At 31.3% G+C, this 104,903-nt stretch overlaps 10 protein-coding genes, 1 long non-coding RNA gene and 1 other non-coding gene across 13 annotated transcripts in view; 5 read left to right on the top strand and 7 right to left on the bottom strand.

The window, feature by feature from the left end:
* Positions 1-412, top strand: part of LOC109791236 (non-specific lipid transfer protein GPI-anchored 14) — a 1,278-nt gene extending 866 nt beyond the window's left edge. The window contains exon 3 of the mRNA XM_020350504.3: positions 1-412. This exon is cut by the window's left edge and continues 28 nt beyond it. Within this exon, the coding sequence (XP_020206093.1) occupies positions 1-100 (100 nt within the window). The 3' untranslated portion in view covers positions 101-412.
* A 3,624-nt stretch (positions 413-4,036) lies between these two features.
* LOC109791235 (transmembrane protein, putative (Protein of unknown function, DUF538)) lies at positions 4,037-5,910 on the bottom strand. Its single transcript, XM_020350503.3, has 2 exons — positions 5,362-5,910; positions 4,037-4,352 (listed from the first exon to the last, which is right to left on the bottom strand). Exons 1-2 carry the CDS (start codon positions 5,830-5,832, stop codon positions 4,308-4,310), a joined length of 516 nt encoding a protein of 171 aa, XP_020206092.1. The 5' UTR covers positions 5,833-5,910; the 3' UTR covers positions 4,037-4,307.
* A 4,162-nt stretch (positions 5,911-10,072) lies between these two features.
* On the top strand, positions 10,073-10,778 carry LOC109791237 (DUF538 family protein, putative (Protein of unknown function, DUF538)). Its single transcript, XM_020350505.3, has one exon. It carries the CDS (start codon positions 10,119-10,121, stop codon positions 10,563-10,565), a length of 447 nt encoding a protein of 148 aa, XP_020206094.1. The 5' UTR covers positions 10,073-10,118; the 3' UTR covers positions 10,566-10,778.
* A 6,741-nt stretch (positions 10,779-17,519) lies between these two features.
* On the bottom strand, positions 17,520-23,144 carry LOC109791233 (Galactose oxidase/kelch repeat superfamily protein). The gene is made up of 3 exons (XM_020350502.3): positions 22,847-23,144; positions 22,533-22,747; positions 17,520-19,120 (listed from the first exon to the last, which is right to left on the bottom strand). The coding sequence occupies exons 2-3, from the start codon at positions 22,614-22,616 to the stop codon at positions 17,867-17,869; spliced, it is 1,338 nt and encodes a 445-aa protein (XP_020206091.1). The 5' UTR covers positions 22,617-22,747; positions 22,847-23,144; the 3' UTR covers positions 17,520-17,866.
* Positions 23,145-24,883: 1,739 nt separating this feature from the next.
* Positions 24,884-33,561, bottom strand: LOC109791231 (DEAD-box ATP-dependent RNA helicase 37). The gene is made up of 7 exons (XM_020350500.3): positions 33,401-33,561; positions 32,138-33,077; positions 31,958-32,041; positions 30,459-30,701; positions 29,860-30,027; positions 27,418-27,531; positions 24,884-25,924 (listed from the first exon to the last, which is right to left on the bottom strand). Exons 2-7 carry the CDS (start codon positions 32,891-32,893, stop codon positions 25,436-25,438), a joined length of 1,854 nt encoding a protein of 617 aa, XP_020206089.1. The 5' UTR covers positions 32,894-33,077; positions 33,401-33,561; the 3' UTR covers positions 24,884-25,435.
* Positions 33,562-36,092: 2,531 nt separating this feature from the next.
* LOC109791230 (DEAD-box ATP-dependent RNA helicase 37) lies at positions 36,093-42,645 on the bottom strand. The gene is made up of 7 exons (XM_083068762.1): positions 42,485-42,645; positions 41,303-42,201; positions 41,123-41,206; positions 40,193-40,435; positions 39,551-39,718; positions 38,793-38,906; positions 36,093-37,096 (listed from the first exon to the last, which is right to left on the bottom strand). Exons 2-7 carry the CDS (start codon positions 42,056-42,058, stop codon positions 36,608-36,610), a joined length of 1,854 nt encoding a protein of 617 aa, XP_082924888.1. The 5' UTR covers positions 42,059-42,201; positions 42,485-42,645; the 3' UTR covers positions 36,093-36,607.
* An 11,701-nt stretch (positions 42,646-54,346) lies between these two features.
* On the top strand, positions 54,347-60,601 carry LOC145955147 (protein FAR1-RELATED SEQUENCE 5-like). Its single transcript, XM_083069856.1, has 3 exons — positions 54,347-54,373; positions 54,520-56,973; positions 57,066-60,601. The coding sequence occupies exons 1-3, from the start codon at positions 54,347-54,349 to the stop codon at positions 57,255-57,257; spliced, it is 2,673 nt and encodes an 890-aa protein (XP_082925982.1). The 3' UTR covers positions 57,258-60,601.
* Positions 60,602-63,831: 3,230 nt separating this feature from the next.
* LOC145955146 (F-box/kelch-repeat protein At3g23880-like) lies at positions 63,832-64,914 on the bottom strand. Its single transcript, XM_083069855.1, has one exon. The coding sequence runs from the start codon at positions 64,912-64,914 to the stop codon at positions 63,832-63,834; it is 1,083 nt and encodes a 360-aa protein (XP_082925981.1).
* A 10,932-nt stretch (positions 64,915-75,846) lies between these two features.
* LOC145954479 (uncharacterized) lies at positions 75,847-80,861 on the bottom strand. 2 transcript variants are annotated; one of them, XR_014431676.1, is made up of 3 exons: positions 78,950-80,399; positions 78,391-78,668; positions 75,847-77,979 (listed from the first exon to the last, which is right to left on the bottom strand). It is a non-coding gene; the product is annotated as an uncharacterized LOC145954479 (long non-coding RNA). The 2 variants fall into 2 exon arrangements; XR_014431675.1 differs by having other exon boundaries at positions 75,847-78,668; positions 78,950-80,861.
* An 8,466-nt stretch (positions 80,862-89,327) lies between these two features.
* Positions 89,328-97,514, top strand: LOC109799385 (serine/threonine-protein phosphatase PP2A catalytic subunit). Its single transcript, XM_020359927.3, has 11 exons — positions 89,328-89,625; positions 91,952-92,008; positions 92,295-92,378; positions 93,386-93,457; positions 94,190-94,261; positions 94,649-94,689; positions 95,704-95,770; positions 96,351-96,542; positions 96,634-96,723; positions 96,805-96,912; positions 97,057-97,514. The coding sequence occupies exons 1-11, from the start codon at positions 89,539-89,541 to the stop codon at positions 97,120-97,122; spliced, it is 936 nt and encodes a 311-aa protein (XP_020215516.2). The 5' UTR covers positions 89,328-89,538; the 3' UTR covers positions 97,123-97,514.
* Positions 97,515-99,208: 1,694 nt separating this feature from the next.
* LOC109799569 (Lipase/lipooxygenase, PLAT/LH2 family protein) lies at positions 99,209-102,533 on the bottom strand. The gene is made up of 3 exons (XM_020360151.3): positions 102,315-102,533; positions 100,533-100,916; positions 99,209-100,007 (listed from the first exon to the last, which is right to left on the bottom strand). The coding sequence occupies exons 1-3, from the start codon at positions 102,469-102,471 to the stop codon at positions 99,298-99,300; spliced, it is 1,251 nt and encodes a 416-aa protein (XP_020215740.1). The 5' UTR covers positions 102,472-102,533; the 3' UTR covers positions 99,209-99,297.
* A 96-nt stretch (positions 102,534-102,629) lies between these two features.
* Positions 102,630-102,701, top strand: TRNAG-UCC (transfer RNA glycine (anticodon UCC)). Its single transcript has one exon. It is a non-coding gene; the product is annotated as a tRNA-Gly (tRNA).
* The last annotated feature ends 2,202 nt before the right edge of the window (positions 102,702-104,903 follow it).

Below are 104,903 nucleotides of genomic sequence, written 5' to 3'. Positions count from 1 at the left end.
AAACAACAAGAGTGGTAGCGAGTGGGGGAAGAGGTGGTTGGTGGCAGATGTGGTGTTACCCTTTATTTTGATATCACATTTGTTTTTGTTCGTGGTTTGAAGATTGACTAGTGTTGTGTGTATGTATTTCTGGGGTGCAAGTGTTGTGCATTGTATAATAGGTGATATGTATTGTCTTTTTCCTGAAGTTATTATCCTGAGTATGTAGCCATCCTCTTTTGTCTGAGTGTTTAATTTTCCAACTATGGAACCACGGAATGGGACCCGTTACTTGACCTAGATAATGTGATGCTTTAAATATCTTTGAGTCAATGACTAGGGCCTCCTATTTACACTTGGTATTATGTCATTGGTTGGACGTTTTTGTAAGTGCTCCATTAATACCATCAAATTGCATGTTTATTTTTTTTAAGTGCTCCATTAATACCATCAAATTGTATGTTTTTTTTATTTAACACTGTTACTATTAAGATATATTTATCGATTTGATTAATAGATAATCTCCATTAAAAAATTTGATAGGTTATTTTTATTGGAATTTCTCCTAATAGTTATAATGAGGATAGTTAAGTATATTCACTCACTTCAATTAAATTATTAAATTATTAGTATTTGTTTAAAAATATTATATTTTACATTTTTAATTTTATATATTAAACCTATTTATGATGTTTTTCACATTTATGTTTTGTTAATGATGATAATTATTAGTTTTTGTTTTTCTAAAAAAATTGTCCCCATTAACCTTGGATCTAGGATTTGTTAATGAGGATGCTCATACAATGTGCAGTTATAGGCTTATAGCTAAGAGTTTTTCTTTTCTTTTTCTATTAGAACAATCTAATGTAATAACATGACAATAAATGCTCGCTGACACTTATTTTAACAATTTTTTGCTAATAATTTATTATTATTATTATGAGGGGAAAACTACAAACTTTAGTAAGTGCTGTCATTAAATCAGGAGAGAAAAATTATTAAATGAAATAAAAAATCACAAAATTATTAATTTACAATAAAATAATAAAGATAATGTTAAAGAGAATCACGTTAATTCATTACTTACCAGTTCTTATTACACCAAGTAAACATGATTTTTGTCAACATAGATTAATTTTTTAAATAATTGCAAATAAATAAAATTACATTATTACTGTAATTGTATAATTATATGACATTTTCTTAATAATTAATAAATATATTTTAATTGACCGTGATTCTTCATTTTGAAAAGGTATATGTCATTAAAGTAGACTTTTCCTTCTTTAGTAAAGCATTAAATCATGTTTTTTTATTAGGAGAAATCATGTCAGTATATAATAAACAGACAAATCATAAATAAAAAAAATTAAAAAAAAACGTAATGCCTATTAATTTTTTATTTTTTTTATTAATGACTTCAGCTTATTTAAAAGGATAAAACTTAAATGCAACATTATAATTTATTAACAAGTCTTTAGATAAAGTAAAATTGAGTTCAGATTACAATATATTGTTTTAACATTATAAATTATATATATATATATATATATATATATAATTAGAAAGAAAAATTTATTAAAATGACCAACCAATTTTTTTTTATGAAGATTAGTTAGTTAATCAGGTAAATATTTAGCACCTATAATATAATTATATAAAAAAATACAATATTATCGTTTTTAATAATATTACTTAGGAGTGTTTGTGAAACAAAATACATGTTTCTAAACCTAACTCGATCAATGGCTGAACTCGACTTGGTAGGCATAATACAATAATTTTAACATTCATGAAGTTAAACTGTAAAATTAAAATAATAAAATACAACTATAATTAAAATATATTTACAATATATTACGTCAAGTTAATTTATAACTAGTGGATGGAGCAAATTAGTTAGGAATAATAATATTTTATATTATAATAAAAATTTAAAAAGCAACCTTAGTAGTTGAAAACAAATGAAAATTATTATCATAAGCTTAATCCACAATTGAAATGATAAAGGTATAAATTAATAATTGAGTTATTTTATAGCAGTATAAATGGATACTGCTACAAATAAACATTATGCAGCACAGTTATATCATGAAAGCATCCTTGATACTTGATAGAAAGCATCCAATAAAAAATAATAAATCAGTACCCTATCAAAGTAGAATAATTCTGTAACATCAATATGATTATAATTTTGATAGAAAACATACCATAATCATGTCACCTCAGATTAATCCCATGACTATTAGTTATGGTCAATGGTAACCACTTTAAATCTGTCAGTCGTAATATTGAAAAGTCGGAAACTTTTTTGTTACCATAACTGCCACTTTCAAACAATTGAGTTTGGGCCAGGAATGCCCGAATGAAAAAGAAGCAAGCTTTCTAGGCTGATGATATATACACCTCCATTCTTTTATACATACACCCCTTTTTTTTAAAAAATATATTAAATTCCTAAATTATCTTTAATATTATTTGGAATAAAAAAAAAATTATCCTGGAAAGTTTTTTTTTGAAGGTGTATTTGTACATAATTATGGAAAGTACTTTCCGGAATATTAATATTACTATTCCGAAAAGAACTTTTCGCCGGAATACTAAAATTACTATTCCAGAAATAACTTTCCGTCGGAATAATTCTGGAAAGTACTTTCCGTAATACTAAAATTACTATTGCGGAAAGTTCTTTCCGGAATTATGGTAACAAATACACACACGGTTAATATTCCGGAAAGAATTTTCTACAATAGTAATTCTAGTGTTACAGAAAGTGTTTTCCATAATTATTTCGACGAAAAGTTATTTTCGAAATAGTAATTTTAGTATTCCGGAAAGTAATTTCCGTAATTATTCTGACAGAAAGTTCTTTTCGGAAGGCTCATGATATATACACCTCCTATTTTTTTTATAAGTACACCTTCTTTATTTTTTTAAAAAAATTTATAAAATATTATATATATATTTTTTAATTTTATATCTTTAACTTTCAATTTTCTACTTTTTTCTTTTTTTTTTCACACACTTTTTTTTTCTTTCAATTTTTACATGCTACCAAAATAGGTGGGGTGAAGGAAATATAATGGAGTGCATGTAAAAATTGAAAAAAAAAAGAAGAAAGATCTGTAAAAAAAAAGTACTAAATTAAATGTTGTGAATGTAAAATTAAAAAAAAAAAGCAAAAATTTAAGAATACTTTAAAATTTTAATTTTTTTTTTTGAAAAGGAGGTGTACTTATAGGAAAAATGAGGTGTATATATCATCAACTTTTGAAAAATACTTTCCAGAATAATATTTTTTTATTCCAAATAATATTAAGGATAATTTAGGAATTTAATATATATTTTTTTAAAAAAGGGGTGTATGTATAAAAAAATGGAGGTGTATATATCATCAACCAGCTTTCTAACTTGGTGTACATTAGTTAAGTCCAACATATGGAGAAGAAAGGCCACTTCACAAGATACGAAAAATGCCATATGCCCCAAATCCAAGAACAAGGCTCAGTATAATTCTGTGGCTCAACATTAGAAAAGGGACCAAGTCAGGGAAGTTAGCACCACCTAAACGAGCTTCTAACTTGGGAGGCAAAATGAGTCTAAAAACATGTAATTCTTTTAAATATAAATATAAAAGAAAGACACAATAACACTTCAAGGGAATAAAATAAGAAAAAAATGAAATAAGCTGCTAAAACTAATTTATGCATAAATTAAAAAGAAATTTTTGGAATTCACATGAAAAAAACATCAAATTATCTTGTACATAAAATAATTTTAACTTATAGAAAAAATTGTTCTACTTTTCTTCTTATTTTCTCTTCTCTTAGAAGTATTTATCAAAAGTTTTATCCAAACAAAATCAGTTTCTATTTTCTAACCAAGCTCGTAGTGTCCTGCTTAACATGCAGTCGAAAAAGTCACGCCACAATTAGTCAATTATATTCAATCCCTTGTATCTCAGCAAAGTTATCATCCGAGTACACAGAAAAAAGATCACGTAGAAAACAAAAGAGGGTACTTAGGTGATAAGGTGTGGCAAGGGCAGCATGCAAACTTGTTTTAGTAAGACCCAACTTTGTCATTCATTATTAAGCACGTTTAAATCTTACCAGAAACAGAAAAGTTCTGCAACACACATGAAGTAGATGTCTCAACTTAGATATGTACATAATATGTTGTTCATAAAGATCCCCAGAGGATATAATATGACGCGACCAGACTCAGTTTTTCGAGTCTTGACACTTTGACAGATATAAGCTAGGCAATGGAGAACAGGTTAAAATGTTATTCCATTATGCCATACAACAACTCGTACGAAACGTGTTCTACTCCGTCAAAAGCATGGGAATTTCTTCGACAGGTGCAGGAAGCTGCAAATTGCAAAAGATTTATACAAGTTAGCCTCTGATTGTATTAGAAAAAAATACTAAAATAAAATACTTCTAGGAAAATACAAGTTAGCCTCCCTCATAAGGTTTATTGCAGATAAATTTTTCTATAAACTAAAATTAGTTTATACATGAACAAACTTGTAAAAATTCTATTATTAGCTTTTCTAAATGCTTATTTTTATTAAATTTTCATTGTAATTTTCTTTAGGTAAAAAATGTTGTAGATAATTTTAAGTTATATCACCATACCAACAAGTCCAGTATTCCTGGAAAAAGTTTAGTTTTGAGAAATTGTTTGTCCATTTACAAAGGCAGAAGATTATCGAAAAGTACCAAACATCCTAACCCTCCCATGCTTAGACCACGTTGCATACACAAAAAACTCATTAGGTGATATGATCAAGGGTGTTTATGACCATGCCAAAATCCAAGCTGTTAGTCATTAGCACAGGTGCAATTCCTGGCATGTATTCCAGATAACACCCTGCATCAGACGCAGACCACTACTGATTACAAGACACGAGCCACCAGATTGAACCCCATCTAGGAAATGAATAAAACTTAACATATAGAGTTATAAGTATAGTTGGTACTGTTTTTCAATCATAATTGAAGTTTCATTTCAGTAATACATATAATCTAACTAGTAACTAGAAACTGCTTAAAACCAAGGAAACGGGCAACAAATGGACCATTATTCAATGTCGTATCAATTAAAGGAACTCTTGCGTAAACTATACCCTCGTCGCAAAAACTAGTATAGATAACAAAGCTTTCTCTTTCATTATTTTACACAGCTGCATATTCAAAATTTGAGAGTTCGTAACTTGTTGTGGGAGATTGTATACTCTAAATCACACAAATCACAGCAGAGTAAATAGATGGAATTTGAAGGCTACTCTAATTAAACCTAACCCAGTGTTGAAAGAGGCGAAAGCTGAAATAGAAAAAAAGAAAGCAGAGAAAAAGGAGCGTTTAAAAGGAAAACCTGAATTGAACGAGGAAGGCAAGGGGAAGAGGAGAGCGATTTGCGGCACTGATGAACGGTCTTGAACTGGTCAACGTCGAGTTTCTTGTTGATGATGCCGACCTGGAAGTAGATGCTATCGGAGGGGGGCAAATCGACCCTGATCTGGTCGACGTTGAACCAGATGAAGAGGCGCTGGACCTGAATGCCCTTGAGGTCGGTGATGGAGCCATAGCTGAGCTTGCCGGTGATCTTGCTCTCGTAGTAGACCAAGTAGTCGAACTGCACGTAGCAGGCCTTCTCCAAAACGACGACGAATTGGCCATCGGCGTCCAGCGTGTAGTCGGTGACGGTGTTGGGTAACAGACCACTGGGGAGGCCGTACTTGGGGAGGACCTCGTAGACGCTCTCTTTGGCCGCGCAGAGAGCGGAAAAGAGAGCCAAGATTGCGAGGGAAACGGCGTGTGATCGCTTAGGGGTTGTTGTTGCCATGGATGCAAATGCAACCGCTCTACCGATTCTCTCTCGCTCTTTCTCTGGGTTTTGTCTCCTTCTGGGAAATGACAATGCTTTTTCAACTTTATACACCAACCACCCTATCCATATTTTCAAACTCTTTATTCTTTTTTCAAATTAATTAATTAATTAATTAATTACTCATATAATATTTATTTGCAAACCAACTTTCTTCTTTCGTCTAACTCAAATATAATTGTTTCTAATAGAAAATGTCTCATTAAAATTGCATTTTTAACTTTTTTTTATTTTAAGGAACCAAATATCAAAGACTTGGCATGCTTGATCCATAAATTTTAATGGATTAATTTTAGTATAAAAAAATTCCAAAGTTTAATAAATGAGAGACTAAAATGAAATTATAAAGTTGTTCTAAATATTAACAAGTTTTACATTAATCGCAAATGTTTAGTATTTTCTTTATTTTATTTCTTTAAAATTAATTATTTTTATTTTTATTATTATGTGATACTCATTAACTCTTTGTATAGTGATCAAAAGGTTAAATAATCATTTTAGATAATATTATTGGTGTGTTTTACTATATCAACATATGACACCTTAAACCAAATTTTAAAATATCTAAAATAAGTGTTATTTCTTCATTTTAAAAAGAACATTTTTAAAACATGAAAATAAAAAGTATATATTTTATAAAGAATAAAATTAAAATATACTCATTTTAAAGATACTTAAATTAATTATTTCAAAGTTTAGGGGAAATTAATAATATTTAGCGAAGCAAAATTAAAAATCACTCCTCTTATAAAAACTAAACCATTTTTAAATCCATAATTTTTTATTGTATCCGGACTCGTGGATCGCGAGGAGACAGCAACAATCACATATTCAGCAGCTTTCGAGTTTCAAATGACTTTTCTTTGAGTTTTGATTTTTGAATATAATAATGTTGCATTTATATAACAATTAACAATATGTGATTTGTATATAAGTTATCTTCAGTTCGTGTCTTAATTTATGTAGGAGTAAACTAATTTTTTATATTTATTTTTTTTATTTTTTTAGTCATGTTATAATATTAGATTTTTTTTATTGTAATAACGTTTTTTCAAATAAATAAGGTTTTAAAGATCGTAAATAAACATTTTCTAAAAAACTAAAATACGTTCTTATTAGTCTCTTTAATATAAAATAGTTTTGATTTTGATGTTATAAAAAAATATTCATTTTTCATCTTCTAAAATTTGAAATCTCTATTTTTAGTGCATGTAAAAGGTTCCTATTTTTTCATTTTTAATTCTTTAAAACCTAAATTACTTTTTTATCTTAACTTTTATTTAAGATAAATAAATAACATCAATTTTAAAAATAAAATAAAAATAAAAATATGACATATTAACATAATATTATATATATAATTTTATAACATGTTATAATAGAGACTAAAAACAATAATTTTATATATTTTTTTAAATGAAAACCAAAATAAATTTATAGATAACTAAAATCAAAACAAACTTCATTAATTAGAACACTTTTATTATGAAGAAGTTAACCAAGTGCCTCATAGTTGAGACATCAATTTATTAGCATTTTACAATCCAGATTATTTTATAATAAAATTAAATATAAATTAATATTTTTAAAAAAATTGCTTTATATGAAACATATATAAAAGAATGTAATGATAGAAATAGCCTTTGCCAACAAAATAAGAATATTAAATATTAATTGTTTCATTTCATTGTACCAGGTTTGTCTCCCATGAGAAGGGTCTTCTGTCATAGATGCAACGTGGGTAATTTTTACCATTGAGGCCAATGGGTTCTACTGCAACCTTTTCATGCACTACTGATGTTGTTTGGACAACAACCCACCAATGGGTAATGTTTTCCATTAAGCCACATGGTCTTCGATTTTTGTTGTTAACGCAACAAAACACAATCATAATTCCAACCAAAAACCTTCAACACTTTAGTTTCACATTACATTTTCTATTATCTAAATAAATCCACATTTTTCATGGACATCAAATGAAATTGGTGAAAAAGATTATGCTGGTTGCGTGGAATTCATGTGAGATTGATAGGGAGTACTTGATGGATGAATTTGATGAGAGATTATTTATTTGTGATTCATAGCACTTTTGTTTTATTTTTCATGCAATGGCAATAATGTTAATTTGATCAAAAATTATAAATATAAAGACTATACTATTAAAATATATTTAATGGTAATAAATAATGGTGATATATCATCTAACTGCATACTCTAAATTTATACTTTAACAATATTCCAGCTAACATAGTGTCTCATGTTAGATTTTACGAATTAAATAAATATAAAAAAAAACATAATACCTATATCTTAATAATGAAGAATACAACTAGGCTAAACTGTTATCAAAGAGAGACAAAGTTAACACACGTTATAAGGACTCAAATTGTATAAGATTGTATACAATTTTCATCAATTTCTTCAAGTTTACATGTAATGACCCATCATGACTGTTTTACTTTGTGGAATCCTCAAATAGTAGTAGAAATACTAACGTACTAAAGGTTATATACTTATCTCTAATAGGATAAACAATATACATATATCATGCATATAAACACACACACATATAGTAATCCAAAAGAGCAAATTATATGACATACAGATGTTGATTAAGCACAACTATACAATTTATAGAAGTAGTCATTGATTACATTGTCAGTCAACACATGACCTAACATTAGCTCCACTTGTTCTCTCCAATTAACTTTGTCCTACTCCCATAAAAATCATGATCATTGCAATTCATACTACATAAAAAATATATAAGGGCAAGTTAGATTTTCAAAAACATATTAATATAGGAAAGAACATCTATACTATTATCCTTCATGTAAACCAACCAAAAACACACCTCATGGTTTACAACATTCACCAAACAACACATCATTTAATTATGATATATCACACTTTAATAATTTTAATTTCATCATTTCCTTAATACATTGTTTCTAACTTTGGTTTATGAGAAACTCAAGAACGTTAATTTAAATTTGACTATAATTGTTTGGCTTGTATTTCAATCTTATATCAAGAAGAATAAAAAAAATTATTTATTTGAATTTTAATTATATAAAGATAAATATTTATTATTTGGAATATAATAATTTATTTGGGTGACATTTTTATAAAGCAAGTATACTTTTTTTGTTAAATTGTAAAGATAAAATAGAAGAGTTATTTTGTCATGATTAAGAAAAGTGTAAATCTTTTTTTTTTTTTTTGCTAAATATGAGATACTACATCAAATATATATCTAAAAGAGATAGAAGAATTTTGGTGAACATACCTATTCAAAGAAATCCTTTATTGGTAGATGTGAAATTCGTCTAGCAGACTTTTGTTGACCCTTATTGTGTTTGATGGGGAATTTAAATGAAGTAATTCATTTATTTTAAGAATTTCAAATTCTTTGAGGTGAAATACTTTGTTTGGATAGAGATTTTATAAGGAATTTAAAATTCAAGTATTTGTGAAATTCTTTAAAATAGTAGAATTTCAAATTCTCCCAAAAAAGTAAGAATTTGAAATTCCTCATATTTGTTTTTTTTATTTCACTTATATATTTTATTTTATTTCTTATCTCTTCATTCTTTTAATTATTGAATATTCAAAAATATTTTTAAAATTATTAAATATTATCTAATATTAATTTTTAAAATTATTAAATATTTAAAAATTAGCTATTATTTATTTTTAAAAAATTTAATTTGAAAATGTCAACATAGAAATGTATTTTTAAAATCAATTTTATCGTGGTGGAAGCAAATTACCATATCCAACTTAACAATTTAAAATTTAAGAAATTTGAATTGACTTATCCAAACAAAATATTTTAAGAATGATAGAAGTTGAAATCAAAGTAATGTAAATACCAAGAATTTTAAATTCCTTGAATTTGTAAAATTTCTCATTCAAACACACCATTAATTTTACAAGTAAAGTCATGGTTAAATTGAGACATTATTCGACTAACCACTAAGTAGATAGTGATACTTGATTTGTGAATTTTCAACATATCATTGACTCCTTATTTGATAGTCATGAAATATTATCCCTTATCTACCGTTCTGGACGCGTATCTAATACGACATGAATTTTGAATTAATTTTTAAAATACACGTAGAGTAAAAAATTATTATAAGGGACCAAATTAATGTTTTATCTTAAAAAAAAAAAAAAAGGTGTTAAATAGAGTGGATGAGGAAGAAGTTGTAGAAGAAATCCCAAGAAGTGGAAACGCGATGTCCCCACGCAGCCTAATCTTCTTGAAAAGTCTTGTAATCCTAATCCTTTTCCATGGAGATTGGGTGTCAGGCAGAGACATCCACGACGTTCTTCCTGAGTACGGTTTTCCCAAGGGTCTCCTTCCCAACAACGCCGTCTCCTACACCCTCTCCTCCGATGGCGCCTTCACCGTCCAACTCCAGGACCCTTGCTACGTCTACTGGGAGGACCAATTGGTCTACTACCACACCCTAATCAAGGGCACCCTCACCTACGGCTCCGTCTCACACGTGTCAGGCATACAGGCCCAGAAGCTCTTCCTCTGGCTCCCCGTTACGGGAATTACGCTCCATCAGGATTCCGGCATGCTCCAGTTCTTCGTCGGGGCTCTCTCGCAGACTCTACCTGCCGCCGATTTCCAGGACGTACCTGGATGCTCCCGCACTCCATTGCTTCCTCTCTGATCTCTATATTTCAACTCTCTTCCTTTTCTTTTTTTCTCGCCTGTTTGTTTCTAATACTCATTTCTCATTTCCCAATTAAAATATGTTCTCGCACTTTATTTTTCTTGTATGCTTTTTATCACGTTAATTTATCCCTCAAATTAAGCGAATTAATCCCGTCAATGTTGGTTTCATTTTTTTGGTCTTGAATGAATGAGCTAGTCCTATTTCACACGTCTCCCTCAACTTTGGAAAAAGCTATTTTGGTTGATTTTAAGCATTGTTGCAATGATTGATAAATACATCCACTATCCACTAACTTATGAAGTTCAATAGATTGATTAGAGTTTGACATATTAAATAATATATAAATAAAAAATTATTTATTTCGTATTTTAAAATTTTAGATTATGTTGTAATTCAAAGTCAATGGTTTGACTAAATGATTGGCGACCGACTCAAACGAGTATTAGCTAATAAAATTGGTAGTGAATGGATCTAAGAGTAGAATTTTGAATGGAAATGACATGAAATCAAAAGTGAGATTATTTCTTGTATTAAAAGTCTCTTAGAGATGTGAAGGACGTGTGTCGTCAATGTACAATGATGGTGCAAGTAAGCCACTATTAAATACTTGTTGACAAAAAAAGACTTCCACTTGAGAGAAAACGTAATCATATGAAAGGGATTTACACGTGAAAAAAAGTATTGAAGTTCAACTGTGAAGTGAAGTCTCACATTAGTTAGAATTTAGCATTTTGGATAATATATAAGTGAGAAAGACTCATTTATCTAATGTCTTAAAATTTTAAATTATATTATAGTTTTAAACTCATTTATGTAATTTATTTCCTACATATTGAATTGATGAAGATATGACTACTATTTTGGTGATTTATATAATTTTCGCAGCTCGTTAGGTACTTTCTAGTTTAGGAAGTCATATTTCATTAATGATAAATTTTTTGTATAAATTACTAATTTGGTTCTCAAATTATTCCTTTTTTTAATGGTAATTCCTAAAGCAATAAAATTATGTAAGCAATCTCTCAAATATTGAATACCCATCTGTTTCATTCCTAGATTATATGTTATCAACATTCAGAAAATAATCGGTTTCCCATACTCGAAGGATTTCTTAACAATATTTTTAATATTTAAAAATTATTTAGGTGAGAGAATAATATATTAACAATGAAATTAATAGTTGACTTTAAAGTTTTTTCTTATAGAAATCTTTTATAATATCGGAACTCGTGGGACGCGTGGCTTTAGCAACAACTAGAGAGTCAGCAACTTTCAAAATGACTTTTTCTTGGAGTTTTGAATATAATAAAGTTTCATTTACATAAACAATAAGTGATATTTTTTTAAAAAGCTATGTTTTAATTAATTTACGCAGAGTAAAAATAAAATAAAAATTTATAAATGTTTTTATTAGTTGGGTGCCTCTTATTTATAAAGGGTGAGAAAAATGAAGTAAAAATTTGCAATAACAAATGCAAAAGAAATTTACCACCACTTTTATCTCTAGAGTGTAAGGTGCCTTCAACTTGGTTTGTCAATCAAGTTGATCCCTCCATTACATTCCATTAGTAACACCTTTAGTGAGATGAATAGTGGCACGTTAATATAATGACATGGCTGTGTTAAAAAGAAAATAACATATCTCTCTCAAGTGTAATTATTAAAAATTATGAGTAATTATTAAGAGTAAATTAAAGTTATTTCTTTTATTATTAATATAAATATAGATAAAGACTACAGAAAAAGAGATACTCGATTCTTGTCTCTATTATTTTTTTAAAAATAAAAAAGAGATAATTTAGTGGACGACTATTTAAAAGAATCAAGAAATTAAATTAAGAAAAATGGGATAAATCTTTATGTTAATCTTTATAACTTGATATTTAAGACAATGGATGAAGGAGAAATCTTTATATTAAATTTAAAATTTTTAATGGAGAGAATCTTTAAGTAGTTGTCATACTTTTACACCAGATGGAAATTTAGGTTAATTCAAATTTAATTATTATCATTGTTTATTGATAAAAATAAAGGTACTTATTCATAGTAAATTTAACTTGTATTTTTAATTATATTACTTAACCAATCATTATAATAGTTTTTTTTTAATTATGTTTTTCTATGAAGAATACTCGCATCACAAGAGAGATATTACTGAAGAAGACGAAATCCATCATCACCTTTACTGAATTTAGATAACTGAACAAGTTTTGCAGTTTCATAATCGCAAAAGTAAGTAGTTGAAGTCTCTTTACGCCAATTCCATATGACTACGATTGATGATGAATGACGTTGACGGCCTTTTTTATTTGGTTGGAATGACAATGATGGACAAACTCATACGTAAATGTTCCTAATTCACCTTTTTCTTTTTCTTTTTTCTTCCTTATCAAGGGTGTATAATTTTACAAGTAAAGAATGGATATTTTTTAAAGTATAAAGACAAAAATTATTGATTTTAAATATTTGTTAAAATATAAAATAAAAAAAATTGATTGGTCTGATTTTGAGGGCTCTTTTTTCTTAGGTCACATAAACGAAGGTTATATTATGCATGTGGTGCTTTTTTGCGTAACAAATTCACAATTTATTAAATTAGTTTGTGTGGTGCGCTTGCAAGACAAATTTACATGCACTAAGATTATCATTCAGTGAAAAAATAAAGATTAGTTCCTTTAAAAGGTAGAAATTATGAAAATAGGTTCTCTCTGCTTGTAAAATATTTTACTCATTTAATTTTAATAATGGTAAACTTTCACGTAACACTAAAATCGCCACATGTATTTATCTCTTTTATTTACATGACGAAAAATGTTTACAATAACTTATAAAATATTTTTTTATTCTGTATTACATCATTCGTTAATTTTATTGCACTTCTTTTCCCTCTTTTCTTACTATTATTATTACTATTATTATTATTATTAATTAAATATAACTACATATTTAAAACTCAAATTCAAAATTTCTAGTTAAGTTAGAACAATCACCTATCAATTCATTTATGTATTTGTAGATATTATTTATCTTATTTATACTATCATAAAAGAGACATTACACGTCTTGTATATTTATTTAAAAACAAAAATAAAATAAAGGATAAAAATAGTTGAAGTTGAATATGAATAAACAGTTAATAATTGAATAGTTAAGCAATTTTGGACAATTGTAAAAGTAAAACAGTTATTTATAATAAAAAATTAAAATAAAAAAATTACAAAATGAAAATAAGAGAAAATCTGTTTGCATAAAAGTAAATGCCAAAAGCAATTACTAAAAATAATATTATATTTATTAATAGTATTGATATGTGTTTGTTATATGGAATCGAGCATCCTTTAAGTGACGTCGAGCTTAAGTTGTATGATAAAAAAAAATTAGAATGTTTTATAGTTGAATGGTGAGGATGTAAGTTGCGTGGATGATGATGAATCTATATGTTGTAAGTTTATATGTTGTATGTTGATGATTAGGTTATAAAGTTGCAAGTTGGTAAATGATAAAGTTGTATAAGTTTATGTTGCTAAAGTTGCTTATGTTTTTAAAGTTGTAGGCATGGGTTTCAAATACACGTCTTAGCTATGATACATAAAAATTAGAGGAAAGTAAGGTTGTTTTAGAGTTATAATATCTCATTGTGTGGATATACGTTGCAGTGTTCCAAAAGCCCATTTGAAACTCTTCATTAAGTAAGTTGGCTTCAATGAGTAGTTATTTAATTTTAAGTTTTCTCCTCTAGGTTTTATATAGTATCCATGTGTGAGCAAGGTCTAGACGTACATATATAAAACAACCAATCAAATAAAGTACAAGATCGAGGACTTAGTTCCTAACCAAGTATTGGAGAAACATAGTACTTAGAGAGTAGGCAATAGGTTAATCTCATAGGTGACTTAGTGTTGCAAACTAATATTGTGGTAAACTCATATCCAAATTGTTCTATCCTAATAGTAGTACTAGACCTCCTTGATAAATCAAATTAAGTTGATAAACAGGATCTCTATGAGATTTGAAGTTGTCTATACTTGACCTAATTGCGATAGGTCAAACATTATGATTCAAGTGGGTCTAGTCACTTAAACTGATCACCCCTATTGTAGGAGATCTACTTAGTTGACATGTGTGACAACGCATTAGTTGCATATTGTTGTGTTATGATTATATGGTTGAGATGAAGTTGTTAAGTTATTTTATGTTGTAAGTTGTATGTTGATGTTGATGTTGTTGTTTATGTCATTCATGTTGATGTTGATGTTGTTGTTTATGTCATTCATGTTGATGTTGATGTTGTTGTTTATGTCATTCATGTTGACATTGATGTTGTACTTATATGTTGTTTCTATTTCACAAGTTTACCTTATGTTTTTTTCGTGGTTTGGACTGTGGTAATCATACTTGATATAAAAGTAGGCCAAGATTAGTTGGTGACTTGTATAGCGATGGAGGGTCATGCAGGAGATGATCGACTTTCTTTTGGTAGTTGTTGCTCTAATAGTGTTTTGTGTAGATGCTTGACCAATAGTTAAGGTCTATTTTGTATACAATATTTACTCTTTGATGTGTATAGTTTTATATACAATATTCTAGTACATTTTCCCCCTCTTTACATAATTGTGTGCTTGAAATTATATATTAGTTACATGATAATTGTAGATTAATTGTATATTATTTTATTTTTTCGTTATATAATAAGTGAACCATATAAATGTAGTGAGCTTTCATATAGTTACATCATTTCTTATTATCATCTTATGATGTACCTATACTTTTAGTATGAAAATCAACTTCCATTTTCCAATAGTGTCTTTTAAACATGCAAAATACTTAATATGTTAAGCTTATTATAATTAAAAAGAATGTAAAATTGTTACTAGAAAGATTAAATGGTCAGTCTGGCTATGATAATACTATACGATATAATTTGATAACATACATATAAAGTATAAATAAGAAGGAAATATAGAAAGAATAAAAGGAATCAGAAAAAGGCTTCATTCTATAAATGAACCTCCTTTCTGTGTTGCTTCACCTTTAGAACTTTGAAATTTTTAACTTGAATGGTAATTAAAGGAAGGTTTATTCTTGGTCCGTGACGTGTCATGTAATCCTAGGAAATATTTCTTGAATACCAAATTGGACAACAAAAATTATTTCCTTTTATTTTAAGGTATAATTTTAATAAATAATAAATAAATTTGTGTCTAATATAACATATGGTATTAAAATATTTAGGTTCAACGATATGACTACTTAACTTTAGAAATAACTAACTATATATAATCTATAGTAATTTGTTTTTTTTAACTATGTTATAAATGTGAAATATACATCAATTGATTTTATTAATGATGTTTCTCTCGAAAAATTTAACTACCTATTTTTAATATAATTATTTTATAAATATAAAATTAAAATATTCGAGTTTGATTAACTTGAACCAATAACATATTAATATTTAATAATATTCTTGCTCGTTACATATTGACCAATGGTCAATTCTGGCTACCCATTTAAACACGTCAATAATCTATCTAAACAACAAATTAATGATCAATTTTAACTTTTAGAAGAGCTAACGTAATTAACAATGTGGCCATTGAAATATTTTATTTGAAGTGAAGTTTACCTGAATTAACAATAGCTCAAAAAGTATGATGCCTCGGCAAGTTGTCTAATATTAAATAGGTGCCAAGTTTTCTTTTAACATAAAGACAAACATAAAAACATTCTCTTCAAGTCTCAACACTTTCTATGTTTTTTCTATAGCTTCTGCCCATGCTTAACACATGCTGAGTTTGCAAGTATAAATAGTGATCTTTTGGGAACCAAGAAACCATTCTACAACACAATCTTTCTCTCTCTGAGATTTGATAGAGTCTTACCTTGTCCTCTATAATGGATCGTGGAAATAATGAGTTATTTGGCAGTGGCACAAGCAAGAGGATCAGCAATGAAAGTTCAGACAGTAAGAGGTTATTGATGAGCAGACAAATGGTTATGGAGAATGAGAAAGAAGACATCAACAAAATGGCTGATGCATTCATCAGCAACTTCCGCAAACAGTTGAAGATTGAGAGAGAAAAATCGTTTAAACGGTTTCAGGATATGATCAACAGAGGTGCATGAATGGAAGTACTGCAATGGCTAAATAATAGTGGGATTTTTACTTTACACGCATCAAAAAAGTGTGTTTTTTTTTTTTTTTAAAAAATTGAGAATAATAATACAACAGGGATAGATATATTTTTGAGATTTATGAAAAAATCTTTATTAGTTCACAAAGTTCACAGTTCCTTTTAATATTTTGTTTTGTATTGCTTTCGATGTCAGCAAACATTCAAGGAATACAAGACTAGTTTTGCATCAAGCATTTTTTTTTTGTTTACTTTTTATAAATTTGTGTCATGAGAAACAATTTTGTTCAAAATACAGTCAAACCCAAAATACTAACACCTCTCCTAATGAGAAATTCAAAACCGTAATATTTCATATTGTGGGACATTTGCTTACCTAATTTGCATTGGTATTGAGATTCTATATTTGACAGCGACACTAGCTTCTGAAAACATTTTATCCAAGCTTATTATGAGTTTTTTTAATAAAATTTTCTATAAACGCATTTAAATAAAGAAAAAAAAAATCTACAAGCACTTTTAGTTAAGAAAAGAAAAGAAGAAAAAAAAAACTTCTCCTTGAATCAAAATCAACTTACATAGAAACTACAAAACATACTTTGAAAAAGTTAATTTTAAAAAATTCTACAACTTAAACTATTACATAGACAAATTTTAACTTTTAAAAAACATCTTATTTCTTTTCTACAAGAATTTGTGAAAAAATTTATCCGATCGACTCTATTAGTCTTGGATCACAAGCAACCAACTGTCAAAACCATGCATTGGAACTGCTTTAGCCACAACATGGGATTCGACATGCTCTTCTTCCTGCTTACCTAAATAAATAATCAACTTTACCAGAGATACAAATGTTTTTTTGATGTTTTCTAATAAATCATATACATCCGAAATGCATGTCTTACAAACCTAATATATTGTAAAGAAAGGAAAAGGCACTGCCTTAGAGTGAAACAACATTTACAATATCTGCTCCCTATTCATGATTGTAAAGGAATGACCTCATTCTATTGCCAAAATCAACAATTAGCCTCATCTTTACAATGAAGCACAAACTATTTCCCACACAGGAAAGTGCATATACCTGTTTCAATTTTTGATTTTCCAAAAACCAACAATTTCCCTAACTGTATAGCCAAGATTATCAGAGGAGTTTTGATCTCAGGCTTGAAGAACCTGACAGTGAACAATATGACTCTTCAAACCACCACGCCCTGCTATAGTCGACCATAAATTTCTAACTAAAGACCTCACATGACCTTCTTTTCCAGCAATGTTTTCCCAAAGATGAGGATTGTTTTCCACTCGTCTATTTGGACTCGAAACGTCAACTAGACTGATGCTCATGTTGTTGCGGATAATGCAAAGCTTTCCATTAAGAGGAACAAGAGCAGCGGCGTCAAGTGCGCGCGAACTACCTAAATGGAGCTTGCTATCAATAAACTTCTTCCACGAATCTGTTGCTCTGTCATATACTTTGAGCTTGCACCCATCCTGGCAATCAAGTGCATAGAGTTGACCATTCAGTGAGATACTAGGATTACGCCAACCATTGACCATTCCGTTGGTCACTGGGCTCCAGCTATCAGTTTCCTGTGAATAGGATTCACATATGACGTTGCGGTTTGATCCGAGTCCCTTCAAAAACCATGTTCCATTATGAACAACACCAATAAAGGGCACCATGGCTGTGGTCATCTCTGAGATAAAGCTCCACCTGTTCCTGTTGGGGTCGTAGACTTCAGCAGATCGAAGAGTTCTTTGAATTCCTTCACATTCCCCTCCAGCAACATAGAGACAATTATTTATTACACAAGAACCAAACAGATGGCGTTTACGCAGCATATCTGGTGCTCTATGCCACTTATTAGTTCGTGCATTGTAGAAAATAACACGTCTCATGGATCCCTTTAGTGGATCTCTTCCGCCGAATAAGTACAGGTGGCAACCACTAAGAACAGCACAGCCAAATCCCAATGCTTCAGAATACTCCCCAGGAACGGGTGGAAGGGATTGCCATAGTTGGTAGATGGGGTCAAAAGCATGCAATGAAATTCTTCCATCGCGGTCTCTTTTGATGACATAAACCCATTCTTCTGCCATTCCAAGACTTCTCCTGAGTGAATAGAAGAAATTTCCAGACAGGAGGCGATACCATCTCTTGCAAACCAAACGCAGTTTACTATGCTCAACCCGAGGCACGCGAATCAAACAAGCAATGGCAAGATCATCGGGAAGACCAGGCAGGAGAGGAGGCTGAACTCTGGTTCTCTCTCTACGTGAGTTTTTGCTCCTGTGTGCATTCGGGTTTATGTCAGGTTGGATACATAACTTTGATCCTGGAACAAATTTCCTTGCCCCAGCAACTGTTTTCAGGCCTGAATCTACTTTACAGTAGCAAGAAACAGAGTCAACCTGTGAAATTCTCCATGTTAGTATGTTGAAATTATAACAGTATCAAAATGATTCCACTAAAAATATGTATATGCATAATGTCCAAGTGCATACACACATGCACACAATAAGTTTTGGTTATTTTCTGTTTCCAACTTCAGGTTCCAAAGAACTGAACAATTCTTATAATCCTTTTTTTTTGCAAGTAATGAAAAAGGAAGTTCCAGACTGACTGAACAATTTATTGACTTAACAAACAATAAATTATTATTTATTCTAGAAAGGTCGTGTTAAGATTTTAAATTAGTATATATGAATGCAGCCAAGGAATTTTCCATGCTGCAGGTGGGGCTGTGAGATCAAAAACCAGTAAAGCATTCCATCACATGCATCATGTGATTATCAGACCAACCAAGGTTATACAGCCTTCGTTAATAATTGATATATAATTTAATTAAAAAAAAGGAGCTACTAATACATACATGTACCGCAATTTACCTTCACAAACTCAGATTTGTGTAGAATCCCAACAGCTTAAGTTCATATCGTGGATTTAGACAAATTTTAACACAAGTCTGGGGACATAATAAGTTGCAACACTAAATACAGATACCCCCAATCACCATTTACATTATGACATTTCAGACTGATGGATGACATAAATCCTATGAATGCTGCAATGGATGTTTAAGCCAAGGGGTAGTCTTGTCAAAGTGTCAGAAGAATATCAGAAAAAGGGCAGGTGCAAGGGAGGAAAATTACACAGCTTCCCAACATATACTATGCACCAGTAAGGAAGAGCTCCGAACAAAACTCCTAATGAGATTTAGAAAGATAGGAAGGTATTCTGGCCAACAATGATGTTTCCTAAAATGTTACAACCGTAGTACCTAGTTGCATATAGCTGCATACCCCTTAAATAGGGTTTGGAAGATATCACTTTTATGAAGACAGGGAACATTGTGTACCATTCCATTCTACCAAATCTCAGCATCATTGAAACAAAAAAACATAACTGACAAATAATATTGGTAATGCCTGTGACTGTGAAAGACTTGTTCTTCTGCCTCACAAGTGCTTACGTTAACCTGACGCAAAAAGTAGAAATAGTGGGCCTTCCTGATGAAGTTTGGAGACATGACAAAGTAAACGAAAACAGACAGCTCTCTCCATGTTACATTCAGCCTAATTCTCCCAAGTCATGCTCTGGTCTGTTCCCAAATTGCAGCAATTTGGAAGAAATAAAGAATTGGAAGTTAGAACCTTGTGTGCACATTGACATTCCAGGAACCCACCATTGGCCATAAAAAATTCAAATAGTGTTTGACTTTTAAGAGTGCATAGGCTCTTTACATACTTTTTGGTGAAAATATTTAACAAATGCCACAACAATTTAGCTATCCTCAACTTCTGTTATTTTTTATTATTCAAATCCTTAGGTCCAATATCAAATTTAAAAAAAAAAAATAAGATGGGACATATGTGCAATATTTTGGAATCAAAATAAATGCAAATGACTCTCACAGTACCATGCAAACAGAAAATAAGATCAAATAAAGATGTCTGGTGTACCATTGTCGTCCATATAAAATACAAATGAGAGAATTTTCAATGGAAAACAAGGAGTGTTAAGCCATGATCTGAGAGATACCTAACAGAATTGAATGAGAATTTATAGAAATAGTTACTGATAAATTAATTCCTAGTTAAAAAATGAAATCAATGAAAACTCTCCTTTGGCCCCATTAGAAAGGACTCTTTCAGTAACAACATCCTGCACTTGTAATACATATGTATGTTACACTTCCAGAATGAAGGAGGGTAGTGACAAGCAATAACTTGGAAGGATCATAAAGGATGTGACAAGGTGGGATGATTGGTTAAATAAGCTCGACAAAGATACTACCCCCAGCTGATTTTTTTTAATTGAGACAAAAAAAAAAATGGGAAATGTCAAGCATGTGCCAAAAGGGCCATGGTTTTAGATTAGATACATAACGAGTGCTAATATTAATTAGATCATACAGGGCAAAGATGAGAAAACAAATAAAGGAGAAATATTAAAAAGCTCAGGAAAATATTATGAAGATAGTAGTACGCAGAACTCTATACAAGAGTTATGATAACTGAACATTTCCAAAGCTGTTTAATTACCCTTTTTGTCATATAATTTCATGAACATTACCTTTTCGTCTCTGTAATTAAAAATATTTCCTATTAGTCTTTATACATACTGTTTTTGTTTCCTTTTAGTCCCTATAGTTTTACAAACTTTACCTTTCAGTCCTTACAGTTAAAAACATTCCATTTTAGTCCTTATATATACCATTTTTGTTCCTTTTTAGTCTCTATCATCTATATCTATAAGGATGAAAAGGGTATTAAACCTTTCCAAAACCCATTCTTAAAAGACAATTAGCTCAAGGTAGAGCAAGACTAGGACCCCTGACAATGATATTGATGAGAAGAAGAATTTGCAGCAATAGTATGCTCAGGAAAAAGGTTGACTTATAAACCATGAATTCAATTTGTATCTTATGCACATAAGCTGATAGCTTTTAATGGATAATCATGGAGAAAAAGGTAAAAGGAAAACTTAATAAACTAACAAAATATTAGAGAAAATACCCCAACCCCTAAAAAATATGAGGGAATGAATCCTCAATTCTCATGTTGGTGCCTACACATGCTTAAGCTTCAAACCCAATACATGCCTGAGAAGGCAAACAAAGAAAATCCTCCTTGTTGGTAACATTTTCTGTCAAGGGTGTGGAGTAAGGAGGTCAACATTCCCCATATCATATGTAAAAGACTAACTAAGTACAACTCGTAATTAGCAAGATCAAATTGTGTTCAACTAAAAGGTCTTGCGCTCAATGAACTTGTGATATACCCTGACCTTGGAATGGAGCAACCCCCACCCCCCACCCCCCAAAAAAAATAGCCCTTTAGGTGCCAAAAAAAAAATAGAAGCATTCCCAGTCAAAGGTGTGTAGTATGGAAGATGCAGGTTGACACACGTAAATGCTAGCTGCGCAAACTTTCTAGTCTAGTACATCATGTTTAGGTAGGAATAGAATCTAGGAAGCCAACCCATTACCCATAATGCATGTTGAGGCAGCAAGAGACTTGTGAGATCTAATTTTGACTTGGTCAGAAATAAGAGCCATAGAAATAAAAGAGAGCTTCTTCCCATTTCCGAACTCTAAGGTTTATAGCCTACCCAATTGACTGAAGTTACAACCTACAATCAACTTAGTCCTTTGCCTCTCTTCCAAAACACAAGCAAATAATGATGAGCAAAACCTCAAGCACAAAAAAAAAAAAAAAAAAAAAAAAAAAAAACTGAAACTAAAAAAATAGGGAAAATTTATCCGATTCAAAACAACAGAACTAAAATGACAAGAAGAATTGGAGTCAATTAGACTCTCACCAGTGGAGCTTGAACTCTAGAGACCCTTTGAGTATTCGCAGAGCTTTCAACTAACTGGTTCATCTCCGAAGTCGAGTCTCGCATAAGAATGGATTTTTTAACGCAAATTAAGCATCTTGGCGCAGATCAACACAACACCTTTCGAACCTACCCTTCAATTCTCGGAACCCGATCCAGCGAGCAGAAGAGAAAAGCTTGTGTTTTTACCACAGTAACTGCAAAAGAATGAAAAACATGGAAATGGGTCATTCTTGTTTGGAAGGAAGAAGAAAAAAGTGGTGAGGTGAGGAGCACCTTCTCTCTCTCTTACTTACCTTTGGTTGAGAAAACCACAAGCTTAGCTTCACAAAAATTGTGAGTTTCTCTCTTGGGGATTTGGGGAATTAAATGAGTGTTTTGTTATTTTAATGTTAAACGGAGTTGTATGAAAATGTGGAATTTAATAAAAATTGTATAACTGTCCTAAGAGGACACATCGCTTGTGACGATGGTCCTCTTTAATAAATGTGTTGCAGTTCATGGGTCAAAGCAACGCAAAGAAGAGAGAGAGAGAGAGAGGTCAATCAATTCAAGGGTTTTCTTTTTTTCGATTTATTGATCGCAGAAATATCATCCATTTGTGGAATTGTGAAGATTGGCCATCACATGCCTCCTTCGAACACCTTTTTTGTCTTTTTCTTTAACACGTTTGATTTGGGCTTTTAACATTTTCTTTAACTCACCGCGAGGTTGGTGTTTCGGATACCGAGGCTCTACACGGGACGAGTTTTGGAGGAAAAATATTTGAATGGACTAAAAGTAAAACTAAGAGTTTAAATTTTAAATATTATTAGTACAATTATACTGTTAATCGATCCTACAATATCTAATATTTTAGGTATAATTTTAAAAGTGTTATGATACAACTCAATAAATTTCTTTAACAAGACAGTTTGTAATTTTAATAATGATATAAAACACATTTACATTATCAATGTATTTTAATTAAAATTTTAAAATTAGTTGGGTTCATTCAGTTTGAATTTAGAGCAAAGTAATAAATTCAAACCAAATTAACCTAAGAAATAATAAATTGGTTCATAAAATACTAAAATCATTTCAGGAAGGTTAATAAAAATATCTGAAATTAGAATTTTAATTAGGTTATATTTATTGAGGAGATGAAGATTTATCATATTTTAGAGAAAAATATACATATAATAATAATAATAATAATAATAATAATAATAATAATAAAGGACAATTTAATTTTGATTATTTCAGTTTTAAAGAATATAAATCTAAGAATTGAACTAATAGATATTACATTTAATGACAAAAAGTTTCGTTCGAGTTAGACCTAATTGTGTAAAGAAAATGAAGCAATTTAATTAGTTTGGTTTGATTTGTTAGGCTGGCAATTTTTATTTAATGAACAGTCTTAATTGAGAGGAATTTTGAATTTAAAATACCATTTCAAAAAGCTATATATCTTAAATGATAAACATCGTATTTTAAAAATTAAAATAAATAAATAACATATAACATGTCATCATAAAATTACTTGGATAAAAGGATGCATATTGAAAAGGAGACAAAATCCTCTATGTACTTAAAATTTTTCAAACGTCTCGGGGTTCAATAAGGAAAGCAAACCCTATCTTAGTCCACTTAGATTAGAATAGATCTTTCTATTTATGAAGACTTATTCACCATTATAGGTCTCCTATAGTAAATCACATCCACATATTTATAAACAAGGGTCCCGTTCTATACGTAATATTTGTATTTTAAATGGAATTATTGACTTGATCAATTTGGGTATACAAGGCCGGTCCACTTCTTCAACGACCTAAAGCTATATTGAATAGACAAGACAAAAGTAATGCGATTTATAATAAATGTAGTCTTTGAAATACAAATACAGTTGGGCTAACACCTAAAATCAATATAACAATTCACAATGTCAAACTGTTGGAAAAAGAACCACATTCTTTTTATCAGGTACATACAAGGATATAATACGAGCATCACCGAAGATGAATAATCAAACTGAGACACCATTCGTTCTTAAATTAGAGATACTAAAAGGATGTATCGGAAGCAAAATCTGGCCCAGTATACCTACAAATTGCCACGAACTCACAGAACATATGGAACCGTGCTAATGGTATTGACTGTGTAAGGGATAGGAAGTACACACTGAAACAATGGCAGGCATCCTCCCTTCTAAAGGCTATAACAATAATTTAACTAAAAGGGGTCAGTGTACAAGTACACATTCTTTGATAATTTGGCAAACGCTCAAGTGTAGAATGTAATAAGATAACCTTGCCCTTGATCTAAGTTAAACTCTACCTAGATATATAAGATTCAAACACAATGCACATGTTACCAAACTCGTCACTCAAACATACAGGGTATGTTCAATTGAAAGCATTGGTGGGAACTTTTGTTCATTTCAGTCACCACTATAATATTACAAAAATCTTTGCCCATCAAAGCAGGGAAATATTAAATTCCAACATAAATTGGGTTGAAACTGGAAAAGAGCATGCTTGGGAAACCATGATCAGCTATAACAAAATGCTCGATTTCTCCCCTTGCATAATCTACAACCAGTCTCCCACCAAAATTACCACCCAACATGAAGGGGACAAAATGTTGTCGACAGAAACTCCTAATATGTTAGTAATCACCAATACCTAACATTACACAATTTTTATTGATGTGGCAACTCGACCACATACACAAACCTCATCCCCCCCACAATGATTAGCACCGTAAATAGTACAAAATGATGATGGTTTAAAACACAAGAAAATAAATTGAAGACCATAAAAACAAGAGGGGAGAAAATCATCCTGCAGGTGTGTATCCGCACCTATAACTAAGATGGTATGTAATGTATGAAAAGAAGAAAGTCAGTCCCATGCACTAGTGACCCCAGGACCATACCCTCCACCAGCATACCCACCAGAGCCTCCATAACCACCACTGCTGTTTCCTGCACTGTAGTAATCTGAGGAACCTCTATTGAAAGAACCCTCTCTTCGAAAGTCGCGACTACCAAATCGACCACCTGATCGGCGGTTCCTCCCTCCACCAAAAGAAGATCGAGCAGCATACCGTGAGAGCCAAGCAGGAACTTCTTGATTCGCTTCATGCATCAGATCTGCTAAAGCTCTAGCTAGTGATGAATTGTTATCATTAAAGAATGCTGTAGCGAGGCCTTTCTTTCCAGCTCGACCTGTTCTTCCAATGCGATGTACATAATCGTCAATATCATTTGGCAGGTCAAAGTTGACCACATGAGCAACATGAGGAATATCAAGACCACGTGCAGCAACATCAGTGGCAACCAATATGGGGGTGTTGCCACTTTTAAATGACCTCAATGCTAATTCTCTTTCCTGCAGGTATTTCAAAATTGATATGAACAAAGTAAGACAAATAAGAATAAACACAACCAATAACATTGATATACAGTTCAAAATCAACAAGTTAGCAAATGCTATGAAGTAAAAGTGTTAAAGTATAATGTGTGCAACAAGTTGAATTGCAATTTCATAACAATAACTACCAAGCAAAATATTCCAAGAATCCAGAACCCTAATAAAGAGCAATCCGGCACAAAAAATAACATAAGAATATTTGTAAGCTCCAACTATGAACAAACAGACCATATAATGATACATCAGATAATGACTGCAAAAATGTGTGGCCAAAATAAAAGGATGTCCAAAACAGCAGCATCGTTATAAACCTAATAACATGGCCTATAACAGAATAACCACTTGATGACTGTGCTTCAAATGATTGACTTGCGAATTTACAAGACTCAAGATTTTTTGCTTTGTATTAGAGTTGAAAGAATATTCAAAACAATGCAGCAGAAAGAACATTGGGATTCAATAAAATTGCAGGAGAATCATAACGAAATAGTTCATGCCACTATGGCTAATGGGAAAATGATGCAACCCCATTTGTTAGTTGCTTCAAGTCATCCCCCTAAATAAATCAAAGAACAAATTGCTCAAACCAACTTCATTGGCTGTGAAGGGTTCTTGTCCTGTGTTCATGTAAAAGTAACTTAACAGTTAACACATTACCAATCTTCCCTTCTCTGTTCTCATTTCTCACATTCTCTCTTGCTTCTCTGTTCCGGCAGTGAGAGAGCCACGTTGGATGTTCTTCCTAGATTTTTTTAGAATTTAGATAGTTTTCCTTCTCCACAATTGTGCTTAGGGCATCTTTATCACTTTTGTTTCAAAATTTAAGGATTGGATGCTAAAATAAATAAATATTTTAAAGGGACATTCTCTCCCTCAATTTTAAGCAACATATGTTTATTAAAGCAACTGGTGCTAAATGAGGGAGGGCCCACTTAAGAATATACAATAGATAGCACAAGTGCAAATATTCTAAGAGGACCAAGACGTGCTCATTTTCTTCACATACTATAACCAATGTCCATAGGTTAAATTTTAAATGTCAATTTCATTTTTCAGATATAATAGTTCCTTTTTGTAAGTGAGATGGTAAATCTTAATTTGTACATAACTTTTTAAACCAAAGGCATTGATTTGATAAAATTCAGTTGGGAGAGTGAAAGAAATTACTGGAAAAGAAACAGGTCACAATAGGGAGATACCATACCCATTCAGGGAACATGGAATTCATCTAAAATGGCATAGAACTGTGACAACAAACAAAAGACAATGAAAATATAGGGGAAAAAAATGTGGCCCATAGAAGGATATTTGGAATTGTATGAAATGTATCATATTTTTAAACATCACACCATTTTTCACATGGCACGGTTATGCTACACACAATTCATTATAGCCATATGACATCCTTTTATAACAAGAGGGCTGTTTACTATTTTGGGCAATAGACTAACCTGCTGTGACCTGTCACCATGAATAGTAGTTGCAGGAAAACCATTAAGACACAACCAGTGTTCCAGGGAATCAGCTCCCTTCTTTGTCTCCACAAAAACTAAAGTCAAAGCTTGCTGAAAACATAATCAAAATCATGCATGAAATAATATTAGAAATGATAATTTAGCAAGATTTACTCTTAAATGCATGATTAGAAAACAAAATAGATTATCCACACTATAAATCTTCAATACAGACAGAAATACAAATGCAACTTTGCAAATGTATTACCTGACAAAGTTCAAAATATTAATGTTTATTTCTCCTTTGTCTCATCCTTGTCTTTGATTACTATTCCTAAAAATATCAATGAAACACTTGCTCATCTTGGATGGCGACAAGCCATGATTGTTAAAATGTAGGCTCTTGAAAACAATGGCACGTGGGAGTTGGTCCCTCTTCCACATGGGAAGAAGATAGTTGGATGCAAATGAGTCTATGCCATTAAAGTTGGGCCAGTGGGACACTTGATTATGATAATACTTTTTTCTCCTGTGACCAAAATCACTATTGCTTGGCTCTTCCTTACTATGGATGATATTCTCCATTAGTTAGATAATTAAAAACACCTTTCTTCATGGTGACCTGAAGGAGATTTACATGGAGCAACCTCTTTGGTTTGTTTCTCAAGGGGAGTGTGGGATAGTTTGTAAATTGTGTCGATCACTTTAAGGGCTCAAACAATCTCCAAGAACTTGGTTTGGGAAATTTACTCACATTGGGTAGGATTTTGGGGAGTGTGGGATAGTTAGTAAATTGCATCGATCACTTTAAGGGCTCCAACAATCTCCAAGAACTTTGTTTGGGAAATTCACTCGCATTGGATAGGATTTAATGGAGCATATCATTCAGTTTTTTTTATTGCCATACTTTTATTGGGAAATGTGCTTACCTAATTGTCTATGTTGATGACAGTTATTACAACAAATGATGTTAAAATTTCTCAATTGAATAAGCATTTATTCAGTCACTTTCAGATCAAAGATCTTGGCTTCCTTAAATACTCTTAGGGTAATAAGGTGGCTCAATCAAAGGAAGGCCTTAATATTTCACAAAGAAAGTATGATCTGGATATACTGGAAAAGACAAGCATGACTGACTGTAGACCCATTGATAGCCCTATGGACCAAAATCAAAGGTTAACTTTAGAACAAGGTGAAACTTTCATCAGTTTATGCAGGCTCCTCATATTGATCACTAGAATGTTGTGATTTGCATTCTCACATACATCAAAAAAGCCCCAAGACTATTGTATGAGGACTAGGGAAATGCCCAAATTTCTAGGTTTTGTGATGCTGATTGTGCAGGATCTCCTATAGTACTAGATATTATGTATTGATTGGAGGAAATATTATTTCTTGTAAGAACAAGAAACAAAACGTAGTTTCTTGATGTAGTGCTGAAGCACAATATAGGGCAATGGTTGTAGTCACCAGTGAACTTGTGTGAATCAAACAATGGTTCCAAGTATTAATTTACTGCAAAATTCAGAGTACAAAGTTGTATTGTGATAATGAGATGGCACTTCACATTGCCTCTAATCCAGTGTTCTACGAGAGAACCAAACACAAATTGACTGTCATTTAATTCAAGAAAAGTTGTAGTCAAAGGAAATTAATGTTGAATTTATCAGCTCTGTTGATCAACTTGCAAATGTTTTGACCAAGTCTTCGAGAGGACCTTGGATTCAGTTTAAATGATCCAAGCTTGGTCCATATCAAATATATGTTCTAGCTTGAGGGGGAGTGGTAGAAAATGTGTTGATTTGTGATGTTTTGTATGTTAGAAAAGTTGTTTTTCGGATGTATAAGATTATCCAAATTGATAGTTGTACATGAGAGTTGTGCATGTACTGCTTTCTTTGTCTTTCCTAGTAAATTACACATTATATATAGCAGCTGAGTGTAGGAAAGACACCTGATCTCATTATAATCTAAAAATTTAAGTTTCTAAACTCTCATAATCAGTATAGACTGTTCTGTAGATGTTTCTTTACAGAATTATTGTATTTGGGATTTTTTGAGATCTAGGTATGCCCTAATTTTGTGGTAATAAGCCATCTATGCAACCCTTTGGGTATACATCTATGGCATAATTTTTATCTTTAAGGAGAATTCAATGGATGAACAACTTCCTTGGGAGACGTATAGGTGTTTGGCATCTACTTGGTAATAACGTAAAAATTCATGGTCATTTTACAGGGGTTACCCATATACAGATGTTAAGAGACTGGGTAACTTTGTATGTTTTGTCTGTTCTCTTATATTCTTACTTTTTGTTTTCTCAAAGGGGATTCTTATCTTCCTATTTGTTGGCATTCATCTTGCACTCATGCTAACTCTTTAGAAAAAATCACTTTAATTTCTAAAAATCACTTGTATTTTAGTTTTATGTAAGTGTACCTTTCCATGTACACCATTTGCCCTCTGAGCATGAAGAAGATCCATTAGGTGACTTCTCTTGTCAGACTCTTGAACATACTCAACTCTTTGGACAATTAAATCAGTACTTGAACCCACTCTTCCAACAGCCAGGAAAATATAATTTGAAAGGAAATCAGAAGCCAATCTCTGCATAGAAATCATAAAAAATAAAAAGATCATGAAAGTTATAATATGCACAACAAATAGGTATTAATGAATTATTTATACCCCTGAAGCCACTTAAATCAAATAGTAAACAACAAAATAACATTATAAAAGCACCCTCTGAGAACAAAGGAAGAGGGAGATTGACAACAAGACCCCAGGATGCAAGTATGTGATTCACAGATACACAAGAAAACTGCATATCAGAGCAATAACAACCTAAGCCGTGAAGTAAAACACATCCCCCTAACAGATGAGGGCATAGACTTGAAATTCCAACCAGGACTAAATATCAAAGGAGTCTATATTCAGGCCCTGGAGACAAGGCTCACAAAATACATTCCTATTAAAAAAACATGTGCCAGATGAAAGCACGCTTAACCTGAAATCATGTTTTACAGACTATATCAGACCTGTATCTCTCTTGGAAATGTTGCACTGAACAACATAGTCTGTCTGACACCTGGCGGAGGCATGTCCATTTGTTCTACAATCTTCCTTATTTGCGGCTCAAAACCCATATCTAGCATCCGGTCTGCCTCATCTAAGGCCAGATATCGAATCATCTGCAGTGAAACTCTAGCTCTCTCCAGCAAATCTACCAGTCTCCCAGGAGTTGCAACAAGTATGTCCACCCCTCTTTCAAGATCCCGCAGCTAGAGAACATGTAACTTGTTAGGGTATATACCAAAATCTAGAAGTTCTTACTATCATTTAAAGGAAAAATTCCATAGTTCAATCCGGACTCCATATTGGTCCCAAAAAGTAGAAATTACAACAGGACAGAGTCAACAAGAGTATACATCTATAGACTATAGTGATAAGTTTCGAACTCATTATAGTAGGTACTGCACCTCCAGCAAATGTGCTATAATATATACCCACAAAGTTCTTGACCAGTCAATACCCACACAGACATGCAAAAACTTCTCAAGTACAGAATTGCAACATAATCAGAAGATTGAAATAATGAACAAACTAAAATGTGTTCACAGTAATAATAACAAGAAGCTGATTCACCTAGTACATAACCTACATATTATGAAATAGCAGAGTGTAGATGATAATAGATTAGCTTACCATGACAATTTTGATACAAAACATCAAAATCTACAAATTTTAAAGTACACAGACAAAAAGTACCTATAAACAAGTTAACATGCACAGTTAGACTTTTTACTTGTAAATATATATCCCACAAAACAGTTGATTAAAGATGCAAATACAAAATGTAAGTTTTTAAGCTGAAAATCACAAAATTAAAAGTTTATGGAAATAAATTACAAAACCAAAGCCTAATCAAGCAAAGACTTGTTCTGAAGCTCTGACCAGATGAATAAAGCCAACCCCAGTAATGGTCAATAACTACAATGTCAATTTCTTCCAAAGGAAATATAAAGAAAGGTGTTATGACATCTAGCCATTTTGAAAGTGCCCCCTTACATAGATTCATTTATTTTGACTGTTATACATTGAATTATGGTTTATTTAAAAGTTTATATTTCACAATATTGGTGAAATAAAGAGTTGTTTTACATTAAATTAATATGTCAATACATAGATGTTTCCAATGTTTCTTTACACACAATGTTTCTAGATCTATGTTTTTAAGTATCTATGACTTTGTCAGCAATATATAATATATTTTTAAATATTTATCATGAATTAGGACGGAGACCAAGTCTTCAAATTCACAATTCAAATCCCTATTTGACATCCATGCTAATCAAACTTGGTACTCAAATGTACACAAACTTTGCTACATAATCTGAAACAATAAGTCTACACCAGAGTGGGAAGGGCCTACAATAATTGAAACTCCCTTCAAGAGTATCATGCCATAGACTCATAACAAGTTGTGAAGAAAACAAAGTAAAAAATAAAGAGAAGCAGAGATAAAAGGGACAAAAACCTGCTGATTTATCGGTGCTCCACCATAAGCAACAACCACCCTAACCCCAGTTTGGTATGAAAACTTTCTAGCCTCTTCATGTATCTGAAACCAAATTACAAGATTTCAAATATATTTCCATTGCAGAACCGTCTCCAATTAAAAATATGCCATAATAAAAGGTTAATAACAATAACTCACTTGCATTGATAGTTCCCTAGTTGGAGAAAGAACAAGCGCAAGCGGATGTGCTGTACGCACCCCACGAGGTGGCCTCTGCGCAGGTTGGCCCCTCATAATTCCACTGATAATCGGGAAACAGAATGCAGCTGTCTTTCCAGAACCAGTCTGCGCACAAGCCATCAAATCACGTCCAGCGAGGGAAATTGGAATGGTATGCCGCTGAACAGGAGTTGGCTTCACGTATTTGCACCTTCTTATATTCTGATTAAGTGCTTCACCCAAGTCAATCTCTGCAAATGTATTCACAGGTGGGGGCACATTTTCACCGCTGGTCTCCACTGGAATATCTTCATAGGCATCAAAATTTATTCCTGTATTCTCCTGCTCACTAGATGCCCCTTCTTCAGCAGTATCCTCGTCTCCAAAAGGATTGACTTCCCGCTCCCGGCCACGATCCCAGCCACTACTTTTGTTTCCCCATCCACCTGCTCGTCCACCACCACCAAACCCAGACCGATAATCATTTCTGGGTACAGGCCAACGGGATCCAGAATTACCAGCACCAGAACTAGAGCCAGCAGAACCTGAAGAAGGGTCACTATATGTTGGAGCAGGGGATTCTGCTGATGGCTGGCGATTCCTCAGATGGGGAGGAACATAAACAGGCCGCGAAGGAGCTACAGTACTACCAGTTCCCACATTGTTAGCAGAAGACCAAGTACCTGCATTTTCAGCTGCAGAATTTGCAGCCAAATCTGCCCATGAAGTTCGCATATTCAATCACAAATTCTTGTTGTCAACAGCTGTCCACAAAATTCCAAGGGAAAACCCTTCCTTTCCAGAATCGTGATAACACCATTACAAGTAGCCCCACATAAATAAATTTAAAAAAAAAAAAAAAAAACTGTTGATACCGATAAATACTCTTCAAAACGAACAAAAATTATCAGAACCAGCCCTGCAACACAATGGATTCCAATCAATAACCGTTGCGAACATCTTTACACCAAGGTATCATATAAAGCAGGAAGGGATTAGCAGAACACTTCAAATACAAACGAAAAAGGCACAAATATGCGTAAACACAAACTAAACAAATGAGAAGAACAAAACAATGAATGCATGAAACTAAGTTCATTCATCTGGAAATATCAAATAGACTATGGCAGAAGCAATCCTGGTCTAGAATGGCGAACCAAACACGATGTCTTTAAAAGACAAGCACGAATACAGCCGAAACAAAAACAGAGAAAGAATGGTGACAATAATAAGAATGAGCACCTGTGTAGTGTTGGGAATAAAACCCTAAAACGATGAGAGCAGTGAAGAATTAAGATCGAGAAACCCTAATTTGGTTTGGTTGCAGAAAGAGAAAGAGAAGAGAAGGCTCCTTCAGAGTTAAAACTTAGAAACAACAAAAATATCTTTTCTTTTGTACAGTAATGTTTTTCTCACTCTTACAACTTGAAACTCAAAACAGAATAAAATAAAATATTTTTATTTTAATGTAATACTCATTCTATTCTCTATTAGAAGTAAAAGAAGAAGAAAAAATTTAAATAAAAACAAATTTTATCTGCTCTCATTTAATGATATTCTCTAAAATATCATCTATTTAATGTATTACTTTTTGTTTGCACTATTTTTATTATTATTTATAATATAAAACTTTAAAAATAATAAATTAGTAAAATTTAATGTAAATAATTGATTTTTAATACAAGTAAAATCAGTATTTTGTTTTATAATAAAAATTAGAAAGAGTAGTAAATATGCATAATATATTGACAGAGAAAATCACAAAGAGGGTGAAAAAAAATCTATTATTATCTAAGTAATCATTAACTTTAATAATAATTATTTACCATTTATATTTGTTATTTAATAATTAACAATATTTTTTATTTACAAAAATTAATGTCGATTCCAAACAACTTACAATAATTCACCAATCTTATCAAACTAATTAAATTTGACTCTTTTATTAATTAATAATACAGAATCGTTTACACTAACCATACTAAAAAGAACTAATTACTTTCAAATTTCTAAAGTTGTTTAACATAACAAGTATTCATAAGTTTAAGTCGTACATGCAATACCATTTTTTTTCTTTTTTTTCTTTTTTTTTAATAGATTTTTGGACTAATTGATTTTTTTTCTTTGTAAATAAGGTTTTAAGTTTAGGTTTTAAAGATAAAAATTAAAAATATATATATATTGAAAACAAAACCTAACAAAATCAAATTTTTTAAGAAAAAATTAGTGTTTAACAAACTTAATACATACATCAACAACATGGATGAAAAAAAAAATCGCTTCAAGTATGATGTATTGTGTTCTAATTTTGTTGAAAGAGAAATAATGAGCAAGGGATTTTTTATGTTGTAAGTTTGGTGCTGACAATTTTAAAACATAATCATACTTTATATGCTGAGTTATATTTTTGTCTTTTATTTTTTAAAATTTATTTTAATCATTTATCTTTAAAAATATTTATTTTGATTATTTGTTTTTCCATTTTAAGTCAATTTAATCTCTTTAAAATAATGATTATTTTTATTTTTGAAACACAATTTTAAATTATTTTTTGATAGATTTAAAATTTAAAACTTGTCTTATTAGATTCAATCAGATGAAAATTATTAAAAATAAATGCAATTCAAACCAAAAATAAGGTTAGATTTATATAATATTTTTTTATATATCGTTTTCTCATATTTTCTTAGCATAAAATAAGGTTAGAATTTTTTTCAATGTTGTTATTAGGCTCGTATGTTTGATCATTTAATCACGAAGTTCACAACATAAATATGAACTAGAAAAAAGATAATTTATTTCACAAATTAGGCTTATCCAACTTGTTAAAAATATAGACTTTGTTGGCCAAGCACCCATCCTTAGTCGCAAGTAAATCTCCATTGTTAACAATCTCCACAACTCCACAATCTCCTCAAAAGATCACCTCCAACACCACGCTCCTACCGCACAAACTAGAGGTTCTCATGTTCATGTTGTTCCAAATAATTCATCATGACAGCTAAGGAGAGAAGAATTAAATCTTGACCAAGGAAAGTAAGGACAAAATAGAAAAAGGGAGAAAAATAAAGAAAATAAATATAAAAATTTAATAAAATATATGGACCAGATTTAAAAATAAGATAATCTAATGTTTAAAGAAAGTTTCTCACATCAAGAGACATTTTGAACCTCCCCAACATAGCTTCCTTTTGAGGAATACTAAAATACAAGTATTTGGAAGTAATCAAGAAATTTCGCTTTTAAATTTTCTTAAATGATCTTTTCCTCAATTTCAAAACACTTGCATTTAAAAAAAAAAAAAAACATATTTAGTTCAGATTTTAAAAACAAACTAATGTTATGTTTAACAATCACCTTTTCGACAACACCAATAACACCACCACCATCACTCATTATTACCATCGTTCTCACCACCGCTAATACGAATATCACCATAAACACACTTTTAAGTAATTTTAATAGAATAGATGATTTTCAAAATAAATTTATTTTAGAACTAAAAATACAAAGAAAACTGAAACTAACCTAATTGTAGTTTTAAACTTGTACAATTTAAACTGAAAACAACCAGCAAGAGGCCCTTAATAAGATATTAAAAGGACATTAAAAGAAAAATCCACTACGAATACCTAAAAATTGCCACAAACATAGAGAACATGGAACCGTCCAACAGGTATTGACTGTGTTATGACTTGAGAATTCGAGGTACACGCCGAAATAAATACAGGCATCCTCTCTTCTAAACTCTAACAAGTTAATTAAAAGACCGGCATACAAGTACATTCTTAATTCTATGATAATTTTGCACACGCTCTAGTGTACAAGGTAATAAGATAATCTTGCCCTTAATCCAGGTAAATCTCTCCCATGATATATATACGATCCAAACATAACGAATATGTTATCATACTAGTCACCCAGGCACACAAGGTATGCTCAATAGAAAGCATATGCAGTAACTTTTAGTTCACTTCAGTCACCAGTATGATATTACAAAAACCTTTGCCCATCAAAGTAGGGAAATATTGAATTCAAACATAAATTGGGTTGAAATTGAGAGAGCATGCTTGAGAGATAAGTCAGATAACCATGACCGGGTTATAACAAAAAGCTCGATTTCTCCCTTGGAATAATCTACAACCAGTCTCCCACCAAAATTACCACCCAACATGAAGGGGACAAAATGTTGTCGACAAGAAACACCTAATATGTTAGTAATCATCAATACCTAGCAACATTACACAACTTTTAATGATGTGGCAACTAGACCACATATACAAACCCCATCCCCCCACAATGATTAGCACTGTAAATAGTACAAAATGATGATGGCTTAAAACACAAGTAAATTGAAGACCTTAAAACAAGAGGGGAGAAAATTCATCCTGTAGATGTGTAACCGCACCCATACCAAAGATGGTATGTAATGCTACGAAAAAAAGAAAGTTAGTCCCATGCACTAGTGACCCCAGGACCATACCCTCCACCAGCATATCCACCAGAGCCTCCATATCCACCACTGCTGTTTCCTGCACTGTAGTAATCTGAGGAACCTCTATTGAAAGAGCCCTCTCTTCGAAAGTCGCGACTACCAAATCGACCACCTGAACGGCGGTTCCTCCCTCCACCAAAAGAAGAACGAGCAGCATACCGTGAGAGCCAAGCAGGTACTTCTTGATTTGCTTCTTGCATCAGATCTGCTAAAGCTCTAGCAAGTGATGAATTGTTATCATTAAAGAATGCAGTAGCAAGGCCTTTCTTTCCTGCTCGACCTGTTCTACCAATACGGTGTACATAATCATCAATATCATTTGGCAGGTCAAAGTTGACCACATGAGCAACATGGGGAATGTCAAGACCACGTGCAGCAACATCAGTGGCAACCAATATGGGGGTTTTGCCACTTTTAAATGACCTCAATGCTAATTCTCTTTCCTGCAGATATTTCAAAATCGATATGAACACAGTAAGACAAACAAGTATATACATAACAAAATAACACTGATGTACAGTCCAGGACAAAACCCAACACTATGAAATGGTAAGAGGTAAAAGGGTTCCAGCATAATGAGTGCAACAAGTTGAATAGCAATTTCAGAACACTAACTACCAAGCAAAATAATGCTAGAATCCAGAACCATGACCCTAATAATGAGCGACCAGGACAAAAAAATAATATATAAAAACACTTGTTAGCTCCAGCACCGGACAAACCAATCACTAATAACATCAGAGAATGACTGCAAAACATGTGCCCAAAATAAAAAGATGTCCAAAAAAGCAGCATCATTTTAAAGCTAACAACACGGCCTGTGACAGAAAAACCAATTATTTTATAGGAATAACCACTTGATGACTGGCTCATCCAACGTTTGACTTGCAAATCTTACAAGACTCAAGATTTTGTGCTTTGTATTAGAGTTAAAAGAATATTCAAAGGAATGCAGTACACAACATTAGAATTCGATGATGCAGGAGAATCATAAGGAAATAGTTCATGCCATTAAGGCTAATGGAAAAATGAGCAACCCATTTTTTAATTTTTTCTTTTCTTGACATCCATTAATAAAAATAATAAATAAATAAATAAATTGCTCAAACCAACTTCATTGGCTGTGGAGGGTTCTTGGGCCAGTTTGTTTAAAAAAAAATTTAAAAAAATCTAGGAAAAGGTGATTTAAAAAAAATTAAGGCAGATAAGAGTTGCATCTTAAAAATAACAAAACAATAAGCATTTTAGACAAACACATCCAATAAGTATAAAACTGCTTATTTTATTTTTTTAAAAAAAATTGCTTTTTTAAAGTAAAAAATGTTCAAACAAATGGGCTCCTTGAGTCCTTGTCCTTCTCCGATCTTCCCTTCTCAGTTCTGATTTCTCACATCTTCTATTGCTTCACTGTTAAGGTGAGACAGCAAGATTGGATGTTCTTCCAAGATGTTTTTAGAATTTAAAAATTTTTCCTTCTCCATAAATGTGCCAAGGGCATCTTTAGCTGTTGCTTACAAATTTAAGGATTGGATACTAAAATTTATAATTACTTTAATGGTTCATTTTATCCTTCGATAGATGCTTGTTTAAGCAACTGGTGTTAAATGAGGGAGTGCCCACTTAAGAATATACAATCGAGAGCAAAGGTGCAAATGTTCTAATTGACCCAAGACGTGTTCATTTTCTTGACATGATATATAACCTATGACCATGAATTATATTTTAAATGTGAATTTCATTTTCTCAGATATAATAGCTCTTTTACTTAATTGAGATGACCAATCTTAATTTGTACAGAATTTTTAAACCAAAAGCATTGGTTTGAGAGAAAGCAGATGGGAGTGAAAATTATTGGAAAAACAAAATCACAATACGGAGAGAGCATACCAATTCAGGGAACGGGGGATTCACTTCAAATAGCTTAGTATTTTGACTATAAACAAAAGTCAATGAAAATATGGGGAAGGCAAAATGTGGCCAATAGAAGGCAAGTTGGATTTGTATTAAATGTATCATTTTTTACCACAATACCAACCATTTTCATACAAGTGTTATGCTACACAACATTCATTAAAGCCATATGAAAACCAGTTACGACAAGAGAGCTGTTTACTATTAAGATTTGGGCAATGGACTAACCTGCTGTGACCTGTCACCATGAATAGTAGTTGCAGGAAAACCATTAAGACACAACCAGTGTTCCAGGGAATCAGCTCCCTTCTTCGTCTCCACAAAAACTAAAGTCAAGGCTTGCTACAAAAAAACAAAAAGCATGCATGAAATAATATTATAAATGATGATAATTTAGCAAGAGTTTACTCTTAAAAAACAAAACAAATAACTACACAGTAGAACAAAAAAGATTATCAATACTGCAAATCCTCCATACAAACAGTAATATAAAGGTAATTTTGCATGTGTATAACCAGACACAGATCAAAATAATTAATATTAATATTTAATACAACATAATTTATGCATTGACCTGAAATGTCAGGGAAACAAATGGCATACATGTTGCTCAGAATCAGTTTAGACTCTTTTTTAGATGTTTCTTTACAAAAATTGTTAGTTTGGTATGCCCTATCTTACTATCTGTTAGCATCCATCTTCTACTCATGTTAATTCTTTAAAAAAAATGCACCGAGTAGATGAACATGAGCATCACTCAGAACAAACCATCCCAAGTGGGTCAGGATAGTTACAAGACAACAGTCATTGAGAAAAGCTCTGGTATTTCTCTTGGAAACCTGACAATAGACAATTGAGAAAAGCTGTAAATTCATTCACAGCATATTGTTTTAAACCTAATGGATATAAGCACCAACACAGCTTGAATCAACTCAAAATTTAATTAATTTCTAAAATCACTTGTGTTAAGTTTTATGTAAGTGTACCTTTCCTTGTACACCATTTGCCCTCTGTGCATGAAGAAGATCCATCAGGTGACTTCTCTTGTCAGACTCTTGAACATACTCGACTCTCTGGACAATTAAATCAGTACTTGAACCCACTCTTCCAACAGCGAGGAAAATATATTTTGAAAGGAAATCAGAAGCCAATCTCTGCATATCAACCACATTTCATAAAAATAAATAAGTGTTGAAAGTTATAATATACACAACAAATAGGTATTCATGCATTATTTATACCTCTCAAACCACTTATCTCAAATCAAATTAAAACAACAAAATAACATTATAAGAGCACTCTTTCTGAGACAACAAGACCACGGAAGAAAGTATGTGATTCCACAATACACAAGAAAAATGCATATCAGATTCAGAGCAATGACAACCTAAGCCCTGAAGTAAAACCCATCTCCCTAACACATAAGTGCACAGACTTGAAATTTCAACCAGCACTAAATATCAAAGGAGTCCATATGCCGGCCCTAGAGACAAGGGGACAACAAAAGGGGAGGAAGCAAGCCTAACTGCCTCAGCCCTCATGAAGTAGAAAAGGTAGCAAAATTAGAAACATGTTCTTATTAAAAATCACATGCCAAATGAAAGCATATTTTACAGACTATATCAGACCTGTATCTCTTTCGGAAATGTGGCACTGAACAACATAGTCTGTCTAACACCAGGTGGAGGCATGTCCATTTGTTGAACAATCTTCCTTATTTGCGGTTCAAAACCCATATCCAGCATCCGATCTGCCTCATCTAAGGCCAGATATCGAATCATCTGCAGTGAAACTCTAGCTCTCTCCAGCAAATCTACCAGTCTTCCAGGAGTTGCAACAAGAATGTCCACCCCTCTTTCAAGATCCCGCAGCTAGAGACAATATAACTTGTTAGGTATATACCAAAATCTAAAAGATCTTACTATCATTTAAAGGAAAAACTTCATAAGTCAATCTAGACTCCACATTGGACCCATTCAGTAAAAACTGCAACAGGACAGAATCAACAATAGTATGAATCTACAGTGATAAGTTTCAGACTCATTATACAAGGTACTGCACCACCAGAAACTATGAAATAATATATAACCATAAAGTTCTTATAACCAGTCAATATCCAAACAGAGACATGCAAAAACTTCTCAAGTACCAAAATGCGAAATAATTGGAAGATTGAAATGATGAGCAAACTGAAATATGTGGTTGCAATAATAATAATGTGATTCACCTTGAACATAACTATATGAAATACTAATGATTGTAGATGATGATAGAAGTTAGATTAGCTTACCATACACAAATTTGATACAAAACATATCAAAACCTATTAATTTTAAAGTGCATAGACACAAAAAAAGATACAAACATGAACACAAAGTCACAAACATACCTACAAATACCAAAAAAGCACAATTTTGGTGCCCCTAATTTTAATTGCTTATGTTTAGCCCTTGGTTTTCCAATTATCCAAATTCAAATTGAGCCCCTCATCTCAAAATTCCATACAATAAATAAAAAAGTAAAAAATAAAGAGAAGCAGAGATAAAAGGGACAAAAACCTGCTGATTTATTGGTGCTCCACCATAAGCAACAACCACCCTAACCCCAGTTTGGTATGAAAACTTTCTAGCCTCTTCATGTATCTGAAACCAAATTACAAGATTTCAAATATATTTTCATTGCAGAACCGTGCCCAATAAAAAATATGCCATAATAAAAGGTTAATATCAATAACTCACTTGCATTGATAGTTCCCTAGTTGGAGAAAGAACAAGCGCAAGCGGATGCGCTGTACGCACCCCACGAGCTGGCCTCTGTACGGGTTGGCCCCTCATAATTCCACTGATAATTGGGAAACAGAATGCAGCTGTCTTTCCAGAACCAGTCTGCGCACAAGCCATCAAATCACGTCCAGCGAGGGAAATTGGAATGGTATGCCGCTGAACAGGAGTTGGCTTCACGTATTTGCACCTTCTTATATTCTGATTAAGTGCTTCACCCAAGTCAATCTCTGCAAATGTATTCACAGGTGGAGGCACATTTTCACCACTGGTCTCCACTGGAATATCTTCATAGGCATCAAAATTTATTCCTGTATTCTCCTGCTCACTAGATGCCCCTTCTTCAGCAGTATCCTCGTCTCCAAAAGGATTGACTTCCCGCTCCCGGCCACGATCCCAGCCACTACTTTTGTTTCCCCATCCACCGGCTCGTCCACCACCGCCAAACCCAGAACGATAATCATTTCTGGGTGCAGACCAACGGGATCCCAAATTACCAGCACCAGAACTAGAGCCAGCAGAACCAGTAGAAGGGCCACTATATGTTGGGGCAGGGGATTCCGCCGATGGCTGGCGGTTCCTCAGATGGGGAGGAACATAAACTGGCCGCGAAGGAGCTAATGTGCTACCAGTTTCCCCATTGTTAGCAGAAGAACCGGTATCAGCATTTTCAGCTGCAGAATTTGCAGCCATATCAGCCCATGAAGATCGCATAGTCAATCACTAATTCTTGTTGTCAACGGCTGTCCACAAAATTTCAAGGGATAACCCTTACTTTTCCGAGATAAATAAATTTTAAAAAAATGTTGAAACAGATAAATACTCTTCAAAATGAACAAAATTGTTCAGAACCAGTCCTGCAGCAGAACAAATTCCAATCAGTAACTGTTGCAACATGCAAAGATCTTTACACCACAGTATCACATAAAGCATGAATCCTTTACCATAAAACATCAAATACAAATGAAATCTGAAATAGACTACAGCAGAAACAACCCTAGTCCAGAGTGGCGAACTACACACAATGTCTTTGAAAGAGAAACACGAAAACAACCGAAACAAGCAACAAAAAAAGAATGATGACAATGATAAAAATAGGGGCATGCAGATTGCAGACAGATGGAAGAGCGATGGATATACCTGCGTTGTGTTGGGAAGGTAAAACCCTAAACGGGTGAGAACAGTGAAGAATTAAGATCGAGAAACCCTAATTTGGTTTGGTTGCAGAGAGAGAAAGACAAGAGAAGGCGCCTTTAGAGTTAAAAACAACAAAAATATCTTTTCTTCTTTCTTTTGTACAATGTCTTTCTCTCTCTTCTGAAAACTTGATATTCAATACATAATAAAATTAAAAAATTTATTTAATTTAATTGTAAATATTTATACTACTATAATAATACCATAGAAGAAAAAAAATTGATTCTATGCGGTTATATTTTCAAATGCACAGAATCTGCACCTCGATTTTAGAGAATAAAGTAATTAATTTATCTATAACCTCTATCAATATATAATGAGATATAGAGTTTTTATTTCTAATTTTAGAAAATCAATTTTATTCTTAATATTATACTCACCTCTTTTATTTATTTTATTTATTTATCTTTAAAGATGGCTTTTTCTTTTATAAAAAAAATGACTTTAATTAATAGTTACCTTTCTATTTTAAAATTCAATTTTATATCTTTAATTAATTATCATTTTTTATTTTAATTATTTTATTTTTTGAATAAAAAAATAAATTCACAAAATCTTTCGATTCATTAATATTTTATAATATTTTTTTATTAGCAAAGATCAAACTTAATACTAAAAAAAATTCAACATTTTTATAATATCAAACTTAATATTAAGTTTCTTAATATTAAAAGATTTATAATACTCACATACCCGTTCAATCAGTTAAACTCGCCTTAACGATATTTGTACTTTATAATTAAGCATAAAATATTTTTTTAAGACTCTTATAATACCATGGAAAATATAGATTTGGATTATACAGTTATACTTTCAGCGGCATAGAATCTGCACACTTGATTTTATACCTTGCAATAAATTATACTTTATAATTAAATATATAGAATCTGCACACTTGATTTTATACCTTGTAATAAATTATACTTTATAATTAAATATAGAAAATATGTTTTTTATCTCTTAAAATATAAGTTTAAATTTATAACAAATTATATAAATAAAACATATTATATTTGAATATGAGTTATATTTAAAATTTATATAAATAAATATTTTAAATTTATAAATTATATTTTTTATTTTAAATAAATAATTTATACTATTTCTTATGTCATCAATAACATGTTTGGCAGTGAAAATTTTAGATAATTATGTAATATTAATTGAACTTAATGTAATATTTTCACTATCATAAATAAATCCATCGGTGGGACTACAGGAAAAGTTATACAACACATACATATACAGTAATCCAATACTGAAAGAATAAACCTAGGTTGTCAATCAAACAAGACTACAAAAGAAATGTCACACTAAGGGTAGTCCAAAACAATGTTGTCATCCTCTAATATGTCTCTCAAAAAAACTCTTTCGCTGGCCTATTCATGTTTTACTCTTATACTAAGTATGATCATTGCAAACCAATTACAGGAAAATAAGTAAGGGTAAACTATTATTCAAAAATAATCGACAAGAATAAAAGAATTAACTAACCATACTACAACTTTAACAACTCAACATGTACAAACATTTGTCCATTTACAACCCAACTATTCAACGCAACATGTTCTCAACCTACAACATAATCAATCAACCATCAATAGATCAACATGGCATATGAACCGCACAATACCATTTTTAACTTGAGCAACACAACAAGATTGCAACTTATTCACACAACAACATAGCATATGCACAACACCATTCATAAACTCAAAAACATATGTTCAACACAATAACAAAATGTGTTGTCATACATGCAACTAAGAAATCTCTTACAGCATAGGTGAGCAATATAAGTAATTTAACCATATCGAACCAATTAAACAACATGATCCTTTTGGGCTAGATAGATCAACAATTAATTTGGATAAAAATTTACAACAAAGGGTTTCTCATATTTTGTCACTTAAATTAAAAAAGTATAGTATTATTGTCAAGGTATGACAGCTTGGATATGGGTCAAGCATGACCCTAGTATGCATAACAAAGTTTCCTATGAGATTAGTCATTCAATCACCTTCCAAATATTACACCTTTGTAATACTCAGTTTGGGATTTTGACCCCAAACCTTATACCTTACTCCATTTAGTTGCTTTGTACCTCATCCTATATTGTGGTCGCTTACAAAAAGTATGACTCGGCCTTGTCCTTGTATTGCATCAACTAAGATCCTAGAGGAAACTTAACAATCCACTTAAAGAATCAACTTCTAAAAAAGGGTTTTCAACATCTAGACTCGTAAAGCACCACAACAAAATATCATCATAATGAGATAATTAACTTTTTAAACAAACATCTCTTCTAATCCCAAGTCAATCAGCACAACTCAACACAATGCCTTAAGCATTCTCCACACCACCATCTCAACAATACAACATGTAACTCAACTTATGACTTTCAACAGTTTAATCATCTATATACATCATTCTAAATAAATGTATAAATAACTAACACCATGCAACAACATACAACATATAAGCATTATTACTTAATCATACTTAAGACAAAGTCTCTCTAACTCACCCATGTTTGATGCCAATTTACCCATACCAAATGTGAATGAGGTAGAGAGTCCATGTGACAATCATACTTGGCGTGGTCAAACCCATGCCCGACCCCATTTTAAACAACGAGCCTTTGTCTGACTCATGTTTAATGTCACAACATTGGTGCCCAGTGTCACATAGATGTATAGCTTTTATCTTGATCACACTCGAGATCACACAACCGGGGCTCAACATCACGGTGTCATAGAGTTCCATTGTCATCCACGCCCAACGCCATTTAACCTACACTAATGTGACAAAGTCAGAAAGATCTTATCTAACTCACACTTTATGTTACCAATCGCACACTCAATGTAAGTCAGATAAAGAACCTCCGACTTGCATCATGTCTGATGCCTTGAAGTTGCATCCAACATGATGTTGAATTTTGCACGTGGAAGATTCACATTCTGGCTCAAAACCACCTGAAACTCAAAAGAATCTAAGCATACAATGCATTAAACAACATATATGCATCACTAACAATTCATATATAACAAGAACTTTCGCATGCAACAAATGAGTGACTCTAATTCATAAATTTCTCTTTAGTTGGAAATAAAACACTAAAAACCCACAATGCATAGACTCCATCTCACAATTCATCAATTTATCCACAATTTAACCACACACAACTTCACAGATTCATCTAAAAATGAAATTCTATCTTCCCTTACCTCTAACTCCAAAAGAAAAGAGAATGAATAAAAAGAAAACAAGCTCCTCCAAGAAAACTCTGCATGATACTACTACCACTGCTTGATTTTCAACGTTCTAAGTTTTGAATCTCAACACCAATCCAACAACTGATCTCTAAGGAAGGTCATAGTTCTCTACGAAAGACTTCAGGAAGAAGGAATCCTCTCAAACTCCGTAGTTTCTCTCTCTATTTTTTTTTTTAAGAAACTAAACTTATGAAATTTACTTTTTAAGAAAAATCTCATATACACTCCTCCAATAGGTCAAATTTGACATTTGCTCAGAGAAACTCCTAAATAGTTAAAACTCATGAGAATTCCTAAATTCTCAAAGTTTATCAAGAATCAAACAACAAATTCTCACAACACATAATAATTTAATTAAATCAATAATTATTAAGATAATGCACAATATTACATTTAACCATTCAATATAATTAAACTTTGAATAAAAATATTTGGTCCAAACAAATATGTTGATAGGATAAATTTTTATATTACCATTTAATTAATGAAAATTATTATATTTTATTAACTTTAATAATAATTATTTAAATTTTGTTTATTATAATTTTATTAATTATTGATATTTAAAATATGTGTATTAACAATGCATAAAAGATAATTATTATTGAGTGTCCATAATTGTTTCAATTTAATTAATACTTTTAAGTGCAAGCCTTTATATATAACTGTGTTAAATATTTTTTCACAAACTCAAAATTTTGTTGCATATACTAATTTTATTTGACTTGTTCATATCATCTATTATAAAAATACATATAACGTATAAAAAAAATAATGTTTGAACCAATGATTTTTTCAACATACTACTCCAGCCCCACCATTTAGTTGATCCTGATAATAACTAAACTCCTAATTTAATATTTAAAGAGAAAATAAAACTGTCATAATTATATAATAATTCATATTTAAAATTTGTAATCGTGGTTCTTAGTCACGATTTCAAAATCGGGTTTCTTAAATATATACATATACAAAATACTAATTGTTTAAAAAGTTAATGAATGAAAATAATTGTTGAAATTGTAAAAAGGTAATATTAGTAGTATGTTAAAAAAATACTGTTAAATCATTAATTAGTATTTTAAGAGTACTTATAAATTTTATCTTTTATTGATTATAATATTTTTCTTATTAGAGTATTTGTGTACATTATAAAGGGATATATCCCAATTATTAATAGTAAGTAATAGAGGGGGAAAGCATTTTGTGTCTATTTAAAAAAAAGAAAGAAAAAATAATGAGTAATTATTTAAAGTGTGAGAGTGAGAGGTTTAAAAATCACTAAATGGTACCATCAAGTATAAATAAGAAAGGAGAATAAATAAATAATATAATATATATATATATATATATATATATATATATATATATCTAAAAAGGAAGGGATCAATCTATTTTAAGATAAATTTACTAAATTTAATAACTCATATTTTACATAAAATTTTAGTGATATAACCGTTAAATTAAATTTTTTCACTACATAGATCAATCCTACAAATTTTTAAAAAAATATAAAATTAATTAACTCTTCATTTCATTAATTCAAATTGATATATATCTATAAAAATATTTTATATATTAATTTGAATAAATGAAATAAAATATAAAATAATTTTCAAATCTCTTAAAAAAAAATTGTAATTTTGATCTTTGTGGTAAGATTTTTTAACTTAAGTGTTAAATCGCTTAACTTTAATATATAATATGAGTTATTGACCGAAATAAATATATCAAGAGTTAGTCTTATACCCAATGATTTTTTTTTCTCTTCCTACATATATAAATTCTCACTAGAAGGAAACTTTTATAGGTGGCAATCTCTCATGAAAAGTCAGGCTAACCACTGTGAATTACCCTCCTAAACTTCCTATTTTAGAAATATGTTTGTAATTTCAAATTTTTAATATCAATTTTATAAAAGAAAACAAAAAAATAAAAATAGTGCAACAACAATATGGTGTACAGCTGCATGTACATGAATGATCTATGCACTCGATTTTGTATTTCCGAGAAGGTTTATCATTGTTTCAATGCAATATATGGTATTAGCTTTTAACTTGTGTAGTGTAAATGGACACTGTAGCCGACATTCAATAATCACAGACTATTCCTATTCCTTATGGCTTATGAGGTGTGACTTTGTTTTCAAATGGAGAGTTCAACAACCTTTTTTTTTATCTAATAATTTTCTTAGATGAGGTGTGCAGTGACAATTATGAATTATATGTCATTTACACTGCTTTATGCAATGTTTTATAAAATGAGTGAGTGTGCTATTGAGAAGTTGCACTTGCATCAGTTCAGAAGTCTCTCTCTATTCTGTCTTTTTTCTCAAATTATATATATTCCTTCTATTTCACAATTGCACAATGGCTGGTCTATATGACCTTCTGTCTGCTCTGAATCAAGAGAAATTTAGATGATCAAGGTGAAGATAATCCATTTTTGGAATTTGGATAGTTTCTAACATTAATGGTTTTATTGGATAAAGTGTGATTCTGTTAATTTATGTTTACCCTTTTCATTCTTAATAACTAGATTGCACATTAACGATTTTTATTTATATTTTTATTTGCAGGGAACAAGATGGATGTTTCTGTCACAAAAACATTGACTTATAGGTTTCTAAGTCAATTAAAAGAAGACAAAGTTTATGTTATCAGTGATTTTGAAGTTGTAGCAACTGGTGCCAATTACAGGACCACAACTCATGATTATAAACTGGATTTTCTTTACGGAAGTAATGTGAAATATGTTTGGGACTTAACAATTGCCCGAAATACTAGGGATAAGTTTTACTACACTCATTTTATGCAATAATTTATATTTTATAATAAATTTTTAAGATTCAATAGTTAATATTTAAGGTTTTAGTATATAAATTAAGTTTATATATTTTTTTAAAATTTAAAAATTATTTGATATTTTATTTTATTAATTCAAATCAATTGATAATAATAAAAAAAAATTATACATTTATTTGAATGTACATATCAAAGTATTATATAATTTTCAATTTTTAAAATTTATATACTTAATTTATATATTAATAATTTTTAGTTTAACGGATGAATCGTTAAAATTTAATGTAAAAATATGAGTTATTGAGTGGAGTAAGTTTACCAAAACTTACTTTACAAGTAATAATATATACATGTATGTATTGTAAGTATCCATATATGTGTGATTATTTGTTATGGTATATTTTTTAAAGAAAGAGGGTAAGAAATAAAATATATTTTAAAAAATTAAAACATTATTTATATTAAAATTAATTTTGGTAACATATATTTGTACTAAAAAATTTGGAATATACATTTATACTAAAAAAAAAAGATAGACCAAATTATTTATTTTAGATATAATTAAAAGTGATTTTAAAAGTTTTAAAGTGCAATACTCACATATACATGTATCTTATTATCCATCCCCACTCAATTAATAAGTGAATCTTTAACAATCAATTTTTAATCCATAACAAAATTTATATGTGGGTATTTAGCTATAAGCTTTTTTGGCATATGCTTTAAAGGTTAAGTTGTGAGTATGGTGAAACATAAAGAAACACACAAAAGAGGTTGAATGTTTGTAATGTAAATTAAAGTGTTTTTAGTGGACACACTAATATTTGTAAAAAAAAAATCATCAAAAAAAGTGAGGAAAAGCAAGGATAACACATTCATCTTTTCACAAATACATTAATATATATATATATATATATATATATATATATATACACATATATGAATGATATCTCAAAGAATCCCATTAAAAATTTGTTCCAAAATATATATCAAATAATCAATCTAGCAATCTATCTTAAAAATTTTAAAAAATCTCTTTAGAAAATTGTCTTAAAAATTCGTCTAATACATCAATTGATTATGCACAAATATATCAAATATCTTACATAAAAATAGGCAAATAACGAGAGATATACATGATATGACAAATAATCTTACTACACTTGTTTTATATTGATTCACCTAACCTGAATTATGTTCGATTCTTTCAATCTAGGAAGATTTCACTAACCAATAAATGTTAAAACAATTGTTTTGTATGTCATTCTAGTTACACAAGTAAACTTAACTCAAGTTTAACTACTACCCAAATATTTTTTTGTCTAATAAACCTCTCCAAACTTTCAAAACCAACAAGGTTAGAAGTTTAAGCATGGTACAAAAGTAACTTTGCAAAACAAATGATATAAGTATTTAAGCTTAGTACACAATATATCCAATGGACAAATAATCACAAGTTATGAGCGAGAAAGTGTTTTGGCATAATTTTTACACTAGAATTAAATCACTTATTCTTCGATAACTCTTTGATACCTGTATTTACAAAGTCCACTTAAGTGTCTATTAAGGATGTTATACGAGAATAATTTTGGTGCTAACTTAGCTTTTAAGAGCTTGGGAGGACCTTCACGTTAATATAATAAGGGTTTGCCTCAAAACAAGTAGTACAGTTTAGGGAATAATCTTTGTTCCATCGAAAAGGTGTTACCAACATTTGGCATTGACATTATTATATTTGACACTCTTTTTTTCTTGTTGCTTTTTTTTTTTTTTTTTTTTACTTTCCTCGTAAGAAACATTATTTTTTTTTCACCAGAAATTGTATTTATATTTTAACATTTTCATTAAATGCAAGGATGTTTATTCGTTATAGCAAATCAATGAAATACTTTTAAAGTTTCAATATCATAAAATATACATATATAATGTGTTGAGGAAACAAATCCAGACAAATTTAGGCTTACTATTATGAAATTCATTAATGTGTCTCTTATTTATGTCATTTTGTAAAATATTTCATGAGTATTTTGATAAATATTTTGAAAATTAGATCAATTGAATCAATCTAACTATTGATAAGTAAGTTATAGGTTAAACTCACGTATTATTAATTAAATTATATGATCTAATTTCTATTATTTTTTTAAAATATTAATGTCACATATATTTTATACTTATAAAATATAATCAATTTTATACCATATCTTAAAAAGCTCACAAAAAAATTATAGTCAATAAAATACTTACCAAACAACCAAATTACAAATTGATATTAAACTGCATGAATTAACATATAATTTTAAAATAAGAACATATCATATGAATTATTTAAGTCAACTATATACAACAAAACATGTTAGTTTAGTAAATAGTTTAGTGATTACTAAGGTGATTAAATAATCACAACTAAAAAAATATTATATAATTTGTCAACTTTTATTATGTTTTATTTAAATAATATTTTTAAATTAATAAATCATTTTGATCTTGACTTCCCTTAAAATAAAATAAAAATTGATCTTGACTCGCTAACATGATGATTAAACTAATTAACCGGTTAGGGTTTTGATTCCTACTATGACAACTTTTACTACGTTTTATTATAAAAAAAATAAATAAAAAAAAACTTTCAAATTGATGAACTAATTTAACCTTCGCTCGTCAACTTGATGGTTCAATTAACTAATCGAGCAAATTATGGTTTAAATGTTTTTTACTCGTTTTTAAAGATCATTTTATGGACGCTAAATAGTTCGGATTATTAAGTTCAATTTTCTTTTTCACTTATGGATACAAATGACTGTACATTTTCTTCAATATTGGGCGTAAAAAGTACATCCGAGCAATTTGGTTAAGTTATAAAAAAAGAAAAAAAAAATCTTTATTATCGTCCAGACTTGACAACTTTTTAGGATTTGGATTCTTTAGTTCAACACATTTTATAGTGAAAATAACACTAACTAATGCGTCTCATGTTTGATATATTCATCAGATTTTATTAGATTAGATAATTAATTATTATTATTAATTCAGTTTGATTAATCTGATTAAAATCTCGTTAAGAATTAATCACTTCGATTGTAATTGGATCAATATAAAATGCCCAACTTAATCCAATGACCAAAACTAACTCATTAAATTGTTATTGAATTGGGTTGGGTTACGTGGGTGAATCTCAACTTACTTACATTCCATTATTATGTTTGAAAAAAATTAGTTATTGAAAAATATTTACTTTTTTTATTCATTGAAATTGAATTCAGTATAAAAGACTTTACTCTAACTCACACCTTACTCAATCATTTAAGTTTGAATAAAAATATTTTTTTTTATAATTTTTCTATAAAATACATCGATTTGTATAAATTTAGATCCACCAACTATCTTTTATTTTATTTTTAATCACATAAATTACAATAATAATAACAAATTTTAAACTTAAGACCTTATGCATATTACCTTAACATCTATTACTAGACCAACCTTAATGGTTCAGCTTCTATCTTTTATCAATCAAGTTTATACCTACAAAAATATTAAAAAAAATATTATTCTCAGATATATCTATTTTCCTTACATTTATCATGGTGCGTTGTTATTTTAATTTTTTTATATTATCAATATATGCTATTGAGATAAGAGATTAAATGTATGAATTATTAAATACAAATATTAGCATTCAACACAATAAAATTATTTAATGTTTTAGTAAGTTCTAAAAAATTAATAATAAATATTACTTTATTCATTAATATATATATTTTTTAATAATAAGATATAATTCATTTTCATTGAATAAAGTTCAGTAAAGGTAGAGTAATATCTTTAATCACGTCTCCATACTTAGTCAATAATCAAATTTTAATTATTAGTTAAAAAATACAAGTGTCAAATAATTTGTACTATTAATTTTTAGTATATTGGTAAAACAATTGTTTAATATATGTTGTTAAGCTTTTTAAAAGTTACCTTTTCGCCCTATCTTTTTGTTTATATATATATACCAATCTAGAAAAACTCAAAAAAAAATTTCGTCACAAATTCAAATCTCAACTTATATTTTAATTTTTAATAGAACATGTTAAAAATATTTCAATTATTAAAACATATCACATATTTAAAACATATTAACTCCTCTTAGATTCATTTGATGATTTTGTTCTTATAAATCGTGTTAACTCTCATGTTTTTTTTACCTAATCTACATTGTAATGTTTTTAAATAATTAATGGGTACCAACAAGTTATTCGTCTATGTGGGATTAAATTCGATTTTTTTAAGTAAGGTTTCGCGCTGAAATCTTGTTTATGAAAAAAATATGATTGGAAAGAGAAATATGACTAAAGATGATTAGTGAGGTTCCTTAACAGATATTAAACACCAACAAAATTGATAAATATTTTGTACTAATAGTATGATTAAAAAAATTTAATAAAGTTAATGTAACACAAAAAGGAATGTTAGTGTAATATTTTTCAAACAAGTGTTTAAAACATAAGAATAACAAATAATAAATCTTGGATTAAAATAAATGATTTAGATAAAAAAATTTATAAATAAAATTATCACGCATCACCATTATCATGATTTTTTATATCATTTTTATCGTCATAACCATTATTTTAACCATTATTATCATTACTTCTATCATTATATTTTTATTAATCTATATAATATTATTATTTATTTGAGATGTAAAATTAAACACATTTAAATATTTCAATAACCATGCGAGTTATGACTTTATTGATCATAAACATAGATAATTAATCGTATACAATTAAAGTTTGTTATTTTTAACCACGTGCGAAAGAAATTAATCATGTTTACACATACAATTAACCATATTTATGTGGATTTTGGGTATAAAATGTCGGAATACGTCAATCTTTTTTCGTGAGGAAAAAACAATACATTTTCATAAAAATTTCAAAAAACTAGTTAAATGAAAAGATAATAAATACTAAAGATAGGTTACCTGTCCGGATAATTTTAAGAATAGAATAAATAAGTAAGAAGATGATTTATTTTTCACTAAAAAAAATGGATAATTCATTTTAAAAATATTTAGCGAGTAGCTTGAAAGTGGAATCACAAAAAGTTTACAGGTGAAGTCTCTGATAGTGAAGTTTAGTAAGTCGTCCATCCGTGCAGCATGTTTAGGAATTAGGATGACCGTAGATATAATATTAAATTATTGAACGGTTGAGATTATGATGTAATGAGGAAAATTGAAGAATTGCATAGTCGTCCTTGTAATGTTTATATTTGCCCGTGTTTGGTATGTTTATGAAGGGTTATGTTGTTTTTCAGGGTTTTGCATGATCAGTTGATTTGCGATCCGGTTATTGTGTCGTATTTGTTGTAGGAGTTCCGATTAGCAGGTGCGATAGGCGGCGGTGTGAGTTTGTGGAGAGCATCTTCGTAGTGGTCTTCCGGGGGCGTATCCTTTGTTGTTGGCGGAAGTCGGCAAGCGGTGCGAACATTTTTTAGGTTTAACAGGTGAGGAATCGATTTGTTTATTTTTTAAAGGTAAATTGTCGCGTACCAAAGGAAGCCGTTTTGCAGGTTTACGTGATTTGTTTAATTTGCATTTGATTTGATATGTATGTGCAATTTTGTTGATACATCTGTTGCTGGTGTGTACAGTTAATAGAGAGATTAACTGGTGCGGAAGTGTTTTCAGGTTCATACATTGATTTATTGGTTGTAAACGTGAAAGTAGAATGGAGTTTGAGAATTGGAGTATAGAGGTAAATGACATTTGTGTGATGTTTAGGGTTGCGTCCTTTAATATTGCGTTGTGTCATGTGTGTCATAACTGTGATGATGTATGTGGATATTGTTTTTAACTTTGTTATGGTCATAAAAGGTTTAATTGAGGATTAAAATTGTTTAGGTCCCAGTAGATAATTGTGAAAGCATAAGTGAAGGAGTAGAAAACATTGAAGGCATAAATGAAGGAGTATATAATTTTCAAGGAATAAATGAAGGAGAAGATAATATAAATGAGGATGAGGTTGAGGATGAGGATGAGGATGAGGATGAGGATGAGGATGAGGATGAGGATGAGGAAGATGAGAATTTGGTTATTGATTTACAGGAGAATTGTGAAGAAGAAGTGGAAAATGTTGTTAATGAAGGAAGATCTGAGGTTTTTGACAGTGAAAACGGGGTGATAGTTTCTACTTTGGATGATATTTTTAATTTAGATTTGCATTTAAGTCCCTATGAACTCAGGAATGTTGAATTTGTAAGTGTTGAGATGACTTACTTATTTTATTACTGGTTTGCAAGAGTTAATGGATTTGCTGCAAGAAAGAGCAAGATTTTGAGAAATATTAAGGGGGAAAAATTACAACAAACATTTGTTTGTTTCAAGGAAGGATTTAGAGATAAGCGGCGTATGAACATACAGAATCGAAAGCGAAAGGAAACACCGGTGACAAGGTGCGGATGTGAAGCAAAACTAAGAGTGCATATTGATAGCACATGTGGACTATGGTACATTACATATTTTGTGGATGATCACAACCATAGTTTTTTGGAAGATAAGTATTGTAGAATGTTAGCTTCTCATAGAGATATGAGTGAGTTAGATATTATGCAGTTGAATAAAATGAGAAAAGTTGGCATAAGTAGTCCTCATATTTATGGGTCACTTGCAGATCAGCCTGGAGGTTATGAGAGACTTTCTTTTTGTAAAAAGGACATATACAATCAAATTGGAAGGCAAAGAAGGTTGCAAGGTTTGGATTCAAAATGTGCGTTGGAATTTTTGAATGGTTTAAAACGCAATGATCCTGTAATGTATGTTGGTCACACTGTTGATGAGGAAAACAGATTGCAGCATTTGTTCTGGTGTGATGGCATGATGCAGATGGATTATGAAGTTTTTGGTGATGTGTTAGCTTTTGATGCAACATATGGGAAAAATAAGTATTTATGTCCTGTAGTTGTATTTTCTGGTGTTAATCATCACAATCATACGATAGTATTTGGGAGTGCTATTGTTTCAAATGAAAGTGAAGAAACATATATTTGGGTACTTGAGCAATTTGCAGAAGCCATGAAAGGAAAGTCACCAATATCTATTATCACTGATGGTGATGTTGCAATGAAAAATGCCATAAGAAAGGTGTTTCGTAATTCAAACCATAGGTTGTGTGCATGGCACTTATTAAGAAATGCGACAACTAACATTAAGAAGCCAGCATTTACAAAGGATTTAAGAAAATGCATGTTGGGTGAGTATGAAATTGGTGAATTTCGAAAGAAGTGGTCTGAAATGTTGAACAAGTTTGAGTTGCATGATCATCCTTGGGTTATAGAGTTATTTGAAAAGAGGAAGATGTGGTGTACAGCTTATATTAGAGGGGCTTTCTTTGCTGGTTTTAGGGCAACTTCTCGGTGTGAAGGATTACATTCTGAGTTGAAAAAATATATTCATCCGAAGATTAATCTGACAGAGTTTGTTCAACAATTTAATCGTCTTGTGAGTTATATGCGTCATAGGGAAGTTGAAGCTGACTTTGCATCAATTCATGGTGATCCTGTTCCAGAAACAGATTTTCATAACCTTGAGGTATCGGGGGCAAAGTGTTATACGAAAGAAATATTCAAATTATTTCGTGATCAGCTTCATAGTTCATGTTTGATGAGGGTCATTGGTTGCAAGCAGACATTTGGTTGTTGTATATACATAGTGAGAAAATATGAAATGATGCATAAAGAATGGCATGTGTCATATCAATCAAGACCGTGTGATTTGAAGTGTTCGTGCTTAAGAATGGAATCAGTCGGCATTCCATGTGATCATATACTTGCAGTGTTGGTTCATCTGAATGTATCAGAGTTACCAAAATGTTTGGTGTTAAAAAGGTGGACTAAGTTGGCGAAGGATGAAGTGAAGGGCAATGTTAGTACACATAGGTGGGACTCTGAGAAAGATGCCAGATACTTGTCATTAATGGAGTATTTTAAAGAGCTTAGTACTTTGGCATGTGAAACATATGATGATTATGTTGATAAAAGGGATAAAGTTGTAAATGAATTAGTTGAAATAAGAGGTAAAAAAGGTCATGAATCCGAAGAAGGCAATGCATTGGGTGATGAATCCAGTGTAGTTATAAGAAATCCTGCCATTGCTAGAAGTAAAGGAAGGTCTGTTGTTGAAGGTTCATGGGGCAAAAGTAGGAAATCAAAAAAGAGTATTAAGTGTAGTTTGTGTAAACAAATAGGTCATAACATGAGAACCTGTCGAAGACAACAAAATTTGGATGATATGGAACAAAGCACAGGTGGAATGAGTTGTGAATTTGAAGAAAGTTATGTAGCTTACCAAAATGAAGAGGTAACGAATATAAGTTATATTAAAATTATGTATTTGTTTTATAAACAGAGTTAAATGTGATGTGTGTAATGTTGTCATTGTTGGGATTGTAGGAAGATGAATACATTGAAGATTTGTTTGACAAATGCGATGAATTTGATAATGGTGTTGCTGAGATGTCTGTTTCACAGTCAGGATCAATATATAGTTATGAAGTGTCGTTATCTCCAGCATTCAGTGATGCAGGTAATGTTTATGAATTAGTAAGTGAAGTCTGTTATTGTAGCTGTATGAGGAGTAGTTAGTTAAATTTTATTGTATTACTATGATGTTATAGTATTTTACTTGTGTATGTGTAATATTGCAATTAATGAATTGCTGATAATTGATATTAATTTTGATTTGCAGGTTTTATATACAATTGATGACGGATGCAGTAGAATGGAAATCCATGAATTGACATAGTTTGGATTGAACATTTAGATGAATGTGATGTTTGTTGGTTATTTATGGAGGAGTTTTATTTTATATTGTTTTTAATTGAAGTTGGTAAATATTATGCAGTAATGAAATTATGATAGATCAGTTGATGTAGTTTGGATGGAAAATTAAAGATGGAATACCGTTATGTTGTTTATTTTTGCAGCAATTGTATTTTGTAATATGATTAGTTCAATTGATAAAAGATATAATTAATATTTTGATGATTTGTAATTAAGAAAAATATGAACATACAATATGCATTAAAATAATGTATGTTGATAGAAGAAAAAAAATAATTTATTAGTTAGATTTAATTTATAATTTTACTATAATAGAAAAAACAAAGGGCTGGTTGTTTTATACACTAACAAAGGAGTTGATTATTAATAATAAATTAGTAAATTATTGAATTTATTGAATGAATTTCGGGTTTCGTTTAGGGTTGGTTAATGGTTTAATTTGAATAGGTAATAATTGGTATTTAATCACGTTAAATGTTATATGATGAGCATTTTTTGTAAGTGTCATTTTTGAACTTGTTCTCGGTTATAGGAGTATAATAAGAATTGTATTTTGATTGCAATGAAATGGAGTCATTAGTAGAAATTTAATGAGGCTTCTGTATTGAACTTTTGTGTTACTGTAATTTAAAAATACATATTTTGTAATATGAAACTATAATATTTATATATTATGAAAATATTGGGTTGCGATTGAGGTAGGTGTTGTATATGACGTGGAAAGTATAATCCCAAATTTGGGGTTTATTCCTGAAATTATACGGTGAAAATTAAAGTAAAAAATAAAATCATGCAACGGAGTAATAATACAAAAAACGATATAAAAAAATTGTTAGAAAATAAAAAGTGTAAATAAAAAAAAATTAATTTATTAATAAAGAAACCTTTGTTATTGTGGAGGTGTATCGGTGTGTGGTGTTTAGGGCAAAGAGAACGAAATATATATTTGGGCAGCATAGAAGGAAAGTAAATATTTTCATGCAAGTAATAATTAAACACATAAAAATATAATAATGGATGACAATATTAAAGTACCAGTATCAAAAAAATAAATTACAAAATATAAAATGTTGAGTTCTAAATTTGAAGTAGCAGTAGTTCCCGTAAAGCCGGGCATGGTGAGAATCAAGCTTTCTGAACATTTAAAACTAAATAATTGGGGTCATTCATTTTTTCAATTTTCAACATTTGGTGTTGGTTGTATCCTTGTCGCTTAATCAGGTGACCCCATTCTTTGCCGACGTAAAACTCGTTCTTGTTTCGCTTTGTAGACTTTGTGATGTCAGACTTGACCATATTTCCTTGCTCATCAATCAACACACAAATTTTGTACTTGTTAACGTTCCAGACATGAACAAATTTTACTGGAAAATACTGCAATGAGTAATAGTTGTTGGTCATAAATGTTAATATTGCTTTATAAATAAAAAAAATAGAATTCATTTTATTGCTCACCAATGGCTGTCGTCCGGTTGAACCGGCTTTTGTCAGCGTGGGAAACCAGGTCATTGGATGTTTTTCAAGTTGGGTGGCAGGATGTGTTTCAATTTGGGTTGCTGGAATGGTTTGATCATTGTCAACTAAATCTTGATTTTGAATTTCAGGTTGCATAACTTGCACAGTATCGATGCTGAGAAAATAAAAACGTTTAATTTAGTAGTACAAATATTAATAAAAATAATAATACATTGGGGTTTATGTGTATGTAAACTTTACCCGATATCTGTTGAAGTGTTGTTGGTTTCTTTTTTCAACTGAGGATAACATATTTCCTCCTCAGCAAGATTATAAATACGCATATCAAAAATGTTAGTGTCATTGTAGTAGAACTCAACAATGTGTGTGGATGTCAGACCATAGAAATTTAGAATTTGTTTTACACCATAAAACATGCCAATAGTTTGACCTAAATTTTTCAAATTAACTTTAAAGGTGTTCCCGTTTGGGTCTCTTATGATGCACTCTCCTACTTTTATCTTACCATTCCAGTGTTTGTAAAACTGAGCATTTAAAAATATCCGATCCTAACAATCACAAAAGAATTCAACCAACGATCAGTATGATTATTAATACTTTATAATAGTATTAAACCATTTATATGGAATTCGAAAGAAAAAATATAAAACAAGTTAACCTTATTCGGTGATAACTCAGATCTGAAGTGTTTCAGTATGTTATCCATTTCAGAAATCATAAGAGTGTCCATTTTCTGCATTTGAATGTTTTAATTTAATATAGAACAACATGCAACAAAGACAATACATGGGACGAAGAAAAGAGTTTTAAAATCAATGATTTTGGTTATGATAACAGTAATAATAATGATAAAAAACACAAGGTTTGTTAAATATTTCATGATATTCGTTATAGTATAAAACCGAAAGTTACTGAAAGGTAAAACAACATACATTTAAGTGTCCTGAATATTTATGTGTTAAGAGAGAAATGTGAATAAAATCAACTAAAAATATAAATTTGTCGAATGCAAATAGAATCATACCAGTACATGCTGTTTAGGGTTGCAAAAAGGGAAGGCGTTGATTTTGGGTGAAACCCATGAAATGTTCAATGGATATTAGGGTTTTGGCAGACGGAAGAGGAAGAAGATGAATACTTGATTTTAGGGTTTAAAAGAAAAAATTATATACATTTAAAACCCAAAGTTAGTGAAAGGTAAAACAACATTTAGGGTATAAGTTTCCTGAATATTTATGTGTTAAGACATAAATTTGAATAAAATTAAGTAAAAACAAATTTTTTTTTTAATGAAATAGAAGCATACCAGTAGATGCTGTTTAGCGTTGCGAAATGGAAAGGCGGTGATTTTGGGTGAATCCGTTGAAATGTTGAATGGATATTACGATTTTGGCAGATGGAAGACGAAGAAGATGAATACTAGATTTTTGGAATGGTGTGTAACTGTGTATGAAGAAAAAATAATTTTCTGAAACGTGTAATTATTCTCTTTGATCGTGCGTTTCGGAGTTGGAACTTGGAAGTATAAATGCTTACGTGTATCAATGGAAACCAAATGAAGGGTCACATGTGTTTAGGGTTTAACGTTCCCATTAGTTACCGAAACCGTGGCATATATATCTATATATTTTATTTTATTATCAAATTTGTTAAGTGTTTAAATTTTTTTTTTATATATGTTAAATTTCATCTTAATGTACGATGTGTTATAAATAAATATTTTCTTAATATGTTTCAAGTTTATTTCAGTCTTAATTATTGATTTTATAATATTATTAATTTATTTAATTACATTATTCATTATTTTCCTTTTTCTAATTGATTAAATTTTGTTTTTTGAATTTTTTTTTTAAATTTATTAAAAATTGTGTTTTTAAAATTTTAATAGGCATTGTTTGGTTTCACGTTCCCATCTGTGTTAATGTTGGTTACCGCTTTATATAAAAACAAATTTCGTCATAAAGTAATAATTAATAACTTTGATTATATAAATTATTTAATAAATGTTTTGTTCAAATTGCGTACAACTGCTTATTTTATGTATGCACCTGTTTATATACATTTATCTTTTGTTTTATATTTTAAGTATATTTGTAGATAATTTATTTTTAAAATGTTGTATAAGAAATGAAAAGTTAAAATTTTATTGTACATTTGTACATCTCGCATGGTAATAATTACAAACAAACTAATTTTTAGCACAATGGCCGATGAAAATTGTTACATAATATATGTTGTCACATTTGACAATTTAGTCATTATTAGTATATATATAAAACCTTAAACATATTTTTAAAAACATCAGCAACCAATTATGATATAAATTAAAAAATAATATTGTATACAAAAATAAAGCTGTTTTAAATTACGCAATAAGTTAAGAAAATTTTAAAAGTAGCGTGCCATTTGTGATAATTATTAATAGGGATAGTAATAAAAAAAACAAGATTGTCATCATACAAAAAACCATGTCATCATACAGAACCAGTTAAATTAAGTGAAAGAGTTCTAAAAGAAGCATAAAATGAGAAGGCCAAGTCAGGCTTTGTTAACTTGTAGGATCAGGAAGTTGAAGTTTTGAACTTTTTCAATCTTAAGTCTTATGCCTGTGTTGTATCGTTGGCCTTTAATAAGCTGCCCCCATTCCTTCCCAACATAAAACTCCCTTTTGTTTCGCTGTGTTGATGTTTTTTTAATGTCAGCTTCAATCATGTCTCCATGTTCGTTGATTAAGACACACAAATTGTATTTGTGAATGCCCCAAACATGAAAGTATTTGACCGGAAAATACTGAAATTCAATTATACACATCATTATGTATATTGATTAATGAAATAAAATTGTTTGTTAATTTTAAAATAATGATGTAATTCCATACCAAAGGTTGTCTTCCACTTGCTGCAGATTTGGTTATAGTGTGAAACCAAGGAACAGGATGTCTTGGCATATGATCTGTTGGAAAAGGCAATTGTACAAGTTGTTCTTCACGTGGTGGTGAATCACCCTCCGTTAAATCTATAATCTCATTGTCAGGGTGGAGAACTGGGACATTAACGTTGCTGAGATAATTAAAAGTGCATATTAATTATAAAATAAATAAATAAATAAATAATTAACATATTAAACTTAATGAACTATAGGTTCGCAATTATATGTACCTTGTAGAACTCTGGCCAATTTCGTTTTTAATTTTAGGATAGGATATTTCCTCTTCAGCAGCAGTAAAGATCCGCAAGTTAAATTCGTTTGACCCCTTGTACCAAAACTCAGCAATATGTTTTTCTTTTATCCCATAAAAAGCAATCATGTCATTTACCCCTTTGTTAAAGATACCAACAGTTTTACATAAATTTTTCAGGTAAACCTTGAAGGAGTTTCCTTGAGGGTCTGTAATGAGACACTCCCCTGGTTCAATTTTACAGATCCAGTATTTGTAAAATTGACCATTTAAATGGATGCGACCCTAAACAAAAAACAAAACAAAAATATGGAAGAACATAAGTTGTTAATAGCATTGAATTTTGTTATTTTATTTTATTTAACATAAAATAAGTTTACCTTATTTGGGTAAACGTCAGATCTGAAGTGTGTTGGTGGGTTTTGGTCATCAGCGTCGTTAAAATAATCCATTATATGTCTTCAACAGGAAGAAAGACAAGTAAATTGAAGGGTTTATTTCCAGCATCCAATATAAACCCTAAACCGTAGACATAAAAATAGATAATGTAAAAAAGAATATATGCAATGTATGAAATGATCATTAAGGATACATGCAATGAAGAACAATGGGTTTTTTATTTTGTATTACAGAATACAGACGAAGAACAGTGATATGAACGAATTTAACATGTAAAATTTTGATTTTTATATTAACTGAAGTATGAAAATCATTAAGCCGTAAAATAAAGGATTTTTTGCCTAAACAACCATAATGAAATGAAGATGATGAAGTTAACTAACCAACGATTTTGAAGTTTTTGAGATGACTGTGGCAACAATATGATTTTTCGGAGAAGATGAAAGGGGGTTGCTGTTGCTGTCTTGTATTTCTTGAGAGAGTGATAAAGTGACCGATTGTATTCGGCCCACGATTTTTGTTTGGAACGTTAAGAGTTGCGGTACTGGGCAATTAATGATTGTACATTGAGAAAATCAAAACCACAGGTGTGTACCTTACCGTATAATAATGTCTTTGGTATTCCCAAACCATCTCCCGTGGTTAATATTTATTACATTATATTATTATAATTAAACAATAGGATTTTAATTTTTCATGAATGTAATCAAACTTTAACAATAACAGTTAACAAAATTGGAGATAAAAGGAGACAAAAACCCTAAACCAAATTTATTAATTATGAAGATGAAGCAGTAACAAAGTTTGGAATAATAACATTTAACAAAATTGGAGATTAAAGGAGAAAAAATTATAACAAAGTTTTGATATTTTGATTTTCGAGTGCACTTAAGTGAGTTAAAAACTAAATTCAATTTACAGTAGTTGAAATTATTAGCTTTTGATGCTACGTTCGTGTATTGGAATTTGAATTGCATACGTGTATGTCTGAAAAGCAACCGAATGGTCTGTGTTTAATGAGTTTAGGGTTTAATTCCATGAATAAGGCATTTTGTTAGCTACTTATTTTTTTTAAAAATGTGTTAGATCATATGATCAGTTTTAAAGTATTGAATAAGCCATTTTTTTTAAGTTGTTCGTTGAAACTGCACTGAAAAAATCAGATATAAAATGTATAATATCAAATATTATATTTATATAATTGAATATATAGTCAAGAAATTGGATTTCATAATATGTTTAATAAATTAATACATGATATTAAAGATTATACTACATCAAATAATGTAACAAAAGCATAAAAATAATAAAATTACATTAAACTTAGGTTGAAAGCAATGTCTCTTCACACACTATCATCTCGTGCTCACATTCTGTGACATGGCCAAAATTCCTATATTGTAATGTCTCATCTATTGCATTCCATGTTGCCAAAAGTCCCGTTTGATTGTTGACAAATAAAATAGAATCATCTGAAGAACAAGCCGGCAACATAAATCCTGGAAAGTCATTACTGACTTCCATAGATGTCAACTTAGTCCAAGAAGTGTCCACACCATATTCTTTCATTTCCCATATGTCGACCATGTAGTCCCAGTTTTCATCTCTCATGACAGTACAAAATGCCAAACAATCTCTTATATTTCTCAAACAACAAAGAGTATAGTCCTGTAATTTAACTTCCGTTGGAATATTTAGTTGATAAAATTTTGACTCAATCAAATTATAAGCCAAAATAACATCAACATTGGTTTCCCAGTTTGAAGTAATCCAGTGAAGACAATCGCCAAAATACACACCGATACTTCCCTGATGAACAGAAATACAAGGATAGGTAATTCTCAAAAGGGACTCATCTTCGAAATCCCTCCATGAAGCACCATTCACAGAATAGACGAGAGCGCGATGAGACGGATCACATTTACTAAGATAAATTTGAACCACAACATAATTGTCTTCAGATGGGTCATAACCAAATCCATAGTAGTTGAGACCAAAATAATCACCACAGATTTTCATAGTAGGTGGATATGCAAAAAAACAACGAGTAAACCCGGTTGACGGATTCCAAATGAAGAAGTATGTAGGAAGCCAAATAAGTATCATGCCCCTGCATGTACCCATAATTTTCATGTATGCATTGGAGTAGGTCATTGGGTATGGAACAATGCAACTTGCATCTGCAGCAAGAAGAGGCTTGCTTGCGTCTACGGATAGTACTTCAGTTAAGAAACATGAAAAGAACATTACCTTTTTAGTGATTTTGGATTCTTTGTAGTGCCTTTTTGCGAAGTCCGATCGGGCAAACAAAGAAAACCAAAGTTTACACACCGCTTTGGCTCTACACACTGATTTAACGGGTGCTCGAACAAAACTTTCAACTATTAAGTCCGTTGGGAGTTCCATTTTTGAGGATGATGTTTACTGTAGATAATTACCGTACACTCTGTGTTCTGCAGTAAAGCAATGATGACTAACAAATCCCTTTGGTCATATTTATACCAAAAATGACATATACGAAGAGTTATATGTATACTAGAAGTTGCATCCCCATATACCCCACATCTGTTCCCAATAACTGGACCTCCCTTCGGTCCCACGTCCGTACATTACAACCGTTAATTTTAATTTGCATCATTTTTATTTAATTTTAATGACTCGTTTATTTTAAGTGAATTTAACTGGATCAGGTTCATTCCTTTGCGTAATTAAAGTCGCATATTTGAATTTAACTACTTTACAATTTTTAATAAATGAATTAACAAATACAAAATTAATTATATGTACTGTATACTTCATATTAATATACTTTATCTGTATGTGTGTAAATACTAACAAAATGTGTTTTATATTTAAATACATTATTTTCTGTATATATTTAAAGGAAGTCATATTATATGTAGTTTATATTTAAAATTATTAATTAAAGTTTACGTGTATGTGTTTAAGGGGGTTAAATATGACTTTTATATTTAATTAAAGTAAGTCATATTATATGTACTTTAATTATATTTAACATTAATAGAGTTTAGGTATGTTTGTGTAAGGAGAAAAATATGAATACACTATGCTAGTTACTTACAATGATGACTCTAATGTTAACTAATCATGACCAAATGACAAAAGTAAAATGATATTATATATTTAGGGTTTATTTAAGATTATTGAAGTATAACTATATGTGCGTAACAAAATGTTTATGTTAAAAAAAATGTTAATTTATTTTTTCCAACAGTTAATTAATTGATATAAATTATTTCATAACTTAAACGTTATTATTGGTGTTTATTAAAAAAACTCCGTAATATTGCATTTGAAGTAAATGCAAGGTAATAATATATGCAATGACTTAGACTATCTCATCCCGATATTCAATACTGCGGATAATTATTGCTTGTGGAATTCGAAATTTGTCTTTTGAATAGAAAGGGACATTATGGGTTGTGCACGTTCAAAAAGGTGAAACCCTTTATTGAATTCTTCGGAGAGTAATCATAACTTATGTAAAGAATTTAACTCTGAAATAGGAACCGTTCATGAGGAAAAGGCTATATGTAAACCCTTTCAACTTTCTACTTAAAAGCAACACTGCTGTTTTTGTTCACGAAACACAGGCTTTTCACATTCCGTCTTCCACAACCCAAAACCATCTATTTCCAGTTCACTTCATCGTTGTGTCATCCAGGTATGTCGCTTTTCACTTTCAGTTTCAATTTCAATTTTATTTCAACTACACAATGCAACAACATAAATAATTGTTAGTAAACAAATTTATTGGTTCAGATTTTAAAAATGGCATCTTCATCCACAACCCTAAACAATGACAACTTCAAAAACTGGTTTCAGACTTCCGGTTCAAAATTAACCCCGGGAATAGTAAGTTAATTTTATGTTTAATGCTAAGTAGTACTGTTTATAAAGTCGTTTTTTTTTGTAATGCAACTCTTTAAATTTGAATATACAGGATTCAATGAAAATATGCAAGTACTTTAACAAATTTTGGGGTCATCATCTGCTGACTGATTTATGTTATGCCATGGATCCGAACGGGAATGTCACCACACTTGAAATTTGTAAAAGAAAACATAAGCATTGGTTTAGAAGTGGCTGCACTCGTATGGCAAATTTCTATGAAATGAAGACAGTTCATATTATTTTCCTGCACTTTATAGGAAATAATTATTTCCATGTACGTATATACAATGAAAAATATGTTGAAATAGATTATCCAATTCCAAACCGATTGATGGACCCAAGTACTATTGACTTTTCAACCAACTTTTGGCAAACTTTCAAAACCAACCTAAATAAGGAAGAGGTACTCATTTTACACTTAATCTTCCATAAAAAAAATGTGTGTAGTTTTTTGTATCATTATGTAATTTCATTTGTTTAAATTTGATGTTATATTCTTTTATACCAGGATATATTGCCACTTGGAGGAACTTTTAATTTCTTTTGGCAACATAAGATGAATGTTGGCGTTGCGCTGATTAGTGATCCTGCAGGAAATGAATTTTGTTTTCAATTAGAATACGACTCACGTGGAGTTGATTTCCAATTGAGAGGTGCTTTGCAACTGGTACAAAGTTATCAGCTTAAAAAGAATCATCTGCTATGGATTCATTATGTGGAGCATAATAAGTTCTTAATAAGGGTTTTTTCTGCAAGCAAATTCGAGATTAATTATGATATTCGAAAAGACGAAGATAATTTACAATCGTTTATGCTTGACAAAAGTTGGATCAAAATAATTAGTCAGGATGATTTATTTCAATTACAACCGTTGGTAAGTTTTGTTAGTAATTAAGTACTCAAAATGATTTTAATTAATATTTTATTTGATGACTAATTATAAAATGTTGTTATTGTAGACTATTCCATCTGAAGTTGTTAGAGATTTTATCTCAAATGAACAACAAAAAATAGTCATACAAGATGAAGAAGGTAATCAATATTTATGTCAACTTAAGGGAAGTTGTCATAAAAGGTACATGGCTGCAGGATGGTATGACTTTGTGTGTTCAAACAACTTTTTGGTCGACGATGTACTTCAATTTTATTTTACTCATGATCCGAAGATCCTATATGTACAAAAAGGGTAATGGTGTTTGTCTTTATTGCAAGACATACTGTATTACATGACTTTCGTTCTGAGTTATAATTTGTAATCATTCACGCTACAATTGTATTGTTAGTTTATAATGAAGTTGACTGCATTCAATGAACACAAATTATAGACACAAAATGTTTATAATTAACGACTGAATTAAAACAGCCAGACTCCCATGAAATAACAAATATGAATCAATTTGTCGATGTTAAAAGAAAAGTAAATGCAAGTGTATGTAACATGTGTATTCACGACAAATAATTGCACCGCATAACGCAAACAGTCACTGTTGAGTGCATAAATAAATAAAGACAATGTTCGGTGACTTGAGTGGAAGTTCAACAATTATCACGAAGATAACACATTCGTCATTTTTAAAAAAGGGACAACTTATATACATACAGCATATCACAAAACATTCTCATAAAAGGAAATAACCACCCCCCCATCCAAAAACATCAAAAAACCAAGAAATACATTTATGATGTCCTTAACATACCAGCAAAACATTCAGTCACTAGGGCGGAGTAGGAAACGTCTTTCAAACAATCATTCTTCTTGTTTTTCCTTCGCAGCTCTGAAATTTGCCATCTGTTGATTCAACATACAAACCTCCATCTCCAGCTCCAAATTTTCATTCATTGTTTTTTCAAGTTTTTCCTCCAGGATTTGAACATTATAGTAGTTGTAGTCACGAATCTTTTTACCCGTTGCTGCTAGTAGTCGACGAATCAATGAAGCCGACACATCCTCTTGAGCATCGTAGTCATTTGCTGCAAATTTTCCCAATGAAACCAGGTTCCCAACATCACCCGTAACCAATGTTCCATAGTACCTATGATACTCAACTCCGTCAACAATCTGTTTTCGCTCCAGTGTGAACATTGGGTCAGGATAACCACGAACGGCACATATGTCAGACAACAATATTCCCATGCTTTGATGAACAAGAAACACCTCACAATTACTGTCCTCTGCAATATCATGTGGCTTACTACCTAATAAGAAAATAAAAAAACAAAAAGTAATTAACAATTTTTAAAATACATATTTATTCATAAATTAATGGAAAAATCAACCTTCTCCGCTACTCGTTGATTCTTTTCGACATTTTGTGTGACCTTTGTTTTTATTTTTTTTGTCTTGATTGGCTTCTTTGTTGCAGTACATTATCCAAGCGGACCATGCTTCATCATACGTGGCATATGATTTATGCTTGTTACCCTTGTAGCCACTAACCTGTGCTTCACATTCTTCCCAACAGTAATAAATTCCTGGGTTCCGTCCCTCAAAGACGACATAAACCTTTGGCTGAGAGCTGTTTGTACTCATTTTTTTCCTGTACAAAGAGGAGGTAGGGATGAACTGAACCTCACAAATGACAATACACATTACCATTTATAATCAAATTACGACGCTAATAAATAATAATTAAAACATTTATTATTTTATTAATATTCTACAACACGTATATAAAAAAGCATACCATATGATTTGATATTTTGTTTTCGCATCTTATTTCGTCAATGAAAAACCAAAACAAAGGTCTACACACTGGACAACGAAATTAAAAGTAATAAACTATTGGAAAACCATTTCCATCTTTCAACTTTGCCAGTCACACAAAATAAATGAATCACTTCCATTCCACCACTATGCGGTCAGTAGCTTCTGCGGATGAAGGTGTCAAATAATGATGACAATTGAAATGATTTGATGTCCTCGGTTTGCTGTCCATGTTCAAAAGATATATGTATTGTATAAATGGTAAGTTAATTTTATAGACAACCAAAATGCTGGAACTTAGGTCTCATGTCCTCGGCTTGCTGTACATCTTAAAAAAATATATGTATTGTACAACAAATGAAATTTTATATTGATTTAACTAATTTATTTTACTTAAGAACACGTGGTGTTCTATATTACGATTCTCTTACTTATACTTCTGTACTGTGTTCTGTATGAAATGCTGCCTACACAAGTTGTACTACTTCACGCCTTGTGTTGTTTTATTGCTGCATGAGGTGACCACTCAGCACCGTCTGACTTGTGACGACGGACATGGCGCATCACATCACTTCTCACCAGCCTTTGACCAACCATTCCCTTAATGCCGCGTGGACCCAGTGTTTTTTGTAATTTCCAGTTTCTCTATTTATACATCATGCCTCTCATTCTCCGCCCAAGTGTTCATCCTTTGCTTTGCCTACATTTATTGTTCTCCGCTAGACTTCCTTGCTGTAAGTGTTATTTTCCTATTAATGTATCTTTTTATATATCATATTTATATGACAATAATATAAATTGTTAATACTTCATATATATATTGTCAATATACTTGTCTTCTTGGATTGCAGGTTTGAAATTATTTTGACGTATTTACTACTCATCTTTACACGTAAGTCTAATATAACAATTCAATATTTCAGTTTATCCTTAAATTCATGTTCTAATCAAATGTCATGTATATGAACTATCTATTAAAATACAATACTATATTTATTATAACACATATTCTAATAAATTTGATACTTAATAAATGCTATGTAAGATAAAAAAATTTAAAATTAAATAATTTAATAAAAAAAATACCTATATTTGAATATATGTTACTTATATTCTAAGTTAATATAAATAAAATATTTAAGCAGTATTTTAATTTTTATAATAAACACATTTAAGTAAAAATATTGAAATTATTAAACACAAACGTATGAAATATCCTCAACCTACTCAAATGATATTATTTTCCAGATATTATAAGTTAAATCATTTCAATTAATTTAAATAATTGTACGTACCGTGTTTAACTAAATTATAAAATACTATAAATATCATTAAAAAAAGTATATATATATATATATATATATATATATATATATACTGAATGTATTATTTAATAATTGTAAATAAAAACTGTACATCAAATTTCTTTAATTTATTTATATTGAAATACATGATAAATATAAAATAAATGACAAAATCAAATAATAATATTACAATAATATTTGTTTTTTTATTATTAGAAATGTCTCGTAGAGGAGTGGATTACGTGCCAGACAGCGATGAGGAGCAACACTTACTTCGGTCAGAGGAAGAAATCATACATGAACAATTACTATCTCAATGGAGAAGGATTAGGGCAGCTAAGGAAGTTGATGACACTACAGAACAACGACCATTGTCTCCATTATCACCACCACCGCAGGAACTTGGAGACGATAATGATGACCACACATTTAGGTCATTTAACATACCCACTGTTATTCCTGGACCTGCTGGTATGGTGCAAGCTGAGATCACCAACAGGCAATCTGATAATCCTTTATCAACACAACAATTGCATTCAAATATTGGCCGAGTTGCCAACATGGTTTTCAATACTAACCCCTGGCGTTATGCTCTACATTATGTAAAATCCAGAGGTTTCTTCCATTATTTATGTCTATCTCTTTAAATATTCCAACGCAATTAAAATAATGTGTTGTATCTGTTTATTAACAATAGGACTACCAGAAGTGACACCATTGATTAACATAGACCATAATTTAGAAAGGGTTGCAACTGTTGTTGCTTTTGTCGACTCCATGACCCCAACAGGCAACGGCAATTATACACTTAAATTGAAGGTATCAATACTAAACTTTCGTATACTTCATTAAAAATATTTCATTTAATAATAACATAATGCTTAATTTAGGACCCAACTGCAACCATTGGGGCAAGCCTACATTACAAAGCAAAGGACCACCCACAATACGGCCAACACATTGTTGTTGGTTGTGTCTTAGTGTTGAGGGAGGTAATATTTGTACTAACAATATATCAAATTTAACTTAATTGTCCAATTTATTTACTTTAACTTTTTCCCAGATTGTGGTCCTTGCCCCAGGCCGTTTTCGTGGTCCATACTTTTTAAACATAACCAAAAATAACGTGCAACGGGTCAGTATACACAGTCAATTTTAATTTAATAACATTTTTATATTGCATATAAACCAATTAATATTATTTACTAATTGTTTGTTGCATGTTTGTCTCAGGTAATTCAAAAGGATATATGACTTAATCATCATAACAATATTGTATTTTAAGTGTATGTTGCTTTTAAATATGGATGACTGTTATTAAATGTTTTATTTTCATTGTTAAATTTTCATTTGCTGCATAATTACAATTAAATATTCCTATATTTCTGGTATCGTGGCTTACCAACTCGTCAATGCATCAGAACTTTCAATTTCATAAATAATTCAAAAAAATCAAGTTTAATTTTCAAAATTGTTATAAATAATCTTTATGATAAAATAAATAACTTTTAACAATTACTATAATAATGAATTTTATGTTCAATTTGTCACAAACTCTACGTTCAGTTGTCAAAAATCGAAGTATGACCTATAAAAATGTAAACGTCATTATAACCAAATTACATTTTCACAAAAATTCTATAAATATACTGTGAATTCGTTTATGCTTTATAAGTATTGTCTTATTTTGTTAATAAAATATTTATAGTCAATATTATAAATATCTAACAAAAACAATAAAATAAAAACTGAAACTATAAACATCAAACATTTAAATATTCTGTGTATATCATTTATGGTATGTGGCTTTCAGATTAGGGTTTACCTTTTTATGCTATATTATGACTAAATCTTACAAATATTTACCCCAAACATACATACTGTAACTTCTACTTAAATTAGAATTTATATTCAATTTACATAATACAATTCATATTAACTTTCCCTATCTCAAGTATGTAGTAAATACATTATTCTAACTGTAACTTCTACACCTATGTCCTTAACATCTTAACACAAACATTTATATTTATTTAAACATAATATACAAAAAATATAACTATATAAATTCAATTAATTATATATATACATATATACATATATAATTATATATAAATTACAATTTATACAAACTAACAACTACATAAGTGAAAGTAAAAGAATTTTAAAAAAACATTAAATTGTGCATTTCTTTTATTATTTATGATTTACATTTTAGGATTAAGCTTTTGTCTTTAACCCTAAACTTTAAAGTCTTACGTACATATCCTAAATGCTGCCATATGTCATGTGATACACCATTTTAAGAAGTCGTGCATGGTTCACCATGAGTTTTGACAATAACAATCATCTAAACTAATAACTTATAATAAACCTTATGACACAATATATAAAACTAAAACTAACAAAATTTTCCAATAATTTCAATGACACAAAACTATATTTAGAATACAAAATTTTCTTTGTTGTTATCTTCTAATTACAGTTACAAATTTACGCATATAATTAATGTGAACCTCTAATTGTAATACAAACACATTATAAAATGAAAAACTATATTTAATTTAATGTAAACCTCTAATTGTAATACATAAACATTATGGATTTTAAATGTATACTTTAATTTTTAAATGTAATTTAGGAGAATGAAAATAATATATATTTTTCCTTTATAAATTTGTTATCACAAATATGTTCTTACAACGGACCGTTCCGATTGCACAAGGGTCTGTTGTCGTTTAACTAGTATTGACTATGTTTTCAACCTGCAACGGCCTGACGTAATGTCTGAACGGTCCGCTGAGATTTCGCAACACCTCGTTCTAATCCATTCCTCCTGTCTTATTTTGATATCTCCAACGGGCCGTTCTTATGTCAGTACGACATATTTCGAAAATCATTACCAACTGATGCACTACATCGTAACACGTGTCATATTTTTTGGTTTTTAAAATCAATTCATTATTTTAACTCAAATTCACGAAAATTTGGATCCATAGTAATATGGTCTCTTATGTTCTATTACTTTATATGTTTAGGGTTTAGGTTACAATTCATGCTTCACTTATATACCACTTATATAAGTGCTTCATCACAAAATAAACCTTAAACACTAACGCTTAACCTTAAATCCTACACCCAAAACACTCACATACATGACAATTAATAAAAATGTACTTCATACTATTCATATTAACATTCATTCTTTGAACTATGTACTTAATACTTAAACCTAACTTGTATGACTAAAGCCTTTAATGGTAACAACTTTAATATATATTATAACAACATATATAAATTTAATATGTTATTGTAACAATTGTTTTTTTTTTCTCTTCACTAAAAAACAATTATTATATATTCATAACAATTACATTTTTTTTATTAAAATTTTTTAACTCAAATACCAATATTATAAACACTATAAATTATTTATTTCTGTGTACCGTTAAACATTTATGGTTTCCAATATAATCACTTCTTCCTATGATTTCTTATATACATTGATTTTATATTATTCAAATCTTGTTATAATAAATAAATTAACCATTCTTTTAACAAATCACACAAATTTTGTATTGGTTTTTTTTATTTTAATTTTTTTATATTATTTTTTATTATAAAGTCTTATATAAATAACTATCATAATCAAAGGTTCTGCATTTGTACACTATAAACATTACATTAATATGAAATTTATTAAGTATGAAACAAATGAATTTAAAGTCTTCAAAATATTATGTAAGTATCATCAATTTTAAATTATAAGTAATTTTGTTATAATACTATTTATTTTTGTTCACGACATAACATTTACATTTTTACCCACTAACTTGCTGCATCAATAATTCATTTTACATATGCTGTTTTTGAATATTCATTCATTAACAAATAAACTTTTCAAAACGGAAGGGCAAACAAAGCACCGTAATTTTGCCCAACCAAATCTTACAACCTACTGCTCTACATAATGATGGACGGTCTATCACAGGTTTGATGAACCTTTTACTGTCCCGAGGAAGCTCATTAATTTGGCAACACACCTGTCTCCGTCCCACTCATCAATAAATCCATAACATTTCCATATTAAATTATTAATCCAACTATCACAATCCATTAACCTAGCATCCACCGAAGCGTCACAATATGAGTATTCATGTCACAAATCATTAAATTATAAAATAATTTTAACAACATTAATTATTACGGCTGACAGTACAAAATCACCACACATTTCTTACAATATTTCACTGCTGCATGCAATTAATTCTTCACTGCTACATGTCAAACATTAAATCAACTATTAATGAATTTCATTATTAACCCTAAGTCTACAAAATTTATATAATAAAATTAAATCTCAATTACAAAACCTTAACACACTTTACTCCTTTACAATGGACACAAATAAGGAACTACATTCTTCACCACTTGCTATGAATTCTCCTGATGCCACCCGCATGAACACAGAAGCAATTACTATGGGAATCACAGCGCCAGCAACAAACAATACTCCAACCATTACGTCGTCAACAAATGCTGAACCCTTTGAAAACACTTCAACTTCTTTTGGGTTAGTTTAACAATGCATTTATTGTAAAACAGTTGTATTCATTCATCAAAGTTCCATGCTTGGTAAACAAATCTTTTTTTACAGGCCAATAGAAGTTATTGCTTTAACGAATAATCCTGACACAGCCAACCAACATGAAAATCATTCCAAGGTAATACTCTTATTCTACTACATCTCAAAAATCGTTGTCATTATGTACATCTATATGCTCAAATCATTTAATGCTTCATTTTGTAGAATGCATTTGAAGTACTACTTCTTGACAAAACTATTCAGGCCATATACTCCGCAACAAAACTCATTTCTAACATCACTCAGGTTTTCCATCAAACATTTTATACTTTTTTCCTTACGCAACAACCTCAATGTCATATATGGTTCCCTCATATATACTAACTTCATTTTTTTACAACCTTCTTTTATAGGGTGTTAATGACCGTCTTCAGGAAATGGAGAAAAAACAAAATGAAATACATACGAAGCTTGCAAACATTGAGTCTCAAATTAATATTACAAGAGATATAACTATGACTGCAATTTCTCGCTCAATGAATGTTCAACAAAATTCTCCAACATTAACAACAACAAATACAGATACTGGACTCAACACCACACCTAAGCGAATATTTTGTCAGAATTCATCTCCATTGTCAAAGCAATCCCAACGGAAATTTATGAATCAGTCACACATTCTGAATCAAGTTGATACAAGACCAAGTAAGCGTAAGATGATTGGTAAAAGCATTTTGAGCAATAACAATATAGTTGGATATTCATCTTCGAACAACACCAATGCAATTCAACTGGGAGTTCATCATCGTCAGTCAACACAACCACCCAACTACAATCAAAATAGTAGTTTTTCCATTCCACTCAAACGGAAGGTCGTATGCATACTTTACTTTACATTTACTTTATAATACATTCAAAAAAATAGTCAATGAAATTACTTGTTCCATTCCACTAAAACTACAATTCCTTTTTTTTAGCCAATAATTAACGAAGGGTCATTGGAGACACCGTTGCCATCCAATGTATACAGAAACTTGACATTTAACGACTCAGCTGCACAAACCAATGTTAAAATACCTGACATACCAACTGAGTTAACACAGAATGCAAAAAACCAGGTTCAACAGCCAAACAAGACAGATGTGCAAGATATACCATCAAGTGATGATGAGTTACATGGTATCGTTGCTGTAGGCCACATTTTGCCACGGGTAAAAATCTTGACATTTTCCATCTTTTTTTAATACAACTCCTCTAACACATGTCTATTGTAGAAAATCAACTCAATTTTTAGGCCTACCCAAGACATGGCATTAACAAAAGAACAATTACGACTTTCCACCTATATTTTTTACCCTGACTATAAACTCAGGTTACCATTTTCATAACTCATTCATACTGTGTTAAATATTTACAACTACAATTTTGTCTTCTTATTTATACTTTTTTTTCTATTTCTTTTCCTCTAGTGAAGTGCTCCTAAAGATGAATTACACAGAGGTTACAAGACAACAATTACAATGTTTAAGTCCTGGAAATAAAATCAAACGTCAGGTATACGTATAAATTTAATATTTCATAATGTTTAATCATCTACAACAATACTCATTACCCTCTCTGCTCTCTAACCTCATTAGGTTGTTGCTTGGATGTCAATGAAGATCACTGATATGCAGGACAAGATTACTGATCAAACCATTTGGTGTCTTCCTCCTGAATTTGCGGTAACCTTTCATTCTTATTATTTTTCTAACTTTTTTTTTTCAACTCCACAACCCAATACACTTTACTTTTCTTTTCTGACTAATAATTTTCACAATTTGTAAATATTATCATATAACTTTTACACTAAATTACTGTAATTTTAATTTTCCTATCTATTTAATGTATAATTATAAACTTCAAATAACATCTATTATCAACATTTTCATCATTAGTTTTCCTTCTTTACTACACCTAATAACATCTATCAAAATTGTCATATTTACAGAGAGCTATCATTGAAGGAGACACAATTGAAGACCTATTGGAAACATATGCAAAACACTGGATGAAACCATATCAAAAATTAAAATATGTATACTGCATTCCATATTTCTTTCAAATGAAATACTAAACTATTTATTTAACTACATTTCATTTACCCATTTAATAAAATATTTTGCTTTTCATAGATATATGTGCCAATTGAGGAATATAGCGGACACTGGTATTTGATGGTTCTTAGCTTAGAAGACAATGTAATATACCATTTGGATTATTATCTGAAGGACCAAACAATGGATCGTAGACGTCACAACATGATGCAAATTGTATGTCACAAATAACTCCAAATAAATCAACCATCCTAACTTCACTATCAATTTCATATATACTATTTTCCTGTTTCAGTCCAACGTCATAATACAATTGATGGAATCAAGTTTTTATCCTCAAAATTTTGTTAAAGAATTAGTACATGGAGAAAGCTGGGATATTTTGCAAGGAAGGGCAGTTCCAAATTGTGGCCATAGGTAACCAATACTAATTTACTTTATTATTTTATTCATAATGAATTTTATATTCACAACTTTTTTTTCCAATGCATAACAGTAACAACTCTATTATTTGGGTTTTACAATGGATGGATATGGAATATGCATTTCAACCAAACTTAATCAAAGTGGTGAGCAAATAATGCAATACATTTCAAATTACATTGTATTTTACTTATGCATATTAATATATGTCAAACAATGTAACATTTTCAGAGCCTTGATGAAGAAACTGTTCGAATGAAAATTGCTTTAGATTTGGTTTCCGGTGATCATAATGAATATAAACGCACCATCCACATCAGAGCTGCAGAATTCTGTCAAAGTATTGGACTATCATAAATTGAATTCAGAAAACAACTTCACGATTGAGCCTACACGTTTAGGATTAATATCATCAGCTGGGCTGCACATTTTTGGATCCTTATTCTGCAACCAAAATATTGTATCACTTCGCCCAATTATTTTTTGATTAGTTTTTTGGATATATATATTGCAAGAGGTCCAATATAATTCTACCTTTCTTCACAACTTTAAAACACTCAGCAAAAACAATCACATTTTTGTATTTCATATTTTGTCATTATTAAATGAAACTAACTTCGTTATCTCTAATTTTAATGTACTATTTAAACATGCTTTTTATTATATTCTAGATCCAAAAACACACGAATCAATTTTTAATCACATGGTTTTAATAATTATTCATTACTGACATTATTAAACCAATATATATGAAATTAACAACTTCAAATCAATACCTAAACACCAATTTCATATACATGATAAATGTGATAGCATTAAACTCATGAATCGTAAATAGGTAACTAACAATCTTACCCATTCATGGAGCCATTGCTGCCCTTTGGGTCTGCTTTTATGTAAAGCTTTACATCCAATAACAAGCTCTACTACCCCAAAGGAGAAAACATCAACTTCTTTACTGATTTTACCACTTTCAGTGCATTCTGGAGTCAAATACGTATCCATACAAGAGCAATTTTTCCACCATCACTTACTAATGATAAACAATTGTCTTTCATTCAGTACTACACTAACCAAATGTTCCAGCCACCCTGCTTTCCACTTCCACATCCTTTTCTCCATTCGTATGCCACCTGCCAAGGCCAAAATTTTCCAACTAAATCCATTACTCGCACTTAGTTCAGACATCTTATCCGCTGAAAGCATGATTCTTTATATTAACATAAACAATCCTTCAGAATAACCACGTAACACGAACTACCTAATAACATACTATAATAAAGATGCAGCAAAAAAAAAACATACAAGATTAACATCAACCTACTAATTGCAATGGTAAAAAGATAGACTTAACAAACAACCTTACATTCATACATTTTAACATTACAAAATTATTGGACTTTGACATACTAACCATAAATTTTCTTCCATCCTCCACACAAAACCCTAAACCATCACAACATTACGATGTTGTGTTCAACTTAAAACCTCTATTTCTGACAAAAATTCTTCATCACCCTGAGCACCAGTTAACATATACCTCATCATTGCAACAACCTGCTCATCAGGTACCACTCCACGGTGTACATAACCAAATTCATCTTCAGCCAAAACAAAATGGGGGGGTCGCAGTAGTGGCAATTGGGACTACTCAAATTGCTTCTGTAACACTTCTATTCAACTTCACATCCAGTTTACAATTAGGTACTCCTAACATAACATCATCATCCTATTTGTATTCTGCTAACAAACACAACATTCTACAACAATTCACAACATTAACGATTACACAAACACCTAACCATCACGACCACCTCCTCATAAAGTTTGCTTACTTATTCCACCTTCTTTAAGCTGCAGCTATATCTCTGCATTCTATGCTTCAACTAACCAAAATTTCTGTTTAACAATACAGGGGGGCACATACAGCAGTACAAACGTATACACACAAAATCAAGGATCAACTTCATAAACTTCCTAAAATAAATCTAACAACCTCACACTGCATTTCCTCAAACTCACTTCGCCTACTCTGCATACCACGCCCGACTGTCTTCCATTCATGTAAAACTATATTTCATGTAATCAAATCTAACAAACATCAAATTTGTCAATAAGATTTTTACAAAAACAAAATCAATCTAGTAACAAACATATTTCAATGCTCAACAAATAATACCATTACCATAAACACAATTTTCAACAAAAATGTTAACAAACAACAAAACCAAAACTTCAGCCATCAACGATGTTCAACCCACCACTATTTTCTTCTTCTAAGCAATACCCTGCACTAACGCATCATCAATCCGCTCTTCCCACTCCACAATCAACAAACCCTTTTCACAGGGGTTGCGGCCTGCGACAAACAAAACACGACCACCGTGCCAAACTCGTAATTCACCCATGCTTCCCAACAAACTACCGCCACAATCGTAACAAAACACCACCACCTCCACCACCGTCGGAGACTCGTACTTCACCCATGTTAAACGGAACCCTAAACAATAGAAAATGTCCGTCAATATCAAATGTCCGCCACAATCGTAACAAAACACCACCACCTCCACCACCGTCGGAGACTCGTACTTCACCCATGTTAAACGGAACCCTAAACAATAGAAAATGTCCGTCAATATCAAATGTCCGCCACAATCGTAACAAAACACCACCACCTCCACCACCGTCGGAGACTCGTACTTCACCCATGTTAAACGGAACCCTAAACAATAGAAAATGTCCGTCAATATCAAATTTCAAAGGACTAATATGCAATTGTTCAAATTTAAACATTAAATTCAATCTCAACCGTTTACTTTTTTAAACTTCTCATCTACGGTCATTATTAATTGACCACCAATGCACCACTTCTTAAACTGGTCCGTCAGAGAATTTACCAAGTTTACAAAGATGTTTTTTTTATACTTTATTTGTTTTAACATATATATATATATATATATATATATATATATATATATATACCAAAGTTGGTGTCATACATCATGATATTATATGTTTCTAATATTAAGATTATGTAATTTTAGTATTTAAAACATTATATTTGTATATTTTTAGTCTCCGGTGTTATTTTAACAAGTTAGTGTATGTGTTAGTGTCACTTTAACACACGTCAAAGTATTATGACAATTTTATCTTGGTATGTTAGTGCAAAGTTAGTATTTTTTTTTAATATTAGAGATGGATCAATATTGTTCAATTGAGACATAGGGATCAAATGCAATACAAATTTTTAGGGCTATAATTGCATAATTACATAGATGAGTCCAAATTAGATTTGAAATATATTTCGATTCATTTCAATCAACTTTAATTAGTTTGGATTGATTTATTTTTTATTTTATTTTTGGATCTCTATTCTAAATTACTTTCATCTAATCATATTCAATTTGGATTGAATCAATTCATTGAATTTATCGTTAAAGTATATTATCATATCATAAATTGATAAAACATAAATTTATAGTTTTTTTATGAAACATAATATTATAAACTTGTTTGTCAATATTACAAATTGTAAAGTAATACTTTAAACATTAAAAAATACAAACTTAAAAAGTAATGGACGTCCATTTGATATTAAATGGTTCAGTTTGTTAAAAATATTTTCGAAGTACTTTTAGACAAGTCATTGAGATTAAGGGGTCTCATATATATTGAGTTGGTCACTTCATTCCTTTATCTTTCACCAATATCTTAAATTTGTTAACCCAAACAATATCTAATAAACTAATAATAATAATAATAATAACAACAAAAACAACAATAATAATAATAATATAATCACGTGGATCGATTCTTAGAAACCAAAATTCAATATCCAAACTAAACTTGTTGGATTTTTAATTTCTAAATCCACTTCATTCTAGTGGCCATTTTGAGAAGATAAACACCAAAAAGGAGTTGAATAATGTATATAAAAAAACTTGCACGATTTTCATAATGAAATAGTAACTTTAGTTGGATAGAGTATGAAGAGTAGTCAGATGAAACATTGAGAATTTTTGTTACTGACTCATCTCAACCGAGACTATGTTTAATTTTTAATCTAATTTGATTGAGTTTCACTATCTTTAAATAAATATATAAATATTCATACAACAAGCCATTTATGACTCAATCCTAAGTATTAATTGACTTGTCTCTTCAAGTAATTATTCAAGAATTTTTTTAACGACAAACCTCTTCAAACTTAACGACAAAATATTCTTTTACAATCAAGTATTCTAATGGAATCTACCAAAGGTTGCACTTGAAAGAATTTGAGGAATAAAGAAGATGAACTATTTTGCTTGACAAGGCCTACAACAAATATATCACCTAGTGTTGTTTTCTACATCTTAACAAAGGCTTGAGCCGAATTTGAAATAACATGACAATTCCAAATTCACATAATCTAGAATAATCATTGATGGGCTATAGTTTTTTTAATTAGTTTTGAAGTTAAATAGTTGCTTAAAACCATTTTGTTAATTTTTTTAAATAGCTACATCTTAACGAAGGCTTGAGCCGAATTTGAAATAACATGACAATTCCAAATGCACATAATTTAGAAGAATCATTGATGGGCTATAGTATTTTTAATTAGTTTTGAAGTTAAATAGTTGTTTAAACCCATTTTGTTAATTATTAATGTAATTTTTGAATTTTTTTTATTCAAATAATTCAAATGTCTTTTTATATTATTTAGGTCAACTTTTAATGCTTTCAGGCTTCCTATGTCACAATGATATATAGTTAGCAAGATAGTGGGGAGTCAATTCTAGTAGAAATAAAGTGTTTGTGGAAATTAGTGAGAATTTATTTATAAGTGGAGTATTGATGAGAATTTGTCTCATTGCCTATCTAAGCTTATAAATAGAAACATTTTGCAAAGATTTCAGTAGAGAATGATTTAATCAAAATTTGGATATTGTTCCAATTGAGAGAATTTATCTCTCACTATGTTATTAGAAACTACTTTTGATTCTTATTCTTAAATTTTATAATTCAAAGTGACGGATGCTCCTCAACTTATCAATCTTTAAGGATTGTGGCATTATTCTCCCATCTTTTACTTCAACCCACATTTTTCCTTTTTAATTTATTTATTTTCTTATAAAATTGTCTTAAGAATATATGTTTTGAGATGTTAAAATTTTTATCCTATGAGATTCTTAATACCTATATAGGTTTACAAACGAGTCTCTCAAAGCTCAAAACAAATTAATATTATTTTACAGACAAGCCTCTTCAGCCTCAATCTTATACCAATGGTTATGAAAGTTACATAAATATTGTGTTTGACTCACTTAGACGTTATACAACCAATTTAAAATAATGAGTGTTTATAAAAAAAGAATAGTTTTACAAAAAATATGTTTGCTAACAAATATATCTATTTATATATTTTTCTTCTTCTTGTGCTTTAAATCTTTTTATATAGTAGATCATAAAATATGATTGTTACAATACTTTAAGTCCAACTCACAAGTTTACTTCGTTTATCTTCATTGTCTTTCCTTAAGATGATAGGTGACAGTTTGACTCATTTAATGTGAGTATCAAATGCATTTCACCAAATGATACCTCTTATTTGATAAATGAAACTACTTATCGACTTTCCATATCAAACGAAACTTACAAAAGCAATGTTAGTGCAGAAGAATTGCAATAGTGACTTTATTCGTTTTTCTCCATTATTTTAGAGATTTTGATTATGTTGGAAAGTATGATTTTATTCTTTAACACACTTGTAAGTTTCAAGACTACTTTTTGATTTGATTTATTAAAAAATGAAGCATTCAATAGAAACTTGTTGTTAATTTAAATGAATGACAAACATTAAATGTATTTTAGGCATACTTTGTGTTTCGTTTGATTTATAATGTCTCATAGACAATTTGTATTTTACACTTCATCTGATGAGTTTTTCAGAAATATTTTTCAAAGATATTTTTGCAGACCTTTTTTTCTTTATAAAAATATTTTGTTTGTCGACATTAAAATTCTACATTCAAGCATTCTAGACCATGTTTTTTACTTAACAATAACCAATCCATATTTACAATTAGATTAGTTTGAATTCATTAAATCATTAGATTATATCACATTCATGTTCACTCTTACACAAAATTGTAAGACCAAAAAAGAATTTTAACTAACTTTTTTTTAAATAAATTTTAAAATAAATTGTTATTTGTCAAAAAAAAAAACATTATCTTGTTGGATATAGTCATTTATGGATTGATCAAAAGTTGTTTAGCTTAAATCGTTTGACACCAAATCTCGAAATTCGAACTTTGTCATGAGCATGAAGTTAATTAAATATACCACTTTATCTTTTGTAGGAATCATCTTGAAGGGGAGGATTTATACCTTTTTATAAAAAAAGTGTTTTCATTTAAGTTAATAAACTAATGTCTTGTGTATGATTACTTATGTAGCGTGATGGTTATGTAGGAAGAAAAAATTAAACTTGAATTTTCACTAAACCGTTAAGATCAGACTAATACTAAAAGTTTGGATAATATAAATAAAATTTTAAATTTAAAACTTGTTGTCATAATCTTTCCTACAAATTTTAAAAAGAAACCTTGAATTTCCACTTATTGCTTTTGTTAGATGTACATATGTTGCACAGATGATGCACATTTGTGAAACATAATCATAGTTGTGGCCTGTGGGTATAAGGAATCGAGCCATTGGGTGTTGGATATATGAGTTTTTTTTTTAAAAATTCTTTATACTTATTTAATATTATGTATTTGATTATTGTTGAAATATTTTATGATAATGTACGAAATATTTTTCATTCTTATTCAATGCTAAAATTTAAAAGATTGTTTTTATTTATGTAAAATGAGTACATTTTAATTTTTAGTTATGTAAATATATATATTTTTTTATTTTCATCTTTCAAAAATAATTATTTTTAATTTAATATTTAGTTTAAATCTAGATAAATAACATTAATATTAAATATCTATTTATTTTATAGTGTTACATGATTTTTTTTGGTAAAGAATGAAACATAAAACACTAGAAAGCTCAAGACACCGAGTCTCTTCCTAACTGTAACAGGATGAAATCAGGAGGACTCCTCCAGAATACAATGGAACTCGTGTTCCGCACCCCCCAATTGGCAAGCGTATGGGCTACTGAATTTATGTCACGAGGGATATGGCTAATGTAAACTACCCAGTCCCAGGCTAGCATGCACTGAATCCGGCGAATAACATCATAATGATTGTGCAAGTGGTCCCTTTCCGTTGACCTAGCTTGAAACAGCGAAACAGCTTCCAGACAATCACATTCACAACTCACCTTCCGAAACCCACTTGCCCAGCAAAGTGATAAGCCATCCTCCAAAGCCAACAGCTCAGCACGTAGCGCATCCCCAGTCGATGCTCCACGCGAGAAACCACCTCGCCACCTGCCTGTCCAATCGCGTATAACTCCACCCATCCCCATAGCAGAGATGTCACTCAAGCAACTCCCGTCCGTGTTAAGTTTGGCCCACGGATGCTCCGGAGGACTCCATAGGGGTTGCTCCAGCCACAAACCTCGTTTAGCATTAAACACCTCGTTCTCCACCGTAGACAGTGTCACCTTCCGCCGGACCGCCGAGATCGTCCAAAGCTCACCGTTGAACAACATGTGATTCCTAAACCGCCAGATCCACCACAAGGTGAAGGATAGGGTAATAGCCTCCTTGTGCAAAATGATCCCCTTCAGCCACTGAAAACAATCCCTTTCCAAGAAGGACCACCCCGTACTGACCCCGCCAGCCATCAGCACCTCTCGCGAGTACGGACAATCCCGTAGAGCATGCAAAATGGTTTCATGGGGGCAAGAACATCGCGAACAGGCGCCGGACTCAGAGAGCCTCCTGTCAGCCCGTACCTGGTTCGTTGGAAGGGCTGAATGCAGACACTGCCACAGGAAGAACTTAACCTTCTCTGGAATCATTAGCTTCCAGACCCTCTTCCAAACTATATCCCCCTCTGTTGACAAACCCGGGGTCAGAAAACGATATCCAGAGGCCGCTGTGTAACAACCCGAGTTATCACCCCTCCAACCAAAGTGGTCCACTCCCAAAGAGGAATTGACGACCCGCAACCGTTGGACTGAACTAGTCAGCTCTGCCGGAAGAGCAGTATACAAATTATCAAAATTCCAAACTCCACTAACCCAGCAGTCAGCGACCGTTTTGTTGATGTCCGCAACATGAACGTACGGGACTCTCCCGCACCAAAGCCCAGTACCTGACCAATCCGTGTACCAAAGGGAGGAGGCACCCGACCCTAGCTGAGGCTCGAAACCTTCCCGAAGAGAAGGAAGAGCCTTAACTAGACTTGACCATATTGGAGAAGCACCTCGCCTGTTTTGAGCACATAAAACAGAGTTCCCATGTAGATATAAACTCTTGAGGATTTGAACCCAAGGCCTCTGTGGAGCCGTCAGCAGATCCCATACTAACTTGCCAAGGAGAGAGACATTAACTCTTCGCGCCTCCCTAACCCCAAGCCCACCAAGCTCCTTAGGTTGAGTAACAACGGCCCAACTCACTGGGGACCAAAACCGTGTATTGTCAGATTTTGCCCAAAGCATACGTCGACAAGCCTGATCAATTTTATTGCACACTGCCTGAGGAAGCCACAAAGTTTGCATGCTATATACTGGAATAGAGGAGATGGTAGACTTCACCAGGCACAGTCTACCTGCCTTATTAAGGAGCCTGGACTTCCAAGCTGCAAGTCTCCCCTGGATCTTATCCATCACATCATGAAAATCAGCGCACCTTGGCTGTCCCTGAGTCATAGGAACCCCCAAATACTTTCCGATCTTAGCCGTGTGACCAATCCCGAGCAATCCCTCCAAAGCATCTATCCTCCGCTGTGACACCCTTCTGGAGCTCACAAACTTAGACTTGGTCAAATTAACTCTCAATCCTGAAGACTGCGAGAATTCCTCCAATGTCGACGCCACCAACCGGGCCTGGTCCTCTGTAGCTTGACCAAACAGTAAAATGTCGTCAGCAAAGAGAAGATGTGAAAGCGGAAGCCCCCCAGGTGATAACTGAATCGGTTTCCAGTGACCCCTCTGGAGTAAATCAGCGATTCTTACAGCTAGGCGCTCCATGCAGAAAACAAACAGATACGGAGATAACGGGTCCCCCTGGCGAAGGCCACGAGACGGAACAAAGGACGGTAATGTGCTTCCATTCCAAAGGAGTGAAACTGACGAATTCTTCAACCCCCACATGATGAGCTTAGTAGTAACAGTTGGGAACCCAAACTGCACCAGCGTAGACTCCAAGAAATCCCACTCGACCCTGTCGTATGCCTTTTCCAGGTCAATCTTTAAAGCCAAGGAACCCACACCTGAACCGTCCCTTCGTACAAAATGGACAGCTTCTTGAGCAATAATACTATGATCGCGAGTACCTCGCCCAGGGATAAAACTGCCCTGGAATGGACTGATGACGTCCTGCAGGAAGGGCCTGATTCGAGCCACAATCACTTTAGAGATAACCTTCCAGGCAACATTACACAAGCTTATAGGACGAAATTCTTTAAGGCTAACCGGGTGGTCCACCTTTGGAATTAACACCACTTGTGTCTCTAAGAGGGATACATCCGAGAACCCCAACCGAAAGGCATCCTTCACCGTACGCCATAACTCCTCCCCTACAATAGGCCAATACTGTTTGAAGAAGAACGGTTGAAACCCATCCGGCCCTGGTGCCTTGAACGACTTCATACTCATCACTGCCCGACGAACCTCCTCCCTCGTGACTGGTGCCGTTAAGGCAGACTGGGCCGCAACTCCCAGGCCAGGAGACACCCCAGCATGCATGTACAAAGGCCTAAGTTCGTTATTACTCGAAAAAAGCTCCTTATAGAACCTGACTGCCTCAGTTTTCAGCACCCCAGGATCCGTATGCCAAGACCCATCAGGTAGAAACAACCCCTGAATTTTATTTCGCCGTCTTCGCGCGAGTGTTTGAGCATGGAAGAAAGACGTATTCCGGTCCCCAAACCTTACCCACTTTTCCCTAGACTTCTGAAACCATAGATACTCCTCCTGAAGACAAGTTTCATCCAGCTCCGCTTGTATTGTCTTCTCTAACCTCGACAGGCTTTCTGATTCCCCTATCTCGAGCTGTAATTGTACCCCTCTGAGACGTCGCTGGAGAGCCTTCTTTCTAGTAATGATATTCCCGAACACTTCCTTGTTAAACTTGATGGCATCAACACGAACAGCCTGTAATCCATTAGCAAGAGTCGGCGTGCTACGGCCCCATGCCTCCCTAACAATTCGCTCAAAACCTTTGTGAGTGGCCCATGCAGCTTGGAACCGAAAAGGTCGATCTTGAGCCTTATCTCTGGAGCCGTCGCGCCGAATTAACATAGGGCAGTGATCAGAGTATACCCTGCACAGGTTCTCAACATATGCTTCTGGAAACATAGCTTGCCACTCAACATTACACACCGCACGGTCTAGCCTCTTTGCCAGCACAACCCCGCGTTGATTTCTATACCACGTGAAGCGTAAACCCTTAGCCCCCATGTCAAGAAGATTGCAGTCATTCAGAACGTCCAGGAATTGTGAGGCCCGTGATGACGAGAAGCGACCACCCCTACACTCTGATGAAAACATAATTTCATTGAAATCTCCAAGCACCAGCCATGGCAACGTAATCCGGCCCCCCAACTCCCGAAGATGAGCCCAAACCCCTTGCCTAAGCTCCACCCGAGGACTAGCATAAACAGCAGTACACACCCAGCGCTTACTTCCTTCAACAACCATAAACGACATAGCCTGAGGATGGGAAGCAAGGTCCGAAACTTTAGCAGAGCATGACAACGCCATCAAGACCCAAATACCTCCAGAATGCCCCGTAGCCTCCATGCTGTAGCACAACCGATAACCCAGCTTTGACCAGAACGATTCCACCGAAGAAAATTGACAGTGGGTCTCCAAAACAATAAATATAGACGGATGATGGAGCCTTACTAACTCCGCAACCCTCCTTTTACCTTTGACATTAACAGCCCCTCTGATGTTCCAACTCAAAATATTAAAATCCATAGACATTAAACAGACTATATTCGACAGAGACTCAAGCTACATGATTTAATGATTATGCGAATACAAGTAAGAATTATTTAAAATAATCGTTTAATCTCTAATAAGGATTACATATGTAAACAAATAACAAGTGAGACATAAATATTGAAACTATCAATAAGGATTTTATATTGTTGAAGAATTAAAATTAAAGATTTTTTTTTAGTATCAAAATTAAAATTTATTCATTTTAAATATATTAAACATATTTTTGTTATTTATTTTTTGTTAATAATTTTAATAATATAAAAATAAATATTTATACTATAAAATACAAAATTTAAATACTAGTTAGTATCGACGCCATTAATACTTGAAACATTTTTTTCGTAACACTTTTTTCAATTATTTACTAAAATACATTAAAGTATTATCTTTTTAGTAAGTCTTATTTTTAAATTAGAAAAATTTATTAAATGATAAATTCATTTATCAAAATTTATGATTTTAAATTCAGGTCTATATTAATGAAATTAAATAGAATAATAAAAAAGAGTGTTACTATCATGTAAATTAGAGTCTCAAAAACTTTCGTCCATTTTGAAGGAAGTAAGCAAGTTTTAAAATCCAAATCTGAAATCTGGACTCACCGAGTCCCAATATTATTTGGCACCAGCGTTTCAATTATTGGTAATTTCAATTTTACCCCCGAAAAAGGAGTGGTCATCGAACAAAACGAGCACAGCGAAGCCTCCAACGCTTTGGTTTCTTCACCACCACTACCCTTCGCCTCTCTCTTTCTAAAAACCAGAAACAACAAACGCAAACCGAAAAGGCAAAAGGGTTTTCCAAGTGAGATCTAGGGTTTCCTTCGATTCGGAAACAGGAAATTGATCCAACGACCTCAACGAGGAGGTGGAGTAGTGGAGCATGGATTCGGTGCCTTCGAATTCCCATGGAAACCTCGATGAGCAGATTTCTCAGCTCATGCAGTGCAAACCCTTGTCTGAGCAAGAGGTATTGTTCTTTCCACAACCTCTTCATTTTACCGCGTTTTGTTCCTTCCTTTCATTTCTTATGAAATGTGATGCGGAGATCGGAAAAATCTCTTGCAGTTTTTCATCGCTTTTATGCTTTTTGCTGGAAATGCTTCTCGCCCATGGATCCGTAGTTTGTTGTAGCCAAAATTGAATCGCTTTCTCTTTCGCGAAATTTGGATTCTCTTGGAATTGAAACTGCGAGTAGAATGCGTGTTTTGTTTGAATATTCAGTCAGATTTGCGGATTCTAGGTTTTTAGATTATTTTGGATTTGTTTCAAGGATATCATGAGATTTTGGTTAGTTGAAATTTGTCAGTTTTAGACCTAAATCAAATTGTTATGATTAATGTGATTGTTTATGCATTTAAGGTGTGGGTATGTTAGATTGTTAACATTGGCTGAGTATTATTTGAAAATGGAGGATAATATTTATTTCAGAATGCTTGTGTGTCGTTTGCCTAGGATTTTTTTTATTTTTTATTGTTATATGACTTGCTGTGTCGTTTGCCTAGGAATTATTTATTTATTTATATATATCTATTGTTATATGACTTGTTCAAAGCGGGCTAGTTGGTTTGATACCTTACTTTTTTACCTGGTTTTATGGGGAGGGCAATAAGTGCTATGAATGAAACCTCTCTCTTAACTTGAAAAGTTAAGAGTAATAATTTGTGTCTTGAGCTGGTAAAAAATAGAAAATTCTCAGTTTGTTGGTATTGGTTTCATCACAAAAAGTTGGGGTAGGTGGATTTGTTCAAAGTATATAGCTGATCCATGCAGTACTGTTTGAGTTATGACTTTATGCTTAAGGAGAGACTACTTTTCTTTTTCACCCTTGATTGGTATTGGATTTTGAAAAAATTTAGGCAGAGCTTTTGAGAAGTGTTATCTGAGTCAGGGTTACATTGTGTGATGTTTGTGTTATTTGGATACTTTAAGAAAAGAGGGTATTTAATGACAACTTTATTTTGTTTCCTTTGAATACGGTGAGAGACAGTAAAGTTGAAGTGAAATTTTAAAAAACAGTTGGTTCTTTGAATGCATTTTTTTAGTGATTAATGAATAAATTTTTCTTGCTACTTTCTCCTGTTTATCTTGTGAGCATTTTTATTAGTCAAGTTAAACAATTTCCTATTAATTTCACTTTCTTTTGGTTATTTGCATGTGTCATTGTATTTGATGGGTGGGTTCAGGGACTTAGAGGAAAGTACTACCTAGGTGTTTGCAGGCTTAAATACTTCTGGCCGAGTAATTACTAGTGACAATCTACAATGCCATTGTGGTGATGTGGGGCAGAGGATACTCTGACCATTTTAAATGCTTTGTTCTGGCTGAGGTTGCGGCCTTTCACAGAGACAGACAAAATCGCACTTATAGAAGCCACAACTTTGAGCAGGATGAAATCCTTGTTCTTTCCAGGGAGTTACTTTTTTTAGTGATTTAACAGTTTACACTCTTTGCTGAATCAGAGGGATGTTAGAGTTGGAAGCTTGGAAACTCATTATTATCCATTAAAAAATCAGCATCCACTCTGCGTCCAAACCATAGTTGTCAATAGTGTGTGATTGTTGCTACATGTCACAACACTTGGCTGCTATGGAGAAGCATTTTTTTTGTAGTTTGTCATCTTGGTTGTTGCGGATGCTATAACATCTTTAGTATCGGAAAATTGCCTGGGGCCAGCTGTGCAGAGAGAACAATTTTGAAAATCCAAATCTCACCATGGCAAAAAGTGTAGTTTAGTGCTCTCTAGGGGATCAATCGCGCAGTTTCTCATTCCCATTCGTTAAATCAAAGGGTTCTAATAAAAAGCCAATATTTTTTGGTAGAGTAAATTACATTGATACATGCAACACATATCAATCTAGCTGCATTGCAGACACTCCACATATCTACCTATGTTTTTCCTTCTCCCAATCAATAAAAGGGAACATCCTTGATTGAAATATGAGTTTGGTTTGCTTTTCACAAATGAAAACTAGAAAGTGAACATAATAAATTAATTTCATAAAAAAAAACCAAGCATAACCAATTAGTAAGTTATGCTCAGTTTATGTCCCAAGTTTAGATTGGTTTGTTTTGATATGATTTATGAATGACATTGTTATAGTTTACATAGCTTAGTTAGCATTGTTAAAATCCATTAATAATTTCAATTTTAAATTTTATTCTATTATTTGCTTGGTTTCTTTAAAGACTTTTATTCTTTTTTTTTTCTGGAAGTAGCCTTGACATTGAAATTGTTGTTGTTCTTTTTGATTTAGTGATCCAACTCTGTTTTGACATTGCACTTTTTTATGCAGGTAAGGGTCTTGTGTGACAAGGCAAAGGAGATTTTGATGGAAGAGAGCAATGTCCAGGTGTGTGTCTAACTTTTTGTGATTTACGTCAAGCGCATTTATGATTTTGTACTTTTTAGTGTAGGTTTTTTTTTAATGAATTTGTTCATATTTCACCGACATTGTCTGTATCATGCCCCTTTTTTTTCTGACTATTTTCTGTTAGGGTGCTCTTATTAACTTCCCCTTATGGTGATTTCTTCTTTGTTTAATAAGTTTTTTTTTTTTTTGGTATGGCTTTAACTCATGATGATTTTAATCAACTGAAAAAAACTAAAGAAATTATTTCATTTGCCAATAATTGCAGCCTGTGAAAAGTCCTGTTACAATTTGTGGTGATATTCATGGGCAATTCCATGATCTTGCAGAGCTTTTTCGCATTGGAGGAAAGGTATTTTTTATGGTAGTTGGTTTTATATTCAACTTGTATTTTTAAAATTTTTGATGGCTTGACTAACTATATTTTAAATGTACGTGTTAAGTAGTACTTGGAAAATTAGGTAGTTCCATGCACCTTTGATGTTCTATTGTGAAATTAGGTTTATCTTATTTCACAGAACCCCCTTTTCAGTTAAAATTTCATTATAGTGTAATCCTTTCAAATTCCAATTGCTAGATGCTGAATTTTAATTTGGAATTTGATAGCATCAATGCATTAAAAATTTCTTTTCAAGTTTCTCTTCCTGTGTAAAAAATACTCGACTGGCATTTACACATTTTTTTTGTTTAGTGAAAACTGCGTGGAACATTTGAGAAAGGGGGGGGGGGGTGGCAGACTGAAAGCAGGCACTAATTCATCTTTTCCATTGTTTGATACATTTTGACAGATGAGATAAAAAATCAATATGGGTCCTGTTTTATTTTTGGTTCTCAGAATTGAGAAGAAAAGGGAGAGAAAGAAGTTCCTCTAGTTTTCTTTATTCAAATTACAAAATTACTCTTGTTTACATTATCTTATTTTTGATTCTGGATATTTATATAATACACATCGATGTTTCTTTCTTTTCATTTTTTACACATCCAAATAAAAGGGAAGAAAACTTTAATCTTTCTTTCCTCTTGTATTTTCCTGTACCAAACAAGCTAAAAAAAATCCATTTTCTTCTCTTTTCTATCCTTTCTTTTTCTTTTCTTTCACATTATTTTCTAAACCAAACATACCATTAAATTTATGTGAATATTCTTAAGGATTGATGGTTGTACTTGGATTTATATCGGTGATGATTATTTACCTATATGATTAACCAAACAGTCTGATCTGATTTTTAATTTCTGATGTAGTTATCCTGGAAGTTTTTTTATTTATTTATGATGCGTTTTTATTTATAGGATTTTTTCTTGATTGAACCATTATTTTCTTCTACTTACTGATTTCTAGTTATCATTTTTTGTTGGTAGTGTCCAGATACAAATTACTTGTTTATGGGAGATTACGTGGACCGTGGCTATTATTCTGTTGAAACTGTTACGGTAAATATCAACTATTATACTGATTTTTTTTGGGTGTTCAACTTCAATCTGAAATACTTTATTTTGTCATTATTTATTTTTCATAAGGTGTTATGGAGTTCAACTTCAATCTGAAATACTTTATTTTGTCATTATTCATTTTTCATAAGGTGTTATGGGATTATTTGATTAGGATGTTCTAGTGAAATATCATAGGTCTTGGGCTAAGTGACCTGGCCTCAATAGTATATATTTTTTAGTGATTTGATATCTGCTTGCTTGGAGGATAGAAAATTACTTTGTTTATCAGCATTTTTTTTACCTGAAAAATTTCTTTTTTCTGGACCATAATTCTAATATATATATATATATTTTTTTGTAGCATACTGCTACAATGAGAATGTTGGGTTACTATTCATGCAGTGTGTTGTATGTGTGGGGGCTTATTGGTTGCCAGCGTGGTATTAGTTAACTATTTGTGGTTGTGCATTATGCTGTCCAAAATAAAAAACCCCCATGATTATGTTTCATGTGTAAATAATGCATTGTCTATAAAACATGTTGGATACCATTGTAATACACTGATAAATAAACATTAACATGCAGAGATGATGTGTATGACACTCAAACTGATGTTGTGTTACAAGTTAATGCCGACTATTCTTTAAATTGCATATTTTAGATGGTGTTTATTTTGCTTTCAGATGGTATTTGTTTTGTAACATTTTTTAAGTTAATTAAGTCATTATGCAGCTTTTGGTTGCCCTTAAAGTGCGCTATCGTCAGCGTATCACTATTCTGAGGGGAAATCACGAAAGTCGCCAGGTTTGTTCCTTCTTAAATCACATGACATTCCTGACTAGTTACTTACAGATTAGATTAAAAACCTATTTTGTCCTAGGAGGCATGGTCAGTATCTGTCGAGTTCTTGATAGATTTTTTCTATCAATATACTACCTGTAAGTTCATATTGCTGCCAATTGGATGCTTTCACACATCTAGATGATGGAAAGAATGTAGTATTTTGGGAACCCAAATATGCTTGTTTTAAAAAATGATATCATTGGTTTTGATGAAGTAGTTAGGGTTAGAACTTTTACTTTTTAAGAGACTGACTATAGCACTGAGTACATTGACTTATATGTTTGTTTAGATGTTTCTGTATGTTTGTAGCTTTGAATGGTAATGGCTGATCATAGTTTTCTGCTGCAGATTACTCAAGTTTATGGGTTTTATGATGAGTGCCTGCGGAAGTAAGTACCTGCTGAATTCATTATTTATAGGATGCTTTTGTTTAAGATAACGTTGATAAGTGATCATTGTTGTCTACATTTAGACATATTTGGTATGTACTCATTCTCTGGTTTCTGGCCTTCTGTTGAGGATTGATGTATGAATTTTTTTTGGTATATTAGAATGAGTTATCTTTTTTATTCCTCAATAGACGACAACAACAATCTTATTCTACTAGGTTATGTCAGTTACATGGTTTGCATGATGCTAATGGTCTCTCAAATAGATGATGGGACTGTTAATTTGATCCTTTTCCTGACACTAACACTATTAGTAGAAAGGAATGCTACATTATTGTTGTAACTAAGGTTTTTCATTGGAAGTTAATTTTAACTCAGATTGTAAAGATTTGATATATGATTTGTGGACCATTCACAAGCAACATGGTATTCCTGAGTTAAGTAGTAACTATTAATTAAATTACCAAGATATCTTGATTTTATTCATTATATTTATAGTGTTAGTAGCTTTTCTTTTTCCCCTTAATTTTTATTTGCATATTCATTGGTTTGATGTGATTTAATAAATATCACAAATTTGATCTTAATTGTTTCCTATGTTTAAGGGCTTTGGATCCTCCTTACTAACATGCTGATTCCATGATGCGAGAATTAAAGTACCGAATAAATAATATTTTAATGGACCCTATACAAATAATGGTTGTCCTGCTATCCTAATATATTTACTTTTGTGTCTTTCTCTTGTATAACATTTAACATTGAGATCCAAATACAGGTAAAAAGTTGTATGCATTATACAAATATAAAGTACACCTAATTAATTTTTTAAATCAAAGTTGATTTAGAATTCATATCATTCTGCTAATTGGGCCTTTTTCTTTTGAGGTGTTCCATTCTCTTTTGTATTTGGTATTTGTTTTTTTGATCCTTCATAATTTTTTGTTTCTTTTTAATAACTTTCATATTTGAAGTTGTGCAATCCTTTGTTGGTTAATATTCTTATTTGATTTGCAGGTATGGTAGTGCTAATGTTTGGAAGATCTTTACTGATTTGTTTGACTACTTTCCATTGACAGCATTGGTTAGTCCGCTATTACATAACTTTGGAAAGCACCATCGGATATTTTGTTAGATTGTCATTTTTCTCAGGTCCAAGGTAGTTTTTGTGATTCAATAATCATGGGCTTCCTTGGCGTTCTAGCTCACATGTAAAAATGGCTTGGTTTGAACCAAACTAATCATAAAGTAGTTCAGTTCTTTGGAAAAACAGAACCATGCATCGGTGTGAAAAAGAAAACCAACCCAAACTACAAAAACCAAACTGTTTTGAGAAAAACCAAACCATGCACAGGCCTAGCACACATTATGAATTTTGTAGGATTTTACGATCCTATGATTTTTTATGATTTTTATTTTAACTTCCTTGCCTGGGTTCATATGCATTTTGTTATTGGTTCTCTGAATTCAGTATGCCTCTTTTTGTGCTGTCTTGTTTACTTGTATCTCTTATATATGAAAAAATATGCTTCTGATGCTTACTCTTATTACTTTCTATGTAAGCTTCATGATATGCTTCTCAATCAATTTCAGTTCACATAATTCAGTGAAATTTCCAGTTTTTCATAATTGAATGTTGCTAAAGTGATATATTAACTTTATAGGTTGAATCTGAAATATTTTGTCTTCATGGGGGGTTGTCACCATCTATTGAAACCCTCGATAACATACGTAATTTTGATCGTGTACAAGAAGTTCCTCATGAGGGACCCATGTGTGATCTTCTATGGTCTGATCCGGATGATCGTTGTGGTTGGGGCATCTCTCCTAGAGGTGCTGGATATACCTTCGGCCAGGTAATCAAGTTAGAAATGAATGTATCAAGCTTGTATTGTTTCCAACTGTCATTAATCCTTTTTTAATTGCTTATGCAAATTGTTTTTGTAGGACATATCTGAGCAATTTAACCATACCAATAACTTGAAGCTGATAGCTAGAGCTCACCAGCTGGTTATGGAAGGATATAACTGGGGTCATGTAAATCCTTGATGTCATTAAGTTTGCTTTTATATTTATTCGTTGTGGTAAATGTTTTTGATTTATAGTCCATTGTTGCAGGATCAAAAGGTGGTTACCATATTTAGTGCACCTAACTATTGTTATCGTTGTGGGAACATGGCATCAATTCTTGAAGTTGATGACTGCAAAGGACACACATTCATTCAGGTTGAGCTTTCTTTTTTATTACCTACTTTTAATTTTAAACATGCTACAATTATTATTTTTGCCGGCTACATCAAGTAATATTTGGATGTGTAATTTTTTTTTTTTAATCTTTTGTACATAAGTTAATTATTTTTTTAATTCCAGTTTGAGCCAGCTCCAAGGAGGGGAGAACCAGATGTAACTAGGAGAACACCTGATTATTTCCTATGATACTATTTTGGTTGGGTTGCTGTTTACAGCACAGCAACTAATGCCCTGCAGTAATGTGCAAGCTCATCTACTTGTCCAAATCAGAGCCATGAATCATATTGATACTTATATTTTCGAAGTTAGGCTTCGCTGGATGTGTTATTTAGTTGAATTATAACTGAATCTTTCCAAGAGGAAGCTGAGGAGCAGGCGATGCTATTGTGGGCATGTGTATCATTCCAGCATGCAATGTATCAATTTTAATGTTTTGTTTCCAATTTTTCCTTTTCTATTTATTTGCAAACTCTCTTGACGTTTCTTTTCTCAATTTAGGATTATTATCAAGGGGGCGGGTTTCTGTAGATGGATAATACTTCAACATATCTTTTAATGGGTGTTTTACTATTTTTTTAGCCGTCTTCTGAGAATTATATTTTAGTAGGTAGTCTTGTTTTATTGTTTTTACATGAAATGACTTAATTTTCCAAATATTTAGAGCGAGAGGGAGGCGTCTATTGGTGATGAGTTTAAGGTGATATTCATGATCGATTGGGATATTCGTACTCCGTTAACCTTCGTGAGAACTAAACGAGATTCTCTAACCATCGTTTGCCTTGATATTTATTTATTTTTATCTAAAACAGGATCATCATCGTTATTATTACTATATTTTGACAGGTATTTCTTACTTATTCAGTAACTGTTTATTTTGCGGTTTCGGGAAATTTTTTATTTGCTGTTCAATTTTATTATGGATATCATAAATATATTAACTTATTTTTGCAAATATATCACACTTATTGGTCAGTAGATGATAATTTGCGTTTTCTGCTATTTTATTTTAACTGATTAATTGGTCCTTGAAGGCTCTTAAATATTTTTTTTTAAATCACATTCTCTATTATTGGGTGATACTGATGAGTGTTATTAATTTGTGGGTTACATGTTCATTTCAGTTGAAAATAAATATTGCGTTTAAATAGGGATGTGCAAGTATGTCACTTGCATTGTTCTTGTGGTATGATACTAGTGATCCAAGGGAAACTTGAAGATAGTGTCAGAGTAGCAACATCAGGCATATCATATGGTCGAGAATTTGAGAAGCGTGTCATACAGTAAATTTTTGGACTTGTGGTGTCACACGAAACTAGTGATAGGATCAAGAGGTCTGAAGTGTGAACATGCAAACATGGAACTGATGATGTGCATTGAAGAAAAATTCCAAACATTTATAGGGCTATTTAAAGGAATGTTCAGTAGATAAGTGATCATGATAAGGTGAAGAGTGATCGATGGTAATTGGTAATTCCTCAAATTTTATCATGTCTATGTCATAAAGACATATGGTATATATAGTCTCAGGTTCTGCAAGGAAGAAGACAAGCCAGAACACAAGGGAAAAACGTTAATTAAAGAGAAATTATATTTGTAATACAAAATTTACAACGAGAGAGAAAAAATTAATAATATTCTGATGAAGATAGACACAAAATAATATATAAATTGTTGTATGTATAGTACATCTCAATTAAAAATCCATCAATACTGAAGTTGATTGCAGTTAATAACAACACTCATCTTGAGAAGAATCTCATTTGTACTAATCAAATTCTGGCTAGTTTGCAATAAATTCTGGCCAGTCTTAATATGTTCAACATATCAAAAGAAAAAGGAATGGTTTTATATCAGATAGAATAGAAGGTCTTGGCATATTCTACATATCCCAAAACTGGATTTTGCTTTATTGATTTGTAGATTTTTTTACACTGTACATGCCTATTAAACCTATTTAACAAAATATTGATACTTCAAAACTGCCACTATCTCTATTTTGATGTGTATCACATCTAATAAAAATACAGGTGACATGTTATAATAATTGGACAAATAATAGTCTTTTTTATTGCGTTCACAACAATTATAAACGACTTATAAAACATTAATGTCTATATTCTAACTCAGAATTAAGAGATTTTAATACCTTCATTACTCCTCTCCATCCCTTCAAACTACCTAACCAGATAAACAATTTTTTAACAAAATCTCATTTCCACCTTCCATTCCTTTCCAGCCAGAGTATGTAAGAAACAAGTGACCAAATGAGAACTATACAACAACAATGGTCACGGTATAGATAATTATAAGTTAAACCTGGTTTAAAAATAAAACCACTTAACATGCGTCAAAATTACAACTTTACATATCACTTGGTAACTTTGGACCTGGTGCTATAGGCTTAAATGCAGCCAACACCACAGAAACTTTACATGCAAGAAATCCCATCATTCCAACTATGAGATCTTTTGGGGTTAGCATCACTTGAAGATCTCCTGAGCCATACCTCGCTGCAAGTACACCAAAGACTATAGCCAATGCCACGCTTGCTATTGGACCCTTCACTCCTCTGAACAATGCATCAGTTCTTTCCTTGTCACTGGAGATTAATTCTGAAGCTGGCAATTCATCCACAGATCTCTGCAACAGTAGCAGATACAAGAAGCCTCCAATCCCACCAATTAAGAAAGCAATCCCACCATTTTCCCCAATTGAGAGGGAAGCAACTGATGAACCAAAAAGTGTCAGCATAGCATCATAAAATAACAATGAGAACTTCAAATCTGCATATTCCCTCATGCTCTCTTCTTTTGAGATCTTAGGACTTGAGAGCAAGGCATGGTCATTAAGTCCTTTGACCAAGATGCTTATAGGATCAGTCCCTTCCAGCTCAGTCACAAGGCTAGGTCTCAATTCCAACATGGACAAATCAGTTCCCTCTCCAAGCAACACATCATCAATGAGAAAGTCATACTGGAAACCTGTGTACCTTAGTACCCCATCTTCTTGCCCTAACGATTGCCCTTCACAACTAATAGCCATTAAGGATACATTTCCTAGGCGCCATTGACCTGACCTTAGAGACAAAAGAAGGGTGTTGTTAGAAAACCTTAGTTTAAACTTGAAGATATGGGATAAGAACTCATATGATTGTACCAACAATTATTTCTTCATTCACAGAGAGCACATATTGATTGTATAATGCTTTTAAAAACTATAATTTGAGCGAAAGATGTCGCAAGAAATATAACGGTACACTGACTTCCTAGCAAAGAATGCAGAAGAGATATTTTCCTGGGTACCTAAAAACAAATTTGTGGATAGGAGTAATAAGAACACATTTTCTAACACGCTTTTTTTAACACAATCTGTCCTATTAGTTAAAATTTATTAGAAATTATAAAATCACAAACAAGACTTGTTAAATAAGAAGTGAGACCCCATAAATTTTTGTGATTTGTAATAAATTTTAACCAATAAAGAGTATATTACCAACATTTCTCTTGTTGTATATAAGTATTGATAAATTGTAGGTATTGAATGATGTAGTCTACAGAACCTTTTAATCACTCCGAAACAAATCAACAACAACATACCTGATTCAACACTAACCCAAAGAGCCTCAAGTCTTGCAGTTTTTGGACCCTCAAAAATGAATTCATCTACAGAACCTGGTTGGAAATGAAGCATGTCCACATTAGTCATATCCCCTGATTCTGTAGAATGATCCATCATCAAACTCGCAGGGATCCTTTGCAATATGGAATTTCCATCTTCATCTATCAAGCATAGGAGAATTCCCGCATTTAAGTTACTAATACCCGAGCCATATAAGTTGCTCGTACCTAACTTGACCCTAAATAAAGATTTGGACCCATCCTCCTTCAGAGATGATGCAATTTTTTCTACTGATGTATCTGTGTATACTTTCACATCAGAGGCTAGCAAAAGATGTGAAGGCCTCGCATAGGTCTGAAAATCTGTGGCAGTAACATTAGAGATTGATGAATAAACTAAAAACATATGCAACATCACAAGTACTTCTTTAGAACATAAGTGACCAAAAAGTTTACTCTAATGGTCTTCATTGAAAGAGAAATACTACACATACAACAAAAATTATACAACAATTTATACAATATTACTTTTGTGTAATTGTGTCTATCTCTCTCCATCACTGAAATAGTCTACCAACTACACAGTTAACAAATGATCTTCATGGAAATGATGTGTCATTGGTTATAACCCTTTTCCTTACACCCTTTTGTCCCAAATTAGGAATAAAAAATAGAGAACCGTTGAATGTGAAGGGAAAATAAATCACTCGGGTCTTCATTTCAAATAAAAGTGTCTGATAAGAGCATAATGAAATCGGGAAACTATCTCTTTGATCAATCCCATAAATTAGAAAGGGAGGTGCTTTTTGGTCCAAAAAATGTGGAAGGCAATCCATGTTGGTAACTACCAGTCATTGGACCCAACAAGTATGAAATTTAACAGAAGTTGGTTAAGCCAAGTTTAATGTGTGTATAAAAAAGAAGGCAAAGTAACACGGATGCTAAAGTGACAAGTAGCTATATATTATAATATTACATAAATCGACTGAAACCAACACACTGTTTGGACAACCAAAATCAACCGATTAGATTCATTGCAATAATCTTGTTCACCGAAATATCTCGCAACTGTCGCAATTGCAGCATTAAACACGTGGAAGATTTCACTAATACTTTACCTACCCCAATAAAGTAAATGACGTGACTATTGAATAATTAAGTGTGATCATTGATTCATTGAAAAGTAAATGCAAATCGGTGTAAAGAGTAAACCGTATCAGTCTTGACAACCAACATATAAATAAATCCTTTCATATGACAATTTTGTATGACAACATTATATAAAGGATTATATTTTTTTCCACCGATATTATACCCGCAGTATTAATCAATAATTAATTTGCCTTCGGAGAATTATATTTGATTCCCCTTACGGCCTACTTTAAAGCAAAAAGTTAAAAGTTATAATCATTAATTAAAAAACTTATATTAGACCGATAGGATACATGCATTTCAATAAACAAGGAAACTATTTAAATCTTAACCGTTCATTTTCTTTAAGTATATCAATGCTTTTTTGCTTTTGCCTATGAAGTGAATCCATCGTTCTAATTTTCTAAAGGAGTAAAATCCTTAAAATTATGTTCCCAATTTCCCACCGTCTGTCAACATGTAACCAAACCAATCTCTCTCTCTCTCTTTTCTCTTTCCAGTTCAAGACTTAACTTTCTCCCCCAAAAAAATTGAAATTCATTTGCATGAAGCTAAAAGTTCAAAGTTTAGATTTTTAACAATTTTCTGCTAAAACTGTTATGTGGGTACCTTGAAAATCTGTGCGAGACAGTTTGGCCCGAACAGCAAAGCGCAAGTATCTGTTTTGGGTTGTTGGAGAGGATGAGACTTGTGTGATTGGTTTCCTTTGGAAATCATGAGAGTAGAAGGTTGAAGGTATCACACTCCTCAAAGGAATTCCCTGCATGTCTCTCGTCTTCAACACACAAATCCAAGTGCAGTGTAGGGAACGTTACGTAACCAAGGACATCTGAATCCACTAAATAATAAAAAAGATTATTACTACAAAACAACAAGCATTTATAAAAAAGATAAAAAGGTACTGAGAGGCTAAGTAAACAGCAAGCGTTTGTAGTCCAACGGTTAGGATAATTGCCTTCCAAGCAATAGACCCGGGTTCGACTCCCGGCAAACGCATTTTTTTTCTCATTTACTTTTGAACTTTTATCTTCTTCAGAAACAAATATATCTACAAAAAGACAATTCATTTTTTCTTTTAAACAACTTTAACTCTATATAAAAATTATATAAATCGTATGATAATAATTAATGAGAAAGAAGACAGACTTTTTCATGAAAGTTTTATCTTTAAAATTGTTAATAATTATTTAAGACATGAAGTATTTTTTTTTCTACTAGTTTGATATAATCTCTTTTTATCATTTACTTTTGAAATTTTATTTTACTTTTTTAAAACAAATATATCTGATACTAGTCTATACCTATTATAATTAAAGGGATAGATATATAACTCTTTTTGGTCTCTGCTATTTAACAGACCATTATATTTCTTGAATATATATAAAAAAATTATAATTTTTTAAATAATTATATGCAATCTTCTAATATTTTGTTTATGTATAACTACTAGAGGCACGAAGTGCCTCAACCCTTCTAAACTTAAGAGATATAATATACTTTTCTATTATCAAGCAAATCTTATATTTTTTCATATTTTTCTCTCTTCGATGTGATGCACAACTATTATAAAAAAGTTGTATATAGTTATTCATAGAATATATATATATATATATATATATATATATATATATATATATATATATATATTTGAAGGATATAATAATCTAGTAAAAAGTGAAGACCAAAAATAATTACATCTTGGTATCCTCTTTATAACATTTATAGATAATGTTATTAATTGCATTTTTAATTTTATTTTTAACTGGTCCAGAAAAAGGAACAAAATAATTAAATATGTGAACTATTTTAAGTAGTTATTTTTTTTGGGTAAAAATAGTTATTTAGCGTACAAGATATTTGAAACATAAATTTACGAAAAAGTTGAGAAAAAATATAAAAAGCTAAATTAAAATATGGAAGATAAAAAATATTTTAGAAGTTAAGAAATAAAACGATTAACAAAATATATATATCAAAAAGACATATCATTTTTATTAGTTGTGTAAATTTATATGTAATTTTAATACTTTTAGTTATGATTATTTATATTTGATTTTCATGGTTTTCAAGTTATTAAGATTAAATGTTTTGTCATATATATATTTTATCTAACAATTAATAAGGATATAATAAATTCATGTGTGAGCAGCAATTTTAGTATTTATATGTATCTTCAATAAATTCTATTCGGATGATGATAGAAAACATTTTTATATCATGATTATATTATCATTAAATCCTTTTTTTAAACATATATGATATTTAATAGTAGAAACATATAAAATTTGAAAAGTAAAACTTTTACCATAAAGAAGGAATACTTCATTAAAATTTAATACAAAAAAATTAATATTGATCGGCCCTACAGCAAAATTACAAATACTACTTCAAAATTAATTTTTTAGGTGGTGATTGGTCTCACATTGTATAGATGTTTGATACATGCGAGTTGAGGAGGTTGTCTACGTTGTTGTTCTTGATCATCAATGGATACTCATCTTGCAGTAAGAACTATAAAATAGCATGGTAGAAAATTATGGAACTTCAAACGAGTACAAATTTTACAAATAAGCATTAACGACTACAGAGTTGCGACAATTACATCAAACAAATTGTTAATAAAAATATCTTCAGCACCAGAGGAGTACCTACGAACATCAAAATTAATGATGTGGACCATCTTGTTTTGAAGTGTAAGCAAATGAGTATATTAAATGTATTACATAATCCAATATCGTCCAGTTTCGACCACTTGCTATATTAAATGTATTTATATATTTTAATTTACAATAAAATTTAATAATACAGAAACTAATTAATAATTATGTAATTTAAAATTACTTAATAACTAATTTAAAATTACCTAATAGTTACTCGTAATAATTAAGGGTGAATTGTTAAGATAAAGAATAGGGTGCATGTCATCATCTATATTTTGAAAAAAGTTATTATGACTAATCTAAAATATTATAAACTATTTATTTATTACTTAAAAGATAGTTGTAACTTCATGTTATTTCTTAATTATGTATACTTATGATATATGTAATTAAGAATTATATTTTATATTGTTTTATTATTTTTAACTTATGTGGGAAGGGAAGTTGGAGTTGAGATAACTCTAAACTTAAGTTATAGAGGATATAAGTTAAGTGTGTGAAAGTTCGTCTGAGGAGTTTGAGGTATATAAGACGGATT

The sequence above is a fragment of the Cajanus cajan genome, chromosome 2 (assembly GCF_000230855.2).
Source record: "Cajanus cajan strain Asha chromosome 2, NIPB_CcT2T_4, whole genome shotgun sequence".
In the NCBI taxonomy this organism is placed as follows: domain Eukaryota; kingdom Viridiplantae; phylum Streptophyta; class Magnoliopsida; order Fabales; family Fabaceae; genus Cajanus; species Cajanus cajan.
Note: the sequence above shows the minus strand (reverse complement) of the source record. Positions and strands in the feature narration are given on the sequence as shown.

Excerpts from the sequence above, each read along its gene's own strand:
- LOC145955146 (XM_083069855.1), bottom strand. The coding sequence starts at position 64,914 with ATGGAACTCCCAACGGACTTAATAGTTGAAAGTTTTGTTCGAGCACCC.
- LOC109791237 (XM_020350505.3), top strand. The coding sequence starts at position 10,119 with ATGTCCCCACGCAGCCTAATCTTCTTGAAAAGTCTTGTAATCCTAATC.
- LOC109791233 (XM_020350502.3), bottom strand. The coding sequence starts at position 22,616 with ATGCGAGACTCGACTTCGGAGATGAACCAGTTAGTTGAAAGCTCTGCG. Across the intron at positions 19,121-22,532 it reads CTAGAGTTCAAGCTCCACTG|GTTGACTCTGTTTCTTGCTA; the intron begins GTGAGAGTCTAA and ends AGAATTTCACAG.
- LOC109791235 (XM_020350503.3), bottom strand. The coding sequence starts at position 5,832 with ATGGCAACAACAACCCCTAAGCGATCACACGCCGTTTCCCTCGCAATC. Across the intron at positions 4,353-5,361 it reads GCCTTCCTCGTTCAATTCAG|CTTCCTGCACCTGTCGAAGA; the intron begins GTTTTCCTTTTA and ends TGCAATTTGCAG.
- LOC109799569 (XM_020360151.3), bottom strand. The coding sequence starts at position 102,471 with ATGCAGGGAATTCCTTTGAGGAGTGTGATACCTTCAACCTTCTACTCT. Across the intron at positions 100,917-102,314 it reads GTCTCGCACAGATTTTCAAG|ATTTTCAGACCTATGCGAGG; the intron begins GTACCCACATAA and ends TTACTGCCACAG. Across the intron at positions 100,008-100,532 it reads TTGGGTTAGTGTTGAATCAG|GTCAATGGCGCCTAGGAAAT; the intron begins GTATGTTGTTGT and ends CTCTAAGGTCAG.
- LOC145955147 (XM_083069856.1), top strand. The coding sequence starts at position 54,347 with ATGGAGTTTGAGAATTGGAGTATAGAG. Across the intron at positions 54,374-54,519 it reads TTGAGAATTGGAGTATAGAG|GTCCCAGTAGATAATTGTGA; the intron begins GTAAATGACATT and ends AAAATTGTTTAG. Across the intron at positions 56,974-57,065 it reads TAGCTTACCAAAATGAAGAG|GAAGATGAATACATTGAAGA; the intron begins GTAACGAATATA and ends TTGGGATTGTAG.
- LOC109799385 (XM_020359927.3), top strand. The coding sequence starts at position 89,539 with ATGGATTCGGTGCCTTCGAATTCCCATGGAAACCTCGATGAGCAGATT. Across the intron at positions 93,458-94,189 it reads ATTCTGTTGAAACTGTTACG|CTTTTGGTTGCCCTTAAAGT; the intron begins GTAAATATCAAC and ends GTCATTATGCAG. Across the intron at positions 96,543-96,633 it reads CTGGATATACCTTCGGCCAG|GACATATCTGAGCAATTTAA; the intron begins GTAATCAAGTTA and ends TTGTTTTTGTAG.
- LOC109791231 (XM_020350500.3), bottom strand. The coding sequence starts at position 32,893 with ATGCGAACTTCATGGGCAGATTTGGCTGCAAATTCTGCAGCTGAAAAT. Across the intron at positions 32,042-32,137 it reads CTAGGGAACTATCAATGCAA|ATACATGAAGAGGCTAGAAA; the intron begins GTGAGTTATTGT and ends ATTTGGTTTCAG. Across the intron at positions 30,702-31,957 it reads GAGCACCGATAAATCAGCAG|CTGCGGGATCTTGAAAGAGG; the intron begins GTTTTTGTCCCT and ends CATGTTCTCTAG.
- LOC109791230 (XM_083068762.1), bottom strand. The coding sequence starts at position 42,058 with ATGCGATCTTCATGGGCTGATATGGCTGCAAATTCTGCAGCTGAAAAT. Across the intron at positions 40,436-41,122 it reads GAGCACCAATAAATCAGCAG|CTGCGGGATCTTGAAAGAGG; the intron begins GTTTTTGTCCCT and ends TATTGTCTCTAG. Across the intron at positions 38,907-39,550 it reads CAAATGGTGTACAAGGAAAG|CAAGCCTTGACTTTAGTTTT; the intron begins GTACACTTACAT and ends GTTTTTTTGTAG.